Here is a 129,221-nt window from a genome sequence, read left to right as displayed (position 1 = left end):
TAAAATATTGTTGCCCCTCTTATTGAACACAGGCTTGTCATTCTGACCTCCACGTGTTTGACTTAACACGCGCTACATCGTCCTAATTTTTCCTTTCACTATTTTTATTTTACATCCAATTCCAAATAACGAAGCTGGCTCCAAAAACCCATCCAAATTGGACAAGCTTCAGTTCAGCCACGTGCCTTCAGTCCAATCTTAATTTACAGTCGGTCTGGAGCAATGACGAAAACCAAGTCGGTGTGATGGTGTGATGGCAGCAGATGAATCTATAGCTAAAAGCTTCCCACCGTTCACAGCTTTATTGGCCTACGGAACAGAGCCAGCTGCCGATCTTATTGTAAGTGGCACTCAATAAAAAACACACACACTTGCCCTGGACAGTTTATGGCAGGACCTGTTGAGGGACCAACAACCACTCACTCAGTTTACCATGGTGCATTCCCCAGTTGAGCCCCATTCTATCTGCAGGACTTTCAAGATTGATCAAAGCCGGGAGTCTAAGATAATATGATACGTTCCACGCCAAGCCTTTTGCCATTACCCCGCGTCCTCTTTGGCCCACGCCCACACAAGACTTTGAAGAAATCCGATCTGAAAACGGCCTGATGTGGCAGCCAAAAGTAATTACCCACGGGCGAATGGCTGCGTGTGCATCAAAGTGTTTGGGGAAACGAGGTAACGCTAACTGTTGCTGATGCTTGGAGCTGATGATTAATGCAAGGTACGCCGCTCGACGTCCGTATAAAGAGGGCGATGGCGGATGAAATGAACCTATTCTATCAATATGCTATCACTTTGAAATAGCCAAGACAGGATTGTTTGAGATTGCATCTGACAAGCAAGGACTGAAGGGCATTTTTGTGGGCTTTCTGAAATGGCTTTACAAGACCTCTGCAAGAATGATGGCGCTTTCTCGGGATATGTCAACTCAAGTGGTTCATCGATGTTTGGAAATGCGCCCGGACTTACCTGTGCGAGAGATTCAGCTTTGAGCGCCTTTAGGTTTTACATCCCGGCTGCAGAGTACTTAGAGGAGAGTCCACTACAGTTCGGACAAGTCAGCAGCAGCGCCCAAATCTCCAGTGACCTTTTCTTGACACACTCTGGCGACTTGTCAACTCCTTCATTGCCTTCGGTGTCTTCACAGCCTGTTCCTCTACCGTTCCCTCTATCCCACGGCACAACCACTTTGGCCTTCATCTTCCAGGGGGGAGTTTTGGCAGCCGCGGACACTCGCTCTAGCTGCTCCGGTCTGGTGGCGTGCCCCGCTGCCCAAAAGATCCTGCCCATTCACAGTCACTTAGTAGGCACCACCTCCGGGACCTCTGCCGACTGTGCTCTGTGGAAGAGGATACTGGCCCGAGAGTTGAGGTTGTATCAGCTAAGGCATGGAAGGAGACTTTCCACGAGGGGGGCGGCCAAACTGCTGTCCCACATGCTGCACCCGTTTAAGGGAACGGAGCTGTGCGTGGCTGCGACTCTGTGTGGCTGGGACGGGGGCGAAGAAGACGCGGGACATCCTGGAGGAGCTTGTCATTCAACAGACTGCAAAGAAGACTCAAAAAGTCAACAAGCCAAAGAGGATAAAACTCAAACTCCGAAGTCCTGCTTTGGCCCGAGTTTGTTTTACGTGTGCAGTGATGGGACGCGCCTGCAGGGGACGCTCTTCTCGGTGGGTTCGGGGTCGCCCTACGCTTACTCCATTCTAGACCAAGGGGTGGAGTGGGGACTGACAGTCGAGGAGGCCACGGCGATAGGTAGAGAGGCGGTGTACAGAGCCACTCACAGAGACGCGTATTCCGGGAACTGTGTCGACGTCTATCACATCTCCTCAAAAGGCTGGACGCGGAGAAGCAGAGAGGATCTGAAAGAAGAGTATTACAGAGAGAAGGAGCGGAGGGAGAAGGATAAACCAAGGAGTACAACAGGATTAGAATGAGACTAAACCTGAGCTGTGGCGAGCAGAGGTGGTTAGAATGGACAAAATACACTGCCTGACCAAGAAAGAAAAACTTGGATTTCAATAAATGTTATGATCTGGGGCTGCTGTAGTTGGTCAGGTCTAGGTTCAGCAACACTATGTGCCCACAGAATGAGATCAGTTGACGACCTGAACAGCCTGAATGACTATATGCTATGGTTATGCTTGGCCACTACTATAGAGAACAGATCTTAACCCAATTGTGAATCTCTGGGATGTGCTGGAGAAGGCTGCAGTGGTGCACTCTCCCATCACCAATGCACGAGCTTAGGGAAAATTGAATACAACACTGGATTTTTTGACATTCCAGAAGCTTATTGAAACAATGCCATGTTGAATGTGTGTTGTATTTAAAGATAAAGCAGTACTAAGTAATTTGTTAACCTTAATAAATCCTTTTCGTAGTCCCTCTGGGGGTAATACAAGTGTTAATGGGATGATTGGGGGGGTCTTCCATCTCCCCCTGGTGTCTCTGGTCAGAAAACCACAATTACAACTTTCCTGCCTCCGGGTCAGAGCCACCAATACACACTAATGGAATCACGAAGAAGAAGCTAACAGGCTAAAACAGTATTTCCATCGAGGTTTGAGTGAAAAAAAAATCATCTCCATTGTGTAAATGGATGTACAATATCCCTCTCTCCCTTTGTCTTTTCTGTCAGCGTAGAATTTACTCTCATGGACAATTAATGAGTTCAAAACTGTAACATGCTACGACACCTGCAGTGGCGCTTATGGCCTCTAGGGGCATGAGTTACATAGTTCTGTTTTAAAGGCGGTCTAACGAAATATTAAATCGTGTAACCTTTATTTTTGTGGTGACTTTTTGGGTTAGGCAGTGTATTTACTCAAGTGTACTGATGATAACATGATAATGACAATATTGTTGGAGTAGAATACAGTGGTGTGTGAGAAAATAAAATACTTACAAGTACAATTACTACAAAATCCTCTAACGTAAAAGTAGTTGAGTAAAGAGTACTGCCTACTTCTACTAGCAAGAATACAGAAACAATAATAACATCAAAGTACTCTCTTAACCAGGACTAATCCAGGAAAAGCTGTTTACATGAGGACATAACCTGGACAAACCTACAAAACTAGCTCCTCTTTCTCACTGTTTCCTCATACTTGAGAAAAAAAAAACGTAGATAATCTGACTGTTTTAAAACAGACAGATGCCCTGAGACTTGTTGGTTGGGACAAATCAGGCATTGCAGCTCAAAGACTACTGAACCTGTGTTTAATCAGTGCTGCAGAGAAAGTAAAATAGGAGTGTGGTGCAGGATGTGGCCGTGCCTGAAGAGACAGAGGCAGAGAGATGAGAATAGACAGGGAAACATAGGGGAGTATTTTGGAGCTGTGATGGCTTCAGATATAAATTAATGAACAGGACAGGCAGATGCATCCTCCGGGCTCTTTCTCAAATGATTTGGGAGACGCGTATCGTTCCCGCTAATCAACAGCTGATGTTTTTCTATTGTGGTGAGCTAATAGCACGACGACGCGCCTGGCATTTTTGATTTAGCTGCGAAAACATCATAAATGATTCTGTGAGATTCTCAGATAATTACAGGCCGTGCGTGAGGAAGGAATAAGAAAGGGAAAAAGCAAGGTCTAAACTTGGACTACACCAGGACCAATGGAGGGTCAAAACCAGGGCTAATGGGGGTCTCAGTTAAGAAAAAAACAGGATACATTAGGCAATGGTCTGAACTTCAACTAGGGCAGAAATGGGATTACACTCATTCTACATTGAAACTAAACCTATGTAGGACAAAGTTAGGTCGGAACCAAAACAAAACCAGCTCCAAACCAGCTCTGCTCCAGGAGTCTTTGATTTATCTGTGAAAACATCATTAATAAATGATTCTGTGGATTCTCGGCTAATTGCACTTTTCATTGCTTTGTATAAAAGAGAAAGTCTGCCTTGAGCTGTTGCATTTGAAAAGTTCATAATGTACTGTAATGTGTGGAAAAATGTAGCAGGAGTGAAATGTGAGTGATTTGGGTGGGCGTTTAAAATACATGTTGCATTCATGGCGGAAAAAAGGACCTTTTGCTGAACAGAAGAAACTGGTTCTGAAGGCAATAGTGGCATACATCGACATCACAAATATGTAAAACACATTTTCTATACTTTAACTTTTCAATTCTGCCTTTTGTAAAAAGAAATACTTGCTATAAAAGGACTATTCTTCATGACCTTATGTGCTACAGAAATGAGGATGAGGTATTGGTACTTTTGCCAAACTACTAACACTACAAACATGAGGTGACAAATGTGTATTTATACTAATAAAACTCACAAATCCGATGTCTTTCCGGTATCACTTAATCTTCACACCTCACTGTTTACACCAGCGGAGAGTGTGAGCCTCCGGAAGAAATGCAACAAAAACATTTTATGGGCAAACAGGACTCACAAGGGAACAATATAAAACAAATTGGACCCAAAGGTACAGCAGAGGAGCGAGTCGTATATACACAGAAGGTTCTGGCTCAGGGCGAGACCCTCATGTTAGCGGCTTATCGTTTCTGTTTTCTATGTGGTTACAAATTCATCTCTTGGTTTTATTCTTTAGGAATTCATCTGCCAGCACAGGTTGAACTGGCAGTATTAGACGGCTTTCCCCTGTTGTGTGTCACTTTTCATAATCGCCCTTCGCCAAATGGTACATTTCAACAACAGTAAGAACACCATTACCTTTTATCAACAAAGATTTTAACCATTGTGGATGCTTGTTTGCTTTAGCCACACTTAACCTTGTAATGTTGAATATCTTGCACAGATTTGCATGCTGATTTGACATGTTTGTGCATCCATAAATCTCTCCAGCTCTGGGCTTGACACAAAAGAGGCACCAAGCCAAACACTGAGTTGAAAATAAATGAACTGTGCACACCTTTACAATATGAAGTATGAAAATACTATAAAGTTCAAATATCAACCGCCCAATTACAAACTGTGTTGAAATTACTTAAAGCCAGGCTTGCTACCATTTCACCCAATCAAAAAACAACAGAAATAATACCACTAAACATGTGTACGTATAATGTGTGTATGTGAGAGTGATTGGATGTGGTCAGAGGGATTGATGGCACAGCAGCCACGCTTCCGTCAGTCTGTGGCTGTAGCTTACCACCATGGAGTATAGAGTGAATATAAATTATCCAATGTAACGCGTGTTGTGTATACAAATAAAGTCCTTTCACAAGCATTCATTTATTTAATTGCTTTTGCCTTTAAAAAGACAGAAATTTGAAACCTTTGACAACCCATTGCAAAAACAGCAGCATTGTCTGTGTCTAGCAGCTCCATGAGGAACATGTTTAATATCACTTAAGTTGTGTTGCTTTAAAGGAAAAGGCCACCATTTTTACATACTGAGATATGTTCTTGCTTGAGCTTAGACGAGTTGATGCGTACCTGTCTGGTCTTTGTGTGTGCCCTCAGCCACGCAAAACGCCCAAAGACGTTGTTAGAATTTGGCCTCTCCCAACATATTCCTATAGCTCCAAACGGGGGTGAAGTTGGAAGCTACCATGCTCTTCCACTGGCACACACCAGACAGGTACGCATCAACTCATCTAAGCTCAGGTAAGAACATATCACAGTATGGAAGAACTGTGTGCCCTCAGTCATGCAAAAAGATCAAAGATGTTGTTAGCATTTGGCCTCTCCCAGCATATTCCTATAGCTCCAAACGAGGTGAAGTTAGAAGCGAGCAAGCTCTACCACGCGCATGCATAATCAACTTGTTTAAGCTCAGGTAAGAACATATCTCAGTATGTTAAAACAGTGGCCTGTTCCTTTAAGATAATTCTTGTTTTGTATTTTTTTTTTTTTTTAACCTGTTCTAGCACATTTTTCCCCTTATAGTCCAGATCCAACCTATAGTTTCACTCCTGTCCTGGTTTAGTCTTTGTACTGACTCGATCTGGGTTCAGTCCCAAGTTCAGCCCAGGCTTATCCCAGAGCCCTGTTCTTATGGGAGGCATTTCTGCAGTCTGGCAGCTGCAGTCAATCAAAAAAGGTAGAGTGTTTTCAAAGCCGCTGCTCTGATCTGGTCTCCACACTGAGAACTGTCACACAGCGCTGCCTTTAATACATTTTACATGACGAGCCCCGCACACACACATATATATGTATATACAGTATACTCTGCGGGCCTATATGTTACACACATTAATAAGTCTATCATGAGCTGGGATTGCTTTCATTTGGCCGGGAAAAACAGCTTGTGCATTTTGACAAGTGGCATGATGCATATGCTATAAAAAGTGGCTGCATACGCTCAGCCGCCCTTGAACTCTTCACCGCTGCATTAACATTGGCCTCAGCGGAGACACAGGTTTGAAACAGCGCTGCGCCTTTCGCCTCCATCTGCAGAGTCATTGAATAATTACGGTCGCCGGTGTCAATGTGTTTTTGGATCACGATCAGCCACCGGAATGTTTTCAGACTGGTTATAATGATGCACAAAAAAACGCAGACACTCTAAAAAGTTTGCCATTTAACACTGTGACCTAACTTGGGGTGTTACCGTGGGAACAGCATTACAGCATAGTTGCATAACATGAAAAATCCTTCAAATTTCTTTCGACACAATGACAGCAAAGACAAAATTGCAATGTTTAAAAGTACATGCACTTGGGTAACTTTATGAGGCACTGTGTTTCTTAGAGGAGATATCACACAGTCATTTTTACTTCTACTTCTACTCTCTCCTCGACCCCTATTATTTTGTACTTGAGTAAAACATTAGGTTCTAATGCTGCGTTTATGTGAACTGGGGAGCTTGATTTACCGAGATGTGACGTCATCTCTCTCTGTTGGTTTGTGTTCATGTCTTTTATCGCTAATTAGCATTTACCTGACCACTTAAAAAAATTTCCCCAGTTCCCGAGAAGTGAAAAAAGCGGCATTTTGAAATATTCTCATATACCATAACTAATCTTCATGAGTATTTCTTTTATCTCATGATTATTGTGTATTTGTTGATAGAAAAATATGAGAATTGCCATGCTGTTTTATGTTATAAATCAGACAGTACTCCAGTAGTACTATAACCTCCTAACCCTCACCTGAACAAAGCACATTTTCTCCAGTTTGGCTTTACCCAAATCTAAAGGCTTCTTGCAAAAAGCGTCAAAATAGCTACAAAAATGAGACGAAAACAAGGATGAAAATGCAACAAAAAAATCATCAAAAGAGCGAAAATAAAGTGACAGAAAAGCGACAAAAAAGGCCACAAAATCGCCCCCCCCCCCCCCCCCCCCCCCCCCCCCCTAAAAAAAAAAACTAAAACTAAAACATGGGGGGAAAAAAGCATCAGAGTGACAAAAGCGGACCAAAAACACAACAGCAACGCAGCAAAAATACGTCCAAAAAGTGACGACGCGGCAACAACAAGAGGAAAAATCTTTTGTAGGCCTTAGCTTTCAAATGAGATATTACCACTGTCAATGGGCATTACTGTTGCCTATAGGCGGTGAGCTCTCCACTCAAGAAGCTTTTGGATTTGGGTAAAGCCGAACCGGGGAAAATGTGCTTGTTTAAGGTGGGGGTTAAGAGGAAAACCAAGCACTCTTTGTGTGTCAAAATCCGTTCTTTGCATTTCCTTTAAAATGCTTTTATGCCAGTTAGCCTCAAGGAATAAAGGCTTTTGAGAACATTTGGACCCTCATTGTGATTTGCTCCATAAACACCAAAGAGCATCTTCATTACAGAACTGTCATTTGACAAATACCTCCTGAGCACTTTGAAGTCTGACTTTGCGGATTACTTATTACTTGACTAATTCATACCCACCTCGGGTTAGCCACTGTTGGTTGTTAAGTAAGCTACTGCTGCCCTGAAGCTAAATGAATGGGGTGACGGTGGCTAATTAACGTTTGTTCAACAAGCCATAGGTTGGTGGTTCAGTCTGCCATTGTGCTCCTCACCTGCCCTGCCTCCAGTGTCTGAATAAATATGTGTTTGATTGTGGCACAAAGCAAATTAGCTTTTGGCGACAAGCAGCATCTTTGCACGCATGTGTCTCTTCAAATGTATGCTCATTAGGATGGATTATTCAAACCAAATAAACAAATCATAACTAAACCAACAACCCCTCAACCACGACTGCATTTCTCATACTTATTTATCATATAAAAAAGGCAAGGGAACGTGTTTTGCCCGAGGACACAACAACAATCTGCTCTGTTTCTATTCAAATGGACAACTACAGCACAGTACTCTTCGCAACTGAATAAATCTATGAATTTGTAATACGCAGGACTGGCAGAAAAGGTTTCTAGCTGGTGGTCCACGTTAGAGGAGCGGAGCATGTTTCTGCAGCAGAGAGCATTCACACTCGAGCGGCAGGATCAAAAGTTTTGTCAGCAGCGAGCACAGATGCAGAATGCGAGCGCAGATTTGAGTGAACAGTGGGACCTCTTTTGTCTGCGCTCTTCAAAGCCCTTTGTTCATTTCTGGCACTTTCCTTTGGATTGCACACTCCAGCGGAGAGAAGAGCAAACTCCGCTGGATGTGGCCACAAAGTGAAATGTCACAAACCACGTATTCTCTCTTGTTCTATATAAAGAGTACGCAAAAGAGCGGCAGAGTGGTTAGCATGTCGGTCTCGCACAAGATGGAGGTTTATGGAGGTTTATTTTTGCCTGCTCAAATATAAACTTGAGAGGAATCTACACTCTACACTGCGTTCCAAATTATTATGCAAATTGGATTTTTGTGTCAAAAAGGTAAAAAAAAAAACAATAATAATGAAACTCATGGATGGTATCGTGTCTTGGGGCTCTATGAATCACTGACAATAATCTCAGAGACCTGGGATGAGTAGTTGTCGGGTTAAGAAAACTAAAAAACTACTGAAAAAGGGTGTTCCACTTTATTATGCAGATCATTATTTTCAAGCAATATGGGAAAGAAAAAGGGACTTTCTGCTGATGAAAAGCGTGAAATAGTTGAAGGCCTTGGTCTAGGTATGAAAACCTTCGATATTTCATGAAAGATTAAGTGTAATCATCGTACTGATAAGAGATTTGTGGATGATTCAGAGCACACTCCGTTTTGTGCCGATAAAGGCACAATATGGACGGTTTCTGCCAGACAAACACATCAGATTAGGAGAACAGATGCCACAAAGCAGCATACAGGTATTTGAAGCTGCTGGTGCCTCTGGAGTCTCCCAAACATCAAGGTGTAGGACCCTCCAGAGGCTGCAGTTGTGCATAAACCTTCTATCCGGGCCTCCCCTAAACGGTTAATTGAAGCTGATGAACAGAAACGGCTGCAGTGGCTCAGAAATACATGAGGACTCATTTTCAAACAGTCTTGTTCACTGATGAGGCCGTGTAGCCCTGGATGGTCAACTCAATGGAGTAGTGGATGGTTGGTGAATGGCCACAATGTCCCAACAAGGCTGTGACGTCAGTAAAGAGGTAGCGGAGTCATGTTTTGGGCCAGAATCATGGTGAGAGAGCTGGTTGGCCCCTTTAGGCCCTTTTAGGCTCCCTGAAGGTGTGAAAATGACCTTTGAAAAATATGTGGAGTTTCTGACTGACCACTGTCTTCTATGCTACAAAAAGAAGAGCCGTGCTTTCCCGAACAAAATCCTCTTCATGGATGACAACGCACCATGTCATGCTGCAAAGAAAACCTCTGCATCACTGGCTGCTATGGGCATAAAAGGAGAGAAACTCATGATGTGGACCCCCTCCTCCCCTGACCTCAACCCTATTGAGAACCTTTGGAGCATCAACAAAAAAAACTTCTATGAGGGTGGGAGGCAGTTTTCATCCAAACATCAGCTCTGGGAGGCTATCCTAACATCCTGCAAAGAAATCCAAGCAGAAACTGTCCAAAAACTTACAATTTTAAGGGATTTAAGATTTTTGAAGCTACTATCACACAAGGGCTCCTATGTTAAAATATAACTTGACCTGTTAATATTTTTTTGATTGAAATAGCTTTTGATGTCAGTAAATATGACCTCCTAATGCTACAAATACAACAAATGACCATTTTCAGTTAATTAAAAGCTTTAAAATGTATTGAAACGATGAGTTGCATAATAACTTGGAACAGTGGATTTTGAGGTTTTTACTATATTTATTTTTGAAAAAAATACTGTTATCACTAGGAAATTTTTTCCACCACATTTAAATGATCCTCCACCAGTTAAAGACTTAAAAATTATGCTGACTCTCATTTGAGTTGACAATTTAGAAATTCTTAGAAAAATGTCATTTGCATAATAATTTGGAACGCAGTGTATGTTGATGTGGATTCTGTCTTGGCACATAAATTGTGAAATTGTTGGTCACTCTATTTTAGCTTTTTGGTTAATTTAAAAATGAGGATGTCTCTAAGATAAAGCAGACAGAACTAGATTTTTTTAATCTTGCTTTAGATACTTTAAAGTGCATCTGAAAGGTTTTTATGATGAGCTTTACACAAGTGAAGTGGCAATTCTTTGAAGACAAGTGGAAAAAGGTGACGTGTTCTAATATTTGGTTGGACAGGCTATAGCTTTGATTGCGGCACACATCCGCTGAGGCTTTGTTTCAATAAGCTTCTGCAATGCCAAAGATGTTGCATTAGTGTTTTCACCAAGGTCTTGCATTGATGATGGGAGGAAACCTTCTCCGCCACATCGCGAAGATTCTCAATGTTGTAAAGATTTGAACTGTGTGGGTGGCCGGTGTGAAAATGATGTCTAATGCTCCTGAACCACGCTTTCTCAGTTGCAAGGATCCTCGGCATCTCGGCCATTTCGGACAGAACCCGCATCATCACCGCGTTGCCAAGTGGAGTTCCAATGTACTTGGACCCCTCGCACACTCAGCTCCTCCTTGGACAACGGAGGGAGGATCCTGGCAATCGAGTAACAGCCAATGTGAGCCTGATGAATACTGGCAGTGTCATCTTGATCAGGGAAGAAGAAATCCATTGATAGAATAACCAGGTCATTCAGGATGTTAAGGTCGTCAGGTGGTCTCTTCTTTGGACACATATCTGACCAACTGCTGCAAACCCAGATCAAATGTTTTTTTTGTTTTGTTGTTGGTCAGACAGTGTAGAATGAGGAAGCGTTCCAGAAAGGTACAGTAAGTTATGGTACTGTATACAACAGGAAATTCTACGTCTTTATATGTGACATCCTTCATCCTGTGCCTGAGGATGAATAATAAACATCACAAAAATGTCAAACCCAGTAAAAATGTAAAATAAATGTCATGGTGGCCTGTCATGAAACAATATGTCATTGCAAGAAAAGCATTAAAAAAAAGAAAAAAAAAGAAAAAAGTTGAGTAGCTTTCTCACTGGTCCGAACGCTTCATTGGTTACCTGAGGGCTGTGCAACGAATCATGATCTCAATTTTCGTCATGGAGATTTTTAACCAGGTTAGTCAGGTTTACAGTAGTGACAGCACCTGTTTAGGAGTCAAATGGAGTTTCTATTTGTGTTAAATGTCACGAGGGTGTAACCCATTTCCATTTAAGCTGAGGTTAACTCATGAGCTCTATTGTGCTCTAAACCATAATAGTAAGTGCTATACGTCCATCCAAAGCATAATTGTTGTTTGTATTCTATCATCATTCTATCAATCCATCTAAAAAAAATATAGCGGCCTTGGTGTGACTGTGACACATCCTTCTTTACGTAGACTTCTCCACACTCTGGAAAAGGCTGTGTTGTGTCGGCCACTTTGTCTGAGAATAAAACACTGGGCATACTATGATTTTAGATTGGGTAGCCCCTTTTGACGAAAGGCTTCTTAAAGAATGTTTTGAGAGCACTTTGACAATTGATGATCTTTGGCTGTATATGTTTTAGAAAAATGTAGGTAAAATAATATGAGCTGCCTTTTTCCAGCCCTGTATTACCCGATAGGAGTGGAGCATCTCTCCCACTCTTCAATGACAGAAAGAGTTATGAGACTGTTGTACCCTGGCGTGGTGTATGTCATAGGATGCTTTTTACACAATTCGCAACTCCAAAGAGAAGTTGAAGACGATGAAGGAGCAAATAACATTTGAAAGTAATTGTGGAGTATTCTTAAAGCCATTTGGCAGCATGTCGTCTCCAGTCCTGACACATTCCACTCTCAGTCACTTTACTGTTGGTATTAATAACCGCGTGTCCACAGCTGGGTGCGTTCGATGCGACGGCTAACCTTTCTCTTTATAGTTGCGTCTCCGCTTCTTTAGACCACCACTTGTTTAATAAGGCTTTCATGTTGCTCAGAGGAAAAGCTGACAGAATTTTAAAAACTATCAAGGGCTGTCATGTGTTGAGTCGAACACTGATTATAATGTTCAAAGGTGCCACTTTATCAGCTTGGCGCCAATGTTTCGTAATGAGCAAATGTCAGAGGAGAAAGTGCTTAGTCTATATTTAAGTAATTAAAACATATTTATCAGCAAAAAGTGACAAAGTGAATGCTTCTTAATGCAAATATCTAAGCAAATCTCATTGTAACTTTTAACAGTTATATATCTGCTACTGCCACAAATGCTGCAAGTCCATCCATCATTCATCCATACATTTTCTCTTATGCTCTTTCTGGGCTGGGAGGCAGCAGTCAGAGCAGAGATGCTCAGACTTTCCTGTCCACACACTTTATTATCCACACACTTCCTCCTCCCCCTCAGCTGGCTCTTTTCGATGTTAAGGAACAGCAATTCTACTCCGAGCTCCTCTCGGGCGACTGAGCTCCTCACCCTTTATACCCCCTAATTATAAGGCCAAGCTATGAAGGAAACTGATTTTGATTTTGTCCTTTCAGTCATGAGCCAGGTCGGTGAGGGTAGTAACATAAATCGACCGGTAAATCGAGAGGTTTCTTTTCAGCTCAACTCCCACCACATCACTACCGACGCAGCACCGATCCGTCTGTCGATCTCACACTCCATCCCTCAGGCGGATAAATAAGTGTTAGAATTGTATTCATTTATTTATTTATGTCAGTTCATTCATAAGGAAGTGTTACAATTTGAAAAGTACTTTCTATATAGAAATACTGTGTGTGTTTTAATCTCTTTATTTATTTTGTTTGAAAAAAATCACTGGACTCATTGTGCAGTCCAAAGCCTGAAGAAAATAGGTTCAGCTGTAAAAATGGCTTCGAAAATCACTGTATAAAAAGGCAGCTGATTGGCAGGATTAGTCTGAGTACTGTAACATAAAAGCACCCACCACTTTTACAATCCTATTAACCCTAATACATACTATCAGAAGTGCATTTAAAAGAGTTGTATGGCCCTATAAATCTAGCTTGACATGCGTAAAAATCTATATTTCCCTAAGTAGACACCAAATAAGTTAGAAAAAGCCACGGAGTCAGCTTATGAGTTGGAACGTGGCAGTGTGAGTCCATCAAAGTGTCTGTTAAAGTCGGGGCACAAAGCGTCTCGGCGGCACAATCACTTTAGTGGATTAAATCTGCGATCAGCGAAGGGCAATTACACTCATGTGTTTTGACATGCTGTTAGTTAGCGGAGCACACTGGCACGACCGCTGGAGTCTCATCTCTGCGTTCCTCCCTGGCACGCGCTGTGCCGGGTCCAGCGGCTTGTGGGCAGAATATGGGAAATGCTCATTTGCGGAGTGATTTTATGCGCACTGGCTGTACTTAAGCAGATTAGACTTCATGTGACTAGAGGGAGATGATAGCAGCCTTACGTTTCAGTTATAATACCAGGGTGATTACATTTTTGTATTTATTTGGAGACAGTCGTTTAGAACATGAGTCCCTCGCGCAACGGTTTGCAAGCTGTTGTTCAGCGCAGGTCGGAAAATGTTTTTCTTCTAAGTCTTTAATCGAAGCCTGACTATAAAGTAACCTGAGGGGGGTTGGCCAAATTGCATTGTTAATTAAACAAAGAGAATACTAGACAAAAGAGAGAATTGAGCAAGACTTTTGGTAAAATAGGTCTAAATTATGAAACAGGAATACACACAGGCCCTCCTGGAACCGCCACCTTAACATGGTGGAGAGGTTTGAGCACCTGAACGATCCTGGAGCTCTGTTGTCGGGGGCTTTGCGCCCCTGGTAGGGTCTCCCATGGCAAACAGGTCCTAGGTGACGGGTCAGACAAAGAGCAGTTCAGAAGCCCCTTATGAGAGACCAACAGGCCCGGTAAGAATCGTGAGGCCGTCCTCCCGTGGACCCACCACCTGCAAGAGGAGCCATAAGGGGCAGGTGCAATGTGATTTGGGCAGCTCCAACAGCTGCCCCCACGACCCGGCAAAGGACAAGTGGAAGAAAATGGATGGATGGATGAATACATACAGGAATAAATCTGGACGAGGCTAAATCTTGGTTAATCTAAACCATAATCCCAAACATAGTCAGCTCAAACATAGGTATAAATGCCGAAACAGGTTTAATCCCACACACAACAAGGACTAAACCAAGTCTAAGCCAGAACTCAATCATCTCTAAAGCATGTCAAATCCATAAACACGGTCTAATTTGGACAAAACAAAGTGTAAACCAGTCAAACTCAAGACAAATGGAGCTAGGTCTAAATCAGAACCAAAACCAATCTGAATACAGTAAACTGCCTGAAAAAAAAAGTCGCCTGTTATGATCTGGGCTTGCTGCAGTTGATCAGGTGGTCCAGTTTCAGCAACACTATGTGCCCAAAAAGAGTGAGATCAGCTGACGACCTGAACATCCACAATGACCAGGTTATTCCATCAAAGGATTACTTCCTTGATGGCCCGGACATATTCCAAGATGACAGTGCTTACATTGTGAAAGAGTGGTTCAGGGAGTATCATTTTCAACATGAATAGAAGAGTCCAGATCTTAAAGGAATAGTTCACCGTTTTTCCAGACTGAGATATGTTCTTACTTGAGCTTAGACAAGTTGATACGTACCTGTCTGGTCTTTGTGCCCGTGCAAGACTGTGGTAGCCTCTGTGACAAAGTGGGTTTGTCCCATTATGTATTTTGGTTATTTTGCTTCGTTTGTTTCATTTGCAATATACACCAGCTAACAATAACCCCTGATAAATTTTATTAAGTAAATAATTACTTCACGTTGTCCATTTAAAACTTTGTTTATTCATTTACTCAGTAGACATTTACCTGTACCACCTGGTGAGAAAGGAAGGGGCGTGGTCTTGGTCGGCCATTTTGAAATCTTAGGCTGGACCATGTGGCAGGGGGAAACTGGTTTAACTTTGCTTTGTGTTTCCTTTTGTGTATGATTTTTGATTTGTATGTTGTCTTTGTTTGAACACTTATCATTTCATTTTATGTAAAATGTTAAAACATACCTGCTGAACTTGCATGTGGAACTCACCCATTGAGGTACTTTCCGGTGGGAGGTCCTTTCCCATTAGGGGGAAGAATAAAACCTGACTGCTTCTAGTCACTGGGGGCCATTTTGTGTGAGACCTCTGTGTGTCAGAGAAGTTCCTTTTGCGTGAGTAATAAATGTCTGATGAGAACTCTACCTTTGTTAAGTCTGCCTGCCCATTTTGACCCCTCTTTGGGATGTGGTGGAGAAGGCTTTGCACAGTGGTCACACTCTCCCATCATCAATGCAAGATCTTGGTAAAATATTCATGTGACACTGGATCTTTTGACATTGAAGAAGCTTACTGAAACAATGACACAGGGAATGCATGCTGTGATCAAACCTAAAGGCAGTCAAACAGGAAAAAGAAGAAGAAAAGGGCTAAACCCAGTCTAACTCAGCCTAGATGTTGCCCAAATGATTGCAAAAAGGAAAAAAAAAAAAGGAAGACAGAGCAGACAGCCAATTTGATCATGATCCCCAATCCAAGTGCAATCATCATTTATTTAGGAATTGTCTGTAGCCTCCGCTTTCAATAAAAGTAGAAAGCTTTTATGGTGGTCTGTCTTAAGGAAAAGAGCATACGGAGAGACAGAGGAAGGGGGCTGAAGGGAGGGATGAGCTGCAGACAGAGTGAGTGAGAGACCGGGCTAAGTGGACAGACCTCACGTCGAGCTCAGCCTCCTCGCATCCTCCAGCGCGCGGGATCGTTTCAGCTCCAATAACGCGGGGAGAAAGCCAGAGCACGGCACACATCGCAGCGGGATCAGCACACGGTAAGCCCTGTTTGGAAAAGACTTTTATTTTTATTTTTTTTCCACCTTCACGATCGGACACTTTTACCGGATTGAAGCGTTTAACAAGCGCCCATTAGTTACAACTGTCAGATCTACTCACCATCACTTGTTATAGGCTATGAGGGGAGGCAGTGTAAATTTCCTCACTATATTTAGGAAACAAGCAAAACCTTTCGCCTTTCATTGCGCCTAATGTTGCTGGATCGCTGGAGTTGAGGGGGGGGGGGGGGGGGGGGGAGAAAGAAGAAATGGAACCTAAACACATTTTGGCCAGTCTTGCGGGTGAGCCAAATGGGCGATGCGCTTGGACATATTGCGAAGGTAATTTCAAGCTACAGCGCTCACCTATAGCACTTGACACACACACGCGGACCGCTCGTGGCCACGCGCTGCGCTGGACCCCCCGGGGTGCAGCCGCGGGAGCAGGGGGCGAGAGCGTTTTTGGGAAAGCTGCCTTCGTTAGAATAGTTTGTCCAAGTGTGCAAAATTACGCGCCGCGCATCAAGTAGGTCATTTCGCGGCTTTCCCTTAACAAGACAAGGTCGCGCTCGGGGCTGTTCGGCGTGTGTCTCGTGAGGCTATGCTAATGAGCGGTCCAGATGTGCGTGTGTGTGTGTGTGTGTGCGGTTGTGCGCGTGGATGCCGCTACGTGACTTTTTTTTTTTTTTTTTTTTTTTGAGTGTGAGCAGCACGAGTCCTTCGCTTTGAATGAGTTGAGTTGACAAAGCAAAAAAATAAAATAATGAATTCTCAAGTCTCTGAATAATGTTTCGTTATATAATTTTGCGTGTCATACTTGCATTTCATTGAGATCCAGTTTGAATACTTTACTTTGTCCCTCGCGCAGGGCCCTCTGTGTTTGAGAGTAGCGCGGAACGATAGCGTTATCATAGCGATATTTCACGAAACCGTTTCAACACGTTCCGTAATTCGTTTTTCTACTAATTTAGTCAATGTAATCACGTATCGCTTTCTAAAACTGTACTTTTAGCCTACACATTTATCACTTCAGTGCATGTTTGTATTTGGCTGAGTTTGCACCAAAAAAAAGCGTGGATCTCACTCAGATGAAGGCCTTAGTGATGTTGCGATGTATTGTGGCTTCTTGCGATATATCGTGTTTTCTTGCGATATTGCGTCACCCGACATCACAATCCGATATTTTTTCGCGATATACTGCGCAGCCCTATTTGAGAGCCCTCGAGCCCCTCCCCGTTCCTTCTTCGCTGGTGTCCAAAAAGTCCCCCGTCGCCTTGCGTCTTCATTTATTCCCCAAGGAAACAGGTCAGTCATCTCCACAGCTCATATCCAGCTCTCTCTCTTTCTCTGTCCGTGTTATTATTGTTCACATTACCATTGTGAGAGCAATTCAAAAATAATGTGGTTCATTTTTATGTCGCCTATACGATGCTTTTTTTCCACGCCCTGCATGTTCAGATGTCTCGTTCATGCTTGAGTGTCTATAGGGGACACTACAGCATTACATTTCCCACTGTTTTATATGTTGTTTGGGAGCCACTGGTAGCTCTCCCAGTTTTTTTTCCCAAGCATCCCCCCCAAAGGCTTTACGAATCCTGCTCAAGCTTTGATTAGTCCATTTTCATTTATCACCAGCAAACCCAACTTGTGCATGTTTCCAATCAACGGTGCTGCCTCTTCACACACTTGATTATTCAACATTTATTTGTCGGAAAGTGTTTTGGCACGTACAGTATCACATGTGGTGTTGAGCTATGCACCAAACATGAGTCTGCATGCTTGAGATAAAGCATGTGGTAGAGCAAGGGGTTGCACCATTTTCAAATCGGGAATTTCTTGGATGTGATTTGATCTGTTATCAAATCAAGGCTCATTGTGTGTTTTGTGAAAGGGCTGAAGTGCTGATCCTCCTAATTTTTCACCCCCCGTACATTCTAAAGTGCGGGGTTATGAGTTTTTATGCAGACTCCTTGTAAGAGCTGCAGCCTTTGCGATTTACTACTTGTGACCATTCATATTGAGATTTCAGCGTGGTCGTGATCAATGCTGCTGCCCAAACGCACGCTTTCGATATGAACTGTGCAATTGTAGCAGGAATCAAACGGTTAACGCCGCCTCTGCCGACTCTCGACGCGTTTCTTCTCGTCGTAACTGAGAGGATTCCCTTAAGTCGGGGGTGGTCTCGCGCTATACGAGAACCCGAAGCTGTGAAGCCACCAGTCCCACTTACGTTTAAGCTTCACATGACACTTATAGGCTTCACATGACACTTATATGACAAATAGGTTCACTTTGTCGCCGCTGTTTCTTTCCACTTCAGGTTAAGCTGTCTGAGTGTCAGAGCCAGACTTTAATGAGCTGACTGATGTGCTGAGTGCGCTGGGCCTCTTGTCACCGCGTCCTTTTGAATAGGACCTGTTTTTTTATACATGCAGGAGGAGCGGCGGCGAGAATGGATGATAGGTCTATAAAAGCATTAAGACAAATGGCAGTGGCAGAAGAAAGCCAGGGACGCTTAAATGGGATTGAATTTGTCCACGTCTTGGCCATTTAGGACTTTCCAAAGCACTTCAGACACCACCCCCGCGGTCCCTCCTCCTTCTTTCTTTGCTCCTGTCTTTCTTTAAGTCTCTATCTCTCCATTTGCTATGTAAAAGCCTGATGTGCATGGACTGTTTTTGTTAGCCTTGTTTCAGTGGAGCGACTCAGGACGACAACAGCGACTTGCAATTTAGTGTCTATAAGTGGCAGCGACAAGTCCTGCTCCAGCTGTTTCTGAAACTGTTACTATTTTACTGTCAATACCATTACTCCCATCAGGCACTGTCATTTTCCCTTTCACAGTCACTTGGTGTATTGGATTACATCATTTGTGACTCATGATAATCCATTTTGTCAGACAGATTTGTTTGGGCTAATCGTGTGGCCGTGAGAAAGCTTTTCCCGTTTTCTGACCACCGATGACAAGCTTTTCCAGCTTCGAAACTCGGGCACTATGACAATATACAATCACGCTCTGACCCTCTGACAATCTGTCAACTTGAAGAGATTGCCAATGGTGTGACTTGCAAGAAATATACAGCTTTCCGTTTATGGTGAGCAGCAGCGCATCGTGATTCAGGTCTCTTCTGTTTACTGCAGCTCCATGCTCAAACACAAGACGCATGCAGTCGACATTTCCATTCCCCCATCTCCTATCGGTGGCTTTATGTGGGGGCAACAAGCTGTGATTCTCACTAATTACATCGTATTTCATGAGATCGCAAAGGATGACAACATCTACAATACTGATCGGCTCTACAGTCTCACCATACCACACCAAAAATTGCACATTATCAATATAATTCTTTTACGGACTTTCATCTGAATTCTGCTGCTAGGACTAGAAGGGATTGGTCAGTTCCTTTTTGCTTTGAGTCAAAGGAACAGGCCACCGTTTTTCCATACTGAGATATGTTCTTACCTGAGCTTAGACGAGTTGACTGTCTGATCTTTGTGCGTGCGCTCAGTCACGCAAAAAGACCAAGGATGTCTCCTTCTCTCCTCTATGGAGCCACGGGGGTGAAGTTGGAAGCGACCAAGCTCTTCCACGTTTTCCCTATTTAAATCCGGTTACGTAAGTAGTTACACGATCAAGTATAGTTACACAAAATTAAACATGTCGATTTTGTAAGTGGATAAAAAGGGGAACTATATTGTGAGGCGTAATAACACCATCTACACTTTACTGCACGGAGGTCGAAAGTGCTCATAAAGTGTTATTACGTCTCAGTATGGAAAAACGGTGGCCTGTTCCTTTAAGTGTTATTTTCTCAAAATATTCATCTGAAAGCCATTTCCTTTTAGAAACAGACTTAAGACCAGTGTGTTTAGCCGTAGCTCAGTTGGTTGATGGGTTGGGGGTTCACTTCCACCAGAGCATGCTGTCATTGTGGTCATGGGCAAAGCACGTAACCCTTCTGTGAGTGGCCAAGTGGCTCCTTAAAACATAAGTGCTTTTGTGTGCCCAGTGTGTGTGTGCTACATAAATGCACCTTTTTTAACTCTAATCTTGCAATCTGAAACATCAATCTGACTTCGGCCTGTTGACTACCCACATCTCCGCCGCCTCTCCTCCCCCCCTGCCTCCCCCCCTTCCCTCGCCTTCGTCCATTTGTCCCCATGTAACCGGCCTGACACGCAGAGGCTATTTTTAATAAAAATGAAATAGCCTTGTTTCAGTGGAGCGACTCAGGACTAAAACAGCGATTTGCAATTTGGAGCCGCCGCGTGTCACCGGCTCTCATCACTCCTCCTTCCTCTGAGCCCGCCACGGCAAATCTTCCCCGCACTTTTCATCCTCTTTGGCTGCCTTACATTTGCACTGATATCTTATACACAGGCGTAGACCAAAAGACTTCAAACAACAGCGAATGACAAGTACTGCTGGCTCTCGTGCTGCGGAGCTTGGCACGGAGCGAAATCCGAGTCTCGCAACAGTGTATGTGAATACACAAATCAAGGGGAAAAAAGACAAAAGTGCTCTTGAAGACGCATCCCTCATATTTTTTCAGAATTTTAAGACGACAACCAGCAGATGCGACTGGCTTACAATGGCTGAACATGAAGCATTATGTGGGTGACTTGGCATAATTGTGAGTAAGAGAGAATAAGTTTTTCCACAAAAGAGATACAACTTAGTGACTACTTTCTTGTGATCAAATTGTGTGTTTGAAAGTGGGTCAGTGTCTTTAGGAAAGGAATAAATTGGATTTTCTATGTGCTGTCTTTCATATGAGCATATCAGCACAGCTGTATCAGAACATGTTATGGTTTCCATTATACGGAGCCATCAAAGGCGCCTGCTTTTTAAACCATATAGACCCACTACGAGCTTATTTGCATTTAAATTAATCAAAGCATGTTTTAGTGCTCTGTGGTGTGGAACAACCAATGGTGTTCGACAAGATTGGCAATAAAATCACACAGAGACGATTAAGCTAAATAAACAATAAACAAAGTAACGTCAAGACTAACCTTGCTGTAAGTGCATAGAGTTTTTAGACTATAGGTCTCAGATAAATAGACTATAGGTCTCAGATAAATGCCTATATAAAATCAATCCAAATGTTTGCCCAGCGAGGCAGTCCCTCCTACTTTCTTTTCAATAGCAGAAGATGCCTGGTGCCATCCATACGGCAAATCATGCTCCCTCAAGTTTATAGTGGATCAAATATCGGCGTTTATCTGCAACATGTATTTCTAATAAGGAGAATACCATTCAGGGCTAATGTAAACTCCTTTCACCTAAGAGTTACAGCGTTGAGTGTAGGGCCACACAATATACACACAAATGTTTGTCATGTCAATGTTAGGTGATGCATCGGGAGAGTCTTTCATCTATGCAAACGTCAATTTCAGCCTTGTTTCTTTACAAGATTTGTTGAAACAATCTCTTGTTAATTACTTTTTGTCGTGTCGTGCAGCCCGAGCTTCGTGCTTCACCTGTTGGTTTGGCAGAGGTTTCCACTATCTTTCAGAGCTTTCAAAATCTGATCGGTAGCTCTGTCAGTCCCATCAATGGGTTTTAGACAAGAATCCAGAGTTACACTTACAGTGGGGTTTGGTGAAATAAGATGTCAGTCAATCAAGTGAAATGTCTTTTCAGGAACCACCAGTGCAGCCACAGAGCCACTACTGCCACTTCTGCTAAAAGAAATGTCTCAGTAAAGGCACCCAAATAAGTATTATAGTGAATGGGTAGCAGCTCATTTTCCAGTTTGTTTGTGTGATCTCTGTTTTTGTGTCTATGGGCAAGACACAGCTGTGACTCCAGCGTCTGCATGGTGTTTGGATATTGTGAATGGGTGAACAGTTACAGGTTGCAGATGTGAGAGCCCAAATGGAGGAAGAAATGTAATGTGCTTTATAAATGGGCTATTTTTTAAGTATACTAATCTGAACTGTTGCTGGAGCTCCGGTGTCTCTCGACTTTTTGTCTTTATCCATTTGCACGTGTTTTCAGTGTTGGATGATGTTAACATTTATCAAGATTACAAGCTTTGATAGATGCACATTAAACAGCTGTGATCACACCACATTTTCAAGTCTTGTTAATCCTTTGACAAATTCCACTATATCAGCTTTTAAAAGATCAATGGCCGAGATCTGGAGCTAAACACTAAACGAAACTCAGATCATTAAACTTTTGGGAAACGAGGACAGTCATTGATTCGATTATTTATGAGGCTAATTAATCTCTTCAGGGGGACTTCTTTCACCGCTGGGCATTGAGGCATGGGCTCCGCGTCTTGAGTTAGACCATCAATCACATGGAAGTCCGGGCAATTGTGTGTGAAAGAGAACAGTAAAGTACCTGTGCCCCTCCTCGCCGCCAAGCCTCCGGGCCACAAATTAATTGAAAAATTTTAGGGCCGCACTAAACTTGGCCGGAATATGGGCAAAGACGCCGACCCAAACACAATTAACGCAAAACAGCAAAGACGGAAGATATGAGTAACAGCTTTGTTATGGCGGGACAAGATTTATCTGGAAAAAGGATGAAAATATGCTCAGGAAACGTGCCCTGGATACAAGTTTGTACTTTCAAAACTAACATGGTCTTTTTAAATTTGGCTTTTATAATAGTTTACATCAGATGCCCTACCTTAAAACCTAGTGTATAATATGTGTAAGTGCATGATAGAAATTACATAAAATTACATGTAATACATATTTTCATATTTCTAAATAAACCATTTTATCTAGGGCTACTCGCTTAATGAAAAAATAATAATGACAATTATTTTAGTCATAATTGAAATCACGATTATTCAAACGATTATTTGTTGCCTTAAAGGGGCTAGATGCAAGTTAACCATTTTATACTCACTACTGCCACCTCAGGTCACATGTGTAACTGCAGCTTCTATATTAAACCAATGGCCGCTGGCTGCCCTGCTTTTTGACCACGAACGTGGGGGCCGCCATTGCTCCGCCATTGCTCCGCCATTGCTGTAGTACCTCCATATCGCCACTAGGCCCCCATTGAAAAGCATTGGAGTTTAGACACCTTAAAAACAACTTTAACGCCTGGTTTCAATGTTTTCAAACCTAGACTAGGCTAGATATTCCTCCTGAGATAACGCTGGGTTAATCACAATATATGAAACCAGGCTGGTTTTCGTAATATGAATTTTTGAAAATTCGTACTTAATGAGGGTCGGACTGTTAGCATTGGAGCAGCGTGAGCTACACGTCACGCAAGGGCCGAGTCTACGGTGAAAATCCCGCCCGTATGTTCTTTTTAGGAACATGCTTCGTCAGAGCTGGGGAGGGGAGTCTGTAAATCCGCCATGAATTCCCCCAAGGCCGTGGTCATTATCGTAAACGCGGAGGAGTGAGCATAAGACGTCCATTTTTTTTACAGTCTATGTATTAAACTCGTGCATGACGGCACATCGGACCCGAAGTAAAACCTTTTGAGTGACAGTACAGGATGTTAGAGGCAGTTGTGGTGAACATGTCTGGGCTCATTCTACACATTAGGACATGGCTGGAACATGTAGGGGGAGGAAAACACTACATTTTAACATTTTTAAACTCTGTATAGTCCCTCTAAAAAAAAAAGTCTATCTTTATTTTATTTATTTATTTATTAATCAAAAAACGATGCTGAATATTTTCTGTTTTCTGAACAGTAATAAAAGGACAAATGATTTTCAAGTATGCCTCGATTAAGGAGAGGTCTCTGCTTTACACCTGCCCCCTGCTGGCCAGCCCTCACACCTGTGCAAGTAAACTGAGCAGCGCAGCTTGATGACATCATCACACAGCGCTGTTTGTTTTTATGTCAGGCAAAAGCATGAGCCATGGCACGTGAAATGCGAAGGGAAAATAATTCCATTGGAATGAAATAATGCAAGTTTGCTTTGCTTCGTGAGATCGCTTCCTATGCACAAGCGGGAGGGCATCCTTAATAATAGTTTTTTCTATAATAAGTTAAAAGGATGAACATTCTCATCATCAACCAAACATTTACAAAAGCTACTACTATTTTTGTGTTTTTATTTCTGGAATGCATTATGCTGAAGTGCTGTTTATCTGTCTAGTCAAGACTATTGTCTACTGTATTGTAGCAGTTTAAATTGTTGCTTATTTTTTGTTTGTCTGTGTCTGAATAATTATATTTAAAAAATGAAATTAATTTTCGATTATGCTATTTTTGAAATTTGTTAGTGTAACAATTGAAATCGTAATTGAATTTCCATTAATTGCACAGCCCTAGTTGATCCACAAAACTAATATTACTGACATTTCACGCTCCACATGTAATTCTCCAGCAAATGCTCTTTTTCAGTCACATGGCCTACTGGAGTTTCCTGAATGTCATTTTAAACACATACTATAATGTATACTGTTGTCAGCACTTACAATAATACATTGTTCAAATTCATTCATGGGATAGACACCTATAAGCTTGAAGCCTTTTTTGTGGAGTCCAGTTTTAATATAGTATAACATTAATAATAATAGCATTAGCACTGATGTCACTCTGGGATCGCGCAGGCTTGAATCATTCGGGGAGAGAACGCACTGGATTGTGCACACCACAAACTGCTTTTGAAAAATGTTTTGTGTGTTTGTGAGTATGTAGCAACATACCTCGTTTTTTTTTTTTACATCAGGATTTGGTTCAGTTCCGAACAATGAGGCGGGAGCGGTTCAAGAAGGAGTCTTGTGTTCAGAGCCTATTGTCAGTTCACTGGTTTGTGAGATAAACCAATATTTTAGTCAAAAGAATATCGGCCTTGAAGCTCCAGCAATGGACATATTTTGTCAGACCTCTTTAAAGGACATCTGAAATCTGTACATGATTTAAATCCTTGCTCCCAATATTATTCCCCATAGACTTTTCTGATGCAGCGTCAAAGACAATCACAATAATTGAAATCTAATATCATATTATCCGGCTCGGAATTATTTAGATTGGCCCTAAATGTCGGCCCAACACATCGGCTGAGCTATTTGGTCATTGGCTGCTCTGAGGTTTAAATAAGGCGCGTGTAGAGAGCTATTGATTTACTCAATTTTAAAGCAACGTCTACAGAAAACAGTAAATAAGGCTCAGACAAACATTATTACATAATCAGTCCACACAACTGCAGGCCTATTGTTTTAAAGCAGAAAGGTGTCGCTGTGATTAACAATGACTACTTCATGATGACTACTTCATGATGACTACTTCATAAAGACTACTTCATAATGACTACCGGTACTTCATAAAGACTTCAGGGTCTGTGATCACTTCCACCTGTTTTTGGTGCATTATTAAAAATGTATGGTTTTAGCCAAACCCACACTCTACAATATTACAGTTTTCTCTCATTGATTTGAAGAAGCTGGGGATGCATTTTTTAACAGATTTTCTTCTGAACTTTTTAGTACATTGATGCTTCTAGAAATTTGAAAGAGCAGATTTCTAGCACTTCCTCCTACTGTAACATCAAACAGCCCTGTGTTTTATTCATCACTGCTTTTCCACTTGAGAATGTCTTCAAATAAAACTCATAATCCTCAAAAACAAATGGTCACCCATTCATAAGACACAGCAGACCTCAGTATTCCCATAAAAGCAGTCAGGTCTATGTGTCAAAACATTCTCACGAGCCTCAAGTCTAATAATCACAGATGTTTTGACCTGGTTTAGTTAATGTCTCTGTAATTACTGGACCGATCCTCATTAAACACAATCTGTCACAAACGTCAGGGCCTTCCGTTCGCACAGAGGAACCAAGATGAAGCACTTTTTCATCGTAGAATAAAAAACTGTTGTATTATTATTCATCTCATGAAAAAGAAGCCAATTCACTGCTGCAACGTTTCGTCAAGTGTGATTATTTACCCACAAAGGCGTAGCTGTTGTTGAAAGGACTTTAGGTTTCAAGATTAATATGGCAAGTCCAATCACTAACAAATGTGCACCCCACATAAAACTATAATGTGCTGGATCCAAAATGAGAACACATGTCTGGAGAAGTGCTATAGGGTTAGGGTACTATTAAGTGTTATGTTAAATGTCTATTACCAGGCCTATATGTTCTCATTCTGAAATCTTGAAGCAACCTTTTCTTCATACAGTCAGTCCCACCAGTTGCTCCACATCCCTCCTATTTCATTACACCAAAGCTCTTTTAGATCAAGAACAAAAAGTTCAATTTGTTTCATAAAATACCACGCTCTTTCCTTTTGTAAAGATAAAACAGCTGTGATGTTCTTTCCACATTTTAATTAACAGTCAAGTTTCACACTGTGTTTCTGTTCTCCGCAGGTCGTTCCACACCAGCAGGATGTGCGCTCGAATCGGGGGGAAAAAACTCTTTCCGGAGTGTGTCCAGGGGCAAACGAATCTGACTATCCGAAGTTCAACACGGACCGTTCTAACCTATCGGGACTAATCAATGCCTTTACCACTGACTATTTGAAACGGTCTCATCTTTGATTCTCCAAAATAATGGCCAACTACATAGCTCTTTTCCTCTTCTTATGCTTCCGTGAAGGAGAGGGGAGCGGCGGCTCGTTAGCTGTCAGGTCTTCGGAGCGCGACGCTGATTTGGGGCCATTATCGAGCAGCGGGGCACAAGATTTGCCTCGTCATGAGTTCTCGGACAAAGACGGGGAAAGTCAGCGGCAAGATGGAGCGAAAGAGTCCCCCCATTTGTTTTCCCGAGCGAGTGACAGAAAGCTAAATGAAACTGACTTCAAGAACAAGCTCGCGGGACAAATGGAGGCGCTTAAACAGGCCGAGACGACTGCCAAAGCACTCGGCGATGAATTCACGGGGATTCTCGGCGAAAAGGAGGACGGTTTAATTAATGGAACTAGTCTGGAGCGGGACATTTATCTGGAGACAGGTGTCCGCTTTCTTCCTGAGAGGAGCGCGGGCCAATCTAAGTGGGTCAAAGAAGCCGGGAGCGGTGGAGGCGGGCGGGACAGACTTCCAGTTCGCTCAAGACGAAAGAGGAGTTGGCTTTGGAATCAGTTCTTCGTGATAGAGGAGTACAGGGGGCCGGAGCCGGTGCTGATCGGACGGGTGAGTTTGCAAAACAAAGACTCTACGTCCCAGTGTAGACGTTACGTAACAATGTTTCACACTCGAAGATACACGTCACAACCGATATCCGTGATATCCGTGCCATTTCAGTCGCGGCACGATGAGAGGAACTGAAGCTCTAACCTACATTTTAGTCACAGTCAGAGATGGAGGAAGCACTGTGTTCTAGTTCAGGGGTAAATGCTTCATTCTTCTCTGCTTTGTTTGAAGGAAACGGTTTTGTTTTCCAAGTGTCGTTTTTGAAACTTGTTCCACTTGTTCCTCTGTGTGGCGCACTGCAAAGAGTAATCTAGAAATAATATAGATTTGATTTTTTCTTGATTTGAGTTACTAATGTCAAGAAATCTGTCCATGGGTCAAGTTTTTTACACTCACTGTAGCTTAACCTCTTACTTCCCACCTTAAAGAGACTAGATACAAGTTGGTCATTGTATACTCACTACTGCCACCTCAGGTCTTACGTGTAACTGCAGCTTCTATATTGAGCTAATGCATGACGGCACTTCAGACACGAAGTGACACCTTTTTGAGTGACAGTGCAGGATTTTAGAGGCAGTTGTGGTGAACAGGTCTGAGCTCATTCTACACATTAGGACATTGCTGGAGCAAGTAGGGGGATGAAAATATATATATATATATTTTTTTAAATCTGTATAGTCGCTTTAACCAAGCACATTTTCTCCAGTTCGGCTTTACCCAAATCTAAAAGCGTCTCGACTGGAGCTTACAACCAGTGTTGGGGGTAATGTCTTACAAAAACATAATACTTTTTTTAGTAACAAAGGAATATAACATATTACTTGAACAAAATACCGATACATATTAGTGATTACAATTCAAGTAATTCGAGTTACAAGTGCATTTAAATGTATGAACGAAAACCCCCCAAAAAACGGACCCTGATGTATAAGATGTGCAGTTGCATAGCTATTGTCATCTAAACAAAACAGAGAGCGTGGGGGAAAGAGAAGGAAATCTTTGACAGCACTTTTTCTTGATAGAATTATAACTATTGTAGGTTTATATTTTGCCAAAAGTAACTCAAAGTAGTGTAACTCAGATACATTTTTGAAATAGTAATGTGTAATACAAACCTATTACATTTTTATAGCTGTAACTACTAATACATATACTACAGTTTTAAAGTAGCTTTCCCAACACTTATAGGCCTCATTTATGTCACGTTTTAAAGCATTTCTGTCGTGTTTTCATAGGGTTTTTTTGTCGCTTTTTGTGGCTTTTTCATCACTTTTTATTCAGGTTTTTGTCACGTGCTTATTGTGTTATTGTCGCTTTTCCAGGATGTTTTTGTTGCTCTTTTGTCACTTTTTGTTGCGTTTTCATCGTCGTTTGGTTTTTAACGCTTTTTTCAAGAAGGTTTTACATTTGAGTAAAACCAAGCTGGAGAGAATGTGCTCGGTTCAGGTGGAGGTTAAGAAGAAAAAAACATCAACAACAATATAATTTCCAGCAAATTAAGATCTGTTTATATCTTATGTTGAGTGATCAGATCTTTTTTCTTGTTTTAAGTGTAAAAAAAACTTGCCTCATGGACAAATTTCTCTGATTTAATTTCCTTTTATGAAGAAAATCGTACTCATTCCTAAAGCAGGACTGAGGAGGCTGTAGTGGAGGCTTGAAGGTGCTCTTTTTCGTGCGGCATGAAAAGGTGCACAGCAAAATAACAAAATGGACACAGGGAGAAGTTTTTATTTGCGACTAAAGGGGCGAACAACGGATAACAACAACAAGCAAACACTAATTATGAGAGTGTTTGCAAGGATTACAGTCTGCTGGTTTCGCAAGAGTTTGTGGCAATTTGGTCCAAAAGCTCAGTTTCTTTGTTAAAACCTTAAAGGAAGCGGCGAGTTCCTCTGATTATCTTTCTGTGGGTTTGTTCGTCCCCATGGAAATTAAACCTGGATTGGACCAAACGACTTTCTTTTTCTTTATTATGAGGATGAGATAAATACTGTGTTTGGAAAGCCGTAAGTTTATTTAAAAATCCCATCGCTGAATATACTGTCAAGGGACACCTGTAATATTCTGCACTGATTGGAAATGAGGAAATGCAAAGTGAGAGCTTGAACGCAAACTCGAAAAGCAGAACACCAATGGACTTTTGTTGACTTTTGCACACAATCCAGCAGATTGAAAAATAACACTGGGCACACACATGCTTGTTTACTCTAAATAAATTGAAAAAGAAGCAGTTTCCAAAAGTTGCAAACCAAATTCATTTCGTTATATATTTTGAAAAGTGCTTTGATATCGGCCTTCAGTGCGAGTGCTTATCAGCTGTAGCTTCAGGACCCAGCTCCAACGTAGACAAGACCCACATAAAATATTCAGTTCAACTTAAAATAAAAATGTTGCAGTTTGACCCTGTTATAATATGTATGTATCCCCCCGTGCTTTCAGTTGTTGTAGGCATTGATCAATAGGTTCACTATCCTCAAGAAACAAAACAATTTATCTCCAGTAATGTTTGGGAAAGGTTCACAACCAGACTTTAGGCCTCGGTTTACAGTGAAAGAAGTGAAGCCTGATACACTGCAAAAAATAATCTTGAAGTGAGAGTCAAATTTCAAGAAGTCTGCTAATGAGGGAAGATATTTACACTTAAATTAAGATAAAAGGAATCACCGCACTCTAAATTTGATGAGAAATCTTAATTTACTTCAAATAAACTGTAAGTGTAAATATCTTCCACCATGGACAGATTTCTTGAAATTAAGAAAATTTCACTTATTTCAAAATTGCTTTTTGCAGTGTATCAAATGACACAATTTGACAAAAACGTATGACAATCTATGTCAAAACAATGTATATTGTAGTCCCATTTACGTCTTACATGTTTGTCATGTTTTCACCTTGTTTTTGTCACTTTTATGCTGCTTATTCTTTTAAAATGGTAAATGGCCTCAACTTATACAGCGCTTTTCTACCTTTATCAGGCCCAAAGCGCTTTACAGTGAGGAACCAGTCACCCATTCACATTCACGCAGACACTGGAGGCAAGGTGGGTGAAGTGTCTTGCCCAAGGACACAACGACAGTGTGCACCTTTAGGAGCTGGGATTTGAACCCCCGACCTTCCAATCACGAGACGGCCTGCTCTACCAACTGCACCACCGTCACTTTAAGGTTTTGGGTAAAGCCAAACAGGAGAAAATGTGCTTGCTTCGCTACGTTAAAACAGTTTTTTCGAAACTAAGGAGACATGAACTCAGGCACACACTGCGAGACATTTTAGATTATACTGTTGCCAACACCAAACATGCTTCTAATGACCAGCTAGACACAGACAGAATGGATTTGGATGAGGACATAACCCATATAAATGTCATACTTGCCTGTGTTTAGTCATCGTCTCCATGGGGACGAGCTGGAGACGTCCCACTCCCAGTAATGTTACAGTCACAGATCTTTTTAAACGATAGACACCTCTATATTCAAATGTTACGCGGTGTGGCTTTAAGATTTACTTTCTTCCTATGCCTGCAGAGCTTATATGTGTCCAGTTTGCGCCAATTCGTCAGACGGACATTTTTATAACACCGTATCTACAGTACAAACTATGCCAGCGAGCATGGAGGAACACAGTAATTTATCCATTAATCAAAATCGATGTCCATTTATGAGCTATTGATTTTGGCGCATGCGGCAGCTCTGCACATAAAACATCACATTAATAACGGTAGAAAACTCCATATAAAACATAAATACTGAAGACATCATTGAGCAAATCATTAGAGCTGCACAGCCGTGTGACTGAGTGGAGGGCACACAGGGCTTTTGTGAATGTAGAAATGGAAGTTACAATATGTTCTCATTAGTGAGGACCAAAAAAAGAGCTGTTTGCAACTTCAGGTCTTTGATTAAATACCCCAAACACAAGACATGTTCCATTTTGCAAAACTCAGACAGTCCAAAAATGAGCAGCTCTAATGACCTAATAGTGTAGAAGTGCTTTGAAATAGGAACAAAGCAGAACTGTAATCTTTTTTGAACCAGGATAAATCGTGATTACGCCATTTAAAAACCAGGGCTAAACTAATTGTGGATCAATTTTGGGCGGAAGCAGGTCTAAAGAGGACAGGGTCAGGAGGGACTGGACGAGACATGGCCTAAACTAAGACTGAGCCAAACCATAACGAAATCATGATTGAGAACCCAGCTCCGACCATGTGCCCACTGTTGTCGTGTCCTCGTCGTGAGACTTCACTCACCTTAAATGAATGTGGTGTGAGTAAATGATGGTTATACGCTCTAATATTGTGTTGGACCGCCTGTAGCTTTGATTGTAGCATGTATTCACTGTGGCATTGTTTCATTAAGCTTCTGCAATGTTAAAAGATTCGGTGTTACATTCATTTTTCACCAAGAGCTTGTATTGAAGATGGGAGAGTGTGACCACTGCACAAAGCCTTCGCCAGCACATCCCAAAGATTCTCAATGGGGTTGAAATCTCCACTCTTTGGCCAATCCATGTGTGAAAATGATGTCTCATGCATTGTCATCTTGGAATATGCCCGTGCTATCAGGGAAGAAGAAATCCATTCATTATTACCTGGTGATTTAGGATGTTCAGGTCGTCTGCTGATCTCATTCTTTGGGCGATAACTTGTCTACTATATCGGCTTATCATTCAATAAACAAATAATCGATATATTGTAGGGCTCTGTATTTATCATAAATTGATTAGCATTCCCAACCTATGTTTTCTTTGTAAATCTTTGATTTTAAACTGAAGCAAATTAAGTGACATTATATTTCATGTTTATTGCAGCTTTTGTGGTATTATAGGATATGATGCATTTTTAGAACAAAGGTTTACTGCCATTATTTATTCATTTATGCCTGAGAGTTGACAGTATCTAGTATCGTTACAGTCAATAATATTGTTTACTGCGATACTTTCCTGCCTCAATATATCGAACTTCAATTTTGTCATTTGACAGGTAGGGCTGCTCGATTATTGAAAAAATAATAATCACAATTATTTTAGTCATAATTGAAATCACGATTATTCAACCGAATAATAATTTTGTTGCCTTAAAAAAAAGTCTTTATTTTATTATATATTTATTAACAAAAAACAATGCTGAATATTTTCTGTTTTCTGAACAGTCATGAAAGTACTAATGATTTCAAGCATGCTCGATTAAGGAGAGGTCTCTGTTTCACACCTGCCCCCTGCTGGCCAGCCCTCACACCTGCGCAAGTAAACTGAGCAGTGTTGCCTGATGACATCATCACACAGCGCTGTTTGTTTTTATGTCAGGCAAAAGCATGAGCCATGGCACGTGAAATGCGAAGGGAAAATAATCCCAGCGCCATGAAATGATGCAAGTCTGCTTTGCAAAAAAAAAAAGAAAGAAAAAAGAATGTGAAAAAAAATATGTTTTTTTCGATTATGCTAATTTTGTAGTCGTTTATTGTAATAATCGAAATTGTAATCGAATTTCGATTAATTGCACAGCCCTAGTGACAGGCCTACATAAAGGATCACTTATCAAGACAGATGCTAAATAGTGAAGGCAAGCTAAAATAAAAACGTTTTATAGGCATGTACCGAATTCACCATTTGATATTCCCTGCTAGGACCCCAAGTCTGACTCCAAATGCACAAATGACTCGGCTGCTGATTCACTTTTGCGCATACTGCTGGTTTTGCACACGAGCAAACACTCGGTATATGATCCCCACAGTGTTGCTGAGCCTATAGACCTGCCCGGCTGCAGCGACCACAGATCAGAGCAGTTTGTTAAATCCAGGTGCCGACTTTTTGTGTTTGGTCAGGCAGTGTATTCGAGGCAGTTGGCGCAGATTTGGCATTCTCTCTTCCATCATTCAGACCCAGAGCCGCCAACAGCTTGTAACTCCAGCACACCGAGAATGGAGAGGGAGTGAATAATTTACCACTGTAACACTTTGAGAAGCTGATAAAGCGGGTAAATCCAAGCCATTGTTCATGCACGCCCAGTTCTACACTTAGACTAAAATAGCAGCAAGGCAGGGCTAACTGTAACTAAACTAGCTGGTGCAGGTGACTTATCATGATATTTCAAAGCATACAGTATTGATGCGATACAACTAACTGCTTGAAACAGTCTCCGCCACACACCGATAAAATCTGTGCAACTCCTGCCTATGTCCAAGTGTCTGGCCTGCGGAAATCATTTAAAATCTTTCCAGTTTTGTTGCGACACCTGCGTCACAGTCACTTTGCGAACACCGGCGAGAGCTGAGAATCCGGCTCGTGTACGCTTCCCTTCCCGCTCTCTCTCGTTACATACCGGCAGCAACACCCTTTGGGCTATATTGCAACATGTGGAAGTGTCACAGATTATTTTACCCACAACGCACCTGCACCTTTCACACCCCCCCCCCTTGGGTTAACATCCTGACATTTCACAGTCAGGTGCCCCAGTGCGAACGCTATCGCAGGCAGGATCAGATCAGTGGGAGCATGGACCCCTGCCAGGCGAGCTGTAGCTTTGGTTGTGTACTTTATAGTGACAGTGTAGATTGGATCCGTAGCCGAGGAGCGTGCGCCTCATAAATGTTTAATCTGCTGCTCCGCTTGTTATTGATACGGTCGGAGAGAGAGGGAGAGGTGTTACAGCAATCAAAACAAATGGAGGCGCAACGCCACACTTACAATGCTCTTGAGATTCGAGCTGCACAATGATACCAGGGCTAAGCACTAATAAAGTAGTTTTTTTTTCACATCAAGCTTGTTTGCTGGGTTTACATGAAAGAAGACACGATGGAGATATGAATATTTTCTCTTGTTTTTAAGAACACTACTGCCTAATTAAGTGCCATCTTTCAAATTGTAATTTAGATTCAGCTATGATTATCCTTGCAACCCACAATTGATTTAATTTAATTAGATGAAACTGAAACTTACTGAATAAGAACAAACACAGGGTCGAATTGGAGACTTCTTGGGCAAAATTAAGAAATGAACCGTGGCCTTTGCTCTGCCTGATCCCGTCAGACCTCGGAAGCTAAGCAGGGAAGGGCCTGGTCAGTATTTGGATGGGAGACCGTTTAGGAAGCCTGGCGAATGTAGTGAGTGAGGGAGTGAGTGAGAGGTTGGAAGTGATCGGAGGGGCCGATGGCACAGACTGGCAGCCTCGCTTCCGTCAGTCTACCCCTGGGCAGCTGTGGCTACAATAGTAGCTTACCACCACCAAGTATGGAGTGAATGAATAGTGCAATGTAAAGCGTCTGTGAGTGTCCAGAAAAGCGCTATATAAAACTGGTGCATTATTATTATTATCATAAACCTGTACTGAAACTGCTCAGAGTCAAACCTAATAAACCTGGAGAATTCTGCACAAGTGTGAAGAACAATCCCGTCGTACTATCCGGTAACTAACACACTTCGCAGTGATTGGTTAAATCTGTCTGTTAATCAGAACGGAGGCTGACCAATAAGAGGAGAGAGTGTGGGAAGGAAGATGACATCTCTGAGCATAAAATCTGATATTAAACTGAAAGATATTGAATAACTATAGATTAATCTCTCCAAATTGGGACATCACAACACTCTAATATTTTGTTTGACCGCCTTTAGCTTTGGTTACAGCACGTTGTTTCAATAAGCTTCTGCGATGTCCAAAGATGTTGCATTAATCTTTCGCCACCACTCTTTTGCAACACCAGCCCGAGGAATCCGGCTTTAATAAGAATAACCTGGTCATTCAGGATGTTCAGGTCGTCGGCTGATCTCCGTCTTCGGGCACAGAGTTTTGCTGAACCTAGACCTGACCAGCCACCAACACATCATAACAGTTCAATCCAGGCAGTGTAATCCCCGCCTCACAGTTTGAGAGCCACTGACATAAAGACTCATCAGAACGGGGGGGGATTCCTCTGAGATCTATGTGTTTTCTTGGAATGGGATCAGTCGTGTCACACCTGTTGGCGTGTCGGCGCTGGTGTGAGATTCATAGTGGGCTGTCAACAGTTTGAATAACAGTCGACTGGTGTTAAATAGAAACTTAATTTCCCAAAAGATAATATGACTAAGACATTGTTGGACTGAGGTATGAGATTATTTTAGAATAGTGCATCAAAGCAGGTGCCTTCTTTTTAACTTTCTTTCTCTTTATTGTCATGGGTTGCCACGTCAAGCTCCTTTGTCATTTTTACACCGAATGATGGAACCAGCCCCACTGTCAATTCCACAGATACACGACAATAGTGTCCTAATATTTCATTTTCACATAATCATAAGGTCATGAGGCTAAGAGTTGGCATTCACTTTCATTGATGCAGAAGTTGTAAGAGGATCCAGCCACACAGAGGAGTGACTGTAGGCCAATTTCCCCCCCCGATTTGGCGTCTTTGTGTGAGCGTGGAGGATGAGTTTCTTCCCTGCCGCGAGAGTGTTTTTCCATGCTGACTGAAGCGCAGCGGGACCGAGGCAGCAATTAGACAGAGCGGAGACAGGCCCAGGTGGAAAGAGAGGAGCCGGCTGCGACAAAGATGTTGCGGCTGTGAAGTCTGGGATCAAAATCGAAGACACTTTTGAAGAAGGGAAATAAGTTACAGGAGGAGTGAGTAAAACTATGAGTCCCTTATCAAGCAGTTTGTAAAAGAGAGGTGGAAGCTATCAGCGGGTGGGTTAATCCGGTGGTTTTTAGATAGTTGTCAAAAAAGCGCAGTGTCAGATGAGGTTAAAAATCTGCTTTGGATCAAATCTGAGTTACAAAACAAGGACAAACGTGATGTACATTAATTTAAAGGTGCATAATGCAACATTTTATGTGGAAGAAAAGGTTGATATTTGTGTGTATTTGTCCTTGTACTGACCCAGGATCAGCATGTCGCTTTTACTTTCCATCACAGTGGCCTCCAGGTCGCTCCAGGATCTATTGTTTGGAACGTTTTACCGCTGACGGACCCTCACACCAGAAAACCCAGAAAACAATTGATCCTGGAGCATTTCAGAGACCACTGTGATCGAAAGTAAAAAACCTCTAAAACCTAAGTTCTGCATCTCAGAAGCACTCAGTACAGAGATAGGATCTTATAATTCTAAGGGGACGAAGTGGTGAAACGTCCTTAACTCTGAAACGTTGAAATCCTGTACTATGATGGAAAACCCTTCACTTCGGAGAACTTACTCAAACGACTCATGAAAATGGAAAGGGTTGTACAAAATCTGGTCATAATCAGGTAACCAAGTCCAAACCAGGGCCAAGCAAAGAACAGAGTTATCAGGTCTAGTCTACAATGGACTTAACCAAAACTAGACCAGGTTTAAACTGTGTCTGAAGTAGAACTAAACAATAGGTATCACTCATATTGTTAAGATATGTGAGTAAGCTTTTTATATGACTTTCCACGTGCTTCATGGTAAATAAAAGACACATTTAAATACAACCAATGCAATCAATTATAGCAGCCATGACTATAGAATATGCCTTCCCTATGCTCCGGTGACGCCACGTTGCAATTACTGTGAAAAACTTGTCGGTGGTGAAGCCAAAATCAAAGCTAGTTTTTGAATAAAGGGAATGAGAAAATAGGGAGCATAAACCCTGAGTGCCTTATCCAGCAGTTTGTTGGGGGCGGCTCTGTCATGAGTGCTTCTAATCCCTAACTTCATTCGCTCGAACACATCCACACTGCTCTGTATAGGCCATACACTAATCTTGCATTTCACTGGCTGCATGTGACGGAGGCGAGAGCTGGAGGAGCATATGCTGCGTGCAGATGCTCCAGCACATAACAGTCATATGCATTAAGCACATAAATGCCAACATATTAAGTCCTACTCTCTAAATGTACTATCCCTGGCGGGATTATACAAACGTAATGTGTGTACGCCTATTCTGACATTTGACAGCCATAAACAATATTGAAGATATGCAGAGTAGACGGATAGTACAGTATTTCCAAAGGTTCAGCATATTTATAGAAATGCACGGTTTACAGGCTTGTTCAAATACAGTATGAAGCACATGGTTAGTCATGAAGGCTATAAAAGCATTTGGAGTCATCTCAGTGGTAAAGATTTGTGCCTGACCTGGATTTGATGCTGGGAGCTTCTTGTCAAGCTTCTTTTAGCAGCAAGAAATTCCTGAAGAATTATTACTTCTACTGACCTCTTGTGACAAAGTCAGTATTTCTTGTTGTATCTACAGCACCTCAGCTCCATGAAACAGCCGACCATTGGCATTGCTTCCATCTCACTCCTTTTTTTGTTATGTTTTAAAGGGTGCACATCATGCAATTTTTTCTTCTAAACTATGTTGAAACATTGTTCCGTTGCCTGGAGTAGTATTTCCAGGCCAGGGTAAATTCCAAGCTTTTGAAAGAGCCCTCCTTCGCCTCCGAGGAGCTGTGTAATATCGCTGTAAAAATGTGAAAACATTCAGAAGTGAATGCTCTCCCTCTTATAAAACTTATTCAGGAAGAGGGGTAAATGAATGGCCAAAAACATAAATAAATAAATAAAAGAAAAATATGAAAGGCCATTTGTCTTAAAAACCGATCAGACATAAACTGTTTAAAGGAATAGGCCACCGTTTTTCCATACTGAGATATGTTCTTAGCTTAGACGAGTTGATGCGTAACTGTCTTTACACGTGCGCTCAGTCATGCAAATGTATATAGTCATAGGTTTAGCTCCAAACTGGGGTGAAGTTAGAAGCTACCAAGCTGTTCCAATTTCAATACAGTTACTTGAGCATATATGTAAGGCGTAATAACATCGGAGCACTTCGAAGTCCACGCAGTGAAATGAGATATTACTGTGCGGACGTCGAAGTGCTCCTATAGAACATATTGTGCCCCTTTTTATCCGCTTAGAAAATCAACATGTTTGATTTTGTGTAACTAGACTTGGATCGTGTAACTGCTCACGTAACAGTATTGAAATAGGGAAATCGTGGAACAGTTTGGTCGCTTCTAACTTCACCCCAGTTTGGAGCTATACCTATGCTGGGAGAGGCTGAACGCTAGCAACATTTGCGTGACTGAGCGCACTCGTAAAGACCAGACAGTTACGCATCAACTCGTCTAAGCTCAGGTAAGAACATATCTCAGTATGGAAAAACGGTAGCCAATTATAGAATTATTTAACAATTTTGAAAGTCAGTGCCCAATCTTGCCTATGGGCACCAAATTGGCCTGAGCCACTCCTGAGTATTAGTAATTTGCGTTACCCAAAATAATGTTCATAAGCCACAATAATGTCCACTTTAACATCGCTTGAAGTGCCTTTTACTGTAACACTGTGTTTCTCAAAAATCAAATTATTGCTGCTTTTCCATGATTTTGTGGTTTTCTATCATATTTATTAAAGATGCTTAATGATGGAGGAAAAACAAAAATCTGGATTGATTGCCGTCATTAAAAACACAATTATTTATTAAAAGATTTGCTGTGTTGCCAAATGGAGCGGACACGATCGCAAAGTGCACATCTACATAGAGCCTCTCCTCCGCCTCAAACCCAAACTGCTCCAAAACTGTATTTAACACCCGCTGACACCAACTCCACATGTAGCTTAGACTTAGCTGACAGTACAAGAATTTACTAAAAAGAGGAGCGGAATGAGCTGGCACATTCAAAGCATACAGCTCTTGGAATTTAGTGTACCAGTTGTCAGTATTTTTGCGATTGTTAGGCGTCGAGCTTCACAAGGTTTAACAAATATTTGGGCCTGAATTATTTTTTATTTTGACTTATTTTGAGGAACAATCTAAACAGGAGATGAATGTAAAACAGACTCATTAGCTGAAAATCAATTAATTGCACAGCCCCATTGAGCATAATTTGATTGCAGTAGGAAGTGTTTCGAGATCCCTGTCGGTTTGAGAATAGCCTCTCGTCAGCAGCACTCGGGGGGGGGGAAGAGCCTTGTGGATTAAGAGCATGTGCAGATGCTCCTCCAGGGCACAGAGACGTCGAGGGTTTGTGGTCAGGACGCGGCGTGTGATCAAGGCTGAGTAATCTCTTCAGCTTTCTATTTCTGTGCAGCGTTTGGCCTTTTACCTATCTCCCCCTCGCTCCGATATCCTCCGTGCCATTAAATACTGAAAGTGTACGCTGCAAAACACCGGGGGGAGGAGGGTTTGAGGGATCGGAGGGGGGGAATACTAAATGAGAGCAGATGGGCGTTCTGTGTTAAAAAGAGAGACATAAGAAATGAAGAAGTGCTTTAAAAGGTGCAGCGAAGTCGGGCAGATGGACTTAAAGGGGGGCCAGATGGAGAGGAGTTAGAGTCATATATAGCCGGGACATGCATACATTTACACGGCCACTGTCACTTGTTATGTGGGGGGGGGGTTCCCTCTCCAAAACTCGCGATTGAATGTGAGGACCAGAAATTGTGATCTCTTATGGTAGTAATTATTATATTTATTGAATGTAAAACTCCTTGATCAACTGCAATACTGACAGACTAGGCTGGGGCTGGAACATTTCAGTTTTATATTGCTGTACGTATCACGGACATGGCCGTCAACAATCATTCAGGGGCCCGAGGCAAGAAGGTGATTCATGGGCCCCCTGCCCCCATTTCCTCTGATTCTTAATTGATAATGGGCTCCTTAAACTTGTCTTTATGACTACTTTCTGAATGTTTTCATTATTGAATAAATACATATTTTTTTTTTTTATTTTAGCGCATTTACAGAGCCATTGTCCTCATTTAAATAGAGTTTACAACAGGGGTGGGAAATTATTCTTTACAAGCGGCCACATGCGAAACCTGACTTGAGTTGAAGTGAAGGATAACTTTCACTTAATTCTGATCAACTTTCTCCAGTGCTTAATTTGATCCCCCAGTTTTTCAGGGTAAAGGATCCAGGGAATGTTTAGGAGGATCCGGCAAAGATTTGATCTGATATAATGGTGTTTAATGAGAATGTTCCGGCAATTGTTTTGGTTAATCCATCATTTTAGACCAAAAGTGTTTCTGAAATTACCAATTTACAAATTGACTTTCTCAACTCGCTCGATGGTAATTGTAAATATTAAAAAAAGACAAAATTACAGACCTGATATAAAGTGATTGTAAAGTTAACTAAGGAGCAGATATCATTAAGACACTCCTCTCTCTGCTCCTATTCATTCAAACTGCATTGACTTAACGATTTTGTTCTGTTGTATATGTTAATGTCACTTTTGAATGAAAGAAATAAAGTAAATTAAAAATATAGAGTAATTTTAGCCCACTCTGACAGAGGATGAGTTGGTGAATCTGATACACTGCCCCACAATTAGGTGTGGAAAAATTGCCAAAACATTATATACATTTATGGAAAGACGGTCAAAAGCCGGGCAGAATTGCTTGGGGGTCCTGATCCTGCCCACGAGCCCCAGTTTACCCATGTCTTGTTTAAAATATAGGCATGTAGTTTGTCCCTTGTGGCCATTTTCTGGTCACATCTGACAATGAAACAAAATGTACCACACTATGGCCTTTGTAAGTTACATGATCACAAGTTTGATTGAACCATTTTAGAAACTTGAAATACTCCTCTTGCCCGAATCATTTCCATCCAGTACAAGTTTTTTTTTATGAATGACTGGTCGTGCTCAGTATGCGATTTGGTTAATAGCTGCTGCATGTTAAATGTTGCGCAACTTGATCTGCCACTTTGCATGATGTCAGACATTTTGCAGCCAGGCCCAGTGTCCAAAACCCTGTCCCAGCGGCGCGTTTGGTCTATTGCGCTGATTTCTGAGCACGCATCAGCAGTCACTCCCGCGTCCCATATGTACATCCTCCACACCTGGTGCCATTCACACTCACTGAGCACATCTCAACTTAACATAAATCGCCCATTTCGCATCATTTCCGCCACTTGCCAGACAGAAAGATGGCTGTTAATGAGCGATACCTGATTCAGCAAAGCGCTAAGTGACATTGCCTCAAGGTTTCCCAGTGTGGGCCGGCTTTTTAAGGGGCCCGGATTCTGCTTTACTCACTACTTTTTAGCTTTCAACCATGTTAGAATGTTCTGAGAAGCACACAGTGCCTCAAGTCGTGTTTTATATCATTCATGTAAGTGATGAGTATTCCTGTATATTCGCCTGACTTTTAACATTGTTCCTAACTTTCCTGTCGCTAACTTCCCATTCCTTCACAGAGATGAGTTTGTTGGCACATTTCACAACTCTCAGGGAGCAATACAGTCGCAGTAACTTTAACAACAGTTAATGAATGGAAAAGACTTATTAATTAAATGTCTGCTTTTACAATGTACTGGACAAAAACACATTTAATTCCACGACTAGAGAAATTCATTATAGAGCTCAAATTGCTTTTGCCACTTATATTTTCAATTTAATAGCTGGTAGCCATTGTAGTTATTTTGGATCACTCTTCCAATTTTAATATTCTTAGAAAAGAGTGCTGGATTAGATTCCTTGTTCAAGTAAAGATATACTTTAAAGTGTATATGACTTATTTAGAACATCAGTTGCAAATTAATCAGTTTATAATTATCATTTTATTTCAGTGAAGCAGCAATTTTAATGAAGAAATGGCTTTGTTTTTGTGCATTTTGAAAAGATTTGCATTTTGTTTGATGGAAACGTGATTATAGATAAAGATAAAGCAACAGTTTGACTTCATCTATGTCACTTCCTGTTGGTGTCCAATAAGGAAGTGAAACTTTAAACATCCCAAGAATGGTCAAACTAAAGCTGGGTATAATCTGGAGCAAAATCTTAAAGCAGTACTGAGTAACTTGTTTACCTTAATAAATCCTTTCCCTAGTCCCTCTGGGTGTTATACAAGTTTTAATGGGATTATTGGTGTCTCTGGCCAGAAAACCACACTTGCAGCTTTCCCTGCTCTGACCCAGAGGCCCCAATACACACTAATGGAATCATGAAGAAGAAGCTAGCAGGCTAACGGGTAAAGCTAACTGCGGGCTAGCATGACTTAAACAGTATTAACAGCCAAGTTTGAGTAAAAAACTGATCTCCATTGTGTAACTGGACAATATCCCTCTCTCCCTTTTTGCCTTTCTGTCAGCGTAGTATTTACGCTCACGGACAATCAATGAGTAAAAAAAAAACACTTACATTATGACACCTGCAGTGGCGCTCATGGCTTCTTGGGGCATGGGTTACTTAGTACTGCTTTAAATATAAATGTGTTAACTATGTTTTAGCAAAAATTGTGTTTAATGTGTCGTATACACTTTAATGTCTTATTTTGACTTATTAGCTAGTCCTCAATGCTGCTTTGGCGAGCTGTCCGGAGCAATGTGGGACCCATCTCCAGATCTTTTTCATCGTCAGAATCACCCAGCCGAAAGATGTTGTCTTACAAGACCCTTTCATTGTTGTTGTTCCATTGTTTGTTGTTGGATATATCAGATAAAACTTTAATGTACAGCCCTGAATGTTGCTCCTCATATTCTTACACCTAAATACACTTCTTTGCGCTGCTTCCTTCCCGCCTATACATCATCAGTGACATCAACAGTCTACATTATTTAAGGTTATAAAATGTGATTGACTCTAGTGAATACAGCATGCTGCAGGACCTTAAACAATAATTGTCTTCCCTCCTCAGCTGCACACGGACATGGACCGAGGCGATGGCCTCACTAAGTACTTGCTGGAGGGAGAAGGCGTGGGCTCCGTCTTTGTGATCGACAGCAACACGGGGAACATACACGTGACCAAATCTCTGGACCGCGAGGAGAAAGACCAGTACCGCCTCATCGCTACGGCAACGGACAAGGAGACGGGACGTGCACTGGAGCCCTCCTCCGAGTTCATCATCCGAGTTCAGGACATCAATGACAACCCGCCGGTGTTCCCCAGCGAGCCCTACATCGCCACTGTCCCGGAGATGGCCAACATAGGTACAGCGTTTTACAGGCACTTGTTTTTGCAAGTTGAGACCACTTTGGGAAACTATTTAGATGGTAATCATTCATCTTGGATTGTGTTTTTGACTGATTTTCCATATGCTGTCTGATTACGTTTTAAAAAAGCAATTCCTGGTTGATGTTTTGATATGGCTTGCTATACCCGAGTTTAGATATTCTTTCTTACTTTGCTGTTGAAACAATCTGCTTCCGGATTCTGTAAGTTCGCTACAAAGCACTGTCTGTTATTTTATTTCACAGTGTCTTCCTGACATACTTCTCTTCATTTACTTTGGAAGAATCATACTTTTAATATTTAATACCTTTCAACATTTAGTTACAAAGCTTTTCAAACATGAATTAAAGCTATGAAACAGTTACAAAACAGGTAGACTAGAAGTATACGCATTTTTATACAGAGCATTATAAGTTAAATAGTAAGTTTTTAGCTGCAGATCTAATTCAAATTCTGCTCGCACGCTGTTTTATCATTTCTCCAGTCCTGTAAATGAGGAGGTTTGTGACTTGAAGGAAGTAAATTAGAAAACCTCTCCCAAATCAATACATGAATCACTGCGCTCTGCGGGAGGTTGGGCTTCCTCGGTCCCTCACAAACACGTGTCCCTCTATACGTGCATTTCCTGGAACATTATGTACCTCTTTGGCCCATGTAAACACCTTTAAGAACACGTTGCCCCGATCTGAACCGTGCCAAAGCCACTCCGGAGAGCGCGCGTTTAATCTGGGAACATCTGTCATATTCTATATTCACAGGCACGTCTATAATCCAAGTGACGGCCCGAGACGCAGATGATCCCACTTACGGAAACAGCGCACGCCTGGTCTACGCCATCACACACGGACAGGACTATTTCTCAGTGGACCCTCAAACAGGTCTGGATTCTCCGCTCTGATCCTTAAAGCTCCTCTTTATAATAAACCTCAGAGCTGATTAATCTGAGTCCCACTGCATTTGTACAGCCGTGTTGGGTGTTTTTCACGCATTTTGTAAAACATAGAGAAGCCAATGAGTGATTTAAAAGGCAACACAGAAAAAACGTGCGCACACTCAGCGGCAATAACATTACAACAAACGGTTTAATTAAAGATAAACAGCTTCACCAGACTAGCTAGGATTATTTCAGTCTCTACTTCAAACACATTTTATTGTAAAAGCTGTTTTTAGCCTTGTATACTCACTGGAGGCAGTTTTCTGTTGTTTACACGGTAATTTCATATCAAATATCTAAGAAGAAAATACAAATGATAAAACTGATTGTTTAGGGTCACAGTCCATGATCTCACTCTAACAAATCAGTGGGCTACATGAATTGTCATTCTCCCATCTGTGGTAAAGGAACAGGCCACCATTTTTACATACTGAGATTATGTTCTTGCCTGATCTTAGATGAGTTGATACGTACCTGTCTGGTCTTTGTGCGTGCCCTCAGACACGCAAAACGACCAAAGATGTTGCTAGCATTTGGCCTCTCCCAGCATATTCCTATAGCTCCAAACGGGGTGAAGTTAGAAGCATCCAAGCTCTTCCACGGACACGCACAAAGACCAGACAGGTACGTATTAACTCATCTAAGCTCGGGTGAGAACATATCGCAGTATGGAAGAACTGTGTGCCCTCGGTCACGCAAAAAGACCAAAGATGTTGTTAGCATTTGGCCTCTCCCAGCATATTCCTATGGCTCCAAACGGGGTGAAGTTAGAAGCGACCACTCTCTTCCACGGACACGCACAAAGACCAGACAGGTACGCATCAACTCATCTAAGCTCAGGTAAGAACATATCTCAGTATGTAAAAACGGTGGCCTGTCCCTTTAAATCTTAACCCCCGCCTTAACGTGTATTGTGCATTTTCTCCAAATCTCAAAAGTTACTTACTACTGTTAAGATTTAGTAGGTCTTAGGTCTTAGCTCATTTGAAAGCTAAGACCTACAAAACTCATCATTCTGTTGTTGGGATGAATATATGGAGTGAACGACTGTACGACATTAATTCAATTTGATTTTATTTGATTTGTTCAAGAAATCAATCATAAAAACATGTTGAGAATGGATGCTCAGGATGCAGAATTAACATGATGATAGACTTTTTCCTTTACTTGCAATCAACTGAAAATTTAAAGAATTATAACTGCATGCATAAGACATTGGCAGCTGTTTCTGTTTCGTAAAAGACACCGAGGTGCAATAAAAATGGTTAAATCTCTGAACTAATCTGAATCTGAAATGACTGGTGCCTACCTGATCGTAAACTGAGGCAGATTCAGATTACCCATAGCCTGCCTTGAATTACATTGTGAGAAGGAAAAATAAATCGTTTCCTAAGTCTTGCCTCCCACTAACAGGTGTCAAAATGATGACGACTTAACTCTAACTGCACATTTGAATCTTTTATTCTCGATTTCCAGGGGTGCTGCGGACGGCTGTACCCGACATGGACAGGGAAACCCGGGACGAGTACCTAGTCGTGCTCCAGGCGAAGGACATGGGGGGGCATCTGGGCGGGCTCTCCGGGACCACCACGGTGACAGTGAAGCTGAGTGACGTGAACGACAACCCGCCACACTTCAGACGCAGTAAGCAGTCGGCGTTATCGCGGCGCCACTTCACTGTCTCCCCCTTCTCAATCTTACTTATGGCGACTGACTGCATGTGCACGCGTGTGTAAAGATTAAAATGATGAAACGCCTTGTCATGGCTTTCATGACAGCCGTCTGATATCGTTTCCCTTCCTTTGGGCTGCAGTTGACTTGACAGGCTCAAGATAAGCTCTGAAGTAGCTAAAAAGATTGTCGGGCCCCGGCTTTTCCCTCTCATTTTTATCTAATCATTGTTTTAGCGCAGATTGCATCGCTATAACCTTTGCAGAGATGAGTAGATTTAGCTTCCGTCGTGCTAACATTCCCCCCCCGCCTGCTCCCCGAGGTTCAAATGGACCTTGATGTAGAAGAGTGAAAGATCATGTCCATTTTTTTCTTCTCCAAGCTCTTTCCCTGTTCTGAGATATTAATATTTCATGTTTAAGTTCAGTGCGTTCTGCTTCAATAGACGGCAAAATCAGTGCAGAAAGCGCCTAACACTGTGAGACATATACTGCCTCTCTCTATACGCATCTCTCCCGTCCTTTTCTGCCCATTTCCCCACTTTCTCTTCCTGGCAGTCTCGGCTTTATGTCATTCATCTTAATGTTTAAAGCCCCCCTCTCCTCGCTCCTGATGTATTGTGCGCCAATACAATGGTTTATAGGAAGAAGACATTTAATATTTCCAAATGCCAGAGCCAATGCAATTTATTCTCCATTATCAGTCTCTATCACCACCCGCTCACGTTGGTGATTATTTTCTCTGTGACAATAACAACTACAGTTTAGGCAAATGTGTTATTCAGAGTTGTATTAGAAGATAGATGAGTGGCTATAAGTGATAACATTTGGACTTATTGCCCGCGTAGGGAAATTTGACCCAATCTTTCAACCAGTGCGTCGGGGCGACCTGTCAGGAGCAGTGGGCGACCGCTGTGCAGCACCTGGGGACGCATCTCCAGGTCTCCAGCATGGTTCATGGTCAGGAGTTCGTGGCTGGGGATTAGCAGTTGTAACCTAAATTGTTGCTCATCTAGATTTAAGTACAATTTTCTTAAAGGTGCATTATGTTTACAACTTGTACAACTTTTTATGTGGGAAAAAAGTTGATAATAGTTCATATTTTACCTGTGAGTGACCCAGCAGTTGTATGGACGGTCAGTATGGCGCCTTTATTTCTCAACATGGTGGCCTTTAGGATGCTCTAGGATACATTGTTTCTTAGGGTTTCTGGATGAAATGTAGCGTAACCATGGAGATGGTTCCATCAGCAGAAAAAAACTACCAGAAACTATAAAAACAATTCATCCTGGAGCATTATAGAGGCTTCTGTGATGGAAAGTGAAGGCGCCATGTTGACCACCCACACAGCCCCTGGGTCAATAAAAGGTCAAATACATTCTAATATCAACCTTTTTTTCAACATAAAAAGTTACACAATGCACCTTTAAAATAAGCATATTTCGCTATGACCCATGTGACAACGCTGGGGAGGGCATCGTATTTTTAACCACGTGAGTTTTGTAATGGTAGAAATAAAAGTGGAAGCCTAAGTCTATGCTTGTCTGGAGCATTGTGGAGAAGCCGGTTCGCTTCCCGCCCTTTTGCCCTTCTAAGGCTTGGTAGGAGGAGCCATGTTAATTTCACAGACCACTCGGGATCATTACTATGAATGGGGCTGAATGGGACCTGCTGATCTCTATTATGTAGATCTATGCTTTAAACAGACCTCTAGCTTGTGTGTTCCCAGTCTTACATCTGACTACAAGAGCAAGAAGAAGCCTTTGAAAACAGTAGAAGCGAAACTCAATCAACCCAGTACCCATCCACATTATATGAAAATCTCTTTTACGATCGAAAATACCTGGACTACAGAGAGCATACGCACACAGAATGGACCTGGTCATTACTTTAAAAGCATCAGTACTTTTTCTTATGTTCCTTTAACCTCTGTATTGCGAGGCTTTCACTGTATGAAATATCGTGATGACGTGCTGCGCTCCTTTTGAGCCCATTTAATATTTCCCAGTGCCAGAGCTACTATTATTTATTCACCAGTATCTACATCTATCGCCCTCCACACCAGGTAATTACTTTCACTTTGGCAGTAACAACCACAGTTTAAGCTAGCGCCTCATTCGGTATGCTCTTTGAATGCTGCTGCGGTGTTTGAGTGCTTACATTGTGAAGGAGGAGGGAGATTTACAGTCAGTGATGCATCAAAGTCGCTCTGCAGTCAATCTAATGGTTTTCTCTCTGTTTACCATCAAAGCATGGTCTGTATTGACCTGATACAAATCACTGAACGCTCTCAAAGCACAGGGGACAAGTGTGTGTAAAACAATGACATGGAAATAATCATGCTGTGTTGGTGAGTCCATAAAACAAAGCACTTTTTATAATTATGTTTTTATCTGTTCAAAATGATTTCTATTCAGCTGCAGCTAATAGCTTGTTATTGTCATTGTGCTGTCGTCCTTTCTGGATCATTGTGTGTTGCTGCGAAATCAAAAGTATGCTGATCAATTGCCATTTTAGTTCAATTACCACTAGAATCAAGGCAGTGGGATTAGGCACAGAAAAATACCAAAACATGGCATTTTAGAAGCAAAGTTCATCAAAAATCATTTGTGTTTTAGTCCATTTGAAAGCACAGCTGTGGAGAGGTATTGTTTGTGGCAGCTCTCTTAGTTTTGAGGTCTTTTGGTCGAAAATGCTTTTTAGTCTCAGTCACAGTTTAGTCATTTCTATACAGTATGTGATTGTTTTTCTCCAGTTTTAGTCCACAAAAACTCAAAAGGTTTTACTCAAGTTTCAGTCAGTTTCATGAAGAAGAGGATCAAGCTTTTGACTGACAGATTCCACGCACAATAGGCAGAAGTGTTCTCATTGTGAACAGGGCTTTTCCCTACAGTCTCCTCAACACTACTGTGAAGATGATATTTTTAGTGAAGTATTTAAGTATTTAAGAACAACAACAACATTTAGGTATCAGTGGGCTAAACCAATGGCCGCTAGCTGCTCTGCTTTATGACAATGACACTAGAGGCCGCCATTGCTGTAGTACATCCATATAGCCGCTAGTCTCCCATTGAAAAGCATTGTACCTTAGACACATTAAAAACAACTTTAACGCCTGGTTTCTAATTTGTAAACACTTTTTGCAATATTCCTCCTGAGATAACGCTGGGTTAGTCACAATTAAAGTAACCAGGCTGGTTTTCGTAAGAAGAATTTTAGAAATCTCGTACTTAATGAGGGCCGGACTGTTAGCATTGGAGCTGCGCGAACTACATGTCACGCAAGGGCCGAGTCTACGGTGAAGATCCTGCCCTTATGCCCTTTTTAGGAACATGCTTTGTCAGAGCTGGGGAGGGGGAGTCTGTAAATCCGCCATAATTTCACCCTTGAACGTGGTTATTATGGTATACGGGGAGGAGTGAGGAGGAGCAGTCCATTCTTTTTAACAGTCTGTGGCTAAACTCAGTACAGTAGGTAGCGTTAGCAGAGGTGAGGGAACAAGAGTGGCTCACTGGTTTATCCATGGTTTTAAAGGTCTGTTTGTAAACTCAAACCTGGTTTGATATCAAAGATATACATATCTTACTTTGCTAATCTACCTTTTGCAAGAATTTTATTGAATTTAGTGTCAGTATCTTATTTGTGTCTTAAGATCATCTTGGGACCAACCTTCCGTGCTTTGTGATCCCCTGGAGGGTCCCGACACCCACTTTAGGAACCACTACTGTAAACAAAACTGTCCCTGGGAAAGTCACTGCTCCCACCACAGGCAGTGTGTGAGTGACTGTTGTGGTTGGAGGGGCAGATGGTGCAGAGTGGCTGACTCGCATCAGTCTTCCCCCAAGGCAGCTGTGACTACAGAAGTTGTTTACCACAACTGAGATTGGAGAGAGAAAAAATAATGATCACCGTGTAGCGCTTTGAGAATCTAGTCACGTTTGTAAGGTGCAAAACAAATGATAGTTCTAATTACTATTTTTAACATAGTCTTTGAGAGTGTATTGTGAAATCATCAATCCTATTTAAAACAAAGTTCTGTCCAAAAACTTTGTTGCCAAATAATAATAAATCTAAATGTGGTTTTATCAAACTTGTTTTTGGCCTTACAGACAGTAAAGCGTCTCTCCTCATTGTGTCTCTGTAAATAGGCTCTAATTACATTCAGTGCCAGCGCTCATCGACTCTGTTGTATTGATGGTTTGTTGTGCCGTGTGCAGGTGCCTGGTCCTTCTCCATCTCTGAATTGGCAGCTCCAGGTGTGGAGGTGGGCCGGTTGACCGCCTCTGACCCCGACCTAGGGGAGAACGCACAGCTGGAGTTCACCATCCTGGACGCGGAGGAGGAGCAGATTTTTAACATCAGCGGGCGAGAGCGCGAGGCGGTGATTGTGCTGAACAAGGTGAGTGATGAAGGTATTGGCAGCAGAACTGTAATGGTGGAGAAGGGAGCGATTTGACTACGTGATAATCAGTGTTGATTAGGACTGGCTGTTTTTGAGCTGCACAATGACTTTGGCACTTTGCCGGCCTCAGGTAAGAGCCTTGACAATTTAATCTATCCCTGCTTCAGCCCATTGTAACAATGAACTGTCTTAAAAAGCCTGGGGGCCAAAGTATATAAAAAATGTTTCAGACTTTTGAATGTACTGATTTTATGCCTCCAGGTGGGCCAGTGTTCCTCTATTGATAAAAACTGTGTTTTATAAGAAAGATCAAGGATAAGAGAAGCAGTACCCAACCTTTTCCGTTAGAGACAAAGACGACATCTCTCTTTAGCTTTCCAACCACACCACAAAATGTACTATGTCGACACTTGTAATTCTCTCACTGTGATGCGTGAGCATCTTCAGGTGGTTCATCTTCAGATGTAAAATTTAGAGGCAATTACATTTGTTTATTTTTTTCCCCTTTTTAGCTAGTCTTTATTTAGAACTGCTCAAGTCATGAATTACCCCGAGTTTAGGCCTGATGCAGCCCGGTTTGAACTGATTTGATTCTGGTTGTCAGAGCCAGTTTTCGTCTAAAACAGTGTTTACTGTGAAAAGTTTGAGAATCACTGGTCTACGCCATCTCCATTAAATACAGGACTATCCAATAGTGTTCATAGCAAGAAAAATAATGTGACTCAAACCCATAAACAGAATTTTGTATCTGAAGCAAATGTCAGTGTGGACAGTATGAACTTTACAAGAGTTTGTGGCAGAAAGTGGGTAGCTTTTTTGCAAAACTGGTTGAAGTCTGGCTGGGGCAATCTTTTTGAATGTAGGTTTTCTGGCAGCAGGCAGGATGGTAGTGATGGTGGCGACCGGGAAATGTTGATTAGAGTTTAATTTAGAGTGCAAAATGTGGCCCACATTTATTCCTATACCAGGTGGTGCCAGAGTGATTAGTTTCCTTTTGTCTTCACAAAGTGCTTTGTTGGTGGGACCCACTGGCTGGCCAACTCATAATCTCTCTGAGTGGAGTCGGACAATTGGTTCTGATTGAAATTGTTGGTTTCAATTGTGGTATTGTTTTGAATTAGACGTCTACTGTAATGTATGTTTTTAAAGCCCCACTGCGGAGCATGAACATGCCGGCAAAACTAAATGTGTTCCTACAGCTCAGCTAAAATAAATCACTTAATGTGCTAAAACTTCTCATGTGTCAACCTGTAATCAAAAGAAAGCAGCAACATCTCTCATTTTACCAATCTTAATGAAATAAGGGTTTTACAGGGTGAAATATTTCGCAGTGTGGCTTTACGGTGGCTGTTAACATTCCACTAAAAGAGGCTGTGGCTAAAGTCAGATAAAGTCAGACAGACAGAGAAAAAGAGATTGCTCAGTGAAGGGATGGTGTAAAGGCCCAGAGGAAACCCAACGAGGAGATCAATGCATTGATGTTGTGAAAAAGGATTTAAACTTGCACAGAATAAAAAAAGTAAGGTTTAGAGGCATTACCTGTGCAAGCCGGCTTGTTCGGGGAACTTTTCGGCCTTCGTTAGCCTGCTCAGTGTATTTTTCCTATAGCCTTAAGGATTTAGCCTTCAAAAATCCCAAATGATGAATGATCCAGAGGTTTTCAGCTGTTGAAAACCGCTGAAAAGCGGTTTTAACAAGCCATATTAGCCTTGTTAAAACACTAATATGTAAAGAAACGTTTTGAGATTTTCCTTTAGATATGAATTAGCATATTTAAAAGTGTCCTCAGAGCTAAGTGCTAAATAATATTCAAATTAATAAATAAAACTTCAGCTTTTTGTGGGGTTGGATATCCCATAGCCACTAGAAATTATCTTATATGTTAATGATAGAGGAACAGGGCTGGACTGGCCATCGGGAGCACCGGGAGATTTCCCAGTGGGCCGACGTCCTTTTGGGCCAGTCAGACCAGATGAGTGAACAGGCGCGTACTGTACCACACCGGCCCACAACATAAACTGCATATTCTATTGATGTTTAGATCACATTTGGATGCAACTACACAACTCATCTACTAGGTGTATCTGACTCATTTTATACCCCTTCGTTGGCACTTTCTTGACTTGTGTTTCCCAGATAATCTCGTAGCCTGTATGATCCAATGGCCGCTGGCTGCCCTGCTTTTTGACCACAAACGTGGTGGCCGCCATTGCTCCGCCGTTGCTGTAGTACCTCCATATCGCCGCTAGGCCCCCATTGAAAAGCATTGGACTTTAGACACGTTAAAAACTACTTTAAAGCCTGGTTTCAATTGTTTCAACGCTAGACTAGGCTAGATCTTCCTCCTGAGATAACGCTGGGTTAATAACAATATATGAAACCAGGCTGGTTTTCGTAATATGATTTTTTGAAATCTCGTATTTAATGAGGCTCGGACTGTTAGCATTGGAGCAGCGCGAGCTACACGTCACGCAAGGGCCGAGTCTACGGTGAAAATCCCGCCCGTATGCCCTTTTTAGGAACATGCTTCGTCAGAGCTGGGGAGGGGGAGCCTGTAAATCCGCCATGAATTGCCCCACGGCCGTGGTCATTCTGGTAAACGGGGAGGAGTGAGCATAAGACGTCCATTATTTTCTACAGTCTATGGTATGATCAATGGGCCTCTCGGATATAACATTACTCATGTTTGCCGATATAAGTGAAAACAGTTTATTGTAACACCCTCCAGGACCCACAGAATCTCAGGCCTCTATTTTTTTTAATACATTTTAGACAAATGTATGCAAAGGAGTGCATTTTGGGAGTTGTCTGGTGACTCGCTCTCCTGTCCCTCGCCTTCAGTGTGCACAGTTTGGAAAAGCTTATGGTTTCCATTGAAAGGATTTGCAATGTTATTCCCTTTTCTGGATTTATATTTTCACCCCACACCTCCCTAACTCCACAGTGACCAAAGTTTGACCAGTTTGGCCAATGCATTACCTAAATCTACCGTGTAATCCTTTGGTTGGTTTTGTGAAGTTTGTTTGTCTAGCAGTCGCGAGAGGAACCTCCTTAAGGGAGCGCGTTTTAAGATTGCAGCAAGTTGTAAACGACAAGGGCCGTAATATTGGAAAGACGCCTCACCGTGAGTCTTTTTGTTGACTTTTGGAACAACTAGGAGACCCCTGCTGGAGGAGTGAAGGGGTCGTGAAGGTTCATAAGGTAAAAGCAGTTCTGAAAGATAAGAAGGACCAAGACCATTAAGACATTTAAAAAAACATTAAAAGAACTTTAAAGCAGTACTAAGTAACTCTTCCCCCTAGAGGCCATAAGCGCAACTGCAGGTGTAGTAGAAAGTTATGATTTTTTTACTTATTAATTGTCTTGGAGAGTAAATACTACGCTGACAGGAAAGGCGACGGGAGAGAGGGTTACTGTGCATCCAATTATACAATGGAAGTATTTTTTTTACTCAAACTTTGCTGTAAATACTGTTTAAAGTGACGTTAGCCCGCAGTTAGCTTTGCCCGTTAGCATGTTAGCTTCTTCTTCGTGATTTCATTAGTGTTTATTGCTTTCTCCGGACCTGTGGCAGTCAAGTTGCAAACATGGTTTTCTGGTCAGAGACACCAGGGGGAGATGAAAGACCCTCCAATCATCCCATAAACACTTGTATTACCCGCACAGGGACTACTGAAAGGATTTATTAAGGTAAACACGTTACTTAGTACTGCTTTAAAGTTGATCCTGAAACACACAGGGAGCCAATGCAGCATTTCTAAAATTGGTGTAATGTGCAGCTATTGTCCTCTCTTTTGTAGCTTATACCGTTTTAGTGCAAGGGCTTGACCCAAAAGTCCCGGGTCGACTTTTTCTGCCAGTCCAGCCCTGTAGAGAAACCACAAAAATTAGATAATGAAACAGACATAACATTCCTCGCCATACTTTAATATAAGGCCTGGCTTCACCATTCATATATATGGGCATAGAACGCTCAGGTCCAGGAAGCCATTTGTAGCACCAGTGTCAGATCTTTAACAGTGTTTCTGTGATTTCTGGGATAGAGAAGACACAAAGAAAATGTCTTGTTTTGCTGTCAGAATTGCTCAGACCTTTTGAGTTCAAGCCGCGCGTACCGACTTGAAACAGTCGTAAAAATAACGAGAAAACGTGGTACGCATTTTGTGATCAGATCCTGTCCCTTTGTTCTTGCACATTAATTAATTTTGTCATTTCCGCTCTCATGTACGCGCCTCAAACGCCGCTGACAGGTCGAAATCCCCAGACTCTCTAATGGGCAATTAATGACTAACAATGGACTATGGTAATCAGCAGCCGGCGACAAAAAACGTAGCCAATTTAAAGTGATTAGGTCAAGCAAAGGAGAACTAATATAAATGAGTTGTTTTACTTTTAAGGCTTTTTTTTTTCCAGCAATGGGAATTGGGAGATAATTATTGAAGAGTGGAATAAAAAAGGTGGACAAATTAACTTCTTTGAGAGCCATGAGAGAAAGGCGACAGCGGCTTCGAGGCAATATTGGAAAGTAACTAGATACTTTTACTTGAATGTTTAGCTCTCATTTTTGGAATTGTTTGTTTAACTAGTGAAATTATCTTACATCTTACATATCTTTACATGAATACATTTTAGAGAAACACGTAGAATAGTGTTAGAACGATGAGTGTCTTTGTTTTAGTGGCCAAGTGTAGAAACAGTCATTGTAGCTCTTAAAGAAATTCAATACTGATGATTGTAATTGTTGTACTAAAGAAAGAGTTAATCATTATAATAGTATTTGCGCTCGGAATGCCAGCAATAGTATCTGTTTAACCTACAATACTATGTAACATCTCACCCAAGAAATACTTCAAAAACTGTGAGAGTGCTTACCCTCCCTCAGATCTGCCTCGGAACCTTGCCGACAGCAAGACATTTGTCTCCATTAAGATGCTGCTGCTTTGACCTTTGTTTGCCAAACATTTGGTTTAAATGCATTAGGTCCTCTTCGAAAAATGCTTTTACAAAGTAATACTGTCTCAGTCTAGTTGAGCAGTGGGAGCACGTTGGGAATCACTGGCATGTTTGTTTATTTTTTGAGTTTCAGTACAGTTGAGTTGTTTGCTTGAAATGTTTCACACTGGCTTCAATAAATGAACATATTCTTTAACTTGGGGCAGTTAATCGAATATTAATCTAATCTTGATTTTAATAAAGGTCGATCACGATAATCGCGTGGTGTGTTTTAATCCAGGAGAATTGGCCAGTCCTGTCGCATTCTGGAAAAAATGTGGACGCCACAATGCTGCAGGCCTGTCAGGTCAATCCCAGGGAAACACTCGGCCTAAAAAAACAGAAAGCACAGGATGGCACATGCGGTGGCTAGAGGAGAGGATCTGGTTATTTTAAGTGTAAAATCAGCTACAAAGTTACGCTAACTCGTCTAAAGGGCAAAACAGAAACACGCAGGGAGCCTCAGAGGACCAGGACCCGCACACGGGGATGAAGAGTTTACCTACGAAGAGGAAAACTATCGATCGCTATGTGGACCATGTGGATTTGTTTTGAGGCTGCAGCGGTGGATTAGCTGGACTTCTAACAGTGAATCGTCTTTTACTAATAAATGTGCTGTTTACTCATTTCTTTATGTACATAATAAGTTGCCTCTCACTCCGTGACGTCGTGGCCTTTTGAGGCTAAACATGCGCGGGTTTTCTGCTTCTGAATTTCTTCAAACATTCCAATTTTTTGCATCTCCTTTGCAGATGTTTGTGTGTTGTTGTGAGGGGATGTTGTACTCTGAGGCTAGAAGTGTGGAGTTTGTTTTTGCTGATGAGTTAACTGCAGTGTTCAGTTTGGCCGCAGCATCTGTTTACATGCTTGTCCAGGAAAGACCGCATTTATATTTTTGTCTTTTAAACCAAAAAATCAAAAAAATCGCCCAGCCCTACTTCAACTTAAATCCTTTACTTGTTTTGTGGACTGCATATAATATTTTTTGGCAGATCTATTTTTTTTTTTTTATGTACATTCAGTTAAACGCCTTTAAATAATCTTTTAATAAAGACTTTAAGCCGGTACAAGCAGCACTGGCATCATCAAGAAGATGATGCCAGTGCTGCTTGTATTGGTTGTATTGATGTATTGATGTAAGTAATAATGATAAGAGTCAACAATGTAGCTCGATTCGTGGTACAAGCCACAGTAAATATGTATTTTTCGACCGGGCAATATTAAAAAAAAAAAAGATCCTGATTGCCTTTCACCTGCATTTTGAACTATCCCTGCTCATACATATGAATATACTTTTTAAAAAATATATATTTAAAGTAATTCTTATGTTGAATGTGTCTATTTCATTATTTTGAAGTAGCAGAACTCAGAGAACATCCTTTTAATTTAATGTGTAGAGCGCGATGAAATTGGCTGTAATTTAAAGCGAGCTGATAGAAACGTGTCTAGGGGGCTGTGTATCAGCTCCAAAGCGCGTCAGAAGTGTAAGAGGGGTATACAGCCCTTTACTGTCTCCATTAATCATGTATGAAAGGCTTCAAACAGCACAGCCGGCAGATTCTCTCTCCTTTATTCTTTTTCCTCAATAGCTGCTGGATTATGAAACTCGCAATTCCTACACATTCTCGGTGGAAGTTGCCAACCCGGTGGTGGATGCCCGTTTCTTGAGGAAAGGCCCGTTTAAAGATCAGGCCACGGTCCGGGTGATGGTCCTGAACGCGGACGAGCCCCCAAAGTTCTCCCAGAGCCGCTACCACCTGGACGTGTCCGAGAACTGCCCCCCGGTCTGCTCCGTCGGGCGGGTGTCCGCTGTGGACCCTGATACGGGACAGAGTAATAATATCAGGTGGGTGTATGGCTTCACTTAATTTGAGAACAGACTATAGAGTTAAGTACAAAATTGACTAAAGAGGAGGTATTAATAATCTCATAAAACATCACTATTTTACACTTTGCTGGTTAGAAAATGACAAATTTAATCCAAAAGAGCGCGATCTCCAATACCATCCCCCTCTTGCTCCCCTTTGCTGCGCAGCTGTTTCAGTAAAGAGAAAAGAAAGAAAAATATCTGTGGCTGTAGTGAAGCAATAGCCAGTGGTTTCACTTCACCATGAGCGTATTAAGCTTAGCAAGACATCGAGGACCTCAAGAGGAACTTTATGTGAAAGCAGCAGTTATTATATCACCGCGATGCTTAGAATATCCACTGGACAAGATCAAAAGACTAATGATGCACTAGCAGCTGGAAAAACAACTCCATGTTTGATGAGAAAACAACTTGGTACCATGCTAAAAAGCTCTAAAATGTCAATTTGGTCGACAACTAAGTCACTTACACTACTTCTGCCCAAACATTATATAGAAAATTATATCTTATTATTTTCCTCTCACTAATTTCCATATTTTCCCAGTTATGGCTTCATTTTGCCTTTACTCCAAAGTAAGTAACAACAGTACCTTTTTAATGATCATTTAGAAGTTGGAAGTGGAGCAAGTGTTCTTTGTATTGATAAATGAAGAGAGCCTCTAGGAAGGTCTCCATCCAGTGTAATATAAATGCCAAATCGATATGATACTCAGTCCAAACCAGAAGATGCTCGACTTGTTGTTGTATTATAATTGCAGAGTATCTTCCTAAATTGAACACTCAGTCAGTGCCATTACCTCTCCGCTGCCCGTCTTTGTACGTCCTTTATGAATGTTCATTGGCTTCTGTAGGTTCTCCATCGACCCGCAGACAGACCCCGAGGCCCTGTTCCGCATCGCCTCCGACAGCGGCTCCATCAGCACCGTCATGGAGCTGGACCGGGAGCTGGAGCAGTGGCACAACATCACTGTCATCGCCACGCAGAGGGGTACGTCCCGCGCCCCTCCGCCCCATCACCCCTCCGCCACCCCGCCGCTTCACTGCCCCGGGGCAAAGCAGCCAGCGCTGTTTAACGCACTCATATATTTCAGCGGGAGAAATGCCTGCAGTCCAGAGCACAAAGTGATGGAGATTCAATCATCACTATAATGTTAGGAATGGGTTTCTCTACTTTAGTGGACGGGATTCATTTATTTTATCACACTATACTCTTATTTCCCGTTAGAGGTTAAAGTTATTGACAGACTCTGGATTAACTTTAAAGTCAAGCCCCACTCTGGTGCCACTGGCTATTATTGGCATGTTTTTGGATGAAACTTACTATTTCCTAAACCTAAAATCCAAGGCAATTAGAGCTGTTATTTCAGTGAGAGAGTAAAAAGATACTTTTGAGTGGATTTGGCCACTGCTCGTAGCAAGGAGGTTGAGGGTTTGAGTCCCAGTGTGGAGTTTGCATGTTCGTCCTGTGCCTGGGTAGGTTCCTCTGGGTGCTGCAGTTTCCCCATGAACCCAAAACATGCACAATAGGTGAATCCTCCAGGTTGATTCTGACTCCACTGCGGCTTCTTTCAAGTTGTAATTTGCACTTTATTTGAATTTAAACGTTACTGGAACAACTTTTCAGAAATGTATTATGTTTGCGAATCATGCCAGTTTGTTTATGTACGGGCAAAGATTTGGTTGAGTTATTGCAGGCACAGGAAAAGTAATTTATTTTGATAAAAGAGTGAATTATCTTTGACAGAAAATAATGCTACATTTATGTTATTTTCTGTTTATACAAAGTTGGTAATGTGAAAACGCACTTGGAGCGGAAAGTGAACACATTTATGAAGCTAAATTGTTAAGTGGGATTGTTGACACTAAACCTTTTTGGATAAAAAGTAACCATCTGGATCTGGCATTGCTGCAGTTGACAGGAGGAGAGTGGAGTACAGAGAGGACAGAGAAGTACAGAGAGAAGTTCAGGTTTTGGTGCAGCCACAGAATGTGGCCAAGTAATGCGTTCGACTGACTACCTGAATATACTGAATGACTTGGTTATTCCATCAATAGATTTTGTCTTCCCTGACGGCACGGGCATATCCCAAGGATTCATCAAAGAGTTTCAGGGAGACGTCATTTTCACACAGGGATTGGCCATTTCAGACCTAAACCTATAGAGAATCTGTGGGATGTGATGGGAAACATGATCATGAGAAATGACCCTGTTAACTGCTAGGGCAGAGTTATTTTCTCCAATACGCATATCCAAATCTCAAAGTGTATTGCTTGGAGCGCTTACAGCCTATCCTCCAGTGTGATACCTCATTTGAAAGCCAGGACCATCCCAAACCTCTGACCCTAAACCTAGCCCTGTGATCAGTGAGGACGGCAAGTAACAGGTTAAGCAACACAACACAGAAAATAATTCTGTCAATACTAGAGTGTGTGGCTTTTTGTGTTTGATGGCGACTTTTCATTATGGCCTGGCAGCGCATAAGAAATATAAATGTCAAAATCTATTGTCCTGTTGCATAAAAAGAGACTATATTTGATTTGTAGCTCTTTGGCTGTGGCTTGTTTGTATCTTTGGCTATACAGTACGTCAAATGTATTGTGGTAAGCTGATTCAGTGTACTATATCTATGATGGGTTGTCTATACTGGCAAACCCTCCATCGGATCAAATAAAGCACTTCACCAGAGTTTCCATTAGACCTGAGTAGAAGCACAATAATACAAAGTGGCAGAGATTCAGCCTTCGCTCTAATATCAGCGGATGTTTGTCTCTTTCTTTCAGACAATCACAACCTGGTGTCCCGGGTCGTGGTCGCCATAGAGACCCTGGACCAGAATGACAACGCTCCGGAGCTGGACAGACAGTACTCCACCTCTGTGTGCGATTCGAGCGCTCCGGGACAGGTCTGCTCCCAAAACCATCCGCCGTTTCCAATCAACGTGCCCCCCCCCCCCTCTCATCCGACCAAAATGTTATTAAAAGTTTCACCTGTGCACAAGACAGGCACACAAACTAAAATAGAGGCGAGAGTTTCTCAATACAGCCTGCAAAATGGGGAGAAATACCTCAGGAGATAGAAGGGATGAGCTGTTAACCCTGGTGTTGCCGGGTTGATCCAGGAAAAGTTGTGGTCTGGGTTTACTCCCGAGAGTCGCCAGTCTCCAAGTAAATGCATAAAAATCCTGGCTTTCCTCGAAGAAATTGTTTTGTAGGAAATATATGAGCAAAACAGCAACCAAGCAACAAAACAAAAAAACCAAGCCTGTGTGCCAAGCCTTGCCCAAAAGTCGCTGGTATATCCGCAGTCACATCTGTTGCTATGTCCTTAGATAAAGCACTTCACCGACCTTTCCTCCAGTGTTTATGCTTAAATATGGTAAATGCGTGGGTCCGTGAGAGTGAATTGGTGAACGGTTACTTAATGTAAAGTGCAGCGAGTGCCCATGAAGGGAGAAAAGTGCCATTTAAAGACAGCCATTTGTCAATTTTCCCAAATAATGTGCACATTAGCGACACCTTTTAAAGCGTGTCGGGACTATCTGACTGCATTAAACAATATAACTGTGCATAATGCAGACGAGGAATACAGACCATGGAAAGCCAAGCACATTATGATTTCTTTTTTCATATGGAGGTTGTTAATGGATCATAATGCAGTCGTTTTTAGCGTTAACTCTCAAAATCTATGTATGTAGATCGTCAAGCGAGTGACCGAGCTTTGTGTTTTTAGCAAGGTACAGCCATGTCTTACCCTGCCATACTTTAACACAGGGACTGGCATCTCCATTCATTTTCAGACTCTGATTGCTAACGTTGTTTGTTGCCTTGAGGGTGGATTTTTAGCAAATAAAAAGTAGCATTCAACATGTAACCCCTAAAACGCACAATCGCATGACAAGTCAATATCTTCTTCTCAAATGCTTACGATTCTGAAAAAAAAAAAAAATCCTATTATAAACGTTATTTTCTTGTTTTATTGCACAGGTGGTCCAGGTTTTGCGGGCCATCGATCGGGACCAGGGGAGTCAGGACATGCCCATTCACTTCAGCATGCCCCCAGAGTCCAGCAGCGCCCTCAACCTCTCCATCAAAGAGTCCGGAGGTAGATCTGCCTTTCAGTTACTTTCTCTGTTCTTTATGCTTGATGCACCAGCCTGAAATGGCACCACCAACATGAGCGGGGACTGTGTTAATGTGGGTCTTTGTGCATTAGTGGTGGCAACGGGGTGTGATGGAAAATCTGCAAAGGCTCAGTCATGGAGAAAAGTGTACAGTTTGTTCATTGTGTTCCATCGCGAGTTAAGGCCAAATGTCTGACCTGGTGTTGTGTCAGTAAGTGACTATTGGACTAAATATTGTTTTAATAGAAGATTTTTTTTTTCCTTTTTTTTCATGCTACACTGTTCTGCCTTACAAAGCCTGCAAGTCAAAAATGTTAAAAAAAACAAAACATTAAAATTTGAATTAAGTTCTAGGTGTGAATAACAATGCTAAATTTCAGAACAGCTGTGTGAATCTCCGTGACTTGGTAGAGGTACATTTGATTTAGTCATAAACAAATAACTCTCTGGCGACTTTTCACTGGATTTCATCTTGTCCCTCTCTTTGTCATGCTCGACTCCGGCCAGAAATGTCACTTTGTCATTTTGTGCCTGGCGAGTGTTTAATGTTATGTTTTTGGCGTGTGATCAGGTGTGACAGCCAGTCTGGTGCTGCAGTCCGCCCTGGAGCCTCTGCCTGGCTTCTCCACCTCCTCCCTCACCATGTACGTGCCAGTTGTGCTACGTGACGGGGCGTCCGGGCTCACCAACACTGGCACCGTCACCGTGACCATTTGCCCGTGCCTGCGAGGGGGCATGCAGACCGAAGACAGGGGGCGCCAGAGAGACAGGAGGTGGGAGAGGCACATGGTGTGTCTGCCCGTCCCGTCCGCTTCCCCCTCGCTCATATTCAGTTTGGTCACTCTGCTGGCCATGCTGGCCTGTGTCACCACTCTCCTGGGTACGTGCAGCTGCAAGCCAACGTGACTATATACACGAGGGCTGTTTGACCAATGTGCTGTTTATTTAATGTTGAAGACTGAAGTGAAACAATCCACTAGCAGCAATGGATACACAAATTAGAGAAACAATGAAAGACCCAAAGTGGGACAAAAATACAAAGCAATCACTTTAAGGCCCTCTACTTCATTTGTTTGTTTGGTTACAAACCTTGAAAGCGTTTTGAATGTTAGTCATGGTCCAAACTCATTCTTACGTTTCTAACGCATTTCCAACATTGCTATTCTTCACAGAGATTATCTTTCAGGGAGAAACACACTGCTTCAACTAAGGACAAAATGTATTCCACGATTAGAAAAAAATCTGGTATTGCTGGGTTTCAGGTGACATCACAGAGTTCTAAAAGCGTATAATAACTATACAGGTGGGGGGCAGGTCAAATTATTTTGTATTTGAGGAGAATGTGATAATTTCACACTCCCATGTGGGGGGCAGGAACCAGTTGTTCCTATTAACTGTATTACACTTTCACAAGTAGTATCTAAAAGGAAAATGTATGAATTACAAAAATGATCATTAATATCATTGACTGGGTCCATGATCTCTGTGTGCAACACCAAAAAAAAAGAAAGAAAGAATTGTACCTGTATAAATATGATAGGCCTTTAGAACGCTGTGATGTCCCCTGAAACCCGGCAACAGGGCCTTAATAAAGGTAAAGATATCCTTTGTTTTTGGAGCGAAGGTGGTAGAGCTCATCTTGACCACAAGGCGGGCAGGTCAATCCGACCTGTCGTGTTCTCGGACAAGACATGTCCCCCACCTTTGGGAATGAGGCATGCGAGTGATTGATTGATTGATTGATTGATTGACAGCCATTTTCATCAGGGCAGCTGTGGCCAAAGTTGTTGCTTCCAACAACAGAGTGTGGGACGTGAATGAATAATATCTTGATTGCTTTGTGAAACATGTGAAAGGCTTTTAGCAGCTACAAAGTTATTTTAATATTCACTTTGAACTGAATCTTGATTTAACAACACAAATTGCAAACTCAATTGCAACACTTGACTGGAAAATCACATTTAGGCTTTTCCCCCAAAATTGTGCAGCCAAAACTGATAAATCCATAAGAACATATCCAAACCATGGACATATTCTCACCTACATTTGAATTGGAAGGTGATTTCAAACTTTTAACCTGTATTCATGTGAAGAGTGAAATCATTGAGCTCGTGCCTTTTTTAAATGATTTTAATGCCCTGCCTTTACTGCAAACACTGACTTTCTGAAGTTGACACTGATCTTTTTTGTCGTGTGGCTTTTTAACTCATCTTGTTTTGTTGCCCCTCAGTGGTGTGCGCCCTGTCCGTGTCCCTGCGCCATCAGAAGCGGGACTCCCACTCTGCCTTCGAGGAGGATGATGTCAGAGAAAACATCATCTCCTACGACGACGAGGGGGGAGGGGAGGCCGACACCGCCGCCTTCGACATCACGGCGCTTCAGAGCATGCACCGGATACAACACATTCAGAACAACAGTAGGAACATGTGAGTGACCATAGTTTCAGCAACTTGTTATCGTTAAGGTCAAACAGTTTAACATTTCACTCAGAAAACAAAATTTAAAACAAAAAAACTGAAAACTTAAATAAAAAGCGCTGTCTAGCTGAGCATTAGGAACAAATTTGGTATCGCTGGAATGTTCATGTTTTGACATTTAAGTTGCTCACATCAAAATATAACTGTGAATGTTCCGCCGTGTGGCTTTAATTTCACAACTTTATAGTGCTACTTTGTTATAGAAGTAACACACTAGAGTAAGGCCACTACCTATAATTAACATAATGCTTTTATGGTCAATCTCTTCTGTGCCAAAGGCTCCATTTTACAAGGAAAAAACACCCCCCAAACTACAGCTTAATATCAGTAGACATAATTAGATGGATAAAAGCTCTATTTGTTCATACTGACTGCTTGAAACAACCTTCAACGTCAAGGACATTAACATGTTAAAGCTTCCTTAAAACAGCGATAAAATAGCTGATAGTTCTGTTAAATGAGTTTATCAACAAACATGGCTAGAATGCTCCTAAAAAATGTCATAAACTAGACTAAATCGAGTGCTCTCGATGAGTGAGTTTATCATGGTTGTGAGCAAAACAACGTGAATAGTCTGTTCTTACAACATAAACACACTCACCAAATCCTGGGCTGCTTGTAAAGTTGGAACAGCACCCCACAGGCACAAGTGTCTGTGCTAAAAGAGCAGGGAAAAAGGTGAGACAAGAGGTGACATGACTCAAACTAAGGCCTCTCTGTTTTGAAGAAGTAACTAGTACTAAGATTACTTGGACACCCAAAACTGATTATATTATGTTTCTCTAGCCATCGAATTTGAACCATGTTTGTATTAACTATATGTATTACACTGCCTGACCAAAAGAAAAAAGTCACCACCTGAATTTAACTCACTGTTCTGATCTGGGGTTGCTGCAGTTAGTTCTAGGTTTAGTAACACTGAAGCTGTTTTTCCACTGGCAGACACTGCACAGCCCAGTGCCTGGTCAACCTGGTTGTGTGAGCTTTTCGACTGCTGAGGCCAGGGCCAAACCTGTCTGACCAGGTATAAGTTTTGGCACCGACCTCTGGCTGTGGCCAAAGCACGCTGAACCGTGACAAACGTGACGTATTTGCCATGGCACCTCTGAATGATTCCATAACCCTACCAGAAGGCAGCTTTGTCCACATTTATTCTCATCGCGGCTTACAAAACTTTTAATGACGTTCTGTACAGCGTGCTCATCTGTGGGGGCGCCGCCCACAACACCTGCAGTTGTGTTATGAAAACAAGCGTGTACTGAGAAGAGTCGATACATGATATTGCGAGCACATCGATCGTGGCGTGCCCGGTAGAGCAGAGTTTAGTGGAAAGACGCCATAATTGCCCTAAGAGTGAGATCAGCTGACGACCTGAGCATCCTGGATGATTTGTCAGCTCACATTGTGAAAGAGTGGTTCAGGGAGCATGACATAATTTTAGATTGACCACCACAGAGTCCAGATCTTAAACCATTGTGAATCTTTGGAATGTGCTGGAGAAGGCTTTGCACAGTGGTCACACTCTCCCATCATCAATATAAGAACTTGGTGAAAAATTATTGCAACACTGGTTCTTTTGACATTACTGACGCTTATTGAAACAATGCCACAGCAAATGTGTGTGACCTTTTTCCTGTGGTGACTTTCTTTTTGGTCCGGCAGGGTTTGTTGTAATGACAAAACAGCAGGAACAGAGAATCATCAAAGCTGTCGAGGTTCAAATGTTTTGCCAAAGTCATATTTTGAAATGAACTCAGTATTACCATATTCAAGTCCATTAATGTAGGACTTACTCTTGCATGCTGTTTGTGTGACATTTATCTGTGTGGCACAGATGGTACACGCAGACCACAGCGCCCCGAGCCAGGACGTACAGCTGGAGTCGTGCCCCTCGCCCCGTTCCAGACTCGCAGAGGCCGGGGTCTGCCCCCCTCTACGGACGCCTCTGCTACGGGCTCCAGACCCTGCCCCAAACCCTGCCTGTGCTGCGAGATTACCCCACAGTCGGACCACTCGAGGCGGGGCTACAGCTGTCCCAGTTCACCCCGGGGATCGGCCCGGGACTCTCCGCGGGGCTGACCACTGGGGGGCGCCTCCGAAATTCTTTGGTGACCCCAAACCACAGCACCTTTGAGACGCTGCTGCGCTCGCCTCAGATAAGCTCCACAATTTACGAAGCCGAGCACACGGCGGAGCAGAGCCAGAACAAAGACGGACCGGGGGGCATTGAGGGCAAGACAACAGAGGAGAGGAAGAATGAAGAGAAAGAGCAAGCTAAGGTCAGACTGGTAAAACATAGTGCTTATTTCATTATTATCCTGAGTTGGCTTTCAACTTTTCTCATGAAGAAATCTGTGCTGCTTCCAAAAACTAACGCCAAACTGAACCAAGTCCAAAAAGGGCTGGAATAGACCTAAATTTGCTTGTAAACCAAGGAAAGACCCAACTTTAATACAAAACTAATGCATAAATGAAATGGTGCCTTATTACGAATTGTGTTCTCTGACTTCATTTATCAAGAGAGGTGCTAATTAGCGAGCACCATTTGAAATATCCTGTATTACACATTTAGGGCCCCTGATATGTAAATGACGGAAATTGCTTTAATACAGATCCACTATTGCACACTTGCTTTGCACTCGGTAAATAACCCCTTTTGTATGAAATTGAAACAGGAAGGCTTGTTGTTTTTCCACACACTCTACAAGACGCCCAAATGCCACACTGTACTAACATATGAAATGACTCCCAATGTCTAAGTGTGTTTGAGAAAGGAAAACACAGACGCCATTAACTAATACATTGCTCTTTTATGGCTTTCCATGAAACAAAATGAAATGAAGATCACTTTAGGAACAGCTCAGTGGAGCACATCCCACACACCGCAGACAGATGCTGATTTAAGCACCGTTCTGGGTCCAGTTACAGCAGTTTTTAATCCTCTCCATGTACCACTGCTCAACATGTTTCCTGAGAATATAATTACATGGATAACAGTGTACGCCATAGAACATTTTTTACTTCCTTTGTTTTAATCCACCACACATCACAAAGCACATAGTCGTGATAGAAAGCCTAATAAACCACAGGGTTCAGCATAATTTGTTGGTTTAGGCATTGCCTGCACAAATAATGGAGTTATTTTGTGCACTTTGTAAATCAAAAGGGCAAACACTCCCTCCTGCATTCTGTAGGGCAGTGTTTCCCAACCAGGGTCACTTGAGCGTTTAGCAGGGGGTACTTGGAATGATTTCAGGTTAAAAAAGAAAGTGAAACTTTCTTTTAGGATTTCATTATTATTTTCAAAGGAAAGTTAGTTTCAATGATGTTTTCGAGTTCAAAGTTTCAGTATTTTTGCTTTATTTTTTAACTGGAGATGCACCGATCCAGCTTCTTTTTTTCTGCTGACAATACCGGGTTTTGAGTATCTGCCGATACCCGATATTTACCGATACCACTTTCTTAAAAGTGGCTTTCTCTGAGGGAAAAATTGTATTGACTCTTTACTCTATTTTAAGATCAATAAAGTTATATTCAATTGTCATGATATTATAGATCAGTTATCAGTTAGGCTATATCTATTGATAAACTCTTGGATAAGCATTTAACAAGGATCACTGGACTTTTCTACACTAATTATCCTTGCGTATATGACAGGCTTTAGGCTACATTAATATAAACAACTCACATGAAGTGACATGATCATTACAAATATGTTAGATCAGTTATCTGCTTTGTTTCAGCAGTGGTATTAGGTATTTCTATGTTTGCTTGCTAACTTTAGCATACTGATGCTAACCGTGGCGATCAAAACTGCGGAGGTTGAAACTAACTCAGCGATTGAATTCCCCTGGTTGTTATTCTCGAGGTAAAGGGTAGCCTAAATGAACGACTCGAGGAGTCGGTAACCACTGCTGTAGGGCTGCACAAATACTTATCAAATAGTGAGGCCTGTTGTTTTGTCCTCTGCAAACATGAAATGCATTCTTGTAACGGTTTAGCTATATTGCTTCTAGAATACATTGCAAATCTAATGTCTGTATACGATTTCAGAAGTATACTCAATATGAATATTTCTGAAATTGTGTTGTCGTATATGTACTATCCAGGAAACCCACATCATAGTTTTGAGAACCATTGCTGCGCCTCGTTCCCCTCTCCCTCTCCTCTCCGTCTATACAGTGCAGTAAAGTAAACACTTGCATAAATATTTAATGCCTTTAACAACACACAAATTACATTTATGGCTGTGTTGAGGCCGAGGCAGAGGTTGAGGACAGAATGATGTCACGATTTTGTCATCCGAGCTGCAGGAGTGTTGGTTTTTGCATGTTTATGAGTCCATGTGCCGGAGGGCCGTAAATACCAGATTAGCTGACATATGGCTGCCTGCACTGTGGGTGTAAATAAACGCTTCATAATTAAAAATGTGTTTGAAAAATGGAGACATGTGCTTGGTTGAAATTAGGACTGCGCAAACAATATGAGAAAAACATGCAATATATTATTAACCACGGTGAGTGTAAGAATGATTAAATATGTTGGCGTATAGTGTAGTCTTTAGAGGATCATTTATACTCACTGCAGTGTCAAAGTAACAGGACCACGACAGGATCAGGAGAGTGAAAACTACTTATCGACTTGTGAAATTGACAAATGTTATTGTTGGGTTTTTTTTACTCTGAAATTTGCCTAAATTGAACAAATGTGGCAGTAAAGCTGTGTGTCTGTATCAGCTCTGTGATTAGCCGGCCACTGGCCCGAAGTCAGTTCAGCAGGCTGGCACCCTCTAAGCCAGGGGTGTCAAACTCAAATACACAGTGGGCCAAAATGTAAAACTTGAACAAAGTCGCGGGCCACCATTGAACAAATGAACCTTTTAATATGGACCCAAACAAGATTTGCTTGAACATTGAATATGGAACAAGCAACACCTATTACTATACAATATATAACTTAATAGTCCAGATATGCAAAATCTGAAAAAAAAAAGTATAATACCGGTGGGCCCGCTCGAGTAGTCATTTGGTATAGCCTCGCGGGCCAAATATAATTACATTGCGGGCCAAATTTGGCCCGCGGGCCAGAGTTTGACACCTATGCTCTAAGCAATCCAATATATAACTCTGGTCTGACTCCTTCCCACAGCAGAGGTGCAAATTGAAAACCAGACGATTACTGAGGAAGACTCTTGGATGAGTGGAAATAAATCTGCAATTATCAAACAGCGGCACAACTTTGGGAGAAAAAACACACACACACAACTATACACACAAAACTATTTGCATGTATGTTTCAAAATAAAGATTTAGTCCACAGTGCACATTTTAAATAACTTTGGACATTAAAGGGACTATACGGGGTTTAAAATTATGTATTTTCCGCCCTCTACATGTTTCAGCCATGTCCTAATGTGTAGAATGAGCCCGGACCTATTCACCACAACTGCCTCTAAAATCCTGCACTTTCACTCAAAAAGTTGTTATCGGGTCCGAAGTGCCGTCATGCACGAGTTTAATATAGAAGGTGCAGTTACATGTATGACCTGAGGTGGCAGTAGTGAGTATAAAATAGCCAACTTGAATCTAGCCCCTTTAAAAAAGAAAATATCACAAAACTAATACAAGAATCTACAAAGTTAGCCAGTTTTATTTGAGATAAATCCTTACGGAGACAGACATTTTCGTATTTCAGAGGAAATTACGTTATCTAAATTACTGCAATTCTTGTAATTCACCAATGGCAAACTTTAAAATTGCAGTTTAAATTGTGGTTTGCCCAGATAAGGATATATTTGCTTTACAATGAACTTGTACGAGCGATGACATGCGCGAACAGAAGATGAATGAACGTTGCTGCTTTGACTGACCACATTGACCCCTCTCTGATACATGACACTGCGATGTATTTTGTTTTTTGTTGTGTGGACTCTCTGTTTCGTAATGCCGTGCAGCCTTAATCTGACTGTAGTTTTTTGTTTCGTTGCAGACAGCAGAGCCGGAGAGAACATCAGTGCCCCTCGGTGTGAGCGTGCCCTACTGCGACCCCAGTGAGTCTTACCAGAGTCAGACCAGCTCCTCTTCAAACGCGCCCGAGGGGAGGCCCGACTCGTCCCAAACCCAGATCAGCACCAGCTGCACCATCGACGAATTCGACACTGACTCCTCCATTTCCTCTGTTTTAGAGCAGAGTTACTCAAACGGAGTCCCCGCTGTGCCCTTCGTAAAGTCGGACACTTACAGCATTGTGGGGTCCCTGAATGCCAGTAGCAAAGCAATGAATGGGACTAATTTAAGCAGTAGCGGCTTGTACGGCGGCGGGGGGCCTCCACTGCTGAACATGTACAAGGACGCACAGCCTATACCTCCAGGCGTACTGAAAAACAACAACAGCAGACCGGCCAACCCACAGCCGCTGGGCATGGAGGAGCTGCTAAACGTGCGCCTCAACCACGTGACTTTTGACCTCTCGCAGCCGCCGTACGACTCGCTGCAGACGTACGAATTCGAGGGGCGGGACTCGAGGGCGGAGTCGCTGAGTTCGCTGGAGAGCAGCGGGGAGAAGGACAGCGGGAATACAGAGACAGAGGGTGGAGGGGGCATGGAGGAGCTGAACGAGAAGTTTCAGAAGCTGGTGGAGATCATCCGAGAGCGGCAGAAGGAGCGGCAACAGGCGGAAGATACCAACGGGGAGACGGCCAAACAAACTGAGCACAAGCAGCAAGAAACACAGAGGTTTTTAGATTTTTAGAGCGAGATAAAGTAGGCTAAGTCACACCAGTCACGCCGCCAAGCGGTAAAAATACACATCCGCCCATTACGCAGCGGCGGATACAAGACAGCTCTCTGCGGCGTGTGACTGAAAGAGGGGCAGCTGTAAACAGTGGGGAAGAAGCACAAACTGAAGAGGGTTTTGACAGCAACTCAGTGAGCTGGTAACTCCATTCAGACGCTTGGTTGGAAATAGGTTGCGTTCTAGATTGAATGCCGTGCAGTATTCTCAGACGGGGCCAGCCAAAATGACTGATTACGCTAGAGTAAAAGGATATATGTTTTAAGAGACTATTTATTTCAAAGATTAAAACCATGTATTAGAAAATGCACAAACAGTGGTGAGTGACATTTATTCATTTATTTATTCTTTTATTTACAAGATCAACTAGTGTAAATGTTAGTTCTATTCTTACCGTGGTTCTCAAACTGCGTGCACCACCGATGGGCCCCTTCATGTGCCTGAGGGCCGTCTGTGATTTTATCCAAGATAATCTAGTTCATGCTTTAGCAATGGCTTTAAGTTAGTCGTGAACATGATATAGTTCAAATTAGACGCGGTGTAGACTTAATTTTAATTTTGAACTCGGTGGGAAAGTTTGAGAACCGCTGTGTTAGGATGTTTACCGAAATCATACCCGACTGAATATCGAGTTTATTGAATCACGGGGCTACACAAACAAAGACGTTTTCACCTTTTTTTGTAAATTCACCGATGAGTTGAATGAAACATCTTGCGGCAGTTTCCTTTTCTTATTTCTTTTTGTCCATGTCGATCGGTCGAGTAATTGTTGAGATAATGGCGATTAAACCCCGCTCGAAACCTCTGTATAATCTCCTGCGGTTGAAAGCTAAGACGAGAGCGTGAAAAAACCCACAAGAGGAAGAGACGTTGCAGCACCTAGAAAGTGTTTGACAGTGATGGACTTTACGCGCAGCTCGGAGGCAGCAGTCTGACGGACCGGGCGTCGGGAAAATCAGAGCTCACTGTACAGCCATCACCTCCACCCTGTCTAATAAACGCATAACCAAAATGTCACTTCTCGCACCGCGCTTGTTACTGAGATTCGCAATGTACTCGGGCTTTCGAAAGTGATGAAAAATTAACTTTCTTTATCTGAAATATTGATTCTGAGCCCTGAAAGCTTCATTGTTCGCGGGGGAAGTAAGGAGAAGAAGAAGAAAAGAAAAAAAGTTCATCAAATATTGACTGTATCTGTTTTAGTTTAATATTGATATTTTAATAGCGGCGTATTCACTGTAGGGACTTAGGGCTTAAATGCGATATTTGCATCTAAAACGAAGGGGTCTGAGGCTCTTATACTGTCACGTGTTTACAGTGGTGCGTGTGTGATGCAGCTACTGTCGCTCCACATATCGTCAGGCCCTTTGAGTCGGTCCTGTCAGCTGCAGAGACTATAAAAAGTAGCAGAACATTGCTCACTATGCAATTTGCACACAGGTGGAGATGATCTGATTGTCACTGTGGTGTACTCCTGTCAAAGTCCAGTAAAAGCCTCTATGTGTGGACACGAGTGGGGATCTGGTTGTTATTGCTTTCTAGACTGGAGAAAAGACTTGGAAAAAAAAAAAAAAAACATCTGTGGCTGAGTGGCTTTCAACTTAAAAGCCTTATACCTGATTTCTTTTTTTGGGGGGTTTCCAAGTAGTGGAATAAAATTTGTTTTGTCCTGTAGCAAAGTAGTTGTGATATTATTTGAGCAAATGTATTAAAAATGATGACATAGGAGGTTCCTAAAACAATTTCAGTTTGTTTCTTATAGGCTATTATCTTTATGTGTTTTGTGGGGCTACGGTTTCGGAGCACAGCCAGACTAAAGCGGCTTCAAAGGAACAAAGCACTGTTTTAGTGTATTGTAAAAAGCAGACACTAGGGGAAAACACAGACTGGCATTTGGGGACCACTGTGCATTTAATTGAAAGAAACATTTTTATCGATTGTGAACTAGCAGGCTAGTTGGTGTTGTTTACATTACCGTGGGACATGTTATGGAGGCGCGAACCCATTCCTGTGAAGAATCGGGACTGTTAGAAATCCATTTGGTTACTAATGAGTTTGGTGAATAATTAACAATTTAAGGCAAGCCACGTTTATTTGAAGAGTACAATTCAAAGTGCTTCACAGTTGCATAAAATTAAAAGAAAGCAGAGAAAATCAATCCATAAAACATCAACATAAAAATGTATGTATGTTCTTACTTGAGCTTAGACGATTACAAACCAACTCGCCTAAGCTCAGGTAAGAACATATCGCAAGGTGGAAAAACGGTGGCCTGTTCCTTTAATTTGTCTTATGCATGGGTACAAATTACTTTTTTCAGCCTGGATTCGAGCATTGTCAGAGTTGAGGCCTGTCTGACATCCTCATGAAGACTGTTCCAGATTTAAGCTGTATATTTAGTCCTGACTCTGGGAACCACCAGGAGACCCCTCCCTGAAGTTCTCAGGGCCCGAGATGGTTCATACGGCTGTAACATGTCAGAGATGTACTTTGGTGCAGAGCTGTTTTAAATTCTATTCTCCAAGCGACAGGAAGCCAGTGCAGAGACCGAAGCACTGGACTAATATGGTTGTATTTCCTGGTTCTTATCAGCATCTGGATGTACTGCAGCTCTAACAGTGAGCAGGCCCTTACAGTAGTCTAACTGCTGGAGACAAATGCATGGATAAGTCTCTCTAAGTCTGGTTTCCACACTATTCCTCTGATCTTGGCAATGTTTTTCAGATGGTAAAAAGCTGATGATGTTATTGCTTTGGTGTGGCTGTTTAAGTTCAGGTCTGAGTCCGTGATTACCCCTATATTTCTAAATTGATTTTTCGGTTTAACAATTCAACATTTCCATCATTCAAAAGAAATCAGTTATAGGACCGTAAAAACATTTCACCAAACCTACATCAAGGAAAGGTCTCCAGGCGCTGGTTGATCGATGCTCCTTGCAGGGTGCACCAAAGGATGGGACAAATGCAGGGACAGTGAAGTTCTTGAGATCTTTAGTGTGCCCATAGAAAAATGTGTTCTGCGTATTTGACACATTCTTTGATGCTACTGGGTGACTTGTCGTGAGCATTTGGTGACTGCAATGCACCCTTCTCCAGATCTTGAGCCAGGAGGTTAGGGCCCCTAACCCCTAACCTTAATCCTAACCCTAATCTAAACCCAATTCTAACCCTAACCCTAAAACCACATCTTGACCCTCAAACAGTCCTTCAAATAAGTGAGAACCCCCCAAAATGTCCTCACTTTACAAAAATGTCCTCACTCTGTTGGTTAAAAACTCAAACTGGTCCTCACAATGTTGTAAGTTCAAGCACACACACACACACACATGCACAATCTTTACTTCTATCTTAGTGAGGACACTCATAGACATAATGTATTACCCAGACCCTAACCTTAATCCTAACCCTAATCTAAACCCAATTCTAACCCTAGCCCTAAAACCACATCTTGACCCTCAAACAGTCCTTCAAATAAGTGAGAACCCCCCCAAAATGTCCTCACTTTACAAAAATGTCCTCACTCTGTTGGTTAAAAACTCAAACTGGTCCTCACAATGTTGTAAGTTCAAGCACACACACACACACACACACACACACACACACATGCACAATCTTTACTTCTATCTTAGTGAGGACACTCATAGACATAATGTATTACCCAGACCCTAACCTTAATCCTAACCCTAATCTAAACCCAATTCTAACCCTAGCCCTAAAACCACATCTTGACCCTCAAACAGTCCTTCAAATAAGTGAGAACCCCCCAAAATGTCCTCACTTTTCAAAAATGTCCTCACTCTGTTGGATAAAAACTCAAACTGGTCCTCACAATGTCGTAGTACAAGCACACACACACACACACACCCACACGCACTCGCACTCTGGAATACAACCCAAAACCTCCCTGTTGTGAGGCAACGATCTCTGCTCCACTTTCAGACTGAACATTGAGCAAATGCTTTACAGTGCAACAATATCCAGCTCCCACACAGGATTATTCACTTTTGTGTTCGCTCATCCAGATTTACCTCCCAAACGCTTATTTCACTCCTACTTTATATGGCAACAAATTAGGCAAAGAACCTATTACGCGTCCCACTACACACACTGGCATTGTTCCCGGCCCTGAACAAAAGCGACAACAAAATAATAATTCACTTTGAGATGGCATTGAGGGTTTTTTTTTGTTTGTTTGTTTTTTTTTCCCCTCCAACTGTCATCAGAAGACAATGACTCATCTCTGTTGCTATTTTCATGCTCATTTGTTTTACAGAAGGTACCGGCATGATGATGAGTAATTACCAAAAATAATGCAGCTTTTCAATAGTAATAATGAAATGTATTGGGCATTTCGCTCGGGCTCCGCGTCCTTCACGGCGCAGACAGAATTGAAGTCTTAATCGGCCTTCGGTCTAACTCTTTTCCAGCGGCTATCAAGGAGAATTCTGACAGAAAATCTTTGGCATCCTGACAAGAAAAATGAGCAGTACCAAAGGCCAAATTTCCTCAGGCGTTGCATGAAAGGCAGGCAGGGGAGAACGCAACAAGATATTACGACAAGCAATAAGCAGGCATCCGCGCTCTCCGAGTATATTGTCATTGACTTGCATATCAGGAACATAAAAGTCTGGGTTTTTTCCTCCCCCTTTCCTAACACGATGAGATACCGATTCCAGCATCTACAGATCACAGGGGGAACGTGCTGCATCCCAACTAGTGGCTAAATTTAGTCGTCCGAAATTACCATATCAGAAAATAGCGCAACAAAAGTAATTGAAATAACTTTTTCCACATTATGACAAGTGAATTATGGTGGGTGGAGTGGGGTCATCTTAGTTCAAACTGTGGTGTGCGTACCGTTGGTCATAGTTAAGTCATCTTGACTCAAGAGCAACAGTGTATGCCTCATTTGAAAGCTAAGACCTACAAAAATAAACATAGATTTATTTATTTTTCACCACGTTTTTCAACACATTTTCGTCACTATTCATTGTTTTTTTTTGTCATGTTTTTGTTGCTTTTTTGTCATGTTTTTGTTGCGTTTTCATCCATATGTTGAGGATTGTTTTGTTTTTAGATTTCATGTGCTCAGTTCAGGTGGGGGTTAAGAGGTTAAAGTGACTTGTCAGCTTGTTTCCATCATGATGATTTAGGCAAATTCTTATTCAACAACAATATGAGTGGAAAACACAATACTTTGCATTATTCCATCCATCCATTTTCTTCCACTTTTGGGCAGTTGTTGGAGCTGCCCAAATCACATTGCACCAGCCCCTATGGCTCCTCCTGCAGGTGGTGGGTCCACAGAAGGACGGCCTCACGATTCAAACCGGGCCTGTTGGTCTCTCATAAGGGGCTTCTGAACCGCTCTTTATCTGACCCGTCATAGGACCAGTTTGCCATGGGAGACCCTACCAGGGGCACGAAGCCCCCGACAAAAGAGCTCCCAGGATCATTTGGGTGCTCAAACCCCTCCACCATGTTAAGGTGGCGGTTCCAGGAGAGGACTTTGCCTTATATGAGACCTTATCAATTTGTATTTGAGTCGCAGCTTGACATTAGTGTGATGGTGGGTCCTGATGCCATGTCAGTGAGAACCACTGCTCTGGAGTCTAGGTTCTATTTCTATTATTTGGAAGCAATTCATGTTTTTCTCCTCCTTAACCTATCTGCTTTGGTACTCAATCCTACTCTGCTGTGGTTCCAAAAGTGAGGTCTGACCACACATCAGTCACATGAAAACGTACTGATTTGAAATGAACTCGAAGGATCTTTAATGAATGAGGGGAATAGCTGGTGTAAACAATACAGCCATGGTGGTACTTGATATGAAAAAACTGTGAGTCTTAAGAGCCTACTTCAACACTTATTTAGTCATTTTTTAAAGAATCTGCATGACCAAGAAAAAAAAACATTGGTGAATACAGCGTGTAGTGGTTGTACAATGGTGCCACCAAGAGGCACGTGCAAGCATTGCACTGGTCACCCATGGTACACAATACTACAGGGTTTTGCAAAAATGTTGACATTTTATTATATTTCATATTGACTTTATTGCCCATTGTGCATTAAATTTTACACTCGCAATATTCAGTCAATGCCAAAATGCTGTATAGATGAGAGATTATTTCTTACTGTGTGGTCTTACAGGCTTCTGCGCCCTTTTACTCTATCAATCTTTCATTTTGTTGTTTATGAACCAAATGATAAACACATTACCATCAATTCTAAGTAATAAAGAGTAAATGTCTGTGTGACATTCATCTAAATGTCCTAATATTGTCAAATGGCTCATTATTATTACATTCACCTTTATTAAGGCCGTAAATTTAAAAGCTTAGAGTCCAACATAATGTGTTGTGTCACTTTTGGAGGGTGAATTCATGTCTACAAGAATCTTCATCTGCTTAGATCAAAGCTGGTTGACTTTAATGCAAATCTTTTCGACTTATTACTGGGGCGTTCTGGCTGCTCAGCAATGCACACAACAAATAAATCACTATCTTACACAATACTTAGTACATTTTACGGTTTGCACCTAAACAGAACCATCTTATTAAAAACAAGAGCAAATGATCTTAAAAGAGTCGCATCAACAGCAGTTCATCAGCCCGAATATTGTGATTCATTTCACGACAGGGATTATTGTTTAAACAGTATCTTCAGTCCAGTACTTCTGCCTTGCCTCAGTACTGCCTCAGTACGACCAGGACTGATAAGAAATATGACTTGTCTACAAAGATTTGTTTTCTTCTAACTCGCATGTATTCGAATGTCATTTCCAAATACATAGTTTTCCCTCTTTAGTTATTAGAGAGAGGTCTGTTGGTGTTTTGAATAACAATTGGATGCTGAGGTGGGACTACACTGAACTCATGAAGCCACTTATTCTAGACTTCATGCATTTCATTTGGAACAGTGGCCTGTGGTGTTTAATTCAATGCCTCACAAAGCACCGTGATTGGACAGAAACTCCTCACACTCCAGGAAGCAACTCCCTGTAAAATCCACTGAATCAATTCAATACTTCTACAACTAATACTACTACTATTCTGGACACTAAAATAATGCTCCACATTAAGAAGACACATAAAATGATAGTTATTCCCTGACTCAGAAGCCAGTGAGTCCATATACTGAAAAAGAAACGTATGAGTTCACAGCAGGGCAAGTGGGCACACCCGCATTTACAGATATTTGGCCTGCACAGCTCTATTGTGGGACCCTCAGTAGCATCTGCATGGCATCATTATACCACACGTCGCTCTTTGCTTTTTGCTCTTTTTGTAACGTAAACATGAGAGTCTAATGTGCCTTAAAGCTCAGTCCAGTCGACACTTCACTACGATGCTTTAAAGAGTCTACTCTTAGCAAGAACATGTCCATAATGCATTGGATACTGTCTCTAAATGTCTCTATTATCAGACAAGTCGGCAAACACATTGTGCCCCAAATATTTACATTCATCAGTGACATCAAGTCTATTGCCAAAAGAAACAGGGAGTTTGGATTCCTCCAGGCTGTCAGGATGACGCTTTTCTTTGAATTGTGTATTTTATATCAAAGTCTGAGAGCACACCTGCAAATATGAACTGCTGAACTATGATAAGAATGACAGCTCCGCCTGTGGCGCAGCCCTTCATTCTCTGCACACGTTTGCCATTTCATTTAAGCTCAAGTTTTGACATGAGTGTCACAAAAAAAACTTTTGGTCGTTTAGGGACGGTTTGATTTTTGTTGCAAAACAGTTGAGATAAGATAAGATAAGATAAACCTTTATTGATCTCACAAAGGAGAAATTCACTTGTTACAGTCGGCGTTCAAGAAGATCACTCAGAGTTAATAAAGTGCAGCTGATACAGAGATTATTGCACATGTTACTTTACAGTCTTATTGTACAGTCTGACAGCAGTGGGGATGAAGGCTTTGCGGTAGCGCTCCGTCCTGCACTGAGGGTGTCTCAGTCTGCCACTGAGAGAGCTGCACAGCTCTTCTACAGTCCCGTGCAGTGGGTGGGAGGTGTTCAGTCCATACTTGTTGTTTGAAGGTTAGTTTACGTAAGAATGTTTGGTCTGTTGTAGTTAAATGGGTCACTAATAACAAAAACATTGCTCAGCATAAAAACAAGAATACACTATGGAAAGGAAGCACTCACTGTCACACTTTGTTTGATGTAAATTCTCAGTTTTAACAGATAAGGACATTTCAACACTGTTCCAAGTCCCACTGTGTACTTCAGGATATAGGCTAGTCCAGTTTGCTGGACCAGTTTCAACGGGCTTCATTCTCATCTCCGCCTTCGTCCTCCTCTTCTTGACGAGTTCCCGTTGGCTTCATTCTTATCTCCGCCCTTCTGTTCGCTCTGAAGAACATGCACAGTTACTTTGAGTAGTTGAGATAATGTGCTCTCATTTTTGTATTATTATGGCCCTTACCAGGCTGCGTTACGTGACATCACATAAACAGCATATAGTTTAAAATTCAAGAGGTGGGCCATTACATATTATATGGTGGTAACTATGGTAACTATTAAAATGGTGATGGTTTTGGGTTTGCTCAAGGTTAATATCTCTGTAATTCCTGGACCTATTTCACTTCCTCCTGATTGGAGTTGACAGGCAGGTCATGGTTATGGCCCCGGGGATTCTGATTGGCTGAGAGGAACTTTAGAAAATAATATGAAATTATCTAAACTTACAGTCTGATGTTATGTCAAATTGCAGGCCCAAGCGGTCAATTATACACAATCTATTTTATTTGTTAAACATTTAAACTTACAGACTATTACTTTATCCACTATTACTCAACTTTGTTTATGACCCCATGTTTCCAACCAGGGGCCAGTTTTTTGACACTTTGTGCTCAAAGTGATACTAATGGGAATATTCTTATTTGTGTGCACGGATTCAACTTTAAAAGAGGGCCAGACCGCAGCGAGATTTATCCTTATAAGTTGCTACAGCGCGGCGACATCCTCAACACTTTTCAACCTTCCTGAGACGTACCACCTCTTCACATGTTTAGTCAAATTCTTTAGCAACTGCTTCAGATATTCTAGCTGTGAAACTGGCTTCAAATGGATGATACAAGAGCATGATCATTAAGGGAGAGAACAATTGAAAACTTGGAAAAGTTTGTTGTCAAAGATCCAAAGCTTCCACTTCTCCAGAGTCACATGAATGAAGTTGCCAAAGTATTTTTGGCAGTGATTATAAATATACAGAGAAAATGATGACAGACCTTTCTGAGTTTCCTCTTGGTCCAAAGCCAAGGACACCCCACAGCCCTTGGCAATCCTATTTTGACCTGGTCCTGGTGGATGCTTGTAACCCCTGATTCTTGGAGAGAAGGAACTGTGTGTATGGACCCAACTTCAGGTCGTCTGAAGATTGGAACATACACTGGACCGCTCACGACACTGTTTACTCTGAAGGTTCTTCAGATATTGTGTGTGACCTACTGGGACCCAAGGGAAAGGACACTATACTGTATATATTGGAGACCACATTTTTGGTGATATCCTCAAATCCAAGAAGTGCCGGAGCTGGAGGACATTTCTGGTCATACCAGAGCTTGCCCAAGAGCTTCTTGTGTGGACCAACCAAAGCTTTATATTTGAAGAGCTTCTGTCTCGAAACTGCTTTCTCGCTGATCTTTACAAACATTTGGACAGCAGCAATATTGAATGACCGACATCATCAAGAAAGTGACCCATGATATGGACATGTGCCACGGCATGATGGACAGTCTGTTTCGCAGCAGATCATGACGGACTCTGTTTGTTTCTCAGGTTATGCGTTACGCGCTGACCTTTGTGCTGCCTCCTTTATTAATTTGCTGTACAACCTCTTCAGCTGTTCAGAGCAGCATATGTATTGATGTCTCACGAGTCAACGGTGCAGCACACTCACATCAACATCATGGACAACAATGAGTCGCCCTTGGCAACAAAGAACCGCCACAAGCAGGACCTTAGGGAGGAGTGTAAACAGCACAGGTGACCCACTCCATCAGCAACATCCAGCCACCGCACTTCATCTTCTTCCTCGATGATGAGGAGGATGAGGACTAGAAGGCAGGCAACTTTATCACAGCATTATGCTACATTCAGACCAAACACCTGTTTAGCATCAGGCGCGAGAGATCTCTGTGTATTGTCTATGAGAATGAGTGGGTTGGATTCAACTTCCTCCTGACGCTTGTAATGCAGTGTTCACCCGCTTGTACGAGGAGCCTCGCTCTGTCGCACAGTTCATTGTTTGCCCATGTGTGCCTTCACATAGACCAATGGTTCCCAAAGTGGGGGTCAGAATCCCCTTGGGGGGTCGAGGGACACTGAAAGGGGTCGCAAGATGATTTTGTGACAAACATTTTTTATTGGTAATTTTTATGCAGCATAAAAATGAAATTACAAACTGCTTTATTGACACCCGTAGGGAGAGTTGATTCTGAAAACACACACCTGTTCATAACAGCCCTAAGAGTCGGCTCCCCAGCCTTTATTCAGCTGGAACGCTCTGAGGTTGTTAGTCCTAATTAAAAAAAAAATCCCAGCCTGATTTGAGCCCTTTCATAACCAACACAATACAATTAAATATGTTTTTCCTTTTCATTTATTACGGAGAGGTCTTTCGGAGGCTGAGGTGGGACTAGGCTGACCTCATGAAGCCACTTACACTCGGCCTGATGCGTTTCATTAGAACAGTTGCCTGTGTTTGATTCAATGCTTCACAAAGCACCATGATTGGACAGAAACTCCTCTCGCACCAGCAACTCACAGTAAAATCCACCGAGTCACCAGATTTACTGTTTACAGCAGTGGGAGGAGAGGAGTCGTCGAAACAAGAAATAATCCTGGTTTACCTGAATTGGAAAAGAACATTTTACAAGAACTAAATTACTTTTTGAATTATTTTTAAACAAAGCTAAAGAAAGCACAGAAAGTTGGTTATTTCTGAGTGTAGGGCTGAGCCGTAACAATGTTTTTGATCAAGAGTGTGACTCGTTGCTCCTCTCTGGCGTATGCCACTGATCAAAGAGCATTGTACTGCTTTGGCATTTTAATAAGTTGCCTTCACAGTTCACAGGAAAGTTGGCATCATCAGCCGACACACTTTGTATAGTGGGTTTCAGGAAGTTTTCCACAGCCCAACTAAGTTCAGACCTACACTTAACACGTTCTGATGACGGTGATTATTATGTTTATGAACAGCTGTGACCAGACATCTGTATCTTTCCAAATTATTACCAATCAATAGAATTTACTATAGGTGGACTTTAAAAAACAAAGACATTTCAGTGGGTTGCGCTCTCCTCATCTTTATCACTAACCTTAACCCTGACAAACATAGAGGTTTACCTCATGTTGGAGCCAGGGCCGTCGACAGACTGGGGCAAGAAGGTTTGGGCCCCTCAACCTCCTGTCGTTCTTTGTCATAAAATAAATGGCTCATAATAGAAAATGGCTTCCTTCTTCGGGCCCTGGAGAACTTATGCTTTCTGACTACTTATTTCAATCTGAACATTTTGTTTTTCAAATATCTGAGGCGCTTTACACAACAGTGTCGGAAAGGGCACGCTGGAGAAAAGTGACATTCATTTACAAGTAAGTAGCGCTGCTTCAGCAACTTGGCCTTTAGCAGACAGAAAATAAGATTCTCGCTTTTTATGTTTTCCTTTTTAAGTGTAAATTTCTGTTTTTTATATATTATTGCAGAACATTCAGTGAATTTTATCAGTATTTTAGTGACCTCCTGCAAACATCCAATCCCCTGTGCCACTTTTCTGTATAGAAACTACATGATCACATTCAAATCAGTGGAACAATATATTTATTAGTGCATATATGATACTTTGAACATGTTACATGAAATGCACTGGTTTCCAAATGCATCAGTGCTTAAAAGTAGGTCACATCCAGGTTGAAATAAGGGATAGCCATTAAGAATTCAAACATCAAAACAAACTGTGGTTGTAAGAAGAGGCTTTGAGATGAAAGGTCACAAGAGTCAATTATTTAGATTTCTATTTACACATACTCTTCACATACGGGTACTTAATTTATTATACATGCATTCTAGGTCAATAGATAAAAATAGTGCTTGAGAAGGGGTGCTGGTTTAAAAAATAATGCATTGGCTCAAAGGTAAAGGCGTGGTCATAAATAATAAACACTTTTTTTTTTCTAATTGGAGCGTTGTTTCATAAAACAGTGCATTTAGTTTTACATTTGTGTGAATTTGTCGTCGTCTGAAAAAGACCTGTTGTAAATCCCGTCCGGGTTTTCAGATGTCTCTCTGGTCTCTTCGTCCGCATCTGGTGCTTTTTTGTTCTTTTTGCTAAAACAAGTGAAACACAACACCATTAACTTTAGAGTATGTTCATGAAATTCTTCAGTTTCAGATAGATTCAGAAGGAGAGCAAGGACCTATATACTCTGTGTGAAATTCACTGTTTTTGCGAGAAAAAAACAAACAGAAAGTCCATATATCTTATTATTGTAAGTTATTTGGTTCACAAAAACATTTTGGGTTGGTTGCACTGGTGCATCAAAAAGTTTTCCATTTAGGCACACCAGAACCTAGTCTTATATGGCGGTTTTCCAAGTGCTCAAAGTTGCTTTACAATTTTGTGCATTATTCATTCACTCCATCTTTGGGAGTGCCAGGGTATATTTGAAGCCACAGCTGCCCTGAAGTAGACAAATGGAAGCGAGGCTACCAGTCTGCATCATTAGATTGCTATCAACCACTTACTCACATACTTATCACTTAAGGAATGGTGGACTATATTTTGTGAGGAAAAGGAATGAACTGTGAAGGAAGCTACCTGCTCAGGAGAACAGAACTAAAGCTGAGACCAAGTAAAAGTTAATTAATTATACATTATTGACCTATTACAGGAATAATTCTCTTCCTCCTGCGACAGGAGGTTCAAGCAGCTGGATCTTATCTCTCCAACGCCGTCAACAGTTTCCCTTCAAGGCCAAGCCAAACTAGAAAAGGGCTGAGCTCCTTGGCTCATATTTTGCATAACGCTGACATTCAGATTGTAAACAACTGCACACACATACCCCCCCCAACCACCCCCCCGTCGTTCTACATCTGCATCAGCACGTTTCCTCAGCCCCACCCCCTGGTCAATGGCCGGTCGTCCTTCTAATCCCCAAGAATAAATTCCAACACCTGACCTCGTGTACTGTGTATTTCCCATGTCTTTATATTTTTTATGTATGTGCTTTGCCTTAAAGTTAGCCTGACTGTAATTTCGCATTTCTTCTTTTGTAAGATGCATTGAGTTGCCTTGTGTATGAAATGCGCGGCATACAGTAAATAAACATGCCTTGCCCAAGCTATCAATGCTATATTCACAACTTCTTGAAAACCTAATAAATATAAGATAGCAAAGAACTTAATAGAAAAGACAAGGTTATAGGCCTAACATTGTAATTTAATTTAGGTTTTTACTCTTCCATAGATATAAAAAGAGTTAAATTATCACAACTACACTGAGCTCTATATTACTTACATGATGAGGATCTGCCTGTTTGCGGAAAATATGTATCTATTTGCCTATTTGTTCACATGCACCCAAATTGATCTCATTGCCCTGTAATGCTACCCCAGCTTTGTGAAGTGAAAACAGGTAGTGGACATGATGAGGAAAAGTAATCCAGTGAGTTTGTGTCACCTCAAGGGGTCATCATACTCCCTTTCATTAACCATTGATGATCATTTTCAACTGCATGTCAGCTTATTACCGTTTTCTCTGGACAACACCAGAGACCAGGAGGAAGATGATGCCGGCGCAGACTACTCCCATGACAACCCCAAACACGATGAGCCACGGCTCGGTGGCGGGGACGACCGGAGAGGCCAGTGTGGGCGGGATCCCCAAAAACTCCAGAGTCTGGTCGGTCAGCAGGAATGCACTGTTGATTCGATTTCTCGACTTTCTGTTGGGTAGAAATATAAGTTTGTAATGCGTTACATCTGCACCGTATCTGCAAGAAATAAGCCACCAAGTGTTGCAGTACAAGTGCAAGTGCTCTATGAGGAAGGGAATCTGGCATAACACCAACACAGATGATGATTATGCTACTACAGCTACTATACTGGAATATCTGTCATGATAACAGCAGAGCAACCTAAGTGTTAGTTGTTTTGCTTTTCACCTTAAGGCTGCACTACCTAAATACATTTTTAACTGTGAAAGTCTGAAGTATTTAGTAGTTCAAAGCAAGACAGAGTTGAAGTGTGAACAGGATGGACCGTCAAAGCTAACACTGTGCTAATTTAGCCCCTGACTTCCTGGTTCGCGCTATAGAGGAAAATGTGCTATATTTTGACAAATAAAGAGCGCACAGGGTTTTTTCTTTCAAAAATTCTGTGTTTACCATGTTGATCTAGGATGGCAAAAAACTTTGACTCTACTAGAAGAAAATAAATTGATTACCACAGCTTTATACTCTGTTCTGGTGAAATTGGTAGCTTTACCAGTTGCACTTTAATCTTCACTTTCCGTTTGAACTTGTTATTCACTCCTCATTCCCATTTAATGAGGACACAACACAATGCAAAAGACAAAAGGAGTGCAACAGGAAAGGAAGCTTGTGCGTGACTCGTGATTAAATGAGACTGACGTTAAATTAAAGGGGGGTTATTATGCAAAATCGACTTTTTCAAGCTTTGCATCATGTTATTATGACATTCCCTCATTAAAACATGCCTGAAGTCTTGCCTTGGCACATTCACGTATTTTTGAGTATCTGTAAAAACTCTGATGGCAGCCATTTTAGGGATAAGTTTGCCTGAGTCCTCCTAGGAACGCCCCCACCTCCTGGAGACGCCTCCGAGCTTTCGTCATCAGCCGAGTAACCAACCACTGCTCCTCAGCAGAACCCCCTCCCCACTGATGCCACAGAAAGGGCGTGTCGGAAAGAGTCAGAGGTTCTTAAAGAGACAGAGGCCTATTTCAAGACATTTGCTACAGCCATTTTGAGAGAGCAATTTTATACAAGGCAGTCATTCTAATTTACTGCATTTACAGACAAACAGAAGGTTTCGTCATCATTGTAGTGTGATATAGACTGGTGCTATGTGATTGAAAAAAGCATAATACCCCCTCTTTAAGTAAAACTTTCAAACAGAACTAAATGAAATGAATAAGATCATGTGTTGTCGCATGAGTTGCCTTGTGTACGAAATGCGCGGTATAAATAAAGTTGCCTTGCCTTGCCTTGTCACTGACACCATGACACCACTCCTCACTTATGTAAATATGCACCATGCATGTCCATAACTCAATCTCTGTAATGTCTATCACTTCATTTAAAAAAAACAAAAACACTTGATGGCGATGAGCTCAATAAGCAAGACAGTAGCCTCAAGTGCCCCGGGACAGTGTGGCGGCCAGCTTGCACCCTCGACCTCTCCAACACCAACACCGGCATCAATCACACAGTTACAGTATATCTTTCTCATGGACACAACTTCCATCAGACCAAAATGACAGACCATTTTCAAATTGCATTGCCATTTGTTATCTTTTGCCCAAGGCTGAATTTCCATGGTTTAGGGTTTAGCAATTAGTTGGCTTCTTCTCCTGTGTCTAAATCATCCCTAAATCTGGAGTAAAAATAAGCGTAAAAGCGCCCCAGGTACTCAGAGGTTACAGCAAAGAGCACCTCATTCAGAGAGAGGCAATTACTCCAGTGTGCCGGATCCACACACACTTGTAACTGGAAAACCTTCAAAGAGAGAGGAGACTCGGGGCGAAAATAAGAATTTAATTCAATCCGCGCTGCACAAAGTAGAGCTCAGAGACAGTCCAGTTTATCCTCAGACAATGGGGAGACTAGGCAGGACTTTGAAGTTTAGTGTTACCGTCATTTCATGTGCCATTTTTTGAGAAAGAAAAAACAATGTCTTTCTCATTTTCACTGGTTATTCCTTCTGAAGTCAACATCGAGTGACTTGTGGTGTCACTGGGTGTGTATTATCAGCTTCTTGGATTCCAGATTACCCCGTTCATTTATCCGGTCATGGGACTCATGAATCTCTGTTGCCTAATCAAAGTATAAATATGTATTGCCATGACATTTTAACACAATACACCGAAAGTGTCAAACACAACAGATCCGGCCTGCGAGATGATTTAATCCAGCCCTCGACTTGTAGAGAAAAAATTCATGAAAATGCCACCAAAAAAAAAAAGCAAGTCTCTTATGTTAGGATTTTTTAAAGGAACAGGCCACTGTTTTTCCATGCTGAGATATGTTCTTACCTGAGCTTAGATGAGTTGATACGTACCTGTCTGGTCTTTGTTCGTGCGCTCAGTCACGCAAAAAGACCAGGTGTTGTTAAAGTGGAAAACATTACGGGTGTATTTACATAATGCGTAATTATATGTAGATATGCATGGTAAAGCAATTAATCCCAAATGTTATGCTGACCTCCGAATCCTCTGAATAGATATGTGTATATTTTTTATGTTTTATTTATTTATATTTTGGGTTTTGTTCTTGTAGTTTCTTCTTTGTTTCTTCTTCCTAATCCAAATGGTCTGTTTTTATTTCAATCTTGAATGTTTACCCTTTCTCACGTTCACTACCCCATTCAGTTTACCTTTACCTGTGTTATTATTGTTTCTGTACTATTATTTGTTACTATCATCATTTTTCATGTCCTATGATTTGTTTCTCATGATTTATTATTGCTTTCATCGTCTTTTTTGTTTTCTCTCTCATCCACATCTCACACCTACTTCACACACACCACATATCCACGCCATGCAGAACCCAAGAATGATCCTAAGAATCAAATGTGTATCAATCTAATACCTTACCCTTGTGTATCTTTCCTTTGTCTATGTGCTATTTGTAAGCTTTGTTTTATGTTAATAAAGTAAAAAAAAAGTGAAAATGTTACTGTGCAGACGTAACAGTATTTAAATAGGAAAAAGAGCTTGGTTGCTTCTAACTTCACAGCCGTTTGGCCCCATAGAGGAAAGAAGGAGAGGCTAAATGCTAACAACATCTTCGGTCTTGTGACTTACGGCCAGACAGGTACACGCTTCAACTCCTCTAAACTCAGGTAAGAACATCCTGTATCTCTGTATGGAAGAACGGTGGCCTGTTCCTGTAAAAAAATTAATCAGGATGCCCACTCCAGCTACTAGGGGGCCACCAAAATTTAAAAATAGGGGAAAATTCAACACACGTCCAGCAGAGGGCACTGGCATAAGAGATCAGGATATAAACAACACATTACAGCCATGTGGTAAATGATCAGTCTGCCCCAGAGTGGCTGTGGCTACAATATTACTATACCATTATAAAGTCACAGCTCATCATTATTATTAATTTATCGAAAAACGTCTCCTCAATAGTATTTTCCTCTTCATGTTATATGTGTCCCGCGAATTTCGGGCCCACGACCCAAAATGACACCCCTGCACGACACCGGAAGAGTCGTATGTATAATCTTACTATATATGGTAGAAGAGTATACTCAACATATCTGGACAACATAATTAACCGAGATATTGACTTCTTTATCTGTTTTGGTCAAACGTTTGGAAGAATTTCTTTATTATTTACCGGAAAACAAAAGTTAGTGTCACTGCTCCATTCGGCTTCTCCGAAAAATAATAAAAAGCCCAGACCAGATCGAATAGGCTCTTTTCATATGATGTCACACTTATGCATTTTTCTGGATGTGGATGAGGATGTGAAAACTTTACAGAATGATACGAATGAGGCGCATTGAGTTACCTTGTGTATGAAATGTGTGGGATAAATGAATACGCCTTGCCTCGCCTTACGTCTGTGTGTAAAATGTTAGCAGTTTTGATGAGAATTGATTCTTCAGACCAATGACATACGGCTTGCGCATATGGTCTTAGTGCTGCTTCGAGATTCTGTTCAGATTTGGCCACATACAACAAATAAGATTGAGTTGAAATTGTTATTGATCTCCAATTCTCCGTGCTGCATGTGAGATAGTACATTACCTTACGGCACTCTCCACTAGTTCTTTTCCGACTGGAGTCGCTGGGTTTTCCAACGACGTCACCACGAACCAGAAGGACACCCGCGGCTTTAACTCACACACCAGGATATTGGACACCCTGCAAAAGTGCAAGGCAACAGTGCAGTCAGATTAGCCACATGCATAGGAGGGTAGAGTGGCCCAAACACTAACAATTTTATCCGGAAAACGTGAATTATACATATGGATGGTGTGTCTTACTCATATTCTTGTCCGGGGAATTGCTGCCTCATGGCAAATGCAATTGTGGCCCGGAAAAGGTACATCTCATTGTCGTTCCACGTGTACTGTAAAAGTAATTGTGTTCAGTGAAGCTGGGGTAAATTGGGTGAACTTTGTCCCCAGACTCAGTAACAGGCTGGCAATGTATCACCGCCTGGTCTAACAAGCAGTTTCATTACAAAGACTGACTTGATATAGTATTGCAAACTTTAAACATAGTGAATAATAAATGCATGAATTAAATACATACGGCTTGGTCGTCCAGAGCTGTGTTGATGCTGAGTCGAACTTTGTAGCTCCCTGGAGCATCTAAAACAGGGACACGGACGAGCAGTTAACTTTTCTCATGAAAAGGTATTGCCACTATTAGCTCTGTTACAATACAATTACTATTACTACTATACAGTTGATTCTTAATGGTGCTTGCCAGTCCTCTCAGAAGCATCTACATATCTAATAGCCTTTCAGTCTATCAGTAGTTTTGGAAAATAAAACCGAAAATGACATTTGCTTCCAAACATAAATGATTATGTGACATGGTTAGTGTTTACAGGTAAATTTCATTGAGATAATGTATTATGAGACTTTCTGAGGAACGTGTGAGAAATGGATGCAACTAAACAAACTTTGAGTTATGACTCTATTCAGACACAGTCGAGAGATTAAACGACATTCCTCATAGAAGCACAGAGTTTAAACAAACAAGACGACTTTTCAATCATTCCAATTTGCTGCAATTTTAAATCATCTTCATACTGTTTTATTAATAATCGAGAAAGAGTTTTGGACTCACCTGGCTGGCATACATTTTGTGCCAGAGCTGATGTGGCACAAAGCAGGAACAGAAGTTTCTTCAGCATTTCCAACAGAAAACAACGGGACAAATCCGAGTGTTGCGACAGTGAAAGCAAACAGTGAACACTCACTGGGTTTAATGGTTAAGGCGCACCTGTTGCAGCTTCCTCTCCCGCCTCTCTGCTCTGTGCTCTCCCAAAATGGCTGGAGTGCTCCTGAATAGGTCACTATGGTACATTAGAGTGGCAGTGTTTGCTCTTGCCTCTTCTGCTGATAAGAGTAAAGGCAGCAAGAGGCTGAGCCAAAGAAAGAAACAAAACACAAGGTGGCTGTTGACTCAGTGCTAGTCACAGTGTTGCAGCTTGAGATATTTACTAGCATCTTGATAACCTTGTTTGGCAATGATTAAAAGTAACATCCCCCTCCCTGTCTGATTGGCCTCAGAGGAGATAAGGGAGTATTTTGAGGGGTCAGTTCAGCTCAATTTTACTTAAAAAAAAAAAAAACTCACCAAATTATTATGAATACGGGGAAATGGCCCTAACACAGGCCTTTGCATTCAAGTTGACTACAAATTCACATAAGAGATCATTTCAGACAAGTACTAATTATTATAAGTTATGTAGTTGTTTAGTGGCGTGAGTAGCAGAAGGAGTATTTGTACACCATTTGACAAAGACATCATTTTGCATAAATACTTGTACAAACAATTGTATCTTCACAAAGACACTGACTGTACGTGCCTAGAAATGCAGAAAGATATCAGAGAGGTAACTTTGTTGAGCGTTTGGAACTGACTGTGATCTCTGTTACGGTTTATAGTCGTTCCTCCTTCACGGAAACTCGTCCGACTTGGTTAATTTTTGAACAAAGCCGGTCAGAATGCCTTACGCTGCACTTCATGGGAAACCAATCCTTGACAGGGCAACCAGGAATGATCTTTTGCTCCCATAAAACGCTCATCGTTCAATAAAAGACAACAACCTTCAGCTGTGTAATATAAAAACAATATAAAATTGTCATCTCCAAAGTTATCTCTTGTTGAGAAGTGGATGTGGGGAAGTCATTAAAATGCTAAAGGATTGTTAATAGGTTGTGTGTATGTCAATAAAGGACGTGTAAGATTGATATTGTGGCATTTTAGACTGACAGTAAATCAGTAAGTATTTGCAACATGTTTAAGCCTGTAGTTTATTAAAACATTTTAATTTGAAAGGGGCCTTAATCACAGACAGTCATTGTACATTTTGTGTTGGATATTTATTTTAAAATCAGAAAGTCACATGTTTATTACGGCTCCTGAACTCCATCTGAAATTATACCAGAATGTCTTTGGCACAACCTTTGGACAAACCTCTTACTGGGTTTGGATGATGTCACCACATTTTATGGGTCTAAAACCTTTAAAGGAGATTGGGCTGGTATGATCATAATGGCCTACACTTGTATTGTGATTAGAAACCTGCGTACACCTTGAAGCGCTACTCTGAAGTAAGTAAGGAATGTTTATTTATATAGCACAAGCACCTTTCACAGACAGATGTCACAAAGTGCTTCACAAAGTTACAAATAGAAATACAAAGTACATTTACATTTACATTTACAGTCACAAAACATGGTGGTCATGAAACAACCCTTATTCCACCGGAGCTAAAACGCTTTCTGAAACAAGTCGGTTTTCAGTTTACTCTCAAAAACATCAACACAATCAAGTACGCGCAAGGAAAGATCGTTCCAGAGTGTCGGCGTGACCACCTGGAAGCATCTCCTCTGGTCTTGTAGTGGGTACGAGGGACCATGAGAAGGTTCTGATCCTGAGACCTCAGCCTCCGAGAGGGGGTGTAAGGACACAAGTCTCTAATGTAGGAGGGAGCCTGACCATGCAAGGCTCTGAAGGTCAACACCAGGATTTGAAAAGTGAAAAAATCCTGGTGTCTCTCACACTCATACAGCTGGTAAACTGGGTTAAATCTCCCGGAGGACACAGTGACCACCTGCAGCAGCCGGGATTCTAACCGACAACCTCTCAGCTTTAGGACGACCCGCTTTTCCATTGCAATCACCGTCACCCCTGATTATCATCCCGCACATTCCCCGTTCTCCTGCCTCTCTTCATGGGACACATCTGCAGAGCCTCAAATCTCAGACCTCTCGTTTTAGAGACAGTTTCAATCCTCAAGGCGGTGAGGCTCATGAACTTCAGCCTAAAGGAGGGCCGAGTTTTTTGCATCTACTGTCGGAATGCTTTGTTTGTATTGGATTGACGTTTTTAGCAGAGAGAGTGCCAGAGTGCTCTCTTCATGTGCTTTGTAGCTTGTATTGACTTGTATTTAGTATAGTGTGATCAGACTCAGCATTTGTGATTTCTGTTTGCTTCTGGCTAAATTCAATGTAAGCTCTAGTTAATAGATAGAATTGTCTCTATCCTTGAAGTACTAATCATCACATCTGAAAGTTTTATTGTTCTAATATACTGATGCAGTAAACATCTATGCCACAAGATGGCAGCAGAGAACAAGCAGGCTAAAAAAGACACCTCATATTAAATCAATTATTTAAGTTACTTAAGTTACTTGTATTGTTTTTTAGTTTTAATCAACCTGATATCAATACGTAGGCTACGTTTCCTTACACAAGAGGGTATGAAGAATAGATAACCCAGAATGAGGAAGAAAGAGGGAGGCTTTAAAAAACTATTTGGTCCACTAGGATAAAAATAGGCTTATATTTATGTGGTCAAAATGCATTCTTATATAGACACAATATCAATAGCCATTGTGTATTATCATAATAACATAATCATTATAATAACAACAAAGGGCTGAACTCGGGTGACCCCTGCAGGTGCCGAAAGGAACTGCTACAACCGGTACAATAGGCAGCAGAGAGGAGTGGACTATTGAAGCAGGCGGTGTGCGTCTGTCACAGGAAAACACACCACTGCGGGGAGTGGGACCGTCCTGTTATCCACCCAAACCGCAGCCTCGTCATCCTCATCCTCCTCATCCTCATCCTCCTCATCCTCATCGGGATGCGCTGACCATCCGTGAGTGTTTTCCCCTCGCAGCGCGCTCAGGCACCGGCGGCTGCTCCATGCGTCAAGCCCGGAGGCAGGAATGGAGCAGGATTCCGGTACTACGGCGGCGGCGGTGTCTGCTGCTGCCGGGACTTTCCTCTCCCTGAACGAGCACGAGCAGCGGTACTATTCGGGTCTCCACGCCGTGTGCCAGGTCGACAGCTCGGGAAAACTGTCGTCTCCCAAAGTGGCCGAGCTGTTCAAGGCGTCTCAGCTGCCGCCCGAAGCCCTGCATAAAGTAAGTGCTGTGCTGTGTGTGTGCGCGGACTCATGACATGCTGGAGCACAGAGTCAGCAGCTCCAGTGAACCCTTAAAGTCTGCTTTGGTTGGCCTTTGCTGTTCTCTCGTACGTCTTGGCTAGACATTGGGCTGTATCATCATACCACTATGAGGACCCCTCCTTCTTTAACCCCTCTGTCTCTGAAGAGGGGTAAGCCACTAATCCTTATTGTGCTCAAGTCACTCCTGCAGTAGGTTTTATACATTTTTCTCAAATATTTCCACTCTTACTACTACTTTATACTACAATCTAAAACGATAGATTCCTACTGTGACCTTATAGGACCTCAGTCATGTTTTCTTTGGTCATATTGTCTGTGTTTGGACTCTACAAGACTGAAATGTGTTGAAAAGAAGATTCAGAATCAATTAGAAAGCTAAAATCCTGGACCCGTATTGCTCATATCATGTCATTAAATAAGGACAGAGTGAATGTGATTGGCATAATAAGCAAAACATTGTAATATATTTAAGTATATCCTTTATTGATGCCATTGTGTATTTTATTTGTTCAGATATAGCTGTAGAAATGTAATACCTCATGGCTCCTATATAGAGATAAATGTTGGTTGTCTTTTGTTCCCGTCCAAGTTTGTGCAAATGGAGTCAGAGTTGCAATAGTGCAATATTATTACAATGCTTTCTCTGACCCACCACCCTGTTGGAAACGTATAAAATGAGCATCCACAGTATCCCCATCCCGGGGTCAGCTCCTGATGATGTGTGCTCTTTGTGAGTGTGGGGCTGTCAGGAAGTTTGGCAGCGATGTGGCTTCCTTCCTGTCTGTCTCTGGAGCGGTGCCACCTCCACGCGGGGCAGACTGACACTCGGCCTCTGTGTGAGCGCTGTGAAGGATGCCCCGGGACTCAACTGTGTGGGCCAACGTGTCAAAGGGTCAGAGCAAAAACATGGGTTGTGGTTTCTCTTTGTTTTATTGTGCCCTGCCTTTATGAAGGTGTTATGTGCGGCCGCGGGTGTTGGTCCGCTAACACAAAATGGGGACAAAGAAAAGATATATCAAATACACAATGAAAAGAAGCATTTGACTTCTGGCAGGGCACAGGTCTTATCATGCAATGCTAAAAATAGGAGCCAGACCTGGACTCAAACTCAGGAGTTCATGGGAAATTTCCATGCAAAACAATCTGCTAACACTACTCATTTGTTCTGGTTCTAAATGGTATCGCATTGATAAAACTCCATGGAAGAAGAAATAATTGTGCCTCTTACTAAAACTATTACTGCTGTTGTCTTTAAATCATATATACGTCATCTGTGCAGTCTTGTGAACAGTGTTGGTAGGAGAAGTGATGCGTCATGCTTTCCCCAAGAGGACTTTTATGTGCTCACAGCTGATGGTTGTGATGGAGTGACCAGTTAGTTCTTGCTGAGTGGTCATTCCTCTGGCCACTTACACACACAAGGATCGATTGTTATATTTTCACATGATCTTGTGCTGCACACCAGAGTAAATCTAACACCGACGGAACGTGTTCACTCAACATCTATTGAAATGTGGCAGCGGCTGTACCTTCACAGCTCATGTACTTTTGTGTCAATTCAATATAAGCCGGTGGATGTCAGACTTTTAAACCAAACACCAAAGACACCACCAAGTGCATGGCTACAGCTGAGTATATACTAAACACATTATGTCGACAAACACTCAACGGCTGATTTTCCAAGGGTCAAAACTTGGGCTTAATCTATTCAAAACCAGCTCTAAATCAGGTTTGGAGTAGGATTTCATGAAGTCGTTCGAAACTAACACAAAAAAGGCTAAAATCATTCATAAGATTGTCCCCAGACGAACAAAATAGCAGCAGAGGAGCCTGCTTTCTCACATATCAAAGGTGCCTGTACCACAGTTTGAGAACCACTGCATCGACAAGGCCTCTGTCCAGCTGTGCCCTTATTGAATATTCTCACGCTGCAGCCTGCATCACAGATTAGCAGGTGAAGGAATTAAGTTTTTGCATCTCGCAACTTAGTTCACTTTGACAATGATAAGTGTTAAGTACGTGAAACAAGATTATGAGAAACATTGCCGCCATATTGAGCCGTTTCAGTTTGTCGTGTAGTTTGTACAGAGTGACCAGTTCACTGTTTAACGGTGTGTTGACACAGGCCGCTGCAGAACTGAGTCAGGTGTGACTTTTCCACATCCTGTTGTCACGTTTATCACACGCGGCACACAGCGGGGAACTGCACATGCATGTCACAATGCGGTGAGGAGAATATGAGGTACATAATCATACAGTGCTACCAACAAGATGTGTCAGAAGTAAAGACGTTCATTTAGGTCCGTGGTTTTCAAATAAATAATAGTAGCTTTAACAATTCTTTTTGTTCAGATAAAGTGCAGTATAATGCTTTATGCTTGGCACGTTTTGGCTTGTCAGACAGGTCAAGCAGGGAAAGGAAATAGTTACACATTGTCTAAACAAATGGCTTGTTATAGCTAATACAGAATTAAAAAGCAAAAGGAACATCTTAAAAAGCCCAAAGAATTCCAGTATGAATTGCCATGAGCAAAATGACTAAATGAAAAAAAAAAGAAAAGGTATTTGTTTTAAAGTTTGTAAAATGCAATCCAGAATGTGCTCACACTTTTGACACAGTGCAAAAGAAGAGCACTATCAATTGAACTCATCTATACTTCACATGATCTGTCCTTATCTCACTCAGAGAAGACCTCAATAACATTGTCAAATCCATCGACAAAAACCCCATTTTGCCACAATTGTTCAAACAAACTCTCCTGACGTCGTCACTGACCCACAAACTTTCTCTTGTGTCGATTTCGTCAAACTCTGTCCAAACGCTGCTGGTGGCGTTACTTTTTGGCAGTTTTCCCTCTTTCGGAGTAACTTCTCTCCTCGGGCCACGTGTGTCTCTGCGACTGGTTCTTCTGGTTTCTCAAGGCCCTGTTGCTACAATAAAATGTGCTCATCATTTCCCTTCCCCTGAACTGTCTCAGGAGGTCAAGCTGAATTAATGCCTATAGTCTTTTCACAATGGCTGCTCGAAGCACTGGAGTTGATCTGTCAAACCACATTTAATTTGCACCGGACTGTGAGGGAGTTGTTACTTCTCTGGGATAAATATCAATGTGGCTCTGATTAAAAATTACACTTGTACCAGACTTTTGCATCTCAGAGCAGTGTATAGTAAGCAACGACAATCCGCTGTTGCCATCATCTCCCGGCTAAGCGCATGTTTATCTTCTACCTCCATACATGTTTGTAATGGATTAGTGATGGCACTGTTTAGCCCAAGCAAATCCACATCTATGTGTATGAGCAGCCATTTTTATTACTCCGTTTCTAAAATGAGAAAGAAAATATATTTATAACATAGTCTCTTTCTCTGTTATTATTATTATTTTGTTTCCCCTTCATCTTCTCAAAGCAGACACTGATGTGGTCATTGATAACTGTATCGTCTTCATTCATTTACAGTTATTTTATTGTTAAACAAAATGAAAATTCACATAGCAGCAGAAGCCCATTTTATAATCTCCACTTATTTCTTGCATTCCTTGTTGCTTATCCTAATCCTTTTCTCCCCTAAGCCCTCATTGCACCTCTAATCAAGCAACAACCTGTGTCAATAAACACAGGTATGTTGCTTATGCCTTACTCAACTTTCTTACAACATACAAAGCAATTTGAGCAAGTCACATTGATTAAACGTCTCCACACAAATGCTTTTGGTTCAGTCTCTCTACTGGGATATTGCCCTTTTATAATTTGGCAAGGCACTTAACCCTCATGGCCTCGAGTGTCAGTATACACTGATATATGAGCGGGCGACTCGTGCCTGGACTTTAAGCACAGTGCCAGACAGAGCAACGAAAAAGCAAATATGGTTCTGTACTTTGGTCAATCTAAATAATCATCATGGGACTTTAAGATCATCAGGTTTTCAGCATTTATTTGGCAGAAACAGCTCCTAGTTCAGCAGTTTGTTTGAGACAATGGGAGATTTTTGTGTTGAATGATTCTGGAGGAATGCGTTTGGTTTTGTTTCAGCTGACGTTTGTATATAAGGTCTGTCTAAGTACAGCATCATTCATTTGTTTGTATGAAATAACAAAATCAAATCGAACATCGATATCCATCCATCCATAGAGCCCTTGGGTGTACGAATGTCTGGTTCACTGCATCAGACAGCAATGTCTCTTTGACCGGTTGCATTAGGATGTATTTCAAAGCTGTCTTGTGTGCACTTGTTTGGCCATGGCACACTGAAACCCTGTGCAATAAAGAGGCGAGTTCCTTATTTATCTCACCATCTCAATCTTCTGTCTTGCAGGTGACGGAGGTGTGCGGGGCCAAGCGTCTGGGTTACTTTGGTACGGCCCAGTTTTATGTGGCCCTGAAGCTCCTCGCTGCTGCCCAGACCGGACTCCCCATTCGCCTGGAGAGCGTTGCGGCCAGTGAGTCTAAAGTCCTCCTGTCCCGGCGTCTTGTGAGAGCAAGAGGGATCAGCAGATTATCTTCGCATGCAGGATTTGGTCTAATCTGGATGAAAGCGGGCCGTCGCGTGGCCTCATTATAAGAACGCACAATCACAAGGGCAAAAGGGAGATGGTTTGGAGCATGACTGGTTTTTGTTCAGAGACGCTGTGAGGGTCGGGTGATTGAGCGAGGCGGCGGAATCTCACCTCAGCTGAATAAAAGCCGCTAAGACGCTCATCCTCATTAATTCAGTCTGGATAGGGCATGAGCTATTTAGAGTCAGGCAAGCAGGAAATGCCCTTTTTGTGTTTACATCAGTCTTATGGTGGCAAAAGCATGGCAAGGCATTGAGATGAAGCTTTCTGCTCTAGGATTTGCTATGATTTCCACTCATTTACTAGACTCGCACAAGGAAAAGCAGCGCTGTTTGATTTTTTTTTTTCAAAGGAGCGGCCCTGAGCCTCGTTTATGTAGTTGGAAGCTGCACAGTATTTATAAGCTTAACCAATTTATCACTTGTTTATGTAATACTGTGATTTAATTTCAAATCTTTTGGATAAATTGGCTACGGTTCAGGACATGAAACAAGCAGCAGGAGTCTACAACCTTTATTCCCCAGTGAGGTATTTTGACATAGTAAAAAAGGACAGAGAGAGATTAGGGCTTAGGCAGAATACTTTAATCTCTTAACCTCCACGTGCACCGAGCACACTTTCCCCAAATCTAAAAGCTTTTTGGAAAAAGCGTCAAAACAGGGACAAAAACGGGAATGAACGCACAACAAAAAAGGTACAAAAGAGCGACAAAAACGTGCCGGAAAAGCAACAATAACATAATTTTAAAAATGACAAAAACACATGACTAAAGAGTGATAAAAAAGCGACAAAAAAGTGACAGAAACGTGACGAAAATGAAATGAAGCAGTGACAAAATCAAAAAGTGGTTCAAAAAGATGAGAACATTTCCAAAGTGTGAGAAGGACACGACTAAAGAATGATGAAAAAGCAATAAAAAAGCCACACAAAAAAACAATGACAATGCGGTGACAGAAGTACAATGAAAAAGTGACCAAAAAACGCCCCAAAAACAACTAAAACATGACAAAAACACTTTAAAGCAGCATTATGCAACTTTTTATGTGGAAAAACAAGTTAATATTTGTGCATATTTGACTTTGCAGTGACTTAGCGGCTGTATGAGAGGTCAGCATGGTGGCTTTGCTTCCCATCACAGTGGTCTCTAGGACGCTCCAGGATCACTTGTTTGGAAGGTTTTCACTGCCAACGGACCCTCTCACCAGCAAACCTACAAAACAAGTGATCCTGGAGCATTGTAGAGACCACCGTGATCAAAAGAATAGGCGCCATGCTGACCTTTCATGCAGCCACTTGCTCACTACAAGGTTAAATACACGTAAATATCAACTTGATTTTTCCTCATAAAAAGTTGCGTAATGCATCTTTAAAGCCACACCGCATAGAATTTTACGCAATAAACAACATTGAAATACACACATTTATTTCATGACAGATATTTTCATGATTGGAATACACTTCAGAAATGAACAAACAAACAAGTGTTTTTGCTGTTAGCGGCTCAGCTCTTCAAAGACATGACTGTAACTTTCCTGGGAGTGGGTACGTCTCCAGCCCGTTGTCATGGAGATGTCGACTAAAGTCAGTAGAATTTGAGATTAAAGTAGGTTCTCATCCGGATCCATTCTTTGATTACCCACTGCAGTAATAGCATTTTCTGTGTTGAGCTGGTCATTAGGAGCATGTTTTATTCTGATGGAAACGTATAGACCAAAATGTTACACAGTGTACCTTTAAAAATGTGACAAAAAAGTGGCGTCAGTGCAACAATAAAGTTCCAATTAGTGTTGTAGGCCTTAGCTTAGCTGTTACTCCGACGTCTGTAAGCTCCAGTCAAGAAACCTTTAGACGTGGGTAAAGCTGAACTGGCGAAAATGTGCCCGGTTAAGGCACATTGGTAGAGGTTTTTTTTTTTAACCTCATGGTAAGAGGTTAAAAGTGGTACTGGTCGTGGCTCACGAGATCCTCTTTGGACACTTATCCCTCTGTCCACATTCGAGCTTCTGCCCTTGTTGATGCTGTAACCACATTTTTTTGTTTTTTTCTGTTCAGACCTCCCCCTGCCCAGATTTGTGGGGCTGCAGTCAGAGGCAGAGATGCGGTATCCCTCCGTTCCAGCAGGGGGAGTAGAGGGCCAGGGGGCGCCGAGCGGGACCGGGCCTGGGTTTTCCTGGACTGCAGTGGAAAGGAGCATCTACAGACATGTTGAGCCCGGAGCTGAGAAGAAGGCAAGCCTGGCGAAACTTGACCAAGTGAACCGGCAGCAACTGTTAAACATAGACACATACCAGCCCACTTTAGTCACGAGATCAGAAATAGCTTGTTATTGAGAAAAGAAGGATTTGAGACAATTTGAAGGTAGTAGGCTTAACACACGACTGGCTTCCAACTTGTAGTAGTTTTGCTGATAATGTTTTCCATAACACAGAGCCAATATACTGTATATATATGTACTGTTTGTAATAATGCTTCATAATGTTTGGCCCCATGTAGGAACTCTGGTCTCCTCCCAGATCCCCCTGCACCTCTCCCCCTCGATCTCCCTCCAGCTACAGAAACTATCCATACGCGAGGAACGGAGCAGAGCCACACATGGGTGAGAGCATGTTTGATAATCGTTACACTTTTCTTCAGAGAATGCATCAGTCCACTTTGTAAAATAGTATAATGCCGTACAAAAAGCCGACATTTTCAAAACAATCCAATATGTGGGCCTTAAAAGTGTAGTCTAGTACAAAAAAGGAGTAATCCGGATGTACAGTACAATGTGTAGATGTATACAATATATACAGCAAACAAGGCAAAGCAAGTTTAATTGTTGAGCACTATTCATTCCCAAAGTTGTTCAAAGTACCTCCAATTAAAATAAATAAAACCTGAATCCTCATAATAAAACTTAAAAGAAAAGCAAGGGCCGCAGATGAAATGCTTCCAGATGTCACAATCACAGCTAAACTGAATCATTTTCAGCCTGGATTCTTCAAATTATCGCTTGAACGGAGCTTGTCATACTCCCATTGTCGAGTATTTTATTATGGTGATGCTTTTTTTTTCAGTCTATGACTTTCACACCTCTCGTCCTGTCGAGCCACATTCATCTCCCAGTAACTACGGCACCAAACCCCCTGTCGACCACCCCACTGCTGCTGCTATTGTTCGGGTACGTTCTGAATTCAAAATATAGCTATTAGCATTTGCTTCGGTGCCATTCTGACATATTACTTTTGTGTTTCTGTTTTATAGGCGGGGTCCACAGACCGACTTGACCAGCAGGGGGCGGACTACCTGGACGATGACCCCTGGAGGATCACAGAAGAACAGCTCCAGTATTACACAAACCAGTTCACGTGTCTGCAGCCAGATCTGAGTGCACTCATTCTAGGTGCAGATGGTTACATTCTAGTTCATGTGTTTTGTATTTGTAGATTTCATTGTCCTATATTGACCCATCTTGACCCCAGTGATGCTGATGTCTGAAGTACATTTACAGATCAAGAGCTGGTTAGACACCTGGCCTGAGGATCAAACCTAGTAAAAGTAGTATAAGTAGTAGTATGAGTATAAGCCACTCAGTCACAGCACTTTCTTTCTTCTTTGAAACAGACATCACTAGTACAAGCACAGATTCTTCTAGTGGTCACCAGGACACTCATATCCTCCTATTTCGCATTCTAGTCCTATCGTTTCTTCACATGTCATCATAGCTGACTTTAAGGAACAGTTAATCCATGTATAAACCAACAGAAAGAGCAAAGAGAAACAATCAATTAGTTCCTTTCCAACAAAAACACAGTTTTGATGTTAGTTCAACTGTTGCTTCTTAATAATGTCAGGCAGTAAAACAGATGCTGCTGAATGGCAGCAGGCAAACCCCTGTGAGCCTCAGGGCTGTGGAAATACCATTCATAACAATGGCATCTACAAGATGTCCTTGAATACAGATACACTGTGAATGTGCTGCTGCTGCTGTTCACAAAGCTACTGTAGAACATCTGAGAACAGTAGAGCAACATATTCAAATCCACATTTACATAAAGGTTAGGTGGATACTGGAGTTTGTCGTTAGTTTCTTGATACTACACAGGAGCTGTTGAATAGAGGTTGTAGTATTTCATTCCTTTATTTATGTGTTTTTGTTGTTTTGTGGCAGGAGGAAAATAACAGATGCTAATCCAGGGCGTAGCTCACCTGAGGCCCATAGCTGTGGTCCCACTTTATTTGGCTGCACATTAAAGGGAAAAGCATGAAAATTTCACTTTATTTGGGATAATGAGAGAAGTGACTTTTTCAACCCTGCTTCTACATTATTACCAAGAAAATACAAACCATGTTTTCTGGTAATCCAGAGTTAGAGCGAATGAATCATGTTGCCATGAAACATTGACAATGACAAATGTGTCCTTTCATGTTATTACTTTAATGGTCATGTTATTACACTTTTACCAGCTATTACACTGCTGTAATACCATCATGGTTTGGCCTCCCCTCAGATACTGTGTCAATAATAGGAATCGGAATCCAGTAGTGACGACTAAAATGATTTGACAATTAAACTTTTGTTATTTGTTAAATGATACACTGTTTTCTTCTGTAGGAGCCGTGGCCAAAGACTTCTTCACAAAGTCGAAGCTGCCAATCCCGGAGCTCTCCCACATTTGGTGAGTCACTGTTTATCCCGGTTTGAAGCTGTCTGTGCCAGAGCCAGACAGACGGATCTGTTTCACACTAAGAGCCGCTCAATCTCACTTGTATTGATTGTTCACACGCCTTTTATAGCCCCACTTTAAGGATAAATACAGATGCAAATATCTGACCACAAGTACTCAAGTGGCTGGTTGATTTTAGTTCTCTCCCGACATTTGGAATATGTTTATCAATTAATTCATTCTGAGTTCTTCTTCCTGCATTGGAAAGCATTGACCTCATATCTGGCGACAGAGATAGTTCCATGTTTCTCTCATTTCTGCGCCTGTGTTTTAAAGGGAGTTGAGTGACGTGGACAGAGACGGCGCGCTCACGTTCGCTGAGTTCTGCACGGCCTTTCATCTGATCGTGGCTCGTAAAAATGGCTACCCTCTCCCTGAGAGCCTGCCCCCCACGCTACGACTGGGGTTTGTCCAGCCGGAGGAGGACGTCCCGGACACGCCTGAAGTATGGAGCACTAAAATTACAGTATTATTAACAAAGAATGTCGAATTGCATATTTACAAGTGGACAAATTCATTTCATAAACCTCCACCCACTAGTGTTGCTGTATGTACTCGCTTATAATAAATCTAAGAAATGTACAACCCTATTTTAAATTAGGAGCAGATTAGTACAAAAACACCCTGTTCAAAATTTTAAAATCGTGTGGTCCTCTGATATAGATTGTGAATGCTTTGCCACATTGTGTTCACAATTTCTTTTCTATACTTTTCTTTTCTTTAGATCAGTTATTCCCAAAGTACAAACCAAAGAATAAACCAAGCACACTGAACACATTGGATTTTGAAAGGAAATGTATATGTATTTGTTAAAATGTACTGCTTTAAAGGAATAGGCCACTGTTTTTCCATACTGAGATACGTTCTTACCTGAGCTTAGATGAGTTGATGCGTACCTGTCTGGTCTTTGTGCGTGCATTCAGTCACACAAAAAGACCGAACATGTTGTTAGCATTTAGCCTCTCCTCCTCTCCTCTATGGGGCCAAACAGGGGTCAAGCTAGAAGCGACCAAGCTCTTCCACGTTTCCCCTATTTAAATACGGTCACATGAGGAGTTACACGATCCAAGTATAGTCACACAAAATAATAATAATAATAATGCATTGGTTTTATATAGCGCTTTTCTGGACACTCGAAGACGCTTTACATTGCAGTATTCGTTCACTCCATACTCGGTGGTGGTAAGCTACTATTGTAGCCACAGCTGCCCTGGGGTAGACTGACGGAAGCGAGGCAACCAGTCTGCGCCATCGGCCCCTCCGACCACCACCAACCACTCACTCACTACATTCGCTAGGCTTCCTGGTGTTACCAAACGGTCTCCCATCCAAGTACCGACCAGGCCCTACATGTTGATTTTTCAAGCAGATAAAAAGGGGAACTATATTGTAAGGCGTAATAACACCGTTTTTGTGTGACTGTGCGCACGCATAAAGACCAGACAGTTACGCATCAACTCATCTAAGCTCAGGCAAGAACATTATCTCAGTATGAAAAAACAGTGGCCTGTTCCTTTAAGAGAGTTTTCTGCTTACAGATATACTCATTCTTATTTTATTTTGAATTTTGGCTGTAAAATAATGACCAATATTGATAGCATAACAAGGCAGACAGACGGATTGACTTTTTTTCTTGTTGCAGAGCGTAGAGCCTCTGATCGTCTTTGAGGACACAGAGGTGAAGCACAGTCAGGTGAGAAACGTTGCTGTTTTTTTGATGCGCAGTACTTCATTCCTCCTCTAGAGTGCACTAAAGCGCTAGATTCGGAGTAATCTTAACTGCGTTTTGCGAGTAGCATTTTACTTCCTACATTGTGAAGTAAGTGTTCAGTAATTAGTCATCAGCAGCAGAGAGGCATTATTACAGTTTATGACAATTAAGAGCATTTTCTTTCTTTTCTCCAGAATTTGAACATCGTGGAGAGACTTCAGCCTCAAGTAAAACCAGATCCAGCTGAGGAAGCCACAAAGCAAGGTACATCATACAAAAAGGACTTTTGTTTGCAGTTCTTTTGTCAAGTATGAGGCGGACACAATGATTATATTTGTAAATTACACTTACTTTTCACTTACTTACTTATGAGCAGTATGTATTAGTTATTGAGTTTTGTTCTGCTGATCAATACGTTCCACATTTACAAACATTATATTTAAAACTGCTCAAGGTTTTCACTTCTGGCTTGTTAATAAACTATGCAAAATGTGTGCATTTTATTGTTGTCAGCTGATACGACTGTGAGGATAGCAGCATTCGCACCCGCTTCACAACTCTGGACTTTTCCTCAGCGACCAGGTAATGAGACGAGTTTGTGTTTCTCAGCAAAGGGCTTTTTTTTTACTGTACTGATCTTATTTACCTATGACCTTGTTTACGGTGTCTGCAACGCGTGTGAAAATGCTATTTGTGGCTCTGCAGAAGGAAGTGGCTGTTGCTCATTTGCATCAAAGTGACTAAACTCTGACACAGTTGTGATGGTTTCTCTTTAGCGCCGCCGCAGGAGCTGGACCCACAGATGAAGATGAAAACGAGACCGAGGTCAGAGTCATTTAACCTCCTGTACAGTAATGTGTGTTTTACAGAAGAAGAAAGAAGTGTTAATGCACACAAAAATAAACAGCCTCTGCCACTGGTCTCATCTCGTAATAGTCGAGTTGTAGTGCCCATATCCTAGATTTATAACTCTTATAAATCTTCCAATTGCAGCTGCACAAAATAAGGAAAACTGCAGTATTTGATAACAGTCTTGATTTTTGTAATTTGTAACTTGTTTTTCATTCATTTGTGTTAAATCAATAGTATTAAAAAAAAATACTCAGGAACTTAACCTGAAATGAGCACATTTTCTCCAGTTTGGCTTTAACCAAATCTAAAAGTTTCTTGGAAAAAAGTGTCAAAATAGCGACGAAAACAAGGATGAAAACACAACCAAAGGGTGACAAAAAAAGCAGCAAAAGCGTGAAAAAAAGGGCTAGACAAGAAAACAAAAAATATGACTAAAGAGTGATGAAAGAGCAACAAAATGCCACAAAGGGCTAACAAAAAAGTGCGGAAAAAAACGCAACGAAAAGATGACAGAAAAGCAGTACTAAGTAACTCATGCCCCGAGAGGCCCATAGCATGTTAGGTTTTTTTACTCATTAATTGTCCATGAGAGTAAATACTACGCTGACAGGAAAGACAAAGGGAGAGAGGGATATTGTACATACAATTACACAAAGGGAGATATTTTTTTTCACTCAACTTGGCTGTAAATACTGTTTAAGTGGCGCTAGCCCACAGTTAGCTTTGCCCGTTAGCCTGTTGGCTTCTTCTTCGTGATTCCATTAGTGTGTATTGGGGCCTCTGGGTCGGAGCATAGAACGCTGCAAGTGTTGTTTTCTGGCCAGAGACACCAGGGGGAGATGAAAGACCCTCCAATCATCCCATTAACACTTGTATTACTCCCAGAGGGACTACAAAAAGGATTTATTAAGGTAAACAAGTTACTTAGTACTGCTTTAAAGCAACAATAAACAACAAACACACGACAAAACAACTCCGAAAACATGACAAAAATGGGTAAAAAATGTGACAAAAACGCTGTGACAAAGCGACAAAAAGTTACGATGAGTTTTGTAGGTCTTAGCTTTCAAATGAGGCCTTGGCCTATAGGCTATAAGATCCAGTCGAGATGCTTTTAGCTTTGGGTAATGGTTTTACCCAAATCTAAAAGCATGCAGCAACTGGAAAAAATGTGCTCAGTTAGGAGAGGTTAGTGAACTTTTGACTAAAATTGCACATGTTTAAGTTATTATGCGTTTGGCTCATTGATTTTTGAAGTTAGTACCTGCATTTCAAAAGGGAAATGAACCCCCTAAAGAGTGATGAGGTTAGTTTTGCTCAACAGATGTCCTCCAGATCAACTCTAAAAGTAAATGTCATGTTATTGCTGATCTTTAGTAATGAGCATTTCACACTTAACACAGGCTTTTGTCAGTATCTTACATGTAAAGATTTCCATGCCCTGTTCTCTTCAGGTCGTACTCCAGCACGTCGATAGAGGATGCCATGAAGAAGGCAGAGGAGCCGCCCACTCCCCCTCCTCGGCCGCAGAAGTCCCACTCGAGAGCTTCATCTCTGGACCTCAACAAGCTCTTCCAGCAGGGAGCGTTAGGTAACAGTTTATTGAAAAGAAAGATATTTTATTATAGATTCAGTGCCAAACAAAAAACACATTTATTCACCCACATGTCTATGACTTAAATAGACACGTTTTATTATTCACTGATGACACTCAGACAGTCTTCCTAATATTTTGTAAAACTTGTGTAAGGCATTACTGCTGTTCCTCATTTAAATAACTGTTCCGCTAATAGATTGGTGCTCACTGTAATTGCTCGAGAATCTTTGATCATAGAGACTGTTGTATACACTATATGGAAGTTCCCTCCAATTAAGAGGAACTGTAGTTTTATTGTATTCCATATTGTTGAGTGTAAAAGCAGCTGGGCTCAGATTATGCTCTACGTTCACGAGATTAACATGGGGATTTTTGTGTTCAGGAGCTAAAAGTGGCTGGTTGCCTCCACCTCCTGCACTGCCTCCCAGACCGGCGCCTTCACAGGTGAGACATGTCACAGCACTTCACATATGGCTCTTTTTTTTGGATGGAAATGTTTGGAAATGTAGCAAGTTGTTTGTATCTGTTCATTGAATGTCAATTCATTATTCAGCAACTCCCAGGTGCAGTCAGTTAGCGCTGCTTATTCTTATATAAAGTCAATTAATAATGTGCTATGTGCTAACAGTTGAAATGATGTGCATTACAGTATCAGGGCCACAAGTGTAATATGTGAATAAGAAAATGCTGCGTGAGTTAAAATGTGCAGAATTGACATGCATGTCCTATACTTTTGCATGTGAGCTTATGAAATGACACTATTGTCTAGGTGTTTGTCCATAACACAAAACATTTGCTGAATTTATAAATTAAAAGAAAGGCTTTGATTTCCTTGGTGTAGAGAAAAAACCTCAGTTATACATAATGCCAGTCTATTGGCCAATGAAGAGACGTCAGAAAGGGATAATGTAAAGTATAAAACTGGTTGGCAGTAATATTATTTTTTTAGGCCTCAGAAGAAAGTTTGGTAACGCTTTATATTAAGGTGTGCTTATTAAGTATTAACAAGGTATTAATAAGCATTAAAGGGACTATACGGAGTTTAAAAATGTCATAATTAAGTATATTCCTCCCCCTACATGTTTCAACAATGTCCTAATGTGTAGAATGAGCTCAGACCTGTTCACCACAACTGCCTTTAAAATCCTGCACTGTCACTCAAAACGTTGTTAATTCGGGTCCGAAGTGCCGTCATGCACGAGCTTAATATAGAAGGTGCAGTTACGCATATGACCTGAGGTGGCAGTAGTGGAAAAAAATGGCTAACTTGCATCTAGCCCCTTTAATAATATGCTTGTAAAGTAGTAACACACTGCTTTTATGAGAAACATACTAATAGGCCATTAATAATATGCTTATTCATAGCCAATCCTTAACCTAACCCTAACCTTAACCCTTACCCTAACCCTAAAATGATTACTAATGCTTATTAATACTTAATGAGCACCTTAATCTAAAGCGATAACGAAAGTTTATTAACATTTGTATGAATTGTTTTGTAAGATGAGAGTAAGTGAAGTATTAGCCTCAAGGGGGAGCTCATTAGTTGCTGTAAGTCTTTCCCTTTTACCAAATACACAGGTTTAACCTCTTAACCCCCGCCTCAACCTAGCACATTATCTCCAGTTTGGCTTTACCCAAATGTAAAAGCTTCTTGAAAAAAAGTGTCAAAATAGCGACAAAAACATGATGATGAAGCAATGACAAAGAGTGTGATGAAAATGCAACAAAAATGCTGAAAAAGAGGAACAGAAAAGTGACAAAAACAAGACCAAAAAAATCACAAAAGAGCAATAAAAAAGTGCCAAAAATGTGACGAAAATCCAACAAAAAAACAACGCAGCGAAAAAGCTCGATTTAGATTGGTTTTGTAGGTCTGCGTTACACTGGCCCATAGTCTGTAACCTTATGGATTTGTGTAAAGCTGAACTGGAGAAAATGCACTCGGGTAAGGCGGGGGTGAAGAGGTTTAATCAAGTTTTCAAATATTTCCATCTTTGAGGTCTACGTTTTTTTCTAACACAGGCACCATAAAGGCACACAAATGAATATAATAACGATCAGCTTAAAATATAATTCACACATAAAGACCAGTTGTCCATAAACAGGTCAGTTGTTGCTCCATGTGATGTGTCATAATATTCGTAATTGACTTCAGTATTTTCTCAAGTCTTGTTTTGACAGAATCGAAGAAAAAACATTCAAGGCAGATATGGAATGACATATTTTCCTCATATTGTGCAGCCTTACTGTATGTCTAACCGAGTAAGCTTCTTCTCATCTTCCTCTTCAGGTGCCTCATTTTGCTGCAGAGAAGCCTCCCCAAAACAAGGTGCCGCAGCCAAACTTCGCCGACTTCAGTCACTTTCGAGAAGAGGTAAGATTCCCCAATGACAGAGCACCTTCAGGAGACGGCGCACCATCCCCCAGTCTGCACAAACCCTATAACTATACTTCACTCTATTTTAAGACGCCAAATTTATGACTTTAGGCACATCAAAGACTCTTCTACCTTGTGACTGCAATCATACAGGCTTGATTTACGGTTGGAGTGACTTCATATTTCTTTGTCCTTGACTTGTCTCCTCTGACACTTTGATATATTTCATTTGGGCGTGAGCGCGGATCCCGTTACAGCGCACAGAAGTCTGGTTAAATATTTATGAAGCTGTCAAACATTTAAAATGACAAAGCCGCAGTGTATTATTCACAGGCGTAAGCGAAGATGAAAAGGAGATTAACTGGGGCGGGTTTTATTAGTGGTGAACTTCCTTATTGTTGCTGATCGGGTCATTGTCAGGTCATTGCTTATAAATTATGCACAAATGAAGATACCCCAGAGTGAAGGCACCTGCTTGTACCTGCTTTCCTGCCTTTACTAAATTAATTCACTAAAGTGATCGTATTTCTTCTCACAAATCATCTTTGCAATCCAACAACATCCATTCCGCCTCAGAGAACGGCAAAATGCTGTGACTTCAACTTTCGTTTTTACTCATTAAAGTGATGGTCTGTAAGATCGCAAACAGAGGAGAGAGTGAAATTTTAAACTAAACTAAGTTCCTTCCCTCCTGATTTGACTAGAAAGCCGCTCCTCATTGGCAAAATGAGGAGAGAGAGAGAACAATCTTTCAAAAGTAAATTATCAAGCTCCCTCTTCCTTTCCTCTGATTGGACCTACCAGTCTCATTGGTCAAAGGGGATTCTGATTATTCTGATTAGTTGCTGAATTTAGCAAAGGGAGAAAAAATATAAAAATATAATATTACTTACATTCAGTCAATTATACGCAATGTATTGCATTTGTAAAACATTTAAACTTACAGACTAAACAGCAAAATTTACTTTTTTAGCTTTTAACTATGTAATCATATTGTTTATAGCCGTGCAAAGTAATTCATGCCCCTAGAGGCCAGAAGCGCCACTGCAGGTGTCGTAGCATGTTGCGTTTTTTAATCATTAACTGTCCGTGAGAGTAAATACTACGCTGAAAGAAAACACAAAGGGAGAGAGGGATATTGTACATCCAATTACACAATGGAGATAATATTTTTTCACTCAAACTTGGCTGTAAATACTTTTAAAGTGGCACTAGCCCGCAGTTAGCTTTGCCTGTTTGCCTGTTAGCTTCTTCTGATTCTGTGTATTGGGTCTCCGGGTCGGAGCAGGGAAAGCTGCAAGGGTGGTTTTCTGGCCAGAGACACCAGGGGGAGATGAAAGACCCCCCAATAATCCCATTAACACTTGTATTACCCCCAGAGGGACTACGGAAAGGATTTATTAAGGTAAACATGTTACTTAGTGCTGCTTTAAGTCATCAAAAACAGACACAGAGAGGGGTTTTTGCTTCATTCATGCAGTTCTGAGTAATTCGGTTCACTCTCATCGTTTGTTCTTCTGCTTCTGTATTTTCTGAATTTTGCTGCAGCATTGAGGAAACACCAAAACTGTCCTTCACATTTTCTTTTAAAGCCCATAATCTGTCACCAGGCCCATTTGATCTCAAAGAGTGTCCATCACTGCACCATATCTTCTTCATACAGTTTTATAGCGTGTCATTCCCTTTTACTCCCTGCAAAGGGCGCTCCAAATCCTGATAGACCCACTGTCTCCGTCAATACTGTTTTTTTTTTATTTACATAGAAATTATTACAAATTGAGAAATGAGAATCAATGCTAAGGTGCTCAAAAGAATGCTTTCAGCCTCCATTATGCATGACATGTCCACTTTAACTCTTAATCTTTTTACGTTATTCTAATTGGTCGGTGCTTCACAGGTAGTTGAGCACACTGTCTCCCAGCGTGTCGCAGCACAGCCCGTGTATCTCCTCACACCCCAGACAGTCTTTAACCATTTGCTCTCCCATAACCCCACGCTCCTCCTTCTCAGTATCACTTTCCCTTTTCTTGTCTTCACACTGCTCTTGTAATTAGAACCACCAGCCCCAGCGTCTCCGAGCTGCTAATAGTGCAGTGTGTATTTTTCACTCACTCGCTCACTGAAACCAACACTCGCCAAGCCCCCAAAAAAAGAGTCAGTTAAAAATAGCTTCCTGTCAAATAAAATATGTCAATCTTACATTTAGGGAGTAATTTAATCACGGCTTTTGGAAGGAGCTCCTGGGAAAGTGTAATTTCTAGACTAAGCAAAGGATCATTACAATGAAGTGTTGGCATAACTGCAGATTACCGTTTTCATGAACTTTATTTGACTTCATCTCAACTCATTCCTACAGTATGTATACTCAGAGACATTTCTCTCCAGTGTGGTAAGCAGAAGCTCCTACTGTTTTTCTTTTTTTTCCCCCTGCGCTTTCATTTCACATTCCGATTTTAGGATGATCCATTCGAAAAGGGATGAAAATGATCTAAAATGCGTCCTCTGGCTTGTTGTCATTCCACCAGCCTTTTCTTGCCCCCATCCTAACCCCTCGCTCAACACCTGATAACTATTTTATGCTCTAACTCTCCTCCAGTTGACTCTATCCGATCTTTTAAAACACTTTTTTCCAAACATATATTGAGGAGAACGAGGTCAGCAATCCACAGCCTTGACCTACATGTGACATTTCATGATTTTCCAAACCGCAGCAGCGCCGTTCAGTCTGTCAGTCCAATTTCACACTCGGGAAGCCCTCAGATACAGATAGACATGGTCAGTGCGTCCACATAGACCGCGCTCCCTTCTGCTAAATTGGTCCAACAATAATTCTGTCATCAGTTTTCTTGACACATTCGCACCCACTCATTTTCACTTCAAAGTTTGAATTGTTTGAAGTGGCCATGACCTATACGCTGAGAGACGGAGAAACTACATTTAGTTGCTTTTACTTTTATATTTCCTGCGTGAGTCGTAGATGTAGATGAAGATGAGATATTTGTTGATGTAGTAATATTTATATATAAATAATGGCCATAATACACTAGTCAGGTCAGCCAGACACTCCTACTTTCTTTTTTGAGCGCAGGAGTGGCTATGAGAGTCACTCTGCTCGGTCCAGATCAGATCATAAACCCTTTGGAAAATCTGTCTTTAGATCATTCCTGACCCAGTCTAAACATTATCACGGAAGTAAGTAAGTAAGCAAGTGCTTTATTTGTCATTGTACAACGTGCAACGAAATTGTGCTCAGGTGTTAGTCCTGAGCTGCAACCATGGCGGAGGTCGGGGAAACCGTGGCAACAGGAGGAAACCTGGCTGACTGCCTTAATGGTGCAGCGCCTCCTGGGTTTGTCCCTGTTTCAGAGCGTGGTGTCCTGCACTGGTCAGCTCCTCCTTCTCTCCCTCCACCTGCGCAGCTCCATCCGCTCCACAACAGTCTTTCACCATCTTCTCCTTTGTCCCATTTTTGTTTCCTGTAGCGCCTCTTGTGCTGCCGGTTTTGGGGCTCTTGGTGCCTTCTCAGTGTTTCAGAAGAAGAAATTTTAAGGTTTCAAATGTCTTTAGTTCATAAGCTACCTGTTTGTTTACTTTTAAAAAGCTGCTTTCTTCAGGACCACTATGGACTCTCTGCAGTAAAAAAAAAATCCTCCAAACTTCACAAAAACACGGCAAAGACCTACAAATGTATCCAGCAAAACAGTGTGGAACACAGAAACCACAAATGCAGTTCACAGATAAAGGCATGCTTGGACATCTTGTGAAAATGGCAGCATTGGTCAATAATGGATTCCTGGAGGCTCCATGCTTGATTTCTTAAGTCTTTGACAGTTATTTTGCGTCTTTTTCTGTCATCTCACATCTTACGACCCTGTCAACTATTGGTAACAAAACGTTTCAAGGTTCTAAGGTCCAATCCCAATATTGTTTGAAATTCTGCACTTTATTCAGAGCTTGGACCTGCTTCGACCACACTTCCTGTCATTACAGACAACGCCATCACCTTGGATGCTTCAATCCTACAGCCTTTCAGTTTATACAGTTTGAAAAGTGAAGAAAAACGATATGGTCTAAAAAAAAAACTAATTTTGAGCATCTGGAAAAGTGCAATAAGACTTAATGCAATAAGACTTAATATGACTCAAAAATCACACTCAGCCACTTTTACAACTTTTATTTCTTTTTCTGTATTAATTCTTATTGGCGACTCTTTTACTTTAAACCTTGCTTCACTTTTGCCTGACCACACAAACTGCACATTGAGATTCTTGCGGTTCATAAAAGGCTATAGCTGTATTTCAAATGTTTCCATGCTGCGGTCGTGTTGCTCAGACGGTAGCACTGGGGGGGAGATTATTATGGCCCCATTTGTTTCTGTCTACAAGCTACATTTTTACAGAGAAGCGATGCATCTCGGGTACAATTCAGAGCGGGGCATTTGCCTGTTGAAGTCATTAGGACAAGGCTTAGGGCTCTCGAGTACCACGACGCAGAGGAGACCGACAGAGTTCACAAATGAGTGCTTTCAGGCTCGCTTACGTTTGCGTTTAGATGGAGTGACTTGAAATAGTGCAGCTTCGTGCCTGAAATTGTTTAAGTCTCGAGAGGATTTCCAATGGCACTCGGTCTGTTAAACCAATTGCGTTACTAAAGCAGGTGTGATCTTTATGGCCGAAGTGAAGCCATAGGAAAAAGAAACAAAAGCTGTGAATGGAGAGAGTTAGGACTAGATATTTGAGTCATTACTTAGAACATTCTTTGTCTTATACAGCAGTTTTAGGTTTAATCCGGATTGCAAAAAAAAAAAAGTTCCCATATCGTGCAGTTCTACTCATTACTATATGAAAGCCAGATACTGTTTCCCAAATTGACCTTCAGTACTTTTTTTTAAACAAGCCCGTAGGGATGCACCGATCCTATGCTGGTATCAGATATCAGAGCCGATACTGGAAAAAATACAAATACCGATACTGAATCGATAATAGTTTTGGTTCTCACCACTTTAAAAACACAATTTTCACCAATTAAATCTTAGTGAACATGATGTATATCATTTTGAAGCTAAGAACCTGGAGAATTCAATCTCTGAGTTAGTTTTAACCTCAGCAAAATATAATTTTGATCGCCGTGCAAAATACTGCGGTTAGCAACAGCATGCTAAAGCTAGTGGAAGCATGCTAAAGCTAGCGGGAGCATGCTAATGCTAGCGCCAACTAATCAAGGCTGGGTCATGATCACTATGGTCACTATGAATGAAATACCTAAAGTTGCCTACTAAAATAAAATGGCAATTGATTGAGCGGCCAAGTGTTTGTGTTTTAGTTTATGAAATGCTGTAAAAGGAAAACTGATATAAGATATTTATTTATGATAAAAGTTGTAATGGTCAGCATGAATGATCAATATAAAATAGCCTGTCCCAAGGATAGCATTGAAAATCCAGGGATTCTTGTTGAATGTTTTTCATTAGTTTATTAATAACTATAATTGATGATTGATCTGTAACATCACACCTCACAATGGAGGTAAGAGGTCTATTTACTTTTTCACTTTTAAAGGAATAGGCCACCGTTTTTACATACTAAAATATGTTCTTACCTCACTTTAGACGTGTTAATATATCCCCGTCTGGTCTTTGTCCGTGCGCTCTGCCAGGCAAACGGAGCACATACGCAGCCTCTCCCACATGTCACATAGCTCCGAAAAAGCTCACGATAGAAGCTACCAAGCTCTTCCACGAGTTCCCTATTTAAATAAAGTTACGTGAAGTGTTTTCATGCGAAGTATATTTACACAGAAATGTAACATGTCGATTTTATAAGCAAATAAAAAGGGGGACTATATTGTGAGGCGTAATGATACGAGGAGCAAAACGTCAGCGCAGTAACTCCTAAAGGTTATTGACGGAAGTGAGCGGGGGAAGTCTTTAGGAGTTACTACGCGGACGCTGTGCTCCTCGTATCATTACGCCTCACAATATAGTCCCCCTTTTTATTTGCTTATAAAATCGACATGTTACATTTCTGTGTAAATATACTTCGCATGAAAACACTTCACGTAACTTTATTTAAATAGGGAACACGTGGAAGAGCTTGGTAGCTTCTATCGTGAGCTTTTTCGGAGCTATATGATATGTGGGAGAGGCTGCGTATGTGCTCCGTTTGCCTGGCAGAGCGCACGGACAAAGACCAGACGGGGATATATTAACACGTCTAAAGTGAGGTAAGAACATATCTTAGTATGTAAAAACGGTGGCCTATTCCTTTAAGGAAGTCACTTGGTATCGGCTAACATCGGATATCGGCAGATACTCAAAGCCCTGTAGTATTTTTGCTGGCCTATCAGAAGCAAAAATCTCTACTCATTCATCTAGAACTTACTGAAATCTTCTTTGAGTCACACTAGTTGAAGCCTGTCTTAACAACCACAAGACCCGTGTAATAATAATTGCTTTTGTTTCCCTGGTTAAGTAATGCATTTCCCTGTCATTTAATACTCATCTTCCATTGATTATGTACGGTTAGGGGCTAGTCGGGGAGCTGCAGGCTATCCCAGCTGTTCAGGACGTGCACAGGGCGAGATACACCCGAGTTAATCACCGGTTAATCACAGGGCTGACCATGGGAACAGACCACCTCTCACTCATCCCCCATAGGCACTTCTCAGTCACCGCTTCACCCGGTAATGCTCGTGCTCTGACTGTGGAAGTTGTCATTGGGAGCACAGAGACGAAATGCAATGTTCCTACATGAGTGCTGTTACTTGCTGAAAATGTCACTTTTTCACACACCTATGACAGAATACTTCACATCAACATAGCATTAGGCCGTAACACAACACACTATTAAATACTGAATAATGTTAGTGTAGTTGGTCAATTTGTAATAATGTTGGCAAAATCCTTGAGGTCGTGGGTACTTGGAGTAAAAATGAACGACTCAAAGATTACGCCAGACAAAAAAGGTTGGGAACCACTGATATAACCTATACATTGATGTGGAAATAAAATAACGATTTATTTTGCATCTCTTTGTTCCTGTGTGTCTTTTGCAGGAGGAGAGCAGTGTCAAGGTCGAGGGTCAAAGTGCACGCTCCAGATTTGGTCCAAGTACAGAAGACTTGACCGGCTCTTCAAAACAGGTCAGACATCAGCCCCCACAGAGATGGAAAATGTAAAGCCCTGTTCTCAATAGTGATTGATGTTTGTGTAATCTCGTTGCTAGGAGCTCCTTCATAGTGTGCCACAGAAGCCCGTTCGTAGAAAATTCCATCCTGAAGTCTCAAACATGGACGGACCGCCGGCTGCGATGACTCTGGCTCCTCCCACTAAGGCGCCTCAGAAGTTAGTTTGTTTAATGGACTATGGAGCTTCATCACTTTGAGAAATATGGATACACAGATTTAGCTCAGTAAGGCAAGGCAAAGCAAGGCAAGTTTATTTGTAGAGCACAATTCATACACAAGGCAATTCAAAGTGTTTCATAGTTGCATAAATATAAGAAAACAAATACAATCAATAAAAACATCAACATAGAATTAATCAATTACAGTAAGAGGCAAGAGTGTAGATAAAATACTTTCAGTTATATGCATGTTTAAGTCTTGTTTAGATTCGCTCTGTCTTGAGCACTATTTTAAGTCTTGTTTTGACTCGCTCTGTCTTGAGCACTATTTCACTCTGTCTTGAGCACTATTTTTAAGTCTTGTTTTGACTCGCTCTGTCTTGAGCACTATTTTTAAGTCTTGTTTTGACTCGCTCTGTCTTGAGCACTATTTTTAAGTCTTGTTTTGACTCGCTCTGTCTTGAGCACTATTTCACTCTGTCTTGACACTATTTTTTAGTCTTGTTTTGACTCGCTCTGTCTTGAGCACTATTTCGCTCTGTCTTGAGCGCTATTGGCTACTACAGTAGCCAAAAGGATGAAAAGCAGAAAAGAGAGAACATTTACATCTCTTGGAAAATGTTTTAAATGTTAGAAAGTTATGGCAAATAGTTTTTCCACATTATGATAGTCATGGGATTCACGCTCACTAACAAGGTCATGAAATGTAAAGCTGTCACTTCTAATTAGAAGGAATGGCAAGTTTTTATGTTGCTAATGAGCCTCCCTCATGTGTGAAAAAGGTTATGACGCCAACATGTCGCTGAGTGAGGTGTGGGCCGTGTGTCGGGCTGTTGGCTGAATGCGAATGTTAAAAATACAACCAAAACATAAAAGTAACGACTCCAACACATGCTTCTCATAGCATTTCCTGGGGTTTCTACAACTAAGATGAAACTAGGCGATGCATGTGGTCCTATATACCGAAAACAAGCCACCGTCGACCAATTGGCTAATGCCAGCTTTGACAGAGAGACGTCAGAGCAGCTCGACTGGTGCTACGCTGCGATTATACAACCAACACCAAAGTCATGCTGAATCAACTCAAGTGGTTGTCAGTAAAAGACAGATTATCGTATTCATTATTGTCTTTCTTCAAAAATATAATAGTATCAAAGCGACCCAAAATTCTTTACCAGAGACTCTTATTTAGCAAAGATAAACATGACTATCCAACTAGACACGCCTTAGTGGGGAAATTTGTTTTACCAAAAGTACATTCAAACAGTGCTCAGAAAACATTTATGTACAGAGCAATGCATGCATGGAATATGCTACCTGAAAATCTAACGATGCTCGTAAATATAAAAACATTTAAATCGGCATTGAAAAAATGTTATCAACAACTGAACTGAACTGAAAATATACTAACTATTTCTTGAGATTTGATACATTATTGTTAAATTATGCCAAGAAAGTAGTGATTATGAATTGTGATACAGTAATATATTGTATACATTGTTGCGTGGCTTTTGTATCTTAATGTACTTTTCTTTTTTCTTTAATGTATTTCTTTATGTTTTTATATGTGGACCCCAGGAAGAATAGCGACAGCTCTGCTGTGCTAATGGGGATCCCAGCAATAAAAAATAAAAAAAAAAAAGAACACACGGGCATCACAGTTTTTGGCGTGTGGAGCTGCGTAGGTGGTAGATACCAGTGCCTCTATTCGTCTTTATTTAACAACATCACTTTGTTCATTTCCAGGGTGCTGTCCAGTCAGAAGAGGGAGATTCAAATGGCCATCCGGAAGAACAAAGAGACCAACGCGGTGCTGAAACGCCTCAACAGTGAGCTCCAGCAGCAACTGAAGGTCTGCACATGTGTGTGTTTAGCCTGTGTAGCATGTGAGGAAGTGTGTCCATCAACAACATGTGAATGGGCGTGGACGAGCCGCAGTACATACTCAACTGCGCTGTACATACTTGAGGTATTAAGTGTAGCTTAGTGTGACAACTTATTCACTCCATAGCGGTCTCTGAGATGCTTCAAGTCGTCAGTGGCTGAAAGTGGAAAGGATTAAACATTAGTTGGATTTGGAAAAACATATGCAAAAACACTTATTCAGTCATCAAAATGTGTCTACAGCCCTAAGGTGCCCCAAAGGATCAAACTGTGGTAGTGACTGTACTCAATCAGCAGGAGAATATGCCCCCTGCATTTAGTCAAGACAAAAGATACTAATCTAAGACCAAAGGTAAACAAATTACTGCTATTGTATCGCATTCAGTGACGTAGCTTTGCGAGGTCGTATAAAGTTTGTCCGCAGTGTCTGTGTTGACGCTGTTTCAAAAGCTCTCAGTTTAGTGTCGGGACCTGGGTTCTCGTCAAAGTGTGACAACAAATGCCCCTCTCGTCTGCTGTCTGCCCCTCCGAGCCGAGCCCACTCACACCGAGATCAACTGAAGCAGGGTCCTGTGGGTGTTACCTTCAGAGGCCGGAGCACATGTGGCATGCCTGTCATTCTGCAGCTGATGTCACAACAGGGAAATCTAATATGTCAAACATAAACTAAGATTAGTCCCCTCAGCTGCATCGTCTTTGGTTTACGATTCTCTTTATAAAAACTGTATGAATGAGCCAAAGCAAAATAGTAGCAGAATAAAACACCTGTCTGTGCAAGTAGACAGAGACATACAATCTATACTTCCTCATTAAAGACTGGGTACAAGAGGTGCATAGAAAAGTTTAAGGAAAACCATAACCAAAGCTTGAGTTTGAAGAAAAGGAAGAATCGATACAAGACGTGCTGTTTTTATTGGACTTACCGACTAAAGGTAATCTGGTTAAATTGTCGCAGTCCAGCCAGACTCGCGAAGCATGTGTGGAATCTGCAGAGAAAGGCGCACGTGTCTGTATATAGTCCCGGGCCTGGGTTAAATACCAAACAGCCACTGGCATCTGCAACTGTTCCCTTTAAAATAGAGCCAGTACAGCAGCAGCAGCAGTGCGAGAGAAAGAGGAGAGACTTTAGCTTTAGGTAATTGGAAGAAACCGTCATATTCTTTATAATCCCCAAAGCCTTAAGCCCGGTAAAGTGGAACATTTCTGGAGAAGTGTCTCGGCATAAGTAGCTTTTATTGAGTGTGAAAAGATTGTAATAAACTTTGTGAGAGACGAGTTGGCCAGAGCAAACTGTAGATCATGTGTAAAGTGGAGGCTTCAAGTTCGTCCAAAGAATGTGATTTTTATGGCACTGACACGTGAATACTAGAAAATAGTTTAGGTCAGTTTCTCTGCAAAATCATTAACCAGATTGTTTTAGTCTAGTCGACATGTGGAAATGTTTTTTTTTTTTCTGTTTGGACAAAAATGTTGACTATGTTCCCTCAAACTTGAGCTAGCATTGTCTGCTTTGTACAAGTAGTTGGTCATTGATAAGTCACCATTTTCACCAGTTTCGGATTAACCTATACTCCAGTATAACGCATCATTTGAAAGCTAAGACCTACAAAAGTCATTTAAATGAATCGTTTTCCTTGCGTTGATGCCACGTTGTCTTTTTTAATTTTTTTTATTGCTTTTTTCTTGTGTCTTCGTCACACCTTTTAGTCACTTTTCTGTTTCTCTTTTGTGAGTTTTTGTGGCACTTTTGTCAGTTTTTAGGTTGTGTTTTTTGTCACTTTTTCATCTATTTTTCTCGTCACGTTTCCGTCGCACTTATTTGCGCTACTATTTTGATGCTTTTTTCAAGAAGCTTTTAGATTTGGGTAAAATGCGCTCGGTTCAGGCGGGGGTTAAGAGGTTAAAAAGCATTAGAAGTCTTTAAATTAATTGTGCCAAAATGAAGTCCTTAAATATCATTACATTAAAAAGCATTGAAATTGAGATTCAAACTGGCATTAAATCTAAATTTGCAAATTTTGCTAAACATTGCTCAAATGTTTTTACTGCATGAGCTGCAGTATTGGTTGAAAGTGACCACTTTTTTTTGTCCGTTTTGTCCATTTCTCTTTCCTCTTTTTAACGGATGGAAATTAGCCCACGGCTACAATCCGGTGTGGCGTGTTTACATGCATGCGACCCATGTATGTTCATTAACATGCACTGTCCCGACCAAATAAACCAATAAATAAATGAAATTGTAGTGTCATGCTCTTCAGCGTCAACATGAACAGCTACTAGCTACCAGAAGAATTCTCTGACACGTTGTTGTTTGTTGGCATATGTTGATACATAAAAAATAGGGTCTTCCAGCCATAGATCCGTGTGAAAATATATTTGAAGCTTTATTCATACAATTCGTTTAATCAATAAAATCCAGTGAATCCAACGTTAAAAGTTCATTAAAAATGCAAACAAACCTTCCCGCACAACGGTTAAAAGACGTATGCTTCCTTCCGATAGCTTCCCGAAAGGAAGTACCAAGGCCTATTTAACCCGCCTACAGGTGATGGTGCCCACACACCCCCTGGTGGTAGAAAGCACAAAAAGCAAAACAAAAGGTGCATAAATTGAGACCCGATCTGGCTCTAACAGAAATGTTTGCAAATCTTAAGAAATTAAATACACTGCGTTCCAAATTATTATGCAAATGACATTTTTCTGAGATTTTCTAAATTGTCAACTCAAATGAGAGTCAGCATAATTTTCAAGTCTTTAACTGGTAGAGGATCATTTAAATGTGGTGGAAAAAAATTCCTAGTGATAACAGTATTTTTTTCAAAAATAAATATAGTAAAAACCTCAAAATCCACTGTTCCAAATTATTATGCAACTCATCGTTTCAATACATTTTAAAGCTTGTAATTAACTGAAAATGGTCATTTGTTGTATTTGTAGCATTAGGAGGTCATATTTACTGAAATCAAAAGCTATTTCAATCAAAAAAATATTAACAGGTCAAGTTATATTTTACCAAAGGAGCCCTTGTGTGATAGCAGCTTCAAAATTCTTAAATCCATTAAAATTGTGAGTTTTTGGACAGTTTCTGTTTGGATTTATTTGCAGGATGTTAGAATAGCCTCCCAGAGCTGCTGTTTGGATGAAAACTGCCTCCCACCCTCATAGAAGTTTTTTTGTTGAGGCTCCAAAGGTTCTCAACAGGGTTGAGGTCAGGGGAGGAGGGGGTCCACATCATGAGTTTCTCTCCTTTTATGCCCATAGCAGCCAGTGATGCAGAGGTATTCTTTACAGTATGACATGGTGCGTTGTCATGCATGAAGAGGATTTTTTTAGGGAAAGCACGGCTCTTCTTTTTGTAGCATAGAAGACAGCTGTCAGTCAGAAACTCCACATATTTTTCAAAGGTCATTTTCACACCTTCAGAGAGCCTAAAAGGGCCTAAAGGGGCCGACCAGCTCTCTCCCCATGACTCTGGCCCAAAACATGACTCCGCCCCCTCCTTACTGACGTCACAGCCTTGTTGGGACATTGTGGCCATTCACCAACTATCCACTACTCCATTGATTTGACCATCCAGGGCTACACGGCGCTCATCAGTGAACAAGACTGTTTGAAAAGGAGTCCTCATGTATTTCTGAGCCACTGCAGCCGTTTCTGTTCATGAACATTCAATGAACAGTTTAGGGGAGGCCCGGATAGACGGTTTATGCACAACTGCAGCCTCTGGAGGGTCCTACACCTTGATGTTCGGGGGACTCCAGAGGCACCAGCAGCTTCAAATACCTGTATGCTGCTTTGTGGCATCTGTTCTCCTAATCTGATGTGTTTGTCTGGCAGAAACCGTCCATATTGTGCCATTATCTGCAAAAAACGGAGTGTGCTCTGAATCATCCACAAATCTCTTATCTGTATGATGATTACACTTAATCTTTCATGAAATATCGAAGGTTTTCATACCTAGACCAAGACATTCAACTATTTCACGCTTTTCATCAGCAGACAGACCCTTTTTCTTTCCCATATTGCTTGAAAATGATGATCTGCGTAATAAAGTGGAACACCCTTTTTCAGTAGTTTTTCCCTTAACTGGGCTTAACCTGAAAACTAATCATCCCAGGTCTTTGAGATTAATGTCAGTGATTCATAGAGCCCCAAGACACGATACCATCCAGGAGTTTCATTATTATTGTTGTTTTTTTTACCTTTTTGACACAAAAATCCAATTTGCATAATAATTTGGAACGCAGTGTATGTGCAGATTTTTTTCCTGCATGTGTGGCATTAAAGAGACTAGATGCAAGTTGGTCATTTTATGTTCACTACCGCCACCTCAGGTCACACGTGTAACTGCAATCTCTATATTGTGCATGACAGCAATACAGACACGAAGTAATAACTTTTTGAGTGACAGTGGAGGATTTTAGAGGCAGTTGTGGTGAACAGGTCTGGGCTCATTCTACACATTAGGACATTGCTGGAACATGTAGGGGGAGGAAAATACTTAGTTTTCACATTTTTAAACTGTATAGTCCCTTTAATATATAGTATTTGGGCATTTAAAAGCATTGCATTTGAGTTGCTTCTGCCTGAATAAACCCTCAACACATTCTTTGCTTTATAGATGCAGTAAGACCTGTCGTTACATGGTCTTCTTGAATGGATTTTAGTGCCAACTGATTTGAATGAAAGGGAGCCTAAGTTTGTTTATGGTTTTATTAGAATCAGGAGTGTCAAACAACTTTGGAGCAGGGCTGAATTTTGTCGGTTGTGGGCCAATACAACACCTCACTGTGCTAGAGTTTCATTTTCCTCTAATATGTGTGACTATGTTGATGAAACATAATGAAACTTTTCGTATCGCAGGTGCACAAAGTCAGAACAAAAGTAAAAGTATTTGCATGCAGCTGCTGTCGTTTTTCCAGCTTATGCAAAAAGTTCCATCGACATTGACGGCAGCATTAATATGCATGCCGCAACTTGCCGCTAATTATTTTTGTTGACCTTGTTACCATGACGAAGCAGAGTAAATATGTCGTGCACATCCCTCGAGCGCCCTGTCCTGGCATTACTGATCAGCGTTTGTGTGTTTTTTTCTTGCTGTACGCAGGTGGTTCACCAGGAGCGGGTCACCTTGGAGTCCCAGCTGGAGCTTGTGCGGCCCGTGGCTTCAACATGACTCAGACCGGACCAAAGTCACTGCGTCCCGATTCAGCCCGAGACTAAGTTTGGGCCTTCGACTGTTCGGCAAAGTCAAACGGATTAGGGCGTCGGACATTGGGCTTGAGAGGTGCCCCCCCCACCCCCCACCCCCCGTCCACAAGTCGCTAATGACAACATGATGCAAGACAATGTATTTTATCATGCGCCTGTATTATAAGCCTTTGTAAGTGATCCTATTTCACTGTGGCATCGTAATTTATTTGTTTTATGTCATGTGCATTTGTTTTTTTTGTTTTTTTTTATTTCACCTTACATCATAATGAAGTAAAATGTTCACATTATTGACATATGTGATGCGTACACGAATCAGGAATAACATTATGACCACCATGTATGTATTTATTGTTCTGTGCCTAATATCACCCTTCTGTTGTTGCACTGCAGTAGCTTTCCTTCACTTTAAATAATCATCCCATCTCTCCTTCCTTGGTCCGATTAAACACAATCCAGACACTGGACATATAAGACGTTCTACAAGTTGAACTGCAGTGTTGGAGAAGCTCTGATCCAGGTGTCCAGCCAACAAAAAATAAACATTCATTGAAATAAAGAGGTTTTTATTGGTGAAAAATAACTCTAAAACCACTTTTTTTTTTTCTGTGAGCGGACTAGCCACGCCTCAGACCTGGCCCGTAACTTTGCAGGGAGCTTGTTTCCATGGAGATGCCGCTGCCTTGATTTGACAACAGATGCCAAACTTGAGGCTCTTTTCCAAATGCTTTATTTCAGATAATCCAGCTGAGCCCATTTGGTCTCATTGGCACATTTGTTTATGTTTTGAGTTTTGCAACAGTTTAGTTGCTCTTGTGACATATAATTCCTGGAATCATTGTTAATTTACAAGTATTTAACATACTTTAATTTCATATTTTAGCTTTTGACGAAAATGAAATGTATTTTTAGTCCAGTTTTAGACAACTAAAATTGAAAACAAATTTCAACTTTGCCTCCGTATTATTTATTATAATATTTTTTATTAAATGTCCTCTGCTTCATGGAGCTTCTCCCACATGAACAAAGCTCAGAGCTGTTCCTTTGACAGTGGATGTACAGTGGGGGAAAAAAGTATTTGGTCCCCCATTTTTTCCCCGCTGTACATCCACTGTAAATGATGTGAGGCTCTTTCAAACTGACATTGGAAGTTTGGATGATTTTAGTCGACAAAAATATCTGGACATTTTAGTCTCATGAACAACTTTTAATTTAGTTTTAGTCTAATTTCAGCAAAAATATCACTTCAAAAATTTTGGTTGACGAAATGAACACTGCCTGTAACATTCTCCAGTGTGATTTTAACATTGCATTAAAAGTGTGTATGACTCGGTTGCAAGTGATGATGCAGAATAACCTGTGTTTAACTCAATAGTCATAATGTTGTGCTTGATCGTTGTGCGCTGTTGATCCAACGTAAACACCCACACATGGTCTAACACAGGCTCAGGTGCTACAGACTCGCTGTTATTGCACTGTTAACGAAATGTGCATTGCCAAGTTGTACTAAACGATTGTTGTTTTTTTTAATATGATTTGTATCTGTTTTGTCCTGCACAGTTTTCTGTATGACTTTGGAGAATGTCAGAAATGAAAAATGTACTTTTAATTTAAGATTTGCTACACAACAGTTCTATTTTTCCATATTGCATCTATATTTTGGTTAAAACGTTACAGTTTTTTTTTATCATCAAAAAAATAGCACAAATGTTCTCATGAAGCAAAAGATGGGCTCACGTGTTGAAATGTGAAGATGGCCGTGGATCGTTGTGATGTTTGATAAATGCCTGGTTGGCCTGTGTGGATGCTGCATGTTTGATCAAAAGGACTGGACAGTTACAAAGTGCTCTCCTGCGCACAGTCGACAATAAACCAATAAAGTTGTCTATTTTTATCAGCTGTAATTGCGTGATTATCTAAATTACTCAATGGCTTCATTGTATGGGACTTCCTAGCTAATTAGTTTCCTTAAAACAACATGTAAGGCTCAGCGCTGATTGCATCTTCAGCTGGGGACTAAAGAAAGATCAAACGGTCCGAGAACTGAACCCTGTGGCACTCCTAATGCAGCTGCTGCTTTCTCTGCCCCAGACACAACAGAACACAGTCCGGATGATCTCTGTGATGGCTGTATTCAAAAGACATGGTCACAAAAAGACAAAAACACACACTTTGACGCTGGCAACTCACGAACAAACCGGCTCCAATTTGTCGTCGGATAGTTGCAGGATCGACAGCAGTATCACGCGTCATAAACTGTATTCGAGATGCGAGTCCAAAAGTAGCCGTTTGCATCTTCAAAGAGCGCTCTGGGACATGACTGTCACTCCCACATCTGAGAAAATGCTTGGAAGAGTGAATGCGTCTGAGAAACTCGAGACACCAGACGACATCTCGGTGCCGTACCCCAAGCTTGGCACGGTGCAGCCTGTCACTACCTGCCTCTCCTGCGGGCCAAGTTTATTTTCTCATTTGCACTTGGAGGGCAGAGCGCGTGCGTTCACTTCATTCAGTCCGACAGCCAAACGGGGGGAGCCTTCCTCACTGCACTATAAATACCACTCAGATTTGTTTGGTTTGCATTTCAAAGATGGCAGCTGCGTGTGATGAGGGGCCTATATGTGTCAGGTCATGAGCTGCTTTAAGTACTGCATCTGATGGAGAAGATGCAGTAATTGCCATGTAAGACTCTCACACCAACTCCGCAACTATATGCTCATTACTATAAATGAATCTGCGGGATACAGACAGGGTATATTTACTGCCTCTGTCAACTGGACCTCTTTATATTCATATTCTAATTACTGCTCACCAGGCAGTTTGAATGACAGAAAAAAGTATCTCCCAGCAACAACACTATAGAAAAGATAAAAAAAAAACACCTTAACTGAGCGCATTTTCTCCAGTTCCGGGTTACCCAAATCTTAAAGCTTCTCGACTGGAGTTTACATATAGGCCGGAGTAAAGCCTCATTTGAAAGCTAAGGCCTACAAAACAGATCTAAACGGATCTTTTCCCTTGCGTTGTCGTTACTTTATTCACTGCCTTTTTGTGACAATTTTATTGTATAGTCGTCACATTTTTTTCCAACTTTTATTTTTGTCACTTTTTTGCTGCACTTTCACTGCTTTTTCGTCACTTTTTGATGTTTTTATTGTTGCGTTTCCATCCCGGTTTTCTTCTTTTTTTCGTCTCTTTTTTGACACTTTCGTTCAAGAAGCTTTTAGATTTGAACCATTTGAACAATATGTTTGGTTCAGGTGGTTAAAAACAATCTCATGAATATATTTATCATTAGTGACAGCTCTACACTTTGATTCTTGGACCTTGTTCCTTTCTAATAGGTGTTTGCATGATCTTCCCGCCACAGGTTGGGTTTTTGTCTGGGTGCTCTGGTTTCCCCTGGCAACCCAAAACATGGGTAATAGGCATTTTTGACCGACCTGCAATTACAAAAGGAATGTCAACATTTTTTTGGTTTATTTATTCACTTCAATGTGGTGCTTTGATAGCATGACATCAGGATTGCGATATTTTACCCGTCCATTTCAACAGCAACATTAATCAAAAATCCTATTAGCAATGTATTTGTCATTGGCATGGTGACACAGCAGTTCGCGTTTGTGTTTCACAGCTAAGGTCTCGAGTTTGACTTCCCGGAGACTTGTACAATGGACCAGGATGAATTAGAGCATGTTTGTGAGAGAGTGCATGGAACGGATTGCAAGGGCTACAATCTGCTGTGGCGTATTTACATGCATGAGTCCCATGTGTGTTCATTAGCATCCTGACCAAAAAACAAACAAACAAATCAAATCAAATTGTGTCAAAAGAAACCCGACAAACTTAGGAACAAAACCGGACTAACATGGAACTAAATGTGTAAAATCATGACAAAAAAAGGTGACCATACATTGTGTGCACTGAATTTGACTCGGATGGAAGACCTCAGTGTTTTTGACAGTGATTTCTTATGCATTATATTATGTGGTTCTACTTCACCCCTTCCTGGAACCGCCACCTTAACGTGGTGGAGGGTTTTGAGCATCCGAATGATCCTGGAGCTCTGTTGTCGGGGGCTTCGTGCTCCTGGTAGGGTCTCCCATGGCAAACAGGTCCTAGGTGTCAGACAAAGAGCGGTTCAGAAGCCCCTCATGAGAGACCAACAGGCCCGGTTTGTGAGGCCGTCCTTCTGTGGACCCACCACCTGCAGGAGGAGCCATAGGGGCTGGTGCAATGTGATCTGGCCAGCTCCAACACCAGAGCACGTCTCCGATTTTGAACTTTGAACGAGATCCACACAGGCCACTTTCCAGTTCAGATGAAACCCAACTGCGAACTTGCCCCAGAGCAGACGCAGAGGTCACAGCCGCTGCACTAGCACAGAGATTAACAGCTTTTATCAGTGCAAGTGACTCTTTTGTGGCGACACCATTACTCCAACATGACGCCATCCTCCGCCGGGCCGCTCTCCCCTTTGTCCCGCGCCGGGTTTGCTACGGTTGCATTTCTGTGTGGACATTGGTTAGGCCACAGGAAGAGCTCTGGGCCCCCGTCACCTCCGTCCAACTGGGGTTTAGCTAAATACTCCATCAGCAAATGTGAATGGGGAGGACTTACAGACCCGGGTGCGGAAGTAAAGAACAAATATACAGTCAAGTCCATAAATTGAATCAGTAGTCAATTCCATGCATTTGTATGTTTTTTTTCACAAGTCGTTGGTCTAAATTGTCAGCTTCACTTCATGAGCCTGTGCTTTGGGTCACAAATTCTCTATCAAACAGTTCTGGACTAAGACACTGATTTATAAATGCAGAGTTACTCTTTGTGCATGTGATGTAAATGATCAAATGAAAATATTATAGGCCTAGAGGGTGGAACATAGTGTGCATCAGGCTTTCAGGATGTGCAGGACGTACTGTAGTGGTTAGGTAAATATGATATAGGGCTGCGTGTATGTCAAAACAAGGCATTGTGTTACAGGCTTTATGAAGACACCCTGATCCTGCCCTGATACTCTGTGAGCAGGGTATAGCTGATGGGAGTGCCTTATACATAACAATTAAGAGTATGTCCTTACCACACACAGACTCATGGGAAGAATACATTATGAAAGTCTGAGTCTTCATCTATGCAAGTGCCAACTAACAAAATACATCACGATGCCATTACGAATCAAATGTTTCCTGAATCTTATTTTTTTCCGACTGCCCGTTTATAATCCCACAACAGACGGTTGCAGGAGCGCTATCTCAAAAAGAGGCCTCTCAAATGAGGCAGAGGGAATAAGAAAGCAAAGGTATTTAGTTTTTAAGGTTTTATCAGTCCATTATTACTTATTGACATCGCCAGTGAAAATGGGCCAAAGACAAGGAAGTTTCTGTCTCTGGCGGGATGGTGCAGCGTGGACATGCATGACTGCTCATTTGGCAGAGATCCACAGATTCAAAGATCAGTGGTTCAAAACCTGACTATGACTGGTGCAGACTGTTGCTGTGTCCTTGGGCAAGACACTTCACTGCCTGATACAGTGGGAACCAGATGTTCTCACTGTTTCTCACTAGAAAATAATTTCTATTAGTCAAATGCCAGAAGAATGAGAGAAAGAATTTTCTACATGGTTTTATGTTTCTTTTACTAAACCAAAGGTTTACATACGTTTCATTAATATTTGGTAGCATTGCCTTTAAACTGTATAACTTGAGTCAAATGTTTTGGATATCCTGCTTCTCACAATAGTTGGCAAGAATTTTGGTTCATTCCTCCATACAGAACTGAAATAAGCACCTTGCGTGCACATGCCTTTTCAGCTCTGCTCAGACATTTTCAACTGGATTGAGATCAGGACTTTGTGATCACCTCAAAACATTGACATTGTTTTCCTTAAGCCACTTTGTAACCAGTTTGGCAGTTTGCTTTGGGTCATTGTCCATTTGGAAGACCCATCTGCACCCAAGCTTTAACTTCCTGGCTGATGTCTTGAGATGTTGCGCCAGTATTTCCACATAGTGGTTCTTTCTTCATGATGTCTTCATGATGATCTATTTTGTGAAGTGATTTTTGCTCCTGCAGCAAAACAAACCCACAGCATGATGCTGCCACCCCCGTATTTAAAAGTTATGAGTTAGGTGATTTCTCAGGCTTGCAAGATTTCCCCTTTTTCCTCCAAACGTGATGTGGTCATTATGGCCAATTGTCAGACTGCAGAATATGTCTCCAAAAAGTCTTTGTTTCACTCTGGATAA

The 129,221-nt window shown here is 41.5% G+C and overlaps 4 protein-coding genes and 1 pseudogene across 5 annotated transcripts; 4 read left to right on the top strand and 1 right to left on the bottom strand.

Moving 5' to 3' along the window:
• Positions 1-877: 877 nt before the first annotated feature.
• psmb11b (proteasome 20S subunit beta 11b) lies at positions 878-1,942 on the top strand (the record flags this gene model as incomplete). Its single annotated transcript, XM_079575668.1, has 1 exon — positions 878-1,942. The coding sequence occupies one exon, from the start codon at positions 878-880 to the stop codon at positions 1,940-1,942; it is 1,065 nt and encodes a 354-aa protein (XP_079431794.1).
• A 13,990-nt stretch (positions 1,943-15,932) lies between these two features.
• On the top strand, positions 15,933-70,859 carry cdh24a (cadherin 24, type 2a). The gene is made up of 14 exons (XM_079574863.1): positions 15,933-16,084; positions 26,394-27,155; positions 42,741-43,035; positions 43,816-43,935; positions 45,468-45,635; positions 49,879-50,060; positions 56,645-56,901; positions 57,774-57,910; positions 59,704-59,825; positions 60,907-61,024; positions 61,615-61,923; positions 63,274-63,469; positions 65,355-65,799; positions 69,509-70,859. Exons 2-14 carry the CDS (start codon positions 26,577-26,579, stop codon positions 70,268-70,270), a joined length of 3,690 nt encoding a protein of 1,229 aa, XP_079430989.1. The 5' UTR covers positions 15,933-16,084; positions 26,394-26,576; the 3' UTR covers positions 70,271-70,859.
• An 8,627-nt stretch (positions 70,860-79,486) lies between these two features.
• Positions 79,487-80,390, top strand: LOC306977074 (cytosolic purine 5'-nucleotidase-like; annotated as a pseudogene). Its single transcript has one exon. The product of its transcript is annotated as a cytosolic purine 5'-nucleotidase-like (transcript).
• A 2,144-nt stretch (positions 80,391-82,534) lies between these two features.
• On the bottom strand, positions 82,535-89,448 carry cltrn (collectrin, amino acid transport regulator; the record flags this gene model as incomplete). Its single annotated transcript, XM_079575667.1, has 6 exons — positions 89,377-89,448; positions 88,834-88,892; positions 88,563-88,648; positions 88,324-88,440; positions 84,071-84,265; positions 82,535-82,649 (listed from the first exon to the last, which is right to left on the bottom strand). Exons 1-6 carry the CDS (start codon positions 89,441-89,443, stop codon positions 82,535-82,537), a joined length of 639 nt encoding a protein of 212 aa, XP_079431793.1. The 5' UTR covers positions 89,444-89,448.
• A 2,804-nt stretch (positions 89,449-92,252) lies between these two features.
• Positions 92,253-123,232, top strand: reps2 (RALBP1 associated Eps domain containing 2). The gene is made up of 19 exons (XM_079574917.1): positions 92,253-92,692; positions 97,052-97,175; positions 99,345-99,520; positions 99,786-99,888; positions 100,349-100,452; positions 100,536-100,674; positions 101,887-101,950; positions 102,275-102,443; positions 103,641-103,691; positions 103,904-103,973; positions 104,223-104,291; positions 104,486-104,534; positions 106,016-106,152; positions 106,541-106,602; positions 108,452-108,535; positions 115,592-115,678; positions 115,762-115,880; positions 117,628-117,733; positions 122,873-123,232. Exons 1-19 carry the CDS (start codon positions 92,495-92,497, stop codon positions 122,939-122,941), a joined length of 1,980 nt encoding a protein of 659 aa, XP_079431043.1. The 5' UTR covers positions 92,253-92,494; the 3' UTR covers positions 122,942-123,232.
• Positions 123,233-129,221: the final 5,989 nt, after the last annotated feature.

The sequence above is a fragment of the Gobius niger genome (assembly GCF_951799975.1).
Source record: "Gobius niger genome assembly, chromosome: 17".
Lineage (NCBI taxonomy): Eukaryota > Metazoa > Chordata > Actinopteri > Gobiiformes > Gobiidae > Gobius > Gobius niger.
The sequence above is the reverse complement of the archived record's forward strand: the minus strand, read 5'-3'. Positions and strand labels throughout refer to the sequence as shown.

Excerpts from the sequence above, each read along its gene's own strand:
- cdh24a (XM_079574863.1), top strand. The coding sequence starts at position 26,577 with ATGGCCAACTACATAGCTCTTTTCCTCTTCTTATGCTTCCGTGAAGGA. Across the intron at positions 27,156-42,740 it reads AGCCGGTGCTGATCGGACGG|CTGCACACGGACATGGACCG; the intron begins GTGAGTTTGCAA and ends TTCCCTCCTCAG. Across the intron at positions 61,025-61,614 it reads CTCCATCAAAGAGTCCGGAG|GTGTGACAGCCAGTCTGGTG; the intron begins GTAGATCTGCCT and ends GCGTGTGATCAG.
- reps2 (XM_079574917.1), top strand. The coding sequence starts at position 92,495 with ATGGAGCAGGATTCCGGTACTACGGCGGCGGCGGTGTCTGCTGCTGCC. Across the intron at positions 100,453-100,535 it reads CTGCTGCTGCTATTGTTCGG|GCGGGGTCCACAGACCGACT; the intron begins GTACGTTCTGAA and ends TCTGTTTTATAG. Across the intron at positions 104,292-104,485 it reads GACTTTTCCTCAGCGACCAG|CGCCGCCGCAGGAGCTGGAC; the intron begins GTAATGAGACGA and ends GTTTCTCTTTAG.